General features: G+C 40.1%; 4 protein-coding genes across 6 annotated transcripts; 3 read left to right on the top strand and 1 right to left on the bottom strand.

Annotated features, from left to right (window-relative positions):
* The first annotated feature begins 2,518 nt into the window (after nucleotides 1-2,518).
* On the top strand, nucleotides 2,519-9,629 carry GPN3 (GPN-loop GTPase 3). The gene is made up of 8 exons (XM_024196174.2): nucleotides 2,519-2,600; nucleotides 3,273-3,381; nucleotides 4,039-4,206; nucleotides 4,538-4,662; nucleotides 6,204-6,319; nucleotides 7,476-7,572; nucleotides 8,453-8,581; nucleotides 9,407-9,629. The coding sequence occupies exons 1-8, from the start codon at nucleotides 2,553-2,555 to the stop codon at nucleotides 9,467-9,469; spliced, it is 855 nt and encodes a 284-aa protein (XP_024051942.1). The 5' UTR covers nucleotides 2,519-2,552; the 3' UTR covers nucleotides 9,470-9,629.
* Nucleotides 9,630-15,394: 5,765 nt separating this feature from the next.
* On the top strand, nucleotides 15,395-26,023 carry ARPC3 (actin related protein 2/3 complex subunit 3). The gene is made up of 7 exons (XM_024196175.1): nucleotides 15,395-15,489; nucleotides 17,287-17,386; nucleotides 19,514-19,590; nucleotides 19,895-19,963; nucleotides 22,228-22,354; nucleotides 24,439-24,533; nucleotides 25,753-26,023. Exons 1-7 carry the CDS (start codon nucleotides 15,484-15,486, stop codon nucleotides 25,813-25,815), a joined length of 537 nt encoding a protein of 178 aa, XP_024051943.1. The 5' UTR covers nucleotides 15,395-15,483; the 3' UTR covers nucleotides 25,816-26,023.
* A 3,339-nt stretch (nucleotides 26,024-29,362) lies between these two features.
* On the top strand, nucleotides 29,363-39,093 carry ANAPC7 (anaphase promoting complex subunit 7). The gene is made up of 11 exons (XM_024196176.2): nucleotides 29,363-29,601; nucleotides 30,535-30,721; nucleotides 31,132-31,251; nucleotides 32,094-32,205; nucleotides 32,478-32,631; nucleotides 34,281-34,423; nucleotides 35,032-35,149; nucleotides 35,564-35,760; nucleotides 36,117-36,341; nucleotides 36,797-36,947; nucleotides 38,503-39,093. The coding sequence occupies exons 1-11, from the start codon at nucleotides 29,378-29,380 to the stop codon at nucleotides 38,690-38,692; spliced, it is 1,821 nt and encodes a 606-aa protein (XP_024051944.1). The 5' UTR covers nucleotides 29,363-29,377; the 3' UTR covers nucleotides 38,693-39,093.
* Nucleotides 39,094-52,840: 13,747 nt separating this feature from the next.
* Nucleotides 52,841-122,886, bottom strand: ATP2A2 (ATPase sarcoplasmic/endoplasmic reticulum Ca2+ transporting 2). Of its 3 annotated transcripts, XM_024196180.2 has the most exons (22): nucleotides 121,981-122,886; nucleotides 120,955-120,972; nucleotides 120,773-120,855; nucleotides 110,458-110,562; nucleotides 104,755-104,893; nucleotides 89,540-89,620; nucleotides 85,176-85,261; nucleotides 82,522-82,986; nucleotides 78,982-79,070; nucleotides 74,631-74,733; nucleotides 73,434-73,565; nucleotides 73,215-73,337; nucleotides 72,789-73,007; nucleotides 70,707-71,042; nucleotides 67,918-68,138; nucleotides 66,583-66,785; nucleotides 65,332-65,417; nucleotides 64,750-64,883; nucleotides 63,224-63,341; nucleotides 62,921-63,041; nucleotides 53,909-53,949; nucleotides 52,841-53,127 (listed from the first exon to the last, which is right to left on the bottom strand). In XM_024196180.2, exons 1-21 carry the CDS (start codon nucleotides 122,096-122,098, stop codon nucleotides 53,936-53,938), a joined length of 2,994 nt encoding a protein of 997 aa, XP_024051948.1. In that variant the 5' UTR covers nucleotides 122,099-122,886; the 3' UTR covers nucleotides 52,841-53,127; nucleotides 53,909-53,935. The 3 variants fall into 3 exon arrangements, with proteins under 3 accessions (XP_024051948.1, XP_024051947.1, XP_024051945.1); XM_024196179.2 differs by having other exon boundaries at nucleotides 52,841-53,949; XM_024196177.2 differs by lacking the exons at nucleotides 52,841-53,127; nucleotides 53,909-53,949 and having other exon boundaries at nucleotides 61,373-63,041.
* Nucleotides 122,887-136,954: the final 14,068 nt, after the last annotated feature.

Raw genomic sequence — 136,954 nt, 5'->3', positions numbered from 1 at the left:
GTTCACAATCTGACCCTTAATGATGCTGATCATCTGTTCAATGTGTAGCACTTATCAGTACACTTCAGTACCTTGTAACAGTATACCCAGCTGATGTTAGAAATAGAAACATAAATAACAGCATTTTAATTCCTGGTAGTTTGATAAGAATATAAAAGGTAGAACAGATATAAAAGTCACATTGACTGTGGTGCTTGCTGTTTTCTACTTTCCCCATTTCCATTTGCCTGATTCGCCCAAAGTTCAGAAACGCCCTCAGGAGTCACAGCCATAGCATTCTTGATGACCGTGAAACTTCTGCCCACTAGATGTGAAAATGAGCCTGGTACAATAAACATGTAGGGCCAGATGTAAGCAGGTGTAAATCCATGTAGTTCTATAGACTGCAATTGAGCAACTCTGATTAACACCAGCTGAGGATCTGGTCCTCAAAGTATAATAATTGTACCAAGAGAAAAATATGATCCCTGCTCCATAGAGCTTATAAGCTGAGGGGCTGATCCTCCAAGCTATCTATGTCAGGAAGTCCCATTGACTTCAGTGGGAGTTCCTAGTGCAGTGGGCTTTCAGGATTGGTCCATAAATCAAACACATATAATATGGTTCAGATACACAGTTTACTCATTGAGCTAGGGGCCAACTCCCTCATTTGGGGCTTAGAAAGTTAAAAGAAGTTAAAGAGTCTTGGTGGGACTGAAGGTTGTTTTTTTCCCCATTTGTATTTCAATAAAACAGTTACAATCTCTCACTTTCTAACTTCTAAATTCTTGTACCAAATATTGTTAATTAATTTTGATTATGAACTATTGTTACAAATACTTTGCCACCAAAACTGTGAATATGCTGCACACTATGGCCATTTGGAACTTCTTGGCAGCAGCAGGGATAGAACCCAGATTCCGCTGCTCCAAAAGCAAAAGACCTTGCAGATGAAGCTAAAGACAGGATCTCCATTAGCTATGAGTAATATAGGGCCTATGACACACAATTGAGCAATTCCAGTTCTATCTGGCAAAGGATATACATCCACATTACGCAGTTTATTACAATATTTATTTTTTAAATTTTCATGTACGATGCTGCAGCTCTCATGTAAAACCCAATACCATGAGGGCTATTCAGTCAGTTACAGGAATTTTGAGAAATAACAGATACCCTTTCTCTAAACAATTACAGGCATAAGCAATTCGTGATTATTGCTTAAAATGCGTTATTACAACAGACATACTAACATGTAAACTGAATAAATAATTAGATTTTTGTATGTGGTCCACTGACATCTCCATTAAAAGAGAAATAATTTCTTTTTGGAAGATCAACAAATTCTCTTGATAAATATGCAATCCTGTTCTATGTTTTTGTTTTGCAGAAGCATACCATCTTCCTATGCAAGAAATGCAAAGCAGCTCAGGTCCCTCACCTCCTGTACTACAGCATCTTATGGCAACTTCACCTGGTTGCTGTGCTCGTGCAAGCTGCACTTGGATGCACTGGAGGCTACAGCTTCAGTGAAAGCAAACTTCTTTTTAATCTTCTTTAAATATGCTCAGGGTCCCCAGCAAGAAAGACTGATCTCCGTATAATCCATGCAGCAGACTCTTTGAGATAAGAACACTTGAGGGTACTAGATTGCGAGTGCCCATGTGAGCTAAACGGAGGGTGGTAGATGGCAGACCCAGCTCCCAGCAGAATTGTCAATGGGAACAAAGGAGGTTATAAGGATCTTCCTAATCAAGGTGTCTATTTTAGGGGGGCTGATCTTATAAATCTTTACTCACATGAATATTCCTTATTCAGGCAAATTGCCTCATTGTACAAACTACTTAGATGAGTAAAAGCTTGTGGGATTGGGTCCCAAGTCTGTATATATAAGACATGTATGGAGAGCTGTCCAAAGGATGTATCAGAAACTCATCAGAGCAAGGCAAAACACTGAGCCAAATCCTGCTCGCCTAACTCGCATGAGCAGTCCCGCTGAAGCCAATGAGACTCAGCCCATGGGATTTGGCCCATTCTCTACATTCAAATCCCCCCGCTAATATAACACAGTTACTGGCACCACTTAGTGATGTACTGATAGGAGGAACCTGGCGAAATCCCCTGGTCTCTATCCCACGGGGGCGGCCCTTGGCTCTAGGTGTTCAATGACTCCCCGTCAGGGGATGTACAGTCTCGCACACAGTGCTGTGCAGTCAGTTTACACTGGCATTTGCTGAACAAACCTGTGACCCACTGGGCTGAGCACAGGCCGGGGACCCAGGAGCTCCCAGAAGCTAAGGCTGGCTCTGCCAACAGCCGTAAGGACCTTGTCTATTTCACCAAACTACCCCGCTCTGCCAGCAAAGGTATCCGTTCAGCAGGGGCGACCTGGGCTGAGCAGCGCGATTCAGCCCCTACAGGAAGCTTGAGCCCTGCGAGTCTCCGTATCCGAGGAACTGCGTGTGTGTGTATAGAGTGTGTCCGCCACGCTACGGGATCGCGGAGGAGTCAGTTCCTGCCGCTCGGTCGCTGTCTCTGTGTTGCGCTGGGTTGGGGGAACGGAGCAGGCAGCCATGCCTCGCTTCGCTCAGCTGGTCATGGGCCCGGCGGGCAGTGGGAAGGTGAGACCGGCCCCTCCCTGCCTTATACTGGTGGGGTATTTGGGGGTGTAACTGGGGAGTGTGGGGGTTACGGGTAGTCGGGGTAATTGGGGGTAACGGGGTTTGGGTAATGGGGGTAATTGAGGGGCATTGGGGTAATTAGGGGCAACAGGAGATTGGAGTGACTGAGGGGTATGGGAGTAATTGGGGTTATGGGGGTATTGGGGTGCATAGGGTAACTGGAGGGGTTATGAGGGTCTATGGGCGCAGGTAGCTGCAGCCCCAGCCTAAAAGCTATTCCGTGGAAGTTGCCATGTGCCATTGTTGGAGATTGTTGCAATTTGAAATGATGTAAAGAGGTGGTGACTCTTCAGAGAAACTAGTCCTTTTAAGTAACCTACAAATAACCCTTTGCATTGCACTTGCATCACTCCTTTCATTTGAGGATTGGAAGGTCCTGTACAGAGGTGGTGTTATCCCCATTTCACAGTCAGGAAGACTGAGGCATAGAGGGGAAGTAACTTTCCAACATATGCAGCAAGTCAGGCAGAGTTAGGAATGGAACCTGGGAGTTCTTCTGATTCCCAGCCCCTTGCTTTGACTGTTAGACGGTTGCCTCTCCTTTCAGCTGTAAAATTGCAACACCTTTTAGGTACTTTCAGCTGTGTACTAAGGTTTCTATTTAAATTGCAGAGCACTTACTGTTCCACTATGGTCCAGCATTGTGCAGCCATAAACCGCTCTGTGCAAGTTGTTAACCTAGACCCTGCAGCAGAATACTTCAATTATCCTCTGATGGCTGGTGAGTTGTGCTTGGGATCACTCTTTCTTAATTTCCTGTACTCTCAGAACTGCTGAAAACAGGTAAAGAATATAACAATTCTTACTCAGGATGAATCTGTCTTGAACATTGAGTTTTCTTACCTTTTAATAAGACACTTCCAAATTTAGTTACCTAAATTTAACCTGTCTGGATATCCAAGCTGTTCTGGTTTGATTGACAGCACTCTCCAGATTCTAAATCTGATTTTTTTTATTTTTTTAAAACCTAAGTCAAGGAGCAATACATATATATTTTAGGCATTTGGAGGCAGTATTAGTAGGACCTACAAAAATACTCTTCCTGAATCTGCAGCACTATTTAACAAACTTCTTAGAAATAGTCAGCTTCATTGTTTCCCCTGTATATTCAGTGAGTGCATCTTATTGTTTGTTTGAGGTTTTTTTTCACATGGCAAAGGGGAAAAGAAAAATGCTTTTAAAAAAAATAGGAATTTGTGACTGTAAAATCACAAAAATTGGCAAAAGGCTTGTGGGGATGGGGGAGCTGGTATAGCACCCGAAACAAATTTAATTGGTTGTGTTCGTTTTGAGAATTAAATTTGTTGTAGGAATTTACCTCTGGAATTTATGTACCCAGTGTTGAAAAAACAAACACACACAACATCTTTTATTCTAGACATTCGAGAATTAATTGAAGTGGATGATGTTATGGAAGATGACTCCTTAAGGTTTGGTCCCAATGGTGGTTTAGTATTCTGCATGGAATACTTTGCCAAAAACTTTGACTGGCTTGAGGATTCTCTTGGACATGTGGAGGATGACTATATACTCTTTGATTGCCCAGGTAAACAAACTTCTGTACTCTGGTGTCCTAATTTTTTCTTATCTGATGTGTAACTCTTAGATGTTTTTTGCTTGTAGTGATAATTTGCAGATAAAATCTTTTTGTACGGTTCAGTGCCAAAAAGTCACTTATTATTTTTGTATAAATCTATCCAAGAGCAAGTAGAATTATCTAAAAAGAAAGATCACCCATTCTGTGCTAGATTTCACTAATTTTAATAGCAATATCCCATGCCTATCTGTTATAATGATATTTGATTATGAACTAGCATGCTGGCACTGTCTCTGCATTAGTTTTACATTCCTGCATCTTAATTATGTATGTATCCTAGGTCAGATTGAACTCTATACTCATTTGCCAGTGATGAAACACCTGGTGGAGCAGCTGCAGCAGTGGGAATTCCGTGTCTGTGGAGTTTTTCTTGTTGATTCTCAGTTTATGGTGGAATCTTTTAAGGTATCAGTTTTAAATCGATTGTAACAATGAAGTTTATAATTTACAGAAGGACAATTAATCTGGGGAAGTGAATAACTGTATTCAAAAGCAATCATAATGGTTTTTACCTATCTGGAACTCTCCATTGTTACATTTCCGTAAACTTGAATATTGTTTATGACCTAATGGTTAGAGAGAGGGGGTGGGTGGGAAGTAGGAGTCAGGCATTCTGGGTCTTTTTCCCAGATCTCATACTGCTTGCAGTGTGACCCTGTGTCACTCACTTCACCTGTAAAATGAGGAAAATTGGCACTTGGAAAAATGAGGCTCTGGAAGTAAGGTCCAGGGACACACTGAGATAGGAATCAACTCCCCAGGAGTGGGTTGGCTTCTGACCTGGCAATGCTCTTGGACATTGCTCTGTTGTTTCCTCCTATGTTTCATATCTATCTGTCGCTAATTTTGCCCTTCTGGTAAAATATCCAGTTCCTATAAATGAGGGTATAGGGGTGAGTTGTGTGGAGATGCATAGGGTTGGGTGGAAAAGGCAGATGGGGTAATTAGAAAAGTATAGTACAGAACAGGGGGGAAGTGAGGGTGGGGAATAGAGACACAGGCTATCTCTATGCTACAAGCTAGGGATGTGATTCCCCTGCTCATGTACACATACTCGTGCTAGCTCTCACCAAGTTAGCGCAAGGATAAATAGCAGTGTAACCTCAGTAGCACAGGTAGCAGCAGCGGAGACACGGCTGAGCCGTGCTGAGTACATACTCACCCATTTTAGGTGGGTTTAAACTTGGCACACTTCAGCTGTGTCTCTGTTCATAGTCAAGCTAGCTTGATGAGAGCTAGCGTCAGCGTGTGTATGTGAGCAAGGAAATCACATCCCTAGCTTATAGTGTAGATGTAGCCAAAGTACAGAGAAGGAGGCTAAGAATACAAAGCAGGAAAAGAGGGCTAATGGGTGTAGGAAAAGAGAAGAAAAAGAAGAAACACAGTATGATCTATCCTAGGGAAGAAAAAGAGAGAGTATATTGTAGTCACTTTATGTGTAGGGCTTAGAGGAGTAAGAGTCTTTTTATCCTGGCTAGAAGGTGTCTGCTATATTTTTCAAGTCTCATAGACTTAAAGGTCAGAAGGGACCATTATGGTCATCTAGTCTGACCTCCCGGATACCACTTACATTCTGCACTTGTAAGATGTTCAGCCAGAAGGTATTTAAAGTGCTTGACAAAGGAGCTTGCCCTTTTTAAAATAAATAACATTTAGAGCATCATTTATTAACTATTTAACTAACTGCACTCATCATTTATTATCTATTTCAAAGATTCTAGACCTAGGGAAGGTGGGTTTGTTACAGTTTTGTTGTGACACCATAGCTATATGAGGGCACCATCACTACCTGCTTCCTTGTATCATGAAATGTAGTGCATTGTTGCGATGCAGCAGTAGTATATTTACTGCAATGATTATTACTAGGTACCTTTTAAAAACTCTTAAGTTATTGCTGTATATTTGTGTGTCTGTATTTAACTGAATAATTTTTCTTATTTTGTCAGTTTATTTCCGGTGTCTTGGCAGCCCTCAGTGCAATGATCTTGTTAGAGATTCCACAGATCAACATCATGACCAAAATGGATTTGTTGAGCAAGAAAGCTAAAAAGGAAATTGAAAAGTAAGTTTTGAAAAATATGTATTCTGTGTTTTGACACCTTGAGGCAAGATTCAGGACAAATTCAATCTAATGTCCTCCCAAAGTGAAAATGGAATCTCTGGGGACAACTTCTGGGGAGAGGAAGCCAGATGGAATTGTTACATTGTTGAGACATTTACCATGTAGCCTCTGATAATTTGCAACTAACTTTGTCAGATGATCTTCTGCATGTATGCATGTATACACATGGGTAGAGAATTGTCTTGGAGAACTATAAGAGCCTTCTGAATCCATTTACAGAGGATTTTGCCTACATAGTTCAAATCCTAAATTAGAGGTCCTCCTGCTTCATTATATCAATTATAGTCCTAAAAGTCGCAATTCTTCAACAAAAAAACTCCAAAAACAGACTCCAGCAAGAAACTGCAGAACTGGAATTAATTTGCAAACTGGACATCATTAAATTAGGCTTGAATAAAGACTGGAAGTGGATGGGTCATTACACAAAGTAAAAACTATTTCTCCATGCTAATTTTCCCCCTACTGTTACTCACACCTTCTTGACAACTGTTTGAAATGGGCCATCCTGATTATCACTATAAACTTTTTTTTTCTCCTGCTAATAATATCCCACCTTAATTGACTATTCCCCTTAGAGTTGGTATGGCAACACCTGTTTTTTCATGTTGTGTGTGTGTGTGTGTGTGTATCTATATATCTATATCTTCCTACTGTATTTTCTACTGCATGCATCAGATGAAGTGGGCTTTAGCCCACGAAAGCTTATGCCCAAATAAATTTGTTAGTATCTAAGGTGCCACAAGTACTCCTTGTTCTTTTTAGTGAAAATATAGTCCCTTTTCTTTATATGCAAATACCAAGATCTACATTTCCCCCCTAATCTCTCCAAAAATGTTTTAAATATTAATTTAAACTATAAGTAGAAAATTAAAACTTTAGTGAGTTTGGTACTAGAAATCATAATCTTATAAACCATGATGTTTATACATGTAAGAAAACTCTATTTTTTAAATAGCATTTGCAAATATGTTCCCTTCTAAAATTAATTAATTAAAAGTACAAAACCACAAGCAATGGTGGCAATGATTTGAAGGTACCATGCATTATTCAAAGCCTTGATGGATGTTTTTCTAATGTTGACAAATACTTTTTTCAGGTATTTAGATCCGGATATGTATTCTGTGATCGAAGATTCTGCAAATATAATAAAAAGCACAGTGTTCAAGAAACTGACTAAAGCTATATGTGGATTGGTAAGTGATGTGTTGGTGTTTTATCCTAATATACTTTTTGAAATTCAATCCTTTATAATTTACAAATATTACAGTATCAGGGTTAATTTTTCTGCACATGCTTATTTGTATAGTATCTAGAATATTTATATCTTTCTCAAAAATGATGTTTTGATACAACTGATTTACTAGTATTGCTGGGAACTAGAGCAGTGGTTCCCAAACTTTTTTCCATCAAGGACTCCTTTAGCATCCGACACTAAATGTCCTCAACCCCTTCCATTTCCAGTGCTCCCGGAACACTCCTGCAAGCGTGACCTCTCTCACAAGGTGCATGGGAGGTTACACTGTGCAGAGGATGCTATATTGAGAACAAAATGGCATCCTCCAGGCAGCAAAAGTGCCAGAATGCTATTTCAGTGCATTCCAGCCTTAGCTCTAGGGACTGACCCCCGCATAATGCATGGTGAACCCCCAAAGTTCCGGGGACCCCACTTTGGGGACCACTGACCCTAGAGAATTCTCAGACTCGTGAATGTAAATGCTGACAAATTGGATTTTTTAGCCTAGAGTTTCAGTCCAGCATCCAGTGACTACCTCGTAAGTTAGGCATATAGTCAAGATAACATCTAAGTGATCCTGATGTGTAAGCGGTGTAGTGTAGTGAACTGAACAGAGGACAGGCAGCCAGGAGCTCTGGAATTCTAATCTTGACTCTGTCACTGGTTTGCTATGTGGCCTTTTATCTTGCTTTCCTCATCGGTAAAGCAACTGATCTGTTAGCGTCCCTGTCTTGTTAGAGTTGGTGTGGATTAATGCTTGGTGTTTGAAGTATTGAGTGTTCTTTATTATTTATTTATCACATCCTCTAAGAGCCATACTTTTGAAAACCTTCCTCCAGATTGATGACTACAGCATGGTTCGATTTTTACCTTATGATCACTCTGATGAAGAAAGCATAAATATTGTGCTGCAGCACATAGACTTTGCCATTCAGTATGGGGAAGATCTAGAATTTAAAGAACCAAAGGTAAAGCACTTTTGTCTTTTAAAATGTAAAGTTTAAAAAAAAAAAACCCAATAAATTAAATGTAATTCATTGAGTTTAAGAGGGTGTTGGTGTTACTTTGAAACATGGGCACTGACACTGCCAAGAAGGATTTGTGCAGCAGAAGAGGAGCTGGCCGGCATTTTCAGCACTGAGCAGGGCAGAGTTTAGTTTATGAATTAACGGTGACATTTAACCTCTGTAATGAAAATGGACGGGTATGGAAAAGTTCTCTTGGCATAGTTCTGCAAGTTTGAAAAATGCATTCTGTGGGCTGCATTACTCATCAAACTAGGTTTCAAAATTAATGGAATCATAGATTTTAAGGCCAGAAGTGACCCTTGGGATCTTCTAGTTTGACTTCTTCCATGACACTGGCCAAAGGATCCCACCCAACAATTTCTGCATCAAGCCCATACCTTTTGTTCAAGCTATAGAATTAGTATCTAAAATATAGACTCTAATGAGACACAAGCATTACATTCAGATCAAAGCCATACTTAGTTTTATTATTATTCAGATATTCATGAATCCTGAAGAAATAAATATCCGCCCCTCTTATTCCATTTTGAAATTCAGTTGTTCAGTACTCTTTAAATATACAGAATGCCTGGATTCAGATTTGTTACACTCTAATCCTTGGATCTATAGTATCTAAGAGGACTGTAGAAACCAGATTGCTTCTTGGCATTCCTTGTTACCTGTTTTATGGAATGTTGTGATTTCTGTTGCAATAAAAATGTCATAGAATAGATGTAGCCATAGAGAAAAATGGAACTAATATTTACTTTGTTTATTTTGTGGCAGGAAAATGAAGAAGATAAACCTGCTACTTTAGATGAATATTTTCAAGACCAAGTGGATGAGTAAAGAGTGTATATACCAAAAGAAGAGAGAAAATAGCGTGGTTGTAAAATATGCCTAAATAAGGAATCCTTCTCTGAGTATTTGTGTGGTGTGTTTTTTGTTTGTTTGTTTGTTTTTTTAAATATCAAAACTATAACTTGAATAAATGGCTAGAGGAAGCCAGTCTCATGCATTTCCACATTATTACTTTAAGAAATAATTGTCATTATTGTATATAAAATACTTAGCCACAGTCACAGTAAGCTAAATTCCATACAGATAATTGCATTTCTTCTTTAAATGCTAGATTGCTTGAAAAATCTGGGGGTTGTAGAGGGGCACTGTCAAAATAAAAATCATATATATTTTTTTTTCTTCTCCTGTTACTAGTAGCTTATTAGTAGGGAGAAAGTTTTTAAAAAAATCTAGTTTACTTACCATTTATGCTGTTGGTTGACATTTTGTATTTCATTCATCTTAGACAACTAAAAATGGAGTAGTCATTTTCACTTTCTGGTTAGTTGTGTGCTAATTTAATGTTATTGGGTTTTGGTTCCCAGTACTGCAGAAAAATGTTTAAATGCCCCCAATAACGTGTTTTTGTAAACCACATGAAAATGTTGAGATTGATTTATAATAGGTATGAATTTGGTGATTGATATATTGATGTAGCTCTCTTGAAGTCAATGCAATTTTACCTGGTTATACCAGGTATGAATTTGGTCCATTAGGTTTTTGTTAATCTGCTCACCAATTATTTAATTTAATTTTAAACAACCTACATTATAGGCCTATGCAACCTGGCAGTGTCCATCTATCCTCCAAGAGATGTTTTTAAATCCATAGCCAATGGCAAGTTCTCTGAAAGAGAAAACTGACTTTTAAGTGTTGACTTAATACTTCAGATTTACACAACTGTTCAGAAAGGTGTGAAAAGCAGTTCTTTGAAGGAAACTGTTGCTCTTGAAGTAGTACTCTGTACAATATTTAAATATGAAAAAAATACTTTTTCAGATGTTTATATTTCATTCCTTGACTATCACAATGTTTAATAAATTGTATGTATAGGAAAACCAACAATTCCCTTGTTTATCCTTCTAACTTTCTAGTTGGAAGATTCATTGGTTTCAGGAGTTCTCTCCTCATTTTAGCATAACCTTCAGACTAGCACACTTGCATGATATATTTTAAAGGGGCACTATTAGGTTGTTTAGGTCTGACACTGTTTGACCAAGAGTGTATATGTGATGGTCACATGACTTCTCCCTAGTCATATATGCACACCACACAGAATGGTAGTGATATCTATGTGACAAATTGCAGAATCTTGTGACAAAGTTCATCCTTCCCTCATCTGTACTCTGCCCACTAATCTGTCTCCCCAAAGAGCTGTCACTTTAAAACCAACAAAACAAATATAGTGAGGTATAACTTTTCCTCCAAAATTAATTACACTGGTTTGGGCTGCAGGACATGCAACCCTTAGTAGGAGAAAAGTCATAGCTTGGAGATACTGGATTTTGAACCTATCACAGGTAGTAAGCTTTACACTATTGGAGCTAACAAACTCTTTACAATGGGACACATCACTTCTACCGGTTTGTGATTCATCATGAAATATTGGACCTGAAAGTACAATGACATGATTTTAAGGTCATTTTTTTTCTCTCCCTCCAAATCCTGAAGAGTTGGACAACGTGGCATATACAGAATGAGAAGTCATATGGTGTGATATAAAGGTTTGACACTTGTTTGGAATGACTTGCAAAACTCATTTGTGATGCTAGCATTCGTGAATAATGCAGCCACCCCAAACTCATGTTGATAAACATTTCATATCACTCCATTGTGTGGTTTACATAAACATATGCATTTAATCACTAAGAACGGTGGTGGTAAAATGCCTGTGCTCACATATTTGACCCATTTGATTATAAATAAGGAAATAAATAAAAGCAGACAAGTTAACTTCAGATGAATTGGATGTGTGACAACTGTAAAAGGACAATTAATAAAAGAAGAGTGAGTGGAATCCTAACGCTATTGAAGTCACTGGGAGTTATGCTATTGACTTCAACAGAGACAGGGTTTCACCCATATTTTTCATGCTTCCAAGAGGGCATTTTAAAAATTCAGTTGGTTTTATTTTAAAATACATGTGCTTTCCCTTATACTGCTGTATATTGTCAACCAGTGACACGTTACCAGAGCGCGCTCATTATATATTGCTCCTTTTATTATCTTATTTCAATGCATTAAGGATCAAATGAGTCTTTAGAGGCAAAACTCTCATGGACTTTGGTGGGAGTACTGCTTGAATAAGAGTTGCAGTATTTGGCTCTGTGTAATGATATGTGCTTTCAGGCAGCCTACCCCAGCTAAGAGTCCATGAACAGGGAAAAAAATAAAATCCTCTCATGTGCTACTTAAAGTAACTTTTCTGCTGATAAAATCTTAAACACAGTGATGCCCACTTAAGAAAGAAAAGCATTTAAAACTGCCAGGAGTTATACAGGGTTGTCCATATTATCTACCAATAATCACTTGAGAGGGCATGCTGTCCAGGCAAGAATTTGGTAGCAAATAAGGCAACTATGTATCGTGTCTAACGTTTATCTCCATAGAGAATTCATATTTCAGTGGTACTTGTATTAAACTTATGTAATAAAACCTTTGGTGCTTAAGTCTGTTAATGGCTATTAGCCAGGATGGGTAAGGAATGGTGTCCCTAGCCTCTGTTTGTCAGAGGGTGGAGATGGATGGCAGGAGAGAGATCACTTGATCATTACCTGTTAGGTTCACTCCCTCTGGGGCACCTGGCATTGGCCACTGTCGGTAGACAGGATACTGGGCTGGATGGACCTTTGGTCTAACCCAGTACGGCCATTCTTATGTTCTTATGTACAGATACAAAATCCTGTATGCATATAAAGGCTTGTGTAACTTCATGCTATGGAAGCAGTCCCACTGACGTCTCATGAGTAAAGTTACTCATGTATCTTTGGAGGATTTGGCCCTAAGTGTTAATTGTATGCAAGTCAGACATGCCAAGTCTACTCTTGGATTTAACTGATAGGCTTATCAAATATTTGTTGGCTTTTTATATGCGAGCATTATTAAATTACATTCTTTGTAATGATCCATTTATTAACATTGCACATCATACATTTTTAATCACAAATACTTAACAATAAATGGACATCTTCATGGAAATAATTATGTAATGCTTTAATTTAGGATTGTATTTGGATCATATCTTGTGACTGTCTCAATATCTACTTCTGGAGTTCTAAATGGTTCAAATGATGAGCTTTCTGTCACTTTCCTAAAGAGAGAATTAGATCATCTAATACAATACCATATTTATATTCAGCTGTGTTTCCGCTTAGATTTTTCTGCTGATCACATGTAAACACCTGACAAAGTCCCCATAAACTCCCTTTCCTTCAATCTTAAGAAACTAGATTGCTTGCAGAGACTTTTGATGAGGCATGAAGTAGATTTATTTTTTTAATAAATGCCAGACTCATCTGTATCATACTAAAAGCTGGAGCAACAAAAATATTTTGTCTGAAGACTGTATTTGTAATTTGACTTTTCAAAGGATTGCAATAGAATTTAAAATCCCTACTCTTGAACCTAGTGATCATGTCATGGATGCACTCAGTTTGATACAAGTGTTAAATCATTATATTTTCCATGATGAGAAATACAGCACTTTACTATAATAATAAAAAAAGATATATGGAGATATACCTATCTCATGGAACTGGAAGGGACCCTGAAAGGTCATTGAGTCCAGTCCCCCGCCTTCACTAGCAGGACCAAGTACTGATTTTGCCCCAGATCCCTAAATGGCCCCCTCAAAGATTGAACTCATAACCCTGGGTTTAGCAGGTGAATGCTCAACATGTTGATGCACAGAATTTCTAACCCACTAAAAGATGTATGTTGCCCTGGAAGCTTGAATCAATTAAGTACAAATACTTTCTAATAGAGCTTTGCATTCATTAAATGCCTAATATTGGAGAGATAGCTTAGTGGTTTGAGCATTGGCCTACTAAACCCAGCCTTGTGAGCTCAATCCTTGAGGGGGCCATTTAGGGGTCTGGGGATTGGTTCCGCTTTAAGCAGGGGGTTAGATTAGATGACTTGCTAAGGTCCCTTCCAACTCTGATATTCTATGGTCTAGGCACTGATAATGGTCCCTATCACCATAATATCAGAGCATCACTCATTTATTTAAATAGAGAGAAAACAATGTCTCCCTTCCCAATCTGTAGAAGTATCTTGATTAGTTTATATGTGTTTGTGTGTGAGAATACCTCATTATGGAAAAGCTAAATAAAAGAAATGGGTTCCACACTTAAGGCTGAGCAGCTGTGAGGCGTGTGATTATTTGAACTACATAAAGCCTGAGTGTATAGTACCGGCTGAGCATAGTTTCTCGGTTTTTTTTGTTTTTTTTTTACATCAGCAGATATAATTTACTCTCAATCTGTGGGGTTGTTCTCAGTTTGGTAAAATAAAGCCATAAATGTATCTGATTGCTGATCTGCCCTCTGCTTTCAAACAAGGAATCTGTCTAAGCTGGTGATAGCAAGGGCAGGCTTGCAGGGAGAGCCCAAAGGGGGACAAATCTGGTAATGGTCGGGTGAATCTGAGGAGCAAATCCTGTGTGTCTGGGAGAGTGCAGCCCCCTCAAGTCTTCTGTGGGGGTGGCATCATTGCAGGGAGAGGGGAGAATTAACTTAAAAAAGAAAAAAAATCTAGGTAGTGGTTGGTGGCTGGTTAAGGATTGCACAGAGTGGTCCAAACAGGAACAAATAAAAGCAGAGAAACAAAACATTGCTAGAAAATTGAAATGGTTTCTACAAAACCTGGTCTCGAACAATACCCTGAAGATGTGCCATTTCTGCATTGGTTTTAAGTGAATAATGTCTTCAAAGAACATATCTGTTCTCATACTAAGTAAAAGAGAAAGTGCCCTTGATGCATCTTTCCCCTCTGGGTTTCTATTAGAAAAAAATTAAACATTCAGGCAGGGATCTAGGCACTGGGATTCTCACAAGTGGGCCTTTGTGTCCAGAGTGGTGCCAGCTCTCATGATTTTAACATGAGTCTCACGATACTTGGTGTTTTTCTTAAAACCCCAGCTCCTGGAGTCAAGTGATTATAAAAATCCCAACTTCCATTTTTTTTAAAGTAAGTTTCTGTTCATCATGATTGTGGAGAAAAGCTGAACCTTCTGAGCTCAAAACCCAGAAGGAAAACAAAAGCACTAAATGTTATTTAAAAAAAAATAATGATTTTGAGTCAATCTCATGATTTTGGGGGGGACTTTTTGTTTCTATGTGCAGCTGATGCAGGACTGGGGCCACAGACCTTGTCTATACTTTGAATTCAGCACTCAGCAGCCAGCAACCAACTTAGCTGCACAGTGCAAACCTTAGTGGAGACAAGGAGAGCTGTGCTTTGCACTGGTAAAACTCCCCCCCCCTTTGAATCTCTCTCTCTACAAAGTTGTGGGCTCAGTTCACACCCAGGCGTGCAGGCCCCTGGCAATAACAAATCCATCTGGAGCGGCGCAAGCAGAGATCAGGGATCTGAAGCCTGTTAATTTCAGTGATGTTACAGCAGGGAAGAATTTGGTCCGTTGCATTTAGAAAGCGAAAATCTTGCCAGAGCCCCTTCCAGGAGCTGAGCCACTGTGAACGCAAGATGATTTTTATAGACTAATTTTGACTTGCCAGGCCAGCCGATGGAAATGTGTGTGTGACAAAATTCTGATGGTGACTCCAGGGCAAACTTGGTCTCAGTTAAAAGCATCTTCTCCTAGCCTCAAAGGCTCAGCTGCAGGTGTCTTCTTAGTGCTCTGACTCCCCCTGCTGGCCAGCTCTTGCCCTCTGCACAATCACTTCCTGCTTGCAGCAGCCTTGGGTGGGACAGGAAGGGCTGGCTCTTTTGCAAGCCCTGCATTGCTGGCGCAAGCAGCTTCCTGCTCTGTCTCCTGTGAAACTGAACTGTCGCCACCAAAAATGCCGGTAAGGGAAAGAGCCGCGTGCGGTTCTACAATGCACCGACTTCTGGTGTTTGCTTGTGTTGCATTCTGCTGCCCTGTGAGAACTGGCAGTGGCTCTGGGTTGCTGCTAACCAGGGAAGGGCAGGAAAGTGCTATGGGGATGCTAGGCCCCGGGGTGATAAATTGGGCCTCTTTACATCTTCTCCCTTCACAATCTGCAGCCCAGCAGTGGGGTTTAAAGGAATCGGGTAGGTTATTAAATGTAACAACATATCTGGGTTTCTTTCCCTGTTTAGAAATAGGAAGAAGCTGAGTGAAACTGTAGCTGCTGCTGTGGGAAGTGTCACTTCTACTGAAAAAAAGGGGAACTTCCTTTTATGGCAATAGTCAGCAACAGTGAAAACCCCACAGCACTAATAATGGTCCATGTCTCCTGCAAAGGATTTTGCTTCATATAGGCTTGTGGATGCCAAATCACTTGGCTGTGATTTTACACCAGGGGTCGGCAGCTTTTCAGCAGTGGTGTGCCAAGTCTTCATGTATTCACTCTGATTTAAGGTTTCGCGTGCGAGTCATACATTTTAACGTTTTTAGAAGGTCTCTTTCTATGAGTCTATAATATATAACTAAACTATTGTTGTATGTAAAGTAAATAAGGTTTTTTAAATGTTTAAGAAGCTTAATTTAAATTAAAATTAAAATGCAGAGGTCCCCCCGACCGGTAGCCAGGACCCGGGAAGTGTGAGTGCCACTGAAAATCAGCTTGCGTGCTGCCTTTGGCCCGCGTACCATAGGTTGCCTACCCCTGTTTTACAATTAGATTGGGTGGGCAGACCTTTGTTGATTTAAGTGGGGCTCTGTGCAGATGAAGGGGTCTTCTGTGCTCAGAGAGCCAGTAGCATGATTGGGGCCTTTACATTGCAACTTCATCCCAGTTTAGCTTGTGTAACTTTCTTTACACAGCGTTCCTAAGGCTGAAAGGCACTGTTGTCCTGCATCGCTTAGCTTCATACTGAAATACAGTAGAAATATATGATGATTGCCCTCACTCAAGCCCCCCCCCCCCAGTCCACTACAAAACCTAGGGACCAGGTGAGCCTTTCCAGTCACTAAAACTCTTTGAAAAATTAAGAATATTTCCTTGTTTGATAAGCTAGGGGAATTATAGGTGAAAATTATTTTTATATTAAAATATTTAAAAAAAACACAACAAAGAAACAAAACAAAAAAAAACCCCACCAACACTGGGGCTTTAGAGTATCTTAAACATGTATTCTAAGTGCATGTATATTTTGGAATAACCCTCCTTTATACAACATTGGCTCGTATTGCAATTGTCAAGAAAAAGCTTACGCACCAAAGTAGAATATGACTCTTAAGGTGCGTGCACTGACATTTTTTTTGGGAAGTGTCCACTGTTAAAGCTTCACTGGGAGTGGAAATGGAGAAGGATATGAGCATTTTTACCACCAAGTCTTCGAGACCTGCTCTGAGTTAGTCAACATGGTGATGAAACACACCCACGGACCTGGTCTACATTATAGCATTCACCATTATTGTCACTGGTGAGACTATGCCTATGGCAGTTCCATGGTAGGAGTTTTTTCCCACAGAATGTTACTTAGGCCTAATTAGCTAGGTGAGAAAATAGCAATGGACTTACACAAGGTATGGTTGCTGGATCATTATTAACTGGATAAACTGTGCATCCATCGTTTGGAGGAGATGTGTGGGAAGTTTGTGTAACGTTATTCTTTCAGGGGAGAAAAATGCTTGTTTTCTTTTTATCGCTTACAATCAGCCTTCCTCTTTGTTACAGGCTTATCACTCCACTTTAATGGACTCTGATACCAAGTTAATTGGGAACATGGCTTTGTTACCCATTAGAAGTCAATTCAAAGGACCAGCTCCAAGGGAAAGTAGGTTCCCAACACTCTTTAAAAGCATTATTTCCATATTTGCGTTTGTTTGTTTATTTATTTATTTTGCAGTCCATTCAAAGCCCATCTTAAATGCTGCACTAGGCATCTCTTTGATGGATGTTTCACATCGGTGATCTGGAGATGGTTAGAGAACTGTTGTATAAACATTATATAACTGAGGCTTTTGAATCGTTTTTGTGTGTCCAGTTCTCAGAGTGAGGAAGGGACAGATTAGAAACGGGGGTACTTCCTGGTGATGGAGGAAAATGGCTCTCAGGTGGCTGTTGATGCTGTTGCATTGGGGTTTGCTTTTTCCTTGTGCTGTGCCATTTATCTGAGACATTTACCCTTCCCCATCCAAGCCCCTGAGTGAAAAGGAATCCTTTGATCTAATTTTTATGATGTGTCCCTCTCAATTGCTGTTTAAAACACCGTTAAGCTGATTCCAAACTCTACTCAATACTGTCTTGTGAAATTCTCCCCTTTCTGTAACTCTTGTACAAAATTATTTGTAGCTTTATTGCTTCTGAATTGTGTTTTTTTTTGTTTGTTTGTTTGTTTTCCTTTTCCTTTTCCTTTTCTTGTTTTCCCCTCCTTTGGCCTCTGGGAGTTGCTTTATTCAGCTCCAAAGAAGAATGATTCTGTCTCTGGCCCTTGCTTCTGTTAGGCATTTTATCATCTTGGGTCTTCATATGTCACTTACACTCAAAGACAGCAGTCCTGTAATTGTATCCACATGCATGCATGTGGAGCTCCATTGATTTTAATTGGCCTCCCAATAGGTGCAAAGGTCTGCCTGCACAGACCCAATGGTGGGATTGGGGTCTTCAGGGGCCATATTTTCATATGCATTTACACAGCGTCTAGTGGAATGGAGCCTTATTACAGTAGTGTCTAGGGACCAGTCAAGATCAGAGTACCATAGTACTAGACACAAATACCGAATCCACAGTCCCAAGAGCTTGCAGTCTAAACAGACAGGACAGATGAAGGGCAGGGGAAAGGGGTGTAACACATAAGCAGAGTGAACAGTGTGATGTGATCAAACATTTGCCCTGATCTTGACTGGGGCTTCCGGGTGCGCTACCATAATAAATAATAATGTGGTATCTTCCTGGTGTATCTTCAATGGTGAACACATTTGATTTGTTTTCTCTTTAATGCCTTCAGAGTGCATAAGCTTATAAGCACTAAGGAGACCCTGTTGTAGTTTTAAATACATTCCGTAATTCTCTTGGTTTTGGTGTTTAATTAAGCCTAAATTCACTATTTTCAGGCTAGTTCCTGCTGCATCATGCAGCTATCAAGATTCAGAACTGTGGGTTGTGGGTTTCAGTAGGTTTTTAAATGGTGGTGGGGCATTACCTAGAGCCTGTTATAATCATTGGATACTGCTTCAATATTTTCCCTCCTGTGAAGTCTTTCACAATGTCTCATGTCCACGTTGCAGCATTACAACATTTGAATTTGAAATGGGAAAACATCTTGATTCAGATGATTCTACAGCTCTGTTAAGGAAACCCAGAGCCTGCTGAATATAATGTTATGAGATCATTTGCTCTGTAAATTTTTAAAGAGGAAAGTGACTTTTTTTTTTTAATTTTCTGTTGTATTTCAGAGGAGTTTATTTTTCCAGAACTGGTCTCAAAGGGCATTTTAATGACAACAGACCCCTCATTATTTCCCACTAATGACGGGAGACCTATTGAGAATTACTGGATTATTGCCCATAATGGAGTGAGCAATTAGGATTTTAAAAATATCAAAGCTGCTTGATCGTAAAATTTATTTTGACAAGTGTATACCTTGAATTCATTGATACTTCATCTTACAGTAAGTGTCCTGTAGTACATGCTGCTGTGTGCAAGTAATGAGGCCATGGTCATATGGGATATTACCACAGCACTTACTTTCCTATTAAATCTTCGCTGGGAAGTGGCAAGAAACCACTGCGGCTTTGTTTTTTGTAAGAATGATTGTTTTTGCAAATGAGTGAAATGAAAGATAGTGGTATTATTTGCTGTAGGTCTCAGCAAATATTGCTCATCTGTTTCCATCTTTAATGGCGAGTGATATTATCTTTAAGTGCTGTCTAATTTTCCCGTTTCCTACCTTTCTTGCTAGCAAAGGACACAGATATTATAGATGAAGCCATCTACTACTTCAAAGCAAATGTCTTCTTCAAGAATTATGAAATTAAGGTAAGAAATGATGATTTAAGATATGAAAACCCGGTGCACAGAATAGTTATTGGAGTGTGGTACCCTGTTGAAATGTTAGAAGTACTTCACTGCAATAAGCTTAAAGTTTCTGAGAAGTTGTATATTTTGTATGTAGTATATATAATGCAGGAAACCGTTTTTTTCTAGTTAAAACGATTTTTAAGTAAGTTGTCTCCTGTGCTGTCAATGCGTCTCTTTTATGAGAGGCCATAGGCTGAACATGTGATTGTTTTTTATAGCTGCTGACAAATGGCTGTGGCTTCTGCTTCCTTTTATTTTGCAGAATGAGGCTGACAGAACCTTGATCTACATAACTCTCTACATTTCCGAATGCTTAAAAAAGCTGCAAAAGGTAATAAAACGGAGTTGAATTTAAGCTGAAGGAAGAAAATACAATAAATGGCAACAAAAATGTGCCAGTTCTGCTGATTTGCCAAGGCAGTGGGGAAACCCAGATAGGCAAAAATACTGTTGTTTAGAACATAATGCTTCAAAGCACTGTACAACATGGGCCCTCACACTCTATTTTTGATGCGGGTAAGTTTTTACCTCTCTGTAAAAAGGGGTAAGTGATGTGCCCAAGGCCATAGTGAGTGAGTGAGTGGCAGGAATTCCTGACACCCAGTGCTGTGCTCCTCTTATTGTTCCCTGGCTCTCCGTCTCCCAGTAATGTTGATAATTCTTGGGTCTGTAATATTCTCACATGGACAGTATGTTTAGAGCAGGTCCTGCCAGCACTGCCAAGGTTTTATCTCCTGTCAGCATTTCCATTGTAAACCTTTATTTATTTATTTATTTTTTTAATTATTTCCTCGCCCCCTTTTTCCGGGGAGGGTTGTAGCCAGGATGAAAGGCAGCATGAAGTACTGTATAATCTTCATCTTTCTAGCCTCTCTGCTTCTTGCCTCTTTCTGTCCCTCCCCACCTATCCAAATATCACTGTTAGTCATCAGCCTCTACCAGCTTTTCCATCATCTGCTCCCCACCCACTCCTCAAATCTGAAAGTACCCAATTCAAGTTCACCGTAATCTTTCCCTTCCCAAAATCTCTCGGCTCTTTAACTTTCTCTTCCTACTGCGTGTCCCATTTGGCCTTTGATTATATCTGTGCACAATACCATTGAAGCTGGTGGGGGTTGTGCATTCATGTCTGAAGAATTTGGCCACTTTATTACATTTTAAGGCTTGTCTATGCACAAAAGTTGTACTGTTTTAACTATACCACTACAACTAAAGGGGTTCAAACCCCCAAGTGTGGACCCAGGTATACTGGTATAAAGGTGCTTACTCCAGTATAGCTGGTCCTGTACAGGAAGGGAAATAAGCTATATGCTATAAGGCACCTTTATCCCAATATAACTCTGTCCACACTAGGGGTTTACTCCTGAGGGCATTCTTAAAAATTCTGCACACAATATTTTAACATTTTGCAAAAGTTTATTTGTCAAATAAATGTGGAGGCTCCAGCATGGCATTGGGGAGCACAGGCCACTGGCTGCACAGAAGTGGGAGATCTCTCTGCAGCTCCCCCAGCCCCGGGACATGGCTCAGTAGTGAGGCTGCACCCAACTCTGACACAGCGCTAGGACCGAGCCTGCCCCCAAAACACCCCAGGGCCCTGCCCCTTCATGCCAGGTGCACCAGGTGTGGGCAGGCTGGCTCATCCCAGCAGGATCCAAGTGTGGAGGGACCTAGTGTGGGGGCATTCATGTGTGGGTTGAGAGGGTTCTGTGTGGGGCAGTCTGGGTGCAGGAGGTGATCAGGATGCATAGGGGCTTGTTGGAAAGATTCTGGGTGCAACAGTAATGGGACTCTGCAGGGGGGTCCAGGTGAAGGTGGTTGGGGCTCAGTGGGGCAGGGTGTATGGGGGATAGAACTCGGCAGGGGGGTCCGGGTGAATGGGGTTCAGTGGGGGGGTCCAGATGTTGGGGGAGTGGGGCTCAGTGGGGTGGGGATCCAGGTGCAGCTGGTTGGGGCTCGGTGGAGTGGGGATCTGGGTGCGGATGGCTCGTCGGGGTGGTCCAGGGGGAGTGGGGTTTGGCAAGGTGGGGTGGGTTTCTGGGTGTCTGAGGCTCAGCAGGAGGGTCTGGGTATGAGGGGGGTCTGGATGCACGGGGGTTGGGCAGATGGGGAAGCAGCTCCCCGTACAGTGATCCCACCCCCTGTAGCTGAGGAGCGATGGGTGGGGCGTTTGCAGAGCTTCCTGCAGCCTGGGGAGAAATCTGGGGGTGGGTCTGACCCCGGTCCTGGATGCCATGCAGGGGAAGAGGAAGTCCTGTCCTCCCCAGCCCAGTCGGGACTAGCAGCTGTGCTTGGCACAGGGTAGTGCCACAGAATTCCCCCAGGAGTAGGGGTTGTACAGGTATTAGACCAACCATCAATCCCAACTGCCAGAGCCACAGATATTCCAGAAAGCCTCTTATGTAGAAGCAAGTGTACAGGGGCTCTGTACTCTATAAAGACCTTTCTCATTTAATTAGATAGATACATAAGGACTCTTCAGTACTTTCTCCTCAGGGAAGCCCTGATATGTATCAATATAACATTTCAACTGCACCAGCTTGTGTGTGTTTTGTTTTTGTTTTGTGAATGATCTCTCTTGTTTGGTTCTTCCAGTGCAATTCGAAAGGCCAAGGAGAGAAGGAAATGTACACGTTAGGAATCACTAACTTCCCAATCCCCGGAGAGCCTGGCTTTCCACTCAATGCCCTCTATGCCAAACCTGGCAACAAACAGGAGGATGGTAAGAATAAAAGTAGCCATGTGTCGCTTAAAGCCATGCTTTGGCCTGCAGTTCACAGCCTGCATTAATTCTGTGGCTAAAGCCAGAAAAATGACTATGTAAAACAGCACCTTCTTAATTGATGGTTCTGCCTCCTGTGTGTACTTGGATTCAAATCTGCTGACTTTAGGAACAAAAATAGGCTGTGCTTATTTTTCACTTCTACTAGCCCTGTAGAGCCAACAGAGCTAAGAGGGAGGGAGCTGGACCCTCTTCTAGCTCTGTCAACTGAATAGCTAGCTTAGTTCCATTTATAGGGCCAAATTCTGCTCTTATGCTTGTATGCAATGTTGTTGTAGCCATGTTGGTCCTAGGATATTAGAGCAACAAGATAGGTGTGGTAATATCTTTTAGTGAGAGAGACAAGCTTTCAAACTTGGAGAGCTCTTCTTCAGGTCTGGGTAATCTTGGAAGCTTGTCTCTCTCACCAACAGAAGTTGGTCCAATAAAAGATATTACTTCACCCACCTTGTCACTCTTATGCTTGGGCAATCCCACAGAAGACCATAGACATGCAGAGGTGTAATTGCAGGCTGGACATAACCTGTAAAAACTTTACTGCTAATGCATGAACCAAAAAGATCCCTGGTTGAGTTACTTTTTTCACTTGTAAATTGAGCAAATTTACTCTTGCAGTCACTGAGTGACTATAAATATGGAAATCCACAATGCTCCTTTCTATGCATTTTGATTCTAACACAGCTAAGCAAAGCAGAAGAGCAATAATTGGTAGCGTTCAGATTATAGCTAAGGAAACACTTACAGAGATCTCATACCTGACCTTCAATTAAAATTGTAATGGAACAACAGAAAAGCAAGTGCAATAATACTATTGTGTTGACTTTTGAAGACAGATGTTTTCCTAGAATACCGATATGAGTTCCGGCTGCCACTGAGCCTTGTAGATCCCTAAACTCAGCACCTAAGGCTACGTCTGCTCTATCAACTTACGACCGTATAACTATGTTGCTCAGGGGTGTGAAAAATCCACACCCCTGAGCAACAGTTATATATAGACCTAACCCCAAGTGTAGAAAGCGCTATGTTCACCACCTCCCATCAACATAGCTACTACCTCCTACGCAGTCGGGAGAAGCTCTTCCGTCGGTGTAGTAGCATCTTCACTGAAGCGGTACAGCTGTGCCACTGCAGTGTTTTAAGTTTAGACCTGCCCTAGGTGTTTTTTTTTTCTTTTTCTCCAGCCATACGCACTACTGCCTCATGATAGGCATCCGGATGCCACAGCCCCAGAGCGATTCACCAACTGGGAAAGATAGGCGTTTGGCTGCCTGTGTCTGATATGGGGGTCCCATCTGGTAGGCAGCCTGTGAGCACCACTACCGGATCAGGCCCCCCACGCGAGTTCACACAAAATAGCTGAGGTTGGGGGAAGAGAAGGAAGACCTCCCTTATAACCTTTGGCCTAGTGGATAGGGTACTCACCCAGGATGTGGTTGAAGTCTCTCCTCTTTCTGAGGAGAGAAGGAATTTGAACACCTTTCAGATGAGCGTTCTAACCACTAGGCTAAAAGTTATAGGGGAAATTTCTGCTGCCCGCCTGGTTGTCTTGTTTTGGGTACTCCATGCAGCGTAGGTGACCAAGTGCCTATCTTCCGCTAGTTTGTGGATCGCTAGCAGACCTAGGTACTACCCTGCATCCCAGACGTAGGCACCTGAGAGAGAGGCAGGGTTTAGCACACACCTTTCAGGTTGGTATCTTCAATTGGCTAGCTTAGATGGCTCCCTGCCTAGCATGGTGGCTGTTGTGGATCACATTTGTTAAGACTCCTTTCTCTGACCATTCATTGTATAGGAGCCTCGGCGCCTAATGCAGGCTTTTTGGATTGCAGTGTTGTTCCTGTGGTTTTCTAGGCACCTGAAAGTTAGGCATCGCAGCGCTCAGTGTTGCAACACCTAAGTACCCTTGTGGATCCCACCCTAAGTGATTTGCCTAAGGTCACACAGTGAGGCAGTTGGCTGGATAGAATCTGACCTGGTTCTAACCCTGTGTATTTCAATCTGTATTGGTATATGCTCTGTTTTAGAGGTGATGAGGGCCTACTTGCAACAGCTGAGACAAGAAACAGGTCTTAGGCTTTGTGAAAAGGTGTTCGATCCCCAAAGTGACAAGCCTAGCAAGGTAAGATGCCGTTCTGAATGACTGGGTGGTTATTTATCCCAATTACAGGCTGTCTTTCTTTTATGACTGGTGGACGCTTGAGGCACGCTCCTTCTTCAAAATGTTAACTCCAGAAATAATGTAAAAAATCATGTCAAACTTGGCTTGGGTTGCTATTTAAAAGGTGTGTCAGGTGTAGACCAAGGAGTTGAAAGGATAGTTATGGAATGCTTGTCTGTGGCAGGGAATGCAGTAGAGCAACAAGGGGGAAAAAGAAAAAACAGCAGGGAGAGATGGGGGAGAACCTGTCAAGCAAGAATCCTGAGACTTAAGGGGCTAGTGGAATAGTCAAAAGCAATTAAGACAAACATTTGTAATGTGATATGGCAGCAAATGCCAATTTAGGCTGCACAGGTAGAGGCATCCTGTTAAAGAGCAGGGCTGTAACACTTGTTGGTCCAATCTGTGAAGTGGTGAGCACCTCCTGGGAGCTGAGAACCCTCAATTCCTTGCATTGAATTCAGCAGGCATTCAGGATACTCAGCATCATTCAAGTTGGGTCTGATGTGATCACTCCTATGTGGGAAAGCCCTTCGCTACAGATATGAGTAGCAAAAATAGCTAATTGATCCATCAGTTCCTGACTGGCTAGTCAGACATTTGCACATAAGCAAGAGTAACTTTACAATTATCAAGCCAATTTATTTTTCAGAATTATTGCCTACAAGTCACTGAGGACTCAGCCACATGCCATATCCACAGTCTTGACTTCATCTGCTTTTGAGTCAAGTGCAAGAGAATACATTTTTAAAGTAAATCTTGTGTGGGGTTTTTTTTTTATGTTCACTTAATTCAGAAGTGACTGAAATGACTTCTTAAATTTTTTGTAAAAAAAGTTGGACTGAGATTAAGAATGAGACTCTTAATCTGCTTTTTTTTATAAGCAATGGAAAGTAAAGGCTTAGATCGAAATGATCACCTCAGCCTTAACTATGAGTCTGGTACTGCAACCCTATACTACCATGTGTTGACTTAATCCACACTTTGGGTCTAATCCTGCCTTCCTTGCATGCCTAAAACTCCAGTCGAAGCCAGTAGAGAAAATTGGATGTGCAACTAATGCAGGATCAGGTCCATTACATCTGAGTTGGTTTTAAATTCTATTTTGTTTTGCCTCAAACTTCTTACCTGGAAATTGTTACAGTATATCTTCTGATCCCACTGTATTTCTTTCCCTTAGTGGTGGACCTGCTTCGTGAAGAGGCAGTTCATGAATAAGAGTCTGTCAGGACCTGGGCAATGAAGAGGCAATGAGATAGTCACAATGTTAAGCATTTTGCAGCAAGATGTATAAAATATTTTGCCTTTGTTTCATATACATTTTATACCAAGGAAGAATAAGTGCTTATGAGGAAAAGCTGTCAGTCTGCGGGGGAAGATGGAACAGAAAGCCATTTGAGTACTGTACGCAAATTATGTTAAGCTGGTGCTTAATAAAAAATGATTTCTAACATGCTGTTTCAGATCAATGCTGCTTTGTTATTTATTGGTGGGTACGTATAAGATAGGATTTGACTTAAGCCTAAAGAGAGATGTGTAAAGGAGCATCTAACCACTCTGCTGGATAGAGTACTGATATCTATGTCCCTGGACAAAAGGCCACTCATGCTGTATTGTAAAGCACAGTGAATTTTACTCCTGTATCAATAAACTTAGCTTATATTTCAAGTGGTAACTGCTTTATCTCTTATGAATGCAGATAGCTTTAACAAAAATCAACGCTTTATTTGTATTGCAGTAGTGCCTAGAGACCCCAATGGAGACGGGGGCTCCATTATGCTAGGCACTGTACAGACTCATAGTCAGAAATGTTCTCTGGCCTGAAGAGCTTACAATGTAAATAGACGAGACACCTATGGCATAAGAGGGGAAAGAAGCACAGGCAGGTGAAGTGACTTGCCCAAGGTCACGTAGGAAGTCCGTAGTGGAGCAGGAAGTAGAATCCCAGGATAAAATCCTGACTCCAGTGAATGAGGCCAGAATGTCACCCTGCATTTTAGTCCAGTACCTTAGGCACCAGTCCATGCTACCTCTCACTCTAGAATGCCAGCCTTGCATTCAGAAGTCTCTCTTCTTGATTGGAAACAAAATGAAAGATATATGGGACCTGATCCTGAAGTTTTGTTCAGGCTATACTCCTTTGAATGAGATTTTTGCCTCAGTAAAAACTGTAATATGTTGTTAGAATGATTACTGTGTCTATAATGTCACCCTGTGGAACAAGGCGTAATTCTAATATGGACTGCAAGCTGTCACAGTGACTAGAAACTTGCATTACGGTAACTGGAGATATAGGTGTGAAATTCTATTAGATGTAAAAGGGACATTTTACATGGCAGCCACGTGTTGTGTGTCTCTCACTTCCCCTCCCCTCTTCAATATACACATGCCTCTTCCTCCATCTCTGCTGGAATGTCCCACATCAGGCAGGGCTGCAGGAAATCCCCTCCGCCCTCAAAGGATCTAATCTTTGCCACCAGGGTGCTGCTGTGGCAAAAGAATTGCAGGTCTCCAAGCTTAGCATGGGGTATCTAGGTGGTGGGGAGGAGTCGGCTGGCTGACTACAGTTGGTATCCTGCTAGAAAGAACAGGGAGGGGCAGAGAATGGGGGACAGGTTATGGGAGGGTGAAGGGTGAGGGTACAACACAAGGAGCTGAATGGTTGGGGCACGGGCATAGGTTGGAATTCAGAAGGGGACAGGGAGAGCTAATGAGAAACAGGAGCACAGTAGAGGAGTCTGCTTCACAATCTCCTGACACTCCTACCCCCTCAGACCACCCTAGGTTCACTTCAGTCTCCTTGGCTCTCCTCTGCCCTCCCACTGCTTCTGAGGGCTAGAGTGGTGGCGCATAAGTTCCTGGTTTGACTGTGTATGTGTGGAACATGGGGGAGGGAATACAGACTTGTTCACACTAGGTGCAGCGGTTCTCAAACTGCGGGTCAGGACCTCAAAGTGGGTTACAACCCCCTTTTAATGAGGTTGCCAAGGCTGGTGTTGGCCCTGGGCCCCAGGGCTGAAGAACGAGCCCCACCACCAGGGCTAAGTTTACATGCCTTTCCTCCTTCCCCTGCCCCCCTGGGGCAGAAGCCCTTGGGCTTCAGCTTTGCGCCTCCTCCCCCCCCCGGGGTGGCAGGGTCACTCTTCGGTCTCCCCTCCTGGGGTCATGTAATAATTTTTGTTGTCAGAAGTGGGTCATGATGCAGTGAAGTTTGAGAACCGCTGTACTAGTGTGAAATCATGGGTGCAGTCTGGGGGGAGGGGGAGAGCATTGCCCCCCAAACTGCAAGCCTTGGGCAGGCGTGGAAGCTGCCCCTCCATGCATGACCACATTGGCCTGACTGGAGCTGCCCCACCCCCAAATATGTAAGTCAAACTTCGCCTATGTATCAAATGTCAAACCTGAAGCTGTGCAAAGCTTAGCTGCTCTGCCTATAAGGTAGGTCAGGACCAACAATTTAGTTCCAAGGGGAGGAGAAGAGATGTTCTCCTGAATATTTATTTAAAAATAACCAAAAAACAAACAACAAAGTTTTTAAACCTGTAGCTTGAGGAGCAATGCCTTAATAGGGACTCAGGAGCCTCTCAGCATTAATCCTAAATTTCGTCCTGATTGATGAGACTGTTCATCTAAGGATTGCAGGATCAAGCCCACACTGTATAAAGGGAAGAAATACGAAGTCTTGAAAATACTGTTATTTAGAGTATTATGAAAAGCATGCTTCATTTTAAAAGAAATAAACCCTTTATATTTTGTGTAGTACAATCTGAGATGCCTGCACCTAATTTGTTCTCCTACTGAATTATTTTCTTACGTGGTAACATTGAATTTATTTCCCCCATACATTGAGTAAAATTAACATGTTACTTTAACAACTTCTTCATCTCAGATCCAAGTGTGGCATATTAATCCTGCATTCCTTACAGATCCGGCTCATGTCCCCATCGACTTCAGTGGGAGTTGTGGCTACAGAAGGAACATCGTAAGGTTGATAATATTGTAGTGTTTTTCTTTATTAAGAGTACAAAAAGCACGAGAGACCACAGTAATGAACACCTGAGCAAAAGGTGAGAAAAACCAACAAAAATCCGTGAATCAGGACAGGGATAGTAATAAGTATCAGGGGGTAGCCGTGTTAGTCTGTATCTACAAAAACAACAAGGAGTCTGGTGGCACCTTAAAGACTAACAGATTTATTTGGGCATAAGCTTTCGTGGGTAAAAACCTCACTTCTTCGGATGCATCCCACGAAAGCTTATGCCCAAATAAATCTGTTAGTCTTTAAGGTGCCGCCAAACTCCGTGTTGTTTTTTTAGGGATAGTAATAGTATTTCATGACAAATTAAAAGCTGACCCGTGTGTGAACCCTGGCACCATATTCACTGTGATGTTACTTTTTGGTTCATTTGCTACAACACCCCCTGCCTTTCTATAACAACAGCGAGGCCCCTGCCCGGGCCCTGCCCAGGGCACCAGGACATGTTGTACCAGGGCCCAGCTCCGTTCCTTCAAAAGCTGCTGAGCCCGACAGCCACTGCCCACGAACACGTGACTCGGGGCGTCTAGTGCGACACAAGGCCCGGAGGGCAGAGACAGCCGCTGCGCATGCGTAGAGTGTTTCAGCGGCGGGGGCGACCTTTATTGTGCCTGCTAGAAAATGTCATCGCTTTGTAGCCTACCCCTTCAGCGGCAGCGATTTTAATGGTGGAGGAGAGGCGAGGCTGGCACCTGGGCGGATTTCCATGGGGTCCCCACGGAGAGGTTTTTAAACTGAGGCGTGAGTGAGGGCCGCCTAGAGAGGTATTATGGACTCCTGCCTGCGAGGACCCCTAGGTGGCGCCATTTTGGAGTCGCAGCGGGCTGAGGAAGCGCTGTCTCTTCCGACCCCATCCCCGGCCGGCGCCCCTCGTTCCACTCCGGCCTCCAGGATGAGCGTGGTGGAGCATGTGCGGGAGATGGCGGCTGCCGGGCTCCACTCCAATGTGCGGCTCCTCAGCGGGCTCCTGCTCACCATGAGCGGCAACAACCCGTGAGTGCCGCCGGCAGGGGGCTCTGTGGGGGCGGCAAGAGACCGGGGGCTGAGGCAAGGGCGCTCCTGGTGTGGGGGAGGGACGTGGCTATGGTGTGGGGGAGGCTGCGGGGTGATGGGGGAGGGGGCCTACGCGTCCCTTGGTGGGGAATGGGGGTGTGTGTGAAATAAGGAGCTAAGAGCTTCGCGGGGCCCTGCGGGAGCCCCAGTGGGAGAAGGTCCTGCCTGGGGTAACAGATCGGGGCTGCAGTTGCTTGAGGTCTGTACCTGGCTCTGCCAGACACTTGCTGTGGGATCATTAACAGGTCCCAGTTGTCAGTTCCCCTCTGTGTAAAACGGGACGAGCAATATGCCCCCGGATGAGGCACTTTGAGATGTGTGTATGAAAAGCCCTATAACTGCTAAGAGTTTCAGCTTCCCAGGCGGGGCAATCGAGAGACAAGGTGACTTACCCATCACTTTCTGATGGATCATCAGAGGATATGCCACCCACATCATTCTCCTCCTGTTGACAGTGATGATAGTGGACATAGCGTCTTTCAGCACTTAAGCTGCGGTGCATTGTCTGTGTTCAGTGTACTTCATGAACCATGATTGTTACTAACAAAAATTAAAATACAGTCCTAAAACTGAGTTCTTGGCTCTCAAATCTGCCTGTTGCAGAGGATGGTTAACAACAGTTACCACTGTAAGGTCTTAACAGATGATTAACAAATAGAAGGTGTTCTAATTGGGGCAATTGTGTTTAAGATGGAACTTGCTTGTAGTTGGGTTTATTTATTTAAGGGTACAAATATTGCACTCTTAGTTCTTCCAGATTTCAGGCACAGCCAGGGGATTTAATTACTAATACTGAAAAATTAGGATTTAGCAATTTTCCTCCTATTATGTAATCAGTTAGTTTAAGCTGATATCTTTTTTAATTTCTTCTAGTGAGTTATTCTCGCCATCACAAAAGTACCAGCTTCTTGTATATCATGCAGATTCCCTCTTCCATGACAAGGAATATAGGAATGCTGTAAGTAAGTATACAATGGCCTTGCAGCAGAAGAAAGCATTAAGTAAAACTTCAAAAGTAAGACCCTCTACTGGGAATGCTGCAGCCACTCCACAAAGTCAGGTATTTGGAAATAGAGTAACATACTGCATATAACTCTTATTCTTCCTGTAAAATGAAATATTGGTGAATTAAATGTTGTAGCGGTAGACTATAAAATTACCAAAGCAAAGAAGCCTGAATTTTGTGGCTATTTAATTTTGAAAATGTGTCTCACCACTACTTTCTAATGAAAAGCTTAAGTTGGTCTCAAATGTCAGAGAGAATGCTCATTTAATTTGTAGTTTTCATTAGCAAGAGAGAAGATAGTTTGCATTATAAAAGTACAATCTACTGTCATCTTTACATTTTATATCTTGACTTTGTTAATGAAAATACAAGTCTTTCATAAGATTTTAGTAATTTAGACTCTGTTTTATATAGTTAGACAACATTTGAGAGAGATTACATTTTAGTGATCAATTCTGTTTTAGTGTCTGCCATCTGAAATTGAAGTGAAATACAAGATGGCTGAATGTTACACAATGTTGAAGCAAGATAAAGATGCTATTGCTATACTAGATGGAATTCCTTCAAGACAGAGAACCCCCAAGGTAGGTTCTCGAATTGATTTGTGGCAAACAGTAGTTTAGATGTTTTTGGAGTTGTATAGTCATATTTGCTCAAGAATTAAGATGTAGCATATAGAGGTAAAGAGACTAAACCTTGACATTTGTGCTTATAATATTTAAATGAGTTATTTGGAAACAGTGGCTAAACACTTCTAAATTATCTGAGTTTAGTAAGCATATCTTCTTTAAAACCAGGTAGTCTCTATATGGAATTTCTTTGTTTGAAAGAGTTCACCAAACTAATAGGAGCTAAATGTTTTTGGATGTCTTTAACAGGTAATTCCTGTGACAATTACCTGAGTAATTTTATTAATGCTAGTGGGAATTACAAAGTCTTCTCTATGCATGAGGAACAATAGACACCTTGACATGTACTGATAAGCTATTGAGAGCATGTATACTTAACCTATTTAGGATTGAAGTCTCTATTAGCTATGCAAAATTCTACTCTCCGCAGCTGACGCCTCTGAGGTTTTTGGAAGGTAGTAGAAGTAGTTTTTACAATTCTGGGAAAGAGTAATTGCTGCTCTAGACAAAAGTGGTCAGAGCTAAGGCATTTTTACTATGCTAATACTCCCACCAGTGCTACCACCAGAGGTAGTAAAACAATGGACAGTTCTTGAAAACAGTGAAAATACAGTTAATAGGAAATTAAGTGTTGTCACCTTGTTTTGTCACTCTACCAGTGGGAGTCTCTATTCTCTGTCCAGAGTTGGGAAGATGGGGCTATGCTTGATAATGAAAACATGACTTTTTGGTGAGGAACTCTGCTTTTCATAACTCTTGATTGGATTGTTCTCACAATCAGATTTTTTTGATTACAGATTAACATGATGTTGGCAAATTTGTACAAGAAGGCAGGTCAAGAACGCTCATCTGTTACCAGTTACAAAGAAGTGCTGAGACAGTGTCCATTAGCACTCGATGCCATACTAGGTAGAGACTTTTTCCCCACCAAGTATCTAATATTAAAAATTACATCAAGCAACATTATCACTAAAATATGAGATGTGTAAAACATATTCGTAAACTAGCTCATTTGCATGCAGTACAGGCTGCATGCAATCTACAAGTTGTACAGGAGCATTGTAGCTAACTGCCTGTATAAATTCAAAGGCATGGGATTCTCCATCTTTAGACATTTTAACTAATTTGTATGTCAAACTGTTCTGGATACTTGGATTTGACTAGTGTGTTTTTCTGAATAGGTTTGCTGTCACTTTCAGTAAAAGGGGCAGAAGTGGCTTCCATGACGATGAATGTTATTCAAAGCATCCCTAACTTGGACTGGCTTTCAGTGTGGATCAAAGCATATGCATTTGTGCACACTGGAGATAATACTAGAGCAATCAACACCATCTGGTAAGAATCAAGGTGAATTAAATTACTGTTCTTGAGTCACTACTTCACATAGTGTTGTGACAGATTTAAACATGCTGTTTGGCACAGCATGATGCCTATTTTGTACTGTTGAGGACCTTGCAGTTGATCTGTAAACATTGCTTGGATTTTGTCAGATGCTGAACATAATATTAAAGTTTTTTTCCTGATTGGGGAAAAGTCTTGATTTGGAAAACTTTAAAAAAGAAAGCGTAACAATATTTTTAGACTTGCTATCCATTTTTATTGTGATAATGTTAAGGTTCTGACAAACTATAAAAAATCAGGACATTTTTCCTTACTGGTCTTGGATTGTACCTAAGCTTCAGAGCATATAGAGTAAATAATATCTGAGATCTTTGCAAGATCTGGGTATTCTGTGAAGAAAGCTCCAATTAAAGTAAATAGTTCTGCAAAGGCTATACACTCTTTCATGGGGAAGAGAAGGTACCTTGTATCTCCTTAGACCAGAGTGCATAATTTTAAAATACAAAGTTGTTTTAATTTACAGAATTGAAAAGAAGCTTCTTAAATTACCATCTTTTTGTAACTGAAAACACCAGTGCAGCTACTTTTGAAAACTGACCGCTGGAAACTAGTTTAAACTTTTTGTGACTTAACTATACATTTCTAGAACATGAATGGAAACTGAGAACCCCTTAATGATGCTGTGCTGTTGGTGCAATTTCTTTGCTCAGATGCTCTTATAAAAGCTACAAGTTTCAGTCAATGCAGGTAAACCTAACTAGGGCATGAAGTTTAAAAAACCTATTTCCTTTTGGATGTCTATTGCATTGTGCTTTACTTGAAGCTGCGTTTGAAGTCCAGCTGGTGTAGATTCCTAGTGTCTGTCTCCTAAACCAGTGGTTCTCAAACTTTTGTACTGGTGACCCCTTTCACATAGCAAGCCTCTGAGTGCGACACCCCCCCCCTTATAAATTAAAAACCCATTTTTATATATTTAACACCATTATAAATGCTGGAGGCAAAGCGGGCTTTGGGGTGGAGGCTGACAGCTCATGACCCCCCCATGTAATAACCTCACGACCCCCTGAGGGGTCCCGACCCCCAGTTTGAGAACCCCTGTCCTAAACGATCATTGCCTGGGGTTAATGGTGTGAACTGGCTACCTTGTTTGTGGGGGCACCTCAAGTTGCTGGTGATTATCTGTAAAGCCCTGCATGGGTCTAAGACAACAGTATTTGAGACACCCCCATGCCTAGTTTATCATGCCAGGGAAGATTATCTAGGGTGCAGCTATTTATTTCTGGCATCGAACTCTGGGGCTGGCAGCAAGATATCTTCAGTAGAGGGTCCTTGCTTAAGAACTCTCTCTCTCCCAGTTTGGCAGCCTTCAAGGAACAATGTAAGTTGTATGTATGTCATCAAATAGTTTTTTTTTGGACGAGTGTTCAAATGGTGGGTGTGTGGTCACTCAGTAAAGAGTGAGCGTCAGGTAACAATATAGATGATACCAGGTCTTGTGGTAACTGTAGGCCTTTAAATGAATGACACTTAAAATCATAATTTTACAAGTGTATTTGAGAGAATTTACAGGTTCCAAAGAGTTTTAGCATTCAAACAGTACATAACCAGGTGCTAGTTTAAATGGCATTTCTTTTCTCTTAAAGCTCATTAGAAAAAAAGTCTTTACTGAGGGATAATGTGGATCTATTGGGTAGCTTAGCAGACCTGTACTTCCGAGCTGGAGATAATAAAAACTCAATTCTGAAATTTGAGCAGGCACAAATGCTGGATCCTTATCTGATAAAAGGTAAGTAATTGTAAATTCTGAAAGTTGCCCTAGCATGCTAACCCCTTGAATGACACTAGCACAGCAGGTGCATCTAGTTCACATTCCACTAAAGGCTTAGAACAGCTACATAATTATTTATCTGCATAGCAGGTGCATAGTTTCTGTCCATACCCAGAAGCAGTTGGAGGCAGTCATAGCATAAAGTGGGTGTTTCTTACACCTCATTAAAAATTACAGTACTTCAAGAAGTTAGTATAGCTGTACACCAGGCTATCCAAAGAGGAACATAGTACTAACAAATTTAGTTTAAGAAACTTGTGTGTTCTGTTTTTCCTTCTGAATGAACTATGTCTTTGTTGTAAACTGTCTAGAATTCTTCATGCTCTCATTTTATACCTGTTTTTTCTTGATTCCTCCTCCACCTTTAAGGTGAAAGTGCAGAGTCTGGTGCTCAGACTTAGTCCCAAAGCATGTATCCTCGCTACTCCTAGCTCATACAAGTGCTGTGAAATCACTGGCCCTTATGGTCAAGTTCCATTGTGACCTTAAATCTTCATAAAGCTTTTAAGGGTTATAATTAGGAGTTCAGCCATACTACAACTGATCCCAAAGTATTTCATTTTTAGGAATGGACGTATATGGCTACTTATTGGCACGTGACGGTCGACTGGAGGATGTGGAGAACTTGGGCTGCCGTCTTTTCAATATTTCTGATCAGCATGCAGAACCGTGGGTGGTGTCAGGGTAACTTCCATTTACTTTTCACTTCCTCGGATCCACTGGCTCCTTAGCTAACCTGTCTTAGGAGCTTGAATGTGTTTGTGGCAATGTGTTCAGGTTTCATTAGTTTGGAAGCTGTACTTATCCTGTGAGTCTGCTGTTCTACTTAAACATTTAGTTCTTGGTCTAACTTTAAAATATCTTACTAGATACATATTAAATCTTTCAATCCTTTTCTGGCTGTATTTAAACACCTTGGAGTTGGTGGGTCTGTCAGATAACTAATGTTGCTGTAACTAAGTACCTGAATCACCAGTTTTGTTAAAGGCTAATAAGCATCATATTTTGTTAATATCTTTTAAAGTAACTGTGCATGCTATAAATCAGTTGCTTTTCTTTTCAGCTTTCCATGAATGACCATTGCTCTTCTTTTTATAGGTGTCACAGTTTCTACAGTAAGCGATACTCCCGTGCCTTGTATTTAGGAGCCAAAGCTATTCAGCTGAATAGTAATAGTGTTCAAGCTTTGCTGCTGAAAGGGGCTGCTCTTAGAAATATGGGACGAGTACAAGAGGCAATTATACATTTCCGAGAAGCAATACGCCTTGCACCTTGCAGGCTTGACTGTTATGAAGGCAAGTAAAGTCCAATGACTCTTGTATACAATTTTGATAGGGCTCTGGTGTACAATGGTGTCATGGTATAGGAAGAGTATAAATTGCCTCCCAGAGTTCCCTGCAGGTGAAGTAACATTGCTTACTACCTAATAGGTTAATTAGTGATATTGGAAAAACTCACTAAATAGAGCTGGAAATAGGGAGAAGAGGGGGAAATATTAGACATTAAATGCATGCTTGTTAAACAAAAATAGCTGAATTTGATGTACTGAGAAGCATGCTTATTAAACTCTGATACAGTCTCTGTAAACAGATTGTTAGTATGCCAGTGTGTAAATATTAATGCACAGTAACCTCTTCTTTTTGGTCTTCAGGCCTCATTGATTGTTATCTGGCATCCAACAGTATCCGTGAAGCTATGGTTATGGCTAACAATGTGTACAAAACCCTGGGAGCAAATGCACAGACGCTTACTCTGTTAGCAACAGTCTGTCTTGAAGATCCAGTCACACAAGAGAAAGCAAAAACCTTATTAGATAAGGCACTTACACAGAGACCGGATTACATTAAAGCGGTGGTAAAAAAAGCGGAGCTTCTTAGTAAGTTTCTTTTCTTTGAGATGTCTCTTCCTTGTCCAGTTTATTTGAATCATATCTTACATGAAAGTGCGTGTTCCACAAAGTCACTAATCTGAAAAACACTATACAAATGTTACAGCCAAAGACTGATCAGTTCTGTGTAAAAGAAAAATTACAGGATGCCTGCCTTAAGATATGAATTGCTTAGATATTACAGTGATTGGCACTATAGTAATGCTTCAGATGGAAGAAATTATAACTTACTGATTATTTAAGAGAGAATCATGTATGCATTGATTTGATTTAAAATATAACACTTAGAGCAAGAACTGTGTTTTCAGAAGATTTAATTATCACCAACTGCAGATGGTTTTAGGAATAAAGATGAGGATTGTGATAGTGTTTTAGATCATCCACAAAATAACTTGAATATATATCTAAACCATTAATAGAACTGTAGCTCTGCATGTCAACAGGTAGAGAACAGAAATATGAAGATGGAATAGCTTTGTTGAGGAATGCACTGGCCAATCAGAGTGACTGTGTTCTGCATCGAATACTGGGTGACTTTCTTGTAGCAGTCAGTGAATATCAAGAAGCCATGGACCAATACAGTATTGCCCTAAGGTAAAACTTGTAGACCCTTGGGTTTTCTGTATGCTTCTTAGAAACTAAGAATTGCATGACTGCTGTAAGATGGCTTAGTACATCTTCAGTCACTTCTGTGGGGGGCAGGGGGTTTGGTTGGTTGGGTGTTCCCCCAGCGCGCACACACTATCAGTGAATTTGGGATTGTCTACATTTTGAAGTGCTACAGTGGTACAACTGTACTGCTTTAGCTGTACTGTTGTAGCACTTCAGTGTAGACACTACCTATGCTGACGTGAGGGGTTCTTCTGTCAGCCTAGCACTGTCTACACAGGGGGTTAGGTCAGCTTAACTATGCTGCTCAGGGATGTGGATTTTTCACACCCCCTAAGGGATGTAGTTAAGACAGCTTGATTTTTTTCTAGCGTAGACCATGTCTTTGTGTCTTATGTACTGCAATTCCCAATTCAAAGTCTCAAGGACAAACATTTACAATTGTAAACTTGTGTTAATGTTAAGTATCTTACCAGGCAGTCAATTGCTAGACCAATAAGAAGGATTAAGGCATGGATTTGTTTATAATTTCTTAAACTGTTCTATACTCTGTCAAGCACCTTGGGCTCCACCTTTTAGGCTGGAAGGTGCTGTATAAATGTAAGGGTATGTCTACACCCAGCCGCTAGTTCGGCGGCTGGGAATCGAAGTTCTGGGTTCGACTTATCGCGTCTTGTCTGGACGCGATAAGTCGAACCAGGAAGTGATCGCCGTCGACTGCGGTACTCCAGCTATACGAGAGGAGTACTGCGGCGTCGACGGGGGAGCCTGCCTGCCGCGTGTGGACCGAGGTAAGTTCGAACTAAGGTACTTCGAACTTCAGCTACATTATTCACGTAGCTGAAGTTGCGTACCTTAGTTCGAATTGGGGGGTAAGTGTAGACCAAGCCTTAGGGATTAACTAAATTCAAACGGAAAGGTTTTGATGTTCAAGGGAATCAACGTTGCTTCTTACAATAAAACGGGTCCCTCAAACTCAAATAGAAAAGAATTATTTCAAACTTGGGTAACATTTAGCATGTTTCAGAATAAGATGCCATATTTCCTAATAAAAAATCTTACGTTCTCTGCATTATTAAAAGTTAAATACCTATCTTGAATACAACACCTTGTTATACCCACAAACCTTATAAACTGTAAGGTCAGGTAGGTTGGCTATTTTTGCCTGGATGGAGGTGCGGGAACAGTGGTTTTTAGTGCTAGTCACTTAAATTGCATTAATCTATCTTCTGTTGCTTTAGTTAGTATTGCCTAGAAGAATTGTGTAAGCTTCATTGGGAGGTTCATAGTGTTCAGACAAGTGCATTCTCAACGGTTAGGAATTTGTTTATAGATGATGTAATTGGTGTTAATCGTGCTCTTCCATCTTTTGTCAAATGGTTATAACGTCAGTCTGAGGTCAAGCTGCAACATCTTTGAGTTCAAATATCGGTAGCAGTAAACAGGAAGTGGGGGGAAGCAAGATGGAGTTGTTTTGATTAGACATATTTCTAATGTTTACTACTACCTTAAGTTTGAGTAACCCTTTTTTCTCCCCCAGTTTGGATCCCAATGATCAGAAGTCTTTAGAAGGAATGCAGAAAATGGAAAAAGAGGAGAGTCCAACAGATGCAACCCAGGAAGAGGATGTGGATGACATGGAGGGAAGTGGAGAAGAAGGGGATTTGGAGGGCAGTGATAGTGAAGCAGCACAGTGGGCAGATCAAGAACAATGGTTTGGCATGCAGTGAAGATTTTACTTAAACTGATATGGGTTTCAATTCTTGAATGTGCCCTGAGATCCATTGTTCTCTGAAGGAAGAACGTCCCCTGCAATTTTCGTATTAACAAAGTGGACTTTATAAAAACAACCGACTCTGAAACCTTTTAATAATTCTCTGCATCACAGTTCTGCTCATTTTTGTGATGCTTCCTATTTATCAATTACAAGATTGAGCTGAACCATGCTGGAGATTTGTAAGAGTGGCTTAGTCTTTTCTTGCTAAAGCTAGAATCTTGAGTATAAAGCATTTCATACAATATACCTATTGCTAGTGACTAAAATGTCAAAATTGGGTTCAAAACTAAGTAGTCTTGATCCTTAGCTATAGATGTAAATACAAGAGTTTTTTATTCCTTTGTGAAAGGCTTTATTCTTTTGTCTGGGCTCATGCTTGAATTCTTGTGGAAGCTTGTGGGAGTCACTTGTATGTATTTGAAGGGAGCAATTTTTCCTCTCTCTTCAGCCAATTAACCAGTTTGGTGTAAGGCATTGCACTAATTTTGAAGGTGGAATTTGTATCTCCAGCATCCCTGACTTATAGGATGCTTTGTAACTAATCGGTTTTTATGTGCAAAGAATAGTGCAATGTTAGAATTATAGTAATTTCCCCAATCCATACAAAGCCCCATAATCACTTAACCTGTATGTGAACATTTACTTCTAAATAGAGTTCAGTTTTATTTAGGTAAGTTACTAAAAGGCCTACAACAGCAGTGACACAGTGCCACAGACAAGATGTGAAGTGGCTTTATCAGTTAACTTTTTTTTTTTTAAACTTCTCCATTGCATCACTAGTAGAAATTTTAAATTAGAATGGCTGTCTTGGCTTTCTTTATATTTTACACTTAAAATTTAGCTTTACCTATTGAAAATAGAATCTCGTGCTATCACCTACTAAAACGATACTGAATTGTCCATAGTAGAAATTGTCCACAGTGGGCATCTCTTGTTAAAAGTAAATCTTTCACTGAAACCAGAAAACCAAACAAAACTATTTCTGTGGCACTTAGATTTTGCAAGAGAATTACCCTTGTCCTAGTGTTTCACTCTTGGTTTACTTGCTTCTTGCTAAAACATATGTCTTTATTACGCTTTCTGATGGTGCTGTAGTTCACATTGTCTTCAGTCCGTGGTCATGCATAGCTTTGTAATTCTGCCTTTGGCTGCTCACGTCTATTGTACTGCTATGACAGCACTGAACAGCTGAAGCAGAGGTTGACTGGTTTTTGTACTGGAACTTTTTGATACTGTAGAGCAAATACTTGACACACACAAAAGAAAACAACAAGCTTTTCACGAACTATAGTAGCATAGCACATACAAAAATAAAATACATTCCCAAAAGCATACATAAAAATACATATTAAAAGGAGGGGACGCTTAATCCTATAACACATTATAGCCTGTTGGTTTTGGGATGTTTATCATGTGTAAGCATTACAGAGTCTAGATAGCTTCTTCCTGTTCATAGCCAGACAGCTACTGAGAATGGATAGTCTCCTCTTTCCAGTCTTTTAGCTGTGTTTGAGGGTGGGGGAAACCACTAGCTTTTCTCTAGTGTCAATTGAATTGCACTAAAGTAATTGGAAAATAAGCAAGCAGGTAGCCTGCCTTACTGTCCTATTATCGATGGTCTTAATTAAGAAGTCTGTTGGTTTATTATCTCATTTCACTACACAGTGTGCAATCCAAATGGGCTACATTTAAACTAAAATCCTATTTAGGTAGCTGCTCTCTGAAATTGTGATCAGTACCCTTCCTGGCTCTAGTCTACTTCATGAAGATTTCAGCTGTTTGTCATTCAGCAGTGGATGGTGATAGGTTTCAACTCTTTTCGGGTTATTAATTCTTTACAGAAGGAAACTGTAAAAACCCAAACTGTTCCTTTTGCAATCTGCCCATTTCTTCCTTTCTCTGCAATAAACCTCAAAATCTGTGCTGCTTCTGAAGGTTAACCTAGGTAGGCTGATCCAAGTCTCTTAATTGTATGTCAGACCCTAGTTGTGAAAATCATAAGGGAGCATTTAATACTTGTAATCTGAAGTAAAGCAAAAAGGCATTGTGTGTTTAAAAGCTGACAAGAGTGTGTGGGAGGCATATGGTGTATGTTTTAAATTGGCAGCTGCTCAGTTGAGGGTTTTTACTTCAGATGACTCATTCAGATGACCCTAATCAGAGCTGCTCTTATAGGTTCCAGCTGTGTTAGCACCATGCATTGCACCACTTCTTTCTCTCTAAAGCAAGGTTTACGTGGCACAAGAAACCTGAAGTCTGGAGCCCAGTCATAGAATGGTTCAGAGTGTTTGCAGGTAGGAAAGTGTGAACACGTGTCCGTTAGTTTTCTCACCTTAGGCTACATCTAACCAAAGAGAATGATCTAACTATTGAATAGCTCCAGCAATGAATGATGAAGAATTTTGAAAACCTTTATCCTGTAGTAGCATAAACCAGCTCCTGCAGGCTGGTCCTTTCATTTCATGCAAGGCCCAGCCTTGATCCCCTTAGTAAGTGATGGAAGGAACCCAATTAAATGTTAGGGAGAGGTAAAATTAGATTGCATTTTTGCTTATTTTAAAGTAAGATCTTGGCATCCATATGCAAGCAAATTGTTATTGGGTAAGACTTCTGTTAAGACAGTCTCTTTGACAAGAATGGAGGCCAGATTTCAAGAGGAGTTTCTGCTGTAAAAAACTTCCTTGTAGATTTCTTTTATGGGCAGCGGTGGAAAGCTTAATTTAGACTCCTTTTTACATCCAAGAATAAAACAACATCAACATCCAAGAATATGGCCCCCTGTTTTTTGGGTTTTTTGAGAGAGAGCGCGCTCTGCTCATTATCTAAAATATAAAAAGCTCAGCCAGGTTCTGCAGTAATGGGTACCTCTGTTAATGCACATAATAATGTTAGAGCTGTATTGATCATATCACTTATATGAGTTTGCTAATGAGTGTACTGTGGATGGATATGGAATTATTTTAAAGAATATTTTAACATGTTTATCTCAATTCTAAGAGAATCCTTGGTCTATTAAAGACCCTTCATTAACAGTCTAATTTTAGAATGTGAGCTGTTTTTACAACCTTGTGCTCCTGAATCCTGTGATTTGTTCCTAGTTTAGGGAATATAGTTAATGCAATTAGCCCATAACAAGTAGTTGTCCTCATTCAGTACCTTAATCCTTTGCTGTGTACACCAAGAGATAATGAAACCCAAAACTAAAACTCAACCCATGTCAAGAGTGCGATGTAAACTCCCTAAAGCGATGCAATTCATAGGTGAGGTTGGAATGTCATAGCTACCCAACTGCTTTTTGCAGTACAAATGGGAGATTATCTACTCTTTCAGACCACCTGCAATTGCTAGTCTCTAGTAAAGGGCAAAGACAAAATCTGCGTATTTGCTTAAAGTGCTTGCCGTTTGACATTAAATCACAACCTTCATTAACATCGCATTTTACTGTGGTGGAAAGACCCTGCTATGATGCAAGCAGACCAAAGTTCCTTCAACCCTAGAGCTCCTCCCCACAGTCATGTAAGCATTACAAATCTATTTTGCCAGCACCCCAAGGCAATGTGTGTTGGAGGAGTCAGGCAGTCCTGAAGCTGCCAAATAACAGCTGTCCTTCAGCAAGTTACTGAACCTCTTGCCAAATTTCCCTGTCTGTAAAATGGGGATAGTGCTTATTTCCCTACTGCACAAGGATGTGAGAATTTTAAGCAAAGATTATACAATGATTAGAAAACCATAAGGTGCTATGTAAGTGCTATTTACCCAATTAAAGTGTCATTCTTTCTACCCTTCCTTTCCTGTCATTCCAAATTATAGAGAGCTCTGTGTAATTAGTAGCTTTCTCCTTAATAATCAGCTTCCTCCATAGGCTTGTTTCACATAGTGATGGTTAAAGCCTTCCCTTTTCATGATTCTGGAGCTGACATTGAAGTTTAAATCAGCCGGAGGAGCAGCAGTGTTTTTGTTACACAAAAAAATCTAGATGTGGCCTCAAAGGGAATCCCATCAGCTCTATCTGCATTGGTTTTCTGTGTAGCGTGGGAGCATTTTAACCACCTTGTCTAAATCTAAATTGCAACAATTTAATTCAAATCTCTTGGTGCCAACCCCTCTGTGGACACTTAAACACAAACTAACCAGCTATAAACCAAATGTCAATCAAAGTGAATGTCAATGTTTTCACCAGTTTAACATACCCCAAGTTAAGTTGGAACAACTCTGTGTGTAGACCAGGTGCAGCATTCCCTAGATCTGCTCTGAGCAAGGTTAGGCCTCGTCTACACACAGAGTTGTTCCAACTTAACTTGGGGTATGTTAAACTGGTGAAAACATTGACATTCACTTTGATTGACATTTGGTTTATAGCTGGTTAGTTTGTGTTACAACGATTGAGTTTATAAATGTACTATCTGATATGTGGAACTGAAAGGACTTTGTGCTCCACAAGTGTCAGTCCTTTCACAGGCAGTAACACTTCTAAATAAAGAAAAAGAGAAGTTGAATAACATCTTTTGAATCTGATGTCCTGGAGGTTGTTTTTCTTGCAGAGTGTAAGAGGTTTGTTTGGTCAGTGTGTGGCACGAAAGGAAGTGATGACCTTGTGTTTCAAGCTCTGCCTTGATAATGTCTTGAACTCTTCCAGCTTGTCGGCTGTGCATTCCAGGACCCCAGTGAGCGTTAGAATGTGTCTAGCATGGGGGGGAGAGGGGGAGAGAAAAATAGCCTGTCCTGAGACAAGGACTTGATCTAGATCTTAAAATAGAGCCAAAGAACAAAAAGTCCTATTTACATCAAAGCTGGCCTGACCAGGAGGTAGCAGCAGCACCCTGCTTTGCTCACTGGCGTTTAGAAACTTGGAATGCTCCCAGCTGAGAAGAGCTTAACAGTTGGCACAAGTGAGATACTTATGTTGGCAGCTGATTCAAGAACTTTATGCTGCCTGTATCAACCCAAGGCCCTCTTCCCATTTTGGCTTGAGGTACAGTACATTGCCGTGCTGACTGACAATGCCATCTTTTCATTTGAACTATTTAATTTAAATTAATTTTTTCCCTCCTCATGTTCAGCATATAATGTAGGTAGTTTCCCTTGAGACACTCAAATGGCTGAGGAGGTGAAGCTGGTAACTCAGGAGCAAGATGGAGCCTAGCAATGGTCCTGTAAACTTCAGCACTGTGCTATCAGAGCAAGGAAAAGCACTGTAAACATATCTCCTCCTTGTGCTCTTGTGTGTAAGCTGCAGTCAGTGTAGTTCCAGCTGGAGGTTTGATGGGCTTTGCAAACTTTGATCAGAAAACTGGTAAGAAATTGCTCTTCAGGCTTTTTTTCATCTTACAAATCTTGACAGGGTCCTTTATCAATATATTGTCAAACTGGTTGGATGGGTTAACATAGCTTAACCTCTGTTTGGATCTCTTTTCTAAGCATAAGGTTGTAGTATCTAAGGACACATAATTATCTGTGCAAATCCACTAGTCAATGGAGTTGTGTAAGATCCAGGCCGAACTTGGCCCAAGTGTGTGTGTATCTGTGACATCTACTTGCCAGCCTGTCAGGCCTGTTGAAGTGACTGTTGCCCCTCTGGTGGTGTTGGAGGCTTAGTGAAGGTATAAGCCCTGGTATTACTCTGGGAAATAATGATTCTCCCATTAGTGCAGGTGCTAACTGGCCTGGAACAGCTGGATCTGAATTCCAGCCCTGCTGCTGACTGAATGCCCAGAACTATTACCAAGTGCAGAACATAATGTGGAGCTGGAACTCGGATCCTTTCTGCAGCTCTGCAGTAGGGCTTTTAATAGGTGCGTGGGAAGCTAGCTCCAATTAATCTTGCAATGGTTGTTCTGTGGAGGAGAATGTCACACTGCTAAGGTTTGTAAAGTCTTGACTACTTTTCTCCACCCCCCCCCCCCCCCCCCCCCTTAAAGTCAAAGTAGTCAGATGTGTGGGCTGAACTGTAACCCAGGTCTGTCACATACCCTTTCTGTGACTGGAGGTGGTACCTAGCCTCTGGACTTAGTTTCCCCATCTGTGAAAAGGCAATAAATACATCTAGCCTGCCAGGTGTGGCTAGAGGATTGTCAAATGTTAACTCCTCTCTTACTCCGATGGCAATGCTGATTTTTTTTTTTCTTTGCTTATCTCAATACTGGGATGCTTCTGCCAATAACACTCAGACCCAGGGAATGCTGGGAGAATGTGTATGAGAGAGACAGACAGGTTTAACCCTTCCTTTGCTGCATCCTGATTGCTGCCAGACTGTTTCTGGCAGCATCATCACTTGGAAGGCACTGCAGGAAGCAGGGTGAGCTATTAACCTAGTTTTAGTCGTGGTGATTTACTGTTTAGACTGTAAATTCAGAAAACCTTTCCATAGTAGAAGGTACAACATCCATCATCTGGCCCCACATAGGGGAAGAGACATTTACGATGGCTAACCCTGCTGTTGCTACTAGAATTCTTGGCCTCATATAGGAAATCATGTTCTTGGGCACATGGCCATTATGTGAAACGAAACATTCCCTCTCACAGGCAAAGAGCCTTGAATCCGTGTTCACTCTGGGGCGAAAGAAAAGGAAGTGATCTACATCAGCCCAGTCCATTCTCGGGTGGCCCAGTGATGAGCGCTCTAGCTCAGGGCTGCGTAACAAATGCCACTAACGGATACCTTTGGGTGGTGGTTGTCATGGGGCGAGGGTGCCTCACAAGGGTACTATGTTGATAAATGTCTGGGCAGCTAAGCATTAACCCAATTGAGGTATCACTCCCTCCTGACGCAGTCACTCTCCCTTTTCCTCTGCTCCGTGTAACCTCCCCTCATCATGGGTTGGTTGCGCTCATTGCCAGCAAGCAGTAGAGAGATTGGGATACTCCAAACTGTCAATGCTCCAGGATTTGCAGCTGCCCAACCCTCAATGCACATGCAGCTCTCCCCATGGGAAATGCTGCCACCAGCTAGGCCCAGATTTCATTGTGGCAGGGTCAGGGGCGATCAGAAGTGGTGTCAGCCTGAAAGGGCACCATGGGCCATCCATTGCTCCTCACACTGCTTGTGGTGTTTGGGGACTGGATGGCTCAAAAGACTGGAGATGGGATATAGAACCCTCCAGCTGGATGCTATCGGATCAAATCCAGGCCTAGTAGCTGTTCAGAAGCCTGTGAAATGAGTTGGTGGGTTCTTAGGCCAGCTTCTAGTCCAAACCTCCATCCTCCTCCCACTGGCACTAATTGCCCTATGTGTTGGCATTCTCCTCTGAGAGGTTGTGGGCTGAATAGACCATAGAGATTGAATTATCCTTTTCCCCTCTGGAGATGCTCCCTGCAGCTCCCCATGCTGCACCAGGTCTGTAGATAGAGAACCTCAGGCTTGCAGTGCTGTCAAGCTGCTGCTCTTCACAGGTGCTAAAATGACAAAAACGAAGTTAAATACATTGTAACCTCTACTTTACTGCAGTGATGGTCTGAAATCCCGGGGAGAGGGGTAGCAATGAATCCAGTTTATTGGCTAAACTTATCTTTTGGTGTTGGGTTCAAGGTCTATTGGCCAAACTGGGCCCATTATAAAGGTAAATCAGAAACACTCCAGTCACCCCGAACTTGGGAAACGATCGACTTGGCTCTGGATTTTGCACCCCGAAAGTCCGGCCTGTTCAGCTCCAGCACGGTGTACGTTTGCTTCAAATGGGACCCAAGGTTTAGTGTTAAATGATTTTAAGTGGGAAATGTTTCTGAGCTGCCCACACACAGGAATTTCCAAGGCCTGCTCAGTCATGTGCACCTAGCCTTTTGTTGTATGACTGCAGAGGCTGAGTGATATAACACATGGGTGTGGCTGGTAATTGTGCAGCCTCCCAAAGCAAAGCTCCATAGTTCAGCTGCAGCAAACCTATAACTTAGAGGACAGGCTGTAACAGGATCTGGGAGCTTTGGAAACTTGGCCTCATTTTTATGCACCTTCTATTGCTCCAGGTATTGACAAGTTTGACTGAAGACTGGGTCTGAACTGCAGCGAATTTTTCACTGATCAGATTTCTTTTGCACGGTGAAATATTTTCACGACTCATTTACACAAGGGGAGTTTGGGCTTTGGAACTGCTACCTCCCTTATCCACAAGCAGCCTTTGTTTAGCACCTTTAATAACAAACCTCCCAAGGTGCAGACAAGGAGCAAGCCTCTAGCTTGAGCCCGGTGCCAGGTATTCTAAACTGTAGCATAGAGGCTGTCAATGTATAGCTTGTAAAGACACTGGTTACACTAACTGTTCCGCACTAGGAGGAGCAAAGGTCACTGGATCTCAAGGAAAGAGATCAAAAGGTGAATGCAGAAAAACCTGCCCACAGTAATTCACTGCCTTCTGGGTTAAGGGCCAGGCTTCTAATACCTGCCTTCTTTCTTGTGGGCATAGGTTTGTGTCTGCAATGAAGTGCAATTGTAGCTTTGTCCCTGTCAATCATCATGGGTGCACACCCTCCCACTGAGAGATCGAAAGCAGCCCATTGTGCATACAAATCAGAGGCTACAATCGTAAGACTTGTGCCTGTAATTTAGGCCCAGAATTAAATTGCATCCACAACAAGGAGGCCACTGTCAAAATGAGGTACTAAAATTGCTAGTGGAAATGTGGTAAGACAGAATCTTTGGCAGGACTTCCTGGGAAGTTAAAGAACTCCACCCCCACCTGGCTCCATGGTTGGCTTCGTGCCAGGGTTCAGCGGGGCCATGTCCAGTGACTTATTCTCTCCCACTGGAAGTGGTCCTTCCAGGGCACGGTGGAGGCGCATTTGAGAGAGAGAGAGAGATGGAGGTCGGAGGAGGCTCCCTATGTGTGTGGGTGTGTTTAGGGTCTAGGAACAGTAATCTGGAGATTTTTACCAGCATGCAATTCATGTTGGGGAAAAAAAAATGTTCTTCAAAGTTTATAAACTCTGTGTAGGGCGTCCTGCCCCAATGATTGCTGGGCAGGGCACGGGAGCGAGACTGAAATGTTCCCTCTTCTGCCATCCCAACGTATTGAATTTGTGTGACTTGGATACTAAAGCACCAGCTCGCTGCGTGCTTTATGGCTTGCCTGTGATATTATCTTGCTTCATTATTAAGCGATATTCTTTGACTTCATTGTGTAGGAAAAAGTGAGCCTGCCACCTGCGTAAACAGCATGGGGCTTACGGCTTTTGTTGTGCTTCCCAAATTTGTTTTCCATTTATTTGGGTTGCCTCTCAACTTGCCTCCAGTAACTAACCCAAGAGAGAAACTATAATGAACTGGACATTTCGAAGCATTTCTTTGGCAATGGCCTATCTGTCCATCATTCAGAGTTATGCTCTGAATTTACAGGGGCACAGATGACTCCTGCAGGCTCACAGTTGTGACACATGTGACATGGGAGCTCAGGTTGCCTGTACAATGAGCTTCCCCTCCCTCAGGCTCAGCTGTTATGCTTTTAAAGGCAGTAGAATAAAATTCTCACAAATTCAGCCCTTTAGCCAGCTCCAAAGGGCAGCTTCATCTTTTCCTTGTTGTAAAGGTAGTTTGGAGAACTCCTCTGTTTAGAACAGGTCCAAACACAGGCTGTGGCAGTGCCGGCTCCCCCTACTTTCTCCTGCTATTGTCCTTTAACCTTGAACTGCTCTAGTGCGGGGTGGGGAAGGATAGTTCTGTCACCACAATTTGTTCAATCCTTGGCGCCACTACTGAGACTGATACCAAGGGAGCCAATTTATGATGCAGGCACCTGTTAGCTGGGGACTGGCTGTACCTCACCATATTAATGTCACAAAGGCAGCTATGCAGCCCTACGCTACTGTGGTCATATCTGATCACTACCAAGATAGGCTGTGTTTGAGCTGGCAAGTTAGAGGGGGAAGAGCTCCAGTGTGCCATTCCCAATCCCCTGATCTATTCGGTTCCCCTTCCCCATTTTAACTCTTACCTGGACACAAGCATGGAATGGACAGGATTAGAGGAGACTGAATCTGGCACTACTTGCAGTTTGTTCCTGCAGTAGCAAACCAGGAGGCAGTGTGGCACAGATCCTGCTGGCATCGGGTTCTAAAACAGAACACACTGTAGCCCTTCTTTCTAAGGTGAACTCCAGCAAAGCGTCAGATCTGTTTCATTTAATCTCCCCTGTGGCCAGTCTTGAACCTGTCCCTTTTGTCCGAATAACCCTTGTGTGCAAGTTTTCTAGTCAGAATCCCTGACCCCCTCTGTGGTGTTAACTAAAGCTGTGTGAAGAATCATTTTTTCAGTTTGCTGGCTGCACTGGGAAAAAAAAAAGATTGGATTGACCCAAAATTAAAACTTTTTGGGTTTTCTCAGCACGTCAGAACAAAGTGATTTTCCATTTTTTTTGTTTGTTTTTGTTTTCAGGCATTTTTAACAACCTTGTTTGTTTGGTATGAAAAGCAAAGAACACTTTTAGTTTAGTGACTGGCATGTCCAAGTGGAGGTGTTGGCTGTTTCTTCTACTGCAATATAGCTCCTCACCAGGGCCGTAGGAGACTCAGCTTCAAATTCCCACTCTGCCTCCTTGGGAGCAGGGACTTGAACTACCTATTGCAAGTGTGTCCTACTCACTGGGCTGTAGTGTATTCTAGGGTGGGGTTCTTAATCTCTGCTGTGGAAACTGTTCTGCTCCATAGAAATAGTTAAATATGAATTGGGGGGGAGAGACTATACCCTGGTGGCAGGGCACTTTTGCGGATGAGGAGACACTGGTTCCTGTCCCCGTTACAATTAATATTTATTTATACAACACCAAACAGCTTCAACAGGAGAGATTGAGACCCTGCCCCTGAGGAGTGTGTGGCCTTGTGGTTAGAGCACTCCCTCAGGATGTGGAAAACCCAAATAAAACTCCTTGCTCCCGCTCACGCTGCGAGGACTTGAATTCAGATCTCCCATCTCTGGGGTGAGTGCTCCAAACACTGGGATAGAAGGGAGACACCCTCCCCCCCCCGCACCTCTCCTCAGTTTTGTGAATGGCATGTAACTCCCCTTCTGAATCTAGCCCTTCTCCCACATTTTTTAATGAAAATATTTGGTGAATTCGTGTAGAATTCATGAGTCATTTTGGCTGACAACTGCATTTTTCATTTGCAGCGGTATCCGCCATGTTGGGCCTGGGATATTAGAGAGACGGGGTGGGTAAGGTCATATTTTATTGAACCAACTTCTGTTGGTGAAAGAGACAAGCGTTTGAGCTCCAGAGCTGCTCTTAAGCTGTAAAGCTTCTCTTTCTTTCACCAACAGAAGCTATTACCTCACCCAGCTTGTCTAGTTGCCAAAAAATGCAGTTATGCAACTTGTCCAAAAAAAAAAAAACTTCCCTCAGCTCTAGTTTTAACTGCTGGTTATCATTTCTCTCAAAGTCCACATGCCAATGTCAAGTGGCAGTTCCACATTACTGAGAGCATCGCCTGAGGACAGAGCCTGGACTGAAACTAGCACAGGGAGCAAATAATTTGGAGAAGACCTTATTTGGGATTTAGATGCTATGGCAGCAGGCACTTGATAATCAGAGATGGTGAAGCTTTGCTCTGTAAGGCAGTCTGCTGTAATGCACGGAGGACCCTTCATTGGGTCAGGCTGGTATAGCAGGGCTAGATTTTCTTGTGTCCTACTTAATGGTTAATATAGGTAAAATGCTAAAGATTTCGAATTTGTTTAAGACCCTGGACAAAGCTAAACACACCAAAGGGGAGTACTGCCCCTCTCCTCCCTTGAACTTTCCAGGGACATTCTGGCTGCATTTTGGTTGGTCGAGGCCTGAGACATTCGCTACAATTTACCTCCCACCCCTACCCCCAATCCAAGGTTTGTGTGTGACTTTCAGTTCTATAAAGCAGTGGTTCTCAACCTTTCCAGACTACTGTACCCCTTTCAGCTGTCTTTGTCGTGTGTACCCCCCAAGTTTCACCTCACTTAAAAACTACTTGCTTACAAAATCAGACATAGAAATACAAAAGTGTCACAGGACATTACTGAAAAATTGCTGACTTTCTCATTTTTACTATAGAATTATAAAATTGGAATATAAATGTTGTACTTACATTTCAGTGTATAGTATATAGAGCCATATAAATAACTCCTTGCATAAAATTTTAGTTCGTAGTGACTTCGCTAGTGCTTTTTATGTAGCCTGTTGAAAAACTAGGCAAGTATCGAGATGAGTTGATGTGCCCCCTGGAAGGCCTCTGCATACCCTGGTATATATACCCTGTCTACACTTACCCCTGGTTGAGAGCCAGTGCTATAAAGTGAAACTCACCCCTGTGGAGAGGCCACACCAGGCTGTGTTGTTCAGCCCTTAGGATATAGTGTGGTGTGATCTCTGCACTGGAATGAACTTCACCTCCTCAGACTTTTTTACAGTTAATTACTGCTCAGCTTCTATTGTCTCTCATGTGACCAAAACTGTAAAACCCAGCCCCATGGCAGCATGTGGTAGGATCGACTATTGGAATGAATCAGGCTGAGTTATGTAGGCATCTTTTACCAAGCTCACTGCGGCTCTGAGTGCTAGGCATCCAGCAGCCTTGCTAGCCTTTTGGTAGCACGGGTCCGTGCATTCTCTGCATCTATTCATTATATGAATAACTTGTAGTGAGTTAGAGCTAGCTAAGTATACATGGGACTCAAAGTATGAGGGCAACAGCTAACATTTATTTTTAACTTGTTTTAAAAGCATTTAATTTTAAGAGTTTGACAATCTTGTTCTGGTCAGCAGATTAGTGTCTGTCTGTAAGAATGTTGATATGATGTTTGGAATGTAACTTGCCATAACAATAGCAGTGCAGATTTTGAACCAGCTGTCTTCAGTATACGGACTTCTTATATGTGCCACCCACTGTAGTACTGGCAACTAGCTTTTCAAATGTGTCTTGTCTCTGGGCGTACTAGTCAGAGGGCCAAGGTGTAAAAAGGGAGCACCACATCTCCCCTACTGATCAGTCCTGTTCCAAGCCATCCACGGACAGTAGTCTTGAATGGATACATCTCATGGGGGTACCACACGTATGTAACTTACAGCAGTTTTAGTTTAACAAACTGTGATCCTTGTCTTTGTTACTTCCTTACCACTTACTTCCAATCTAGAGGATAAAACATCAGCCTGAGAGTGAGTCCAGCCAAGACAGCAGTCAGGTCTTTAGTTACCTTGACCAAGTAATCTAGCCATTTAGCTTTAGTTTTGCCTTTGGGGATCCTTGATTGAAAGGCACCATGTAAATGCAATGTATTAGAAATAGAGCAACTTGGAAGCATCTGTTAGATGCAATGATGTATCTGTGCTCTGAAATTAGTTTACAGGAGAGGGGAGTGAAGCCAGACACTTTGTAGATTAGAGCTGGGTGATGAACTGTCGTAGTTTTCTAACTCCAGGAATCGGAATTACAGTGCTTAATGTACTTCCAACAACACTACCATAGTAGGAAATAATTCCATAAGCAGAGGGACTGCTAACAATTTATTTCTAAGTCTCTCTATGTATTAAAAATGTACACGAGTTTTTTGCAGAATTTTATAACAAGTATTATTGGAACAGCGTGATCTCAGGGCAGTAAAGCTTTAAATACTGCACTGTTTGAACAAAGAAATCCCAAATGATGATGATCACATTTGTTTAGCCTTGGTTGCTAGTGATGAGCTGGAGTGTCAAGAGATGGAGATTAGGGGGCATTACATTTAAAAGGTTACTGAAGCTCATTTTGGAAACTGCCTTAGAGAAAGAAACACTCTCCCTTTACTCCTTGGTCTTTCTAACTTTGCCTGGTTTGTTGGCTTGGCAGCAGAGCATTCTAGGACATTTGGGGGCACTAGGTTCTTTAATAGCCTTAAGAGTCTTGAATCCTAGTTTTGTGGAGGCCAAGATTAGTTCAGATAATGGCTGATGTGAGCACACAACTTGAAGCTAGGAATCCAGCTAGTTGAGGCTTAGGCAAGAGTTTCATAGGTCAGAGTCAGCTGGTGGCTAGAGGGCAAGTACAATTGATCACAAGGGACCCTTTTGGCCTTAATCTGTGGCTCATGGGGAATATTAGTGGCCCTATATAATTTGGGGGTAAGGATAATCCTTATTTGCAAGATAGAAAAGGATCAACAAGTAAAAAATGAGTTGGGAAAAAATGTTTATTTTGAAGTTTCTCAGAGGGTTTTTACAAACAATGGAGAGCATTTAAAAAATTAAGTGATCAAAGTACTCGACAGTGTCCCTTAACTACACGCTAGCCCCTGCACAGAGAGAAAAAAAAAAAATCACACCAGCGAGGAGGTCAATACTGCAGGAAGAGCAGCTGGCATCTGCATAGTTCTAGTAGGAAAGATTGCAATGCTGTTGCTGCTAGTAATTGTCATCCTGGCATTAATATAAGACAGTGCTGAAGTATGTACACTTATACCTGCAGAAAACAAAGTGCATAAAATAACACGCCAAGTAGATATTGTAGAATAAATTTATTTACCTGAAACAATGAAATTAGGTGTGATGCTTATTATTGTCAGCATTGAAATAGACAATTGATCTTCTTAACAACTTCTAAAGGTCACATGCAGTTGTTATAACTGACACTTTTTTAGAGAAATGCATCACACAAACACTTGTATTGCACCAACATCTGTCTACTGCTTTAGATTTAATTAAATAAGTTACATTAGTGCAAGAGAGGTATCTTTGCACACAAAAAATAAAAAATCTGAAGTTATGAACTGGAGGCTTACAGTTTAAACATTCAACATCTGTAGTTTTTTACTGAATTTATAAATAGTATAGCATATTGTACATAGCTGTTCATAAAGTAGTATGTTTAGATGATACAATACAGAAAGATTTGGCTACTTACAACTGAAGGCATGCATTAGTCTATTATACATTTTATACAGAGAAATATGGAAACTTGGCTGACCGCTCCTTAATTTTGGCCTAATGTTTAAGAATAAACAGTCTTCTCCATGCAGCAAAGAAACCAAACTTCTCTGGAGATTTTTTTCCTGATTCGTTAAGCTATATTGCACATTTGTACATTTGTATAACTGAAGCCCTAATGGTACCACACATTTCCTCCACAGAGCACACAATGAGTTTTGTTTTAGGAAAAGCAGGTTTTTGTTTTTTACATGATACATGCAGAGGTTTTGCCAGATGTGTTGCTAAGACACATGCACGCAACAAAACAACCTTACATTTCTGCAAAATTGTTTAGGAAGTGATTACTCCAGCAATGCTGAAAAGGAAAGAAAAAGGCATCAGTTAGTGAAAGGATGAATAATGCTATATCATTATAAAAGCAAGACTTGTAAGATCAATAGTGAGAGAAGAGAGAATGTTAAGTTGGATAACTGATGTTTTAATTGAAAGGACACTGTCAGGTTTAAAAAACCTGAGCTTAAACACCTTGAGTGAAATCCTGCCCTTATTGAAATCAGTGACAAAGCTCCCATGGCCTGCAGTAGGGCCAGCATTTGTCACCAAAAGATTGAAGGTGAAAGAGTTAAAACCTAATTTCCTTTCATGTAGTTTTGCATTTCTCTGTCTGGCCAATGGAAATAGACAAGGCTCTTTTCACTTTCAGGTTCTTATGCACTGACTTAAGGTTTTAATATTTGAACTAACCCCTGCATGAATTTTAAAAAGTTAAAAAAAAAAAACAAAATTGTCCTGGAAGTGTCTCTAGCAACTTTCTGAAATGATTTTTTTTTAAAGTAAGTTCTGGCTCAAAGTTGACCTGAGTGTCCCTTGAATTATCCAGGTTATGCAACTAATTCTGGGAAAAGTCATTAAACTATATAGAGAAGAGGGTTTGTAATAAAATGACTACTTTACCCTGTATTTAAGGATAATAAACAATATACACCTCTACCCCGATATAACGCTGTCCTCGGGAGCCAAAAAATCTTACCGCATTATATCGGAGTAGAGGTGTACTCTAATTCCCTACAGAGTTCTTAGGACTGCACTGTAAAACACTGCACTTAGCCCCTGTACATTGTAGGCTATGCTGCTAAGATTTTTCAGAGTATGCTTAATATTAATGCAATTAAAGCTGTGATTAGCAGAGATTAGGGAAACAATGGTTAGAAGTGCAAAAGGTAAATGAGACTAGTGCAAGAGAGACAATTTTGTATCAGATTTACCTCTTTCCCCCTCCCATCTCAGCAAATTCCATCATCCTTCCTGTTTGAGCTGTTTTCTATTATATCAGCTGTGTTCTTGGAAGAAGCTAGAGGCCTGCTGTACTGCATTTTATCACCATCGATTAAAACCTCATTTTCTTACATTTAAATGTTTATGAAACAGCCTTCCCACAAACATTAGCCATATAGCAATTGTATAGAATGGAATTGTTTTATACAGTATCTTTCATATTTGGTCTCCTGAAGTGTTATCTAAAGTAATCAGATACCATTCATCTTCCGTTTGTGTAGGTAAAATGGAGCAGCCATTTAAATATGGCTCAGGAATAGCTCTTTGGCTAGCCGATATTATTGAGAGGAAATAGCGACAAGAGTCCACGCTATCAGGACATCCGAGTAGCCCTAGACTAGATGCATCAGAACAAGTTACTTCACCAGCATCTTCCCTCCAGCTAGAAGCAACATTAGGTAAGATTTTCAGCATCCCACACAGGGTGATCTTGTCCCAACCGAAGGGGATGCTTTCAGATTTTGACAAACTTTTTTCCAGCATAAGCCTTAGAAAGGCACCTCTTTCATCCAGCTGTCTTTCACCTGGCCTGCTACAAACCTAGGTTCCCCTATGCTGCTCGTGCATCAGGGATCCAAAAGATTAAGATTACCAAAGGAGAGCAGTAAGGAACCCAGAGTGCAATAAAGAAAGCTCAGAAGTGTGGAAAGGAAAATGGAAGCAGAGTCAAAAGGCACAGAAGTGTTCAAAGAAACACTGGTGCAGAGTCTGGAAAGGGGAAATGCAAGTTCCTTTGCAGCTAATTACGAACAAGCTTCAACAAGATATTTGTCCATGGGATTATGAAGTAGGTTAAATGGATCCCTTGTGAGTGAACACTTCACAGACCTGTGCATATTTCCTTCCCTCTCCCCTCTACAAAATCTACCAAGTTCGGTTAGAAAGAATGTGGAAATTTCTCTTTTAGAAAAATAAACATGCAGTTGAACTGCTCCCCCAAGATGACCCACATACTTGGGACTCAAAAGGAATTATTCTAATATGAAAGTTTAAATTTTGGCAAGAAATTCTACTTTCTTAGAAGTAATGCAACTTTGTTTTGCCTAAGCTATTCCTTTGTGGTTGTCAGAACCTTTCCACTTCTCATCCTTTTGGCTAGAGACAAGATCCAAATATATCAATGCTGCTTTTTAGTAGGGCTGTCAATTAATCACAGTTAACTCAATTAACTAAAAAAAATGGTGATTAAAAAATTGATTAATCACACTTAATTGCACTGTTAAACAATAGAATACCAATTGAAATTTATTAAACATTTTGGATGTTTTTCTACATTTTCAAATATATTGATTTTAATTACAATACAAAGTGTACAGTGCCCACTTTATATTTTTATTAAATATTTGCACTATAAAAATGAAATAGTATTTTTCAATTCACCTCATACAAGTACTGTAGTGCAGTCTTGATCGTGAAAGTACTATTTACAAATGTAGATTTGTTACATAACTGCACTCAAAAACAAAACAATGTAAAACTTTAGAGCCTACTTCTTGTTCAGCCAATCACTAAGACGACAAGCTTGTTTACATTTATAGGACATAATGCTGCTGTCTTCTTATTTACAATGTCACCTGAAAGTGAGAATAGGCATTCACATGGCACTTTTATAACTGGCATTGCAAGGTATTTGTGTGCCAGATATGCTAAACATTCATATGCCCTTCATGCTTTGGCCACCATTCCAGAGGACATGCTTCCATGCTGATGACGCTCGTTTACAAAAAAAGTGTGTTAATTAAATTTTGACTGAACTCCTTGAGGGATAATTGTACTTCTCCTGTTCTGTTTTACCTGCATTCTGCCATATATTTCATGTTATAGTAGTCTCGGATGATGAACCAGCACATGTTCGTTTTAAGAACAATTTCACTGCAGATTTGACAAAACGCAAAGAAGGTACCAATGTGAGATTTCTAAAGACAGCACTCAACCCAAGGTTTAAGAATCCGAAGTGCCTTCCAAAATCTGAGAGGGACGAGGTGTGGAGCATGCTTTCAGAAGTCTTAAAAGAGCAACACTCCAATGTGGAAACTACAGGATCAAACTACCAAAAAAGATGCTGGTGGCAACTGACTCATGTGGAAAATGAATATGCATTGGTCTGCACTGCTTTCAATGTTTATTGAGCAGAACTGGTCATCAGCATGGACGCATGTCCCCTGGAATGGTGGCTGAAGCATGAAGGGACATACGAATCTTTAGCGCATCTGGCACATAAATATCTTGCAACGCCAGTTACAACAGTGTCATGAGAATGCCTGTTCTCACGTTCAGGTGACATTGTGAACAAAAAGTAGGCAGCATTATCTCCTGCAAATGTAACCAAACTTGTTTGAGCGATTGCCTGATCAAGAAGTAGAACTGAGTGGACTTGTAGGTGCTAAACTTTTATATTTTTATTTTTGAATGCAGTTATTTTTTTGTACATAATTCTACCTTTGTAAGTTGCACTTTCATGATAAAGAGATTGCACTACAGTATTTGTATGAGTTGAATTGAAAAATACTATTTTACTGTGCAAATATTTAATAAAAATAATATAAAGTGAGCACTGTACACTTTGTATTCTGTGTGGTAATTGAAATCAATATATTTGAAAATGTAGGAAACATCCAAAAAATATGTAAATAATGGTATTCTTTTGTTGTGTAACAGTGCGCTTAATCGTGATTAATTTTTTTAAAATCACTGGCTGGCCCTACTTTAGTTAGCTAGAGAGGAATGCTGTAGTCACACAAGTCCCTCCTTTCTTCCTCACTGATTCCTTATGCTACTTTTGCTCCCTCTGTAACACTTGCAAAGGGAAATTGGGCGGCCAGCAGGCCAAGATAGTTCACTATGGTATCCTAAAGTCTCCCTTTCTAATTCCGCATTCAAGCGGCTTTGAGCCATCCTAACTTTTGAGCAGCCTCTTACTGACACAAGATATCTTAAAGATTAAGTTGGGCATTGTCAAGTGTGGATTAAGGAAGCATTCTCAAAATTGAAGCCCAGGGTCAGAGGCTGTAGAGCACAAACAATAGCTCCATCTTGGGCATCTGCTTAAGCTGGCTCGCTCAGGAGCATGAAGGCAAACATTCATCCAGCAGAAGGAAGAATCAGTCTGATGGACCTTGAAGCTTGGCCGATCTAGGCCTCACGCAGCTTAAGTCCCTCTCTGGTGACAACTCTTGGAAGGATAGAGGGGAAGATTCCTTAGGCTTTAATAATAGCAGCTGCCTTTGAAATAGCAGAGATGGGGTAGAATCTGCACTTGCTTCAAGTTAAATTTTTCACAATTAATGCTTACCCAGTGAACTGGTAGAGAGTGCTTTCATGCTCCAACTTTAGATGATGCCCCTAACAATTATATTGCTAGAGCATAGAACCTCAGGTTTAAAGAAAAAGTTGAAGTCAACCCAGGTTTTTCCTCCTCTGTTCAGCCTGCTCCACCCCACAATCCAGATTTCCTACCCCCACCCTTAAGTGCCCAGTTTACATGCTGCTCTCTGTGCAGGAGCAGGGTTGCACACTGCTTCTAAAATCATGCAAGGAGGTCACTGGAGATGCATGAAACTCCCTTAAGATGGTGGGCAGTCTGCTTGAGAAACAGAAGCTTCCCCTCCCCACTCCCCAAAAACCCAACACCACAACCCCCCCAACCAACCTTTCAAAATCCTTGTTTTGAAATGGACAATCTTTGAAACCCTTCAAGTGTTCACTGTTGGTGCACTATTTAACTTCACAATGTTTAAAGGGAAGAGGCAAGTTTTGCTATTATCTAAATATTAAAGATGCTGACACTACAGAAAACCTTAAATGTTATCTTCCCCCCCCAAAAAAGCCCCCAACACCCCCCCCCACATGTAAACCTCAAATGGATTTAGTTTTAAGTGACCAGAACAATTTAATGGCCTATTAACTTCTGTAAAAGCAAGTCATGTCCTCAGAGGATGGTTTGGTGAAATAGATGGAAAAGTTGTCCCAAAAGCAAATAAGTTTCGTATCAGTAGTATTCCTGAAGTTACACACACAACCACAACCCACTGCCACTGGCTTGTACTTAAAATGCTTGGATTGTATGCGCCCCTTGTTCCAGGATTTGTGGATCTGACATTCCAAAGGTTGAATACCTATAGCTTCCCCTGAAGCTCTGGGTGCAGATAACATTTCTGGAAACAGGCCCCATCTTTATAACTAAATACCTTTATAACATCAAGTTCAACTTTAGCAAATGGGGTTAATTAATTGTAGTTTTAATTATAAGAAGGCAGTCCAGATTAGTGGTTTTAGTGACAGTGTGCGTCCTAAAGGCCTAATCCAGAGAATATCATCTGTTATATTAGGGAAGTTGCTGTGGAAAACTGTTCCCTGTCTTCCAAGAAGCAGGTACTCCCTTCTGAATTGTGATTGCTGATAAGGCATTCTAAGTTTACACTGCCCCATGGATGTAGTTGTAAGTCACTAGTTCTTGGGAAGGATGTGCATCTCGCTGCAAGGAGAGATCCTTCCATCAGCCACACTAAGGGCATTCAGCACAATACTAAAAAGTACATTAGTTAAGTGTTCAGGGACTTGTACTCTCCTACCAGATGACACTGATCTGATGAAACACCCCACAGTGAGCCACTGACACTAAATAGAAGAGGCTTTGCTGGCACACTAGTGCTATTTCAAACAGGACTACATCATTGCTAAGGCCCTACCAAATTCATGGTCCATTTTGGTCAATTTCATGATCATAGGATTTTAAAAATCTTAAATTTCATTTCAGCTGTAGATCCTGACCCAAAAGGAGTTGCAAGGAGGGGTGGGGGGAGGGCACGAGGTTATTGTAGGGGGTTTGTAGTACTCCTACCCTTACTTCTGCACTACTGCTGGCAGCAGTGCTGCCTTCAGAGCTGGGCAGCTGGAGAGTGGTAGCTGCTGACTGGAAGCCCAGCTCTGAAGGCAGAGCTGTTGCCAGCAGCAGTGCAGAAGGATGTCATGGTATGGTATTGCCCCCTTTGAAGGCCCAGCTCTGCAGGAAGCAGCGCAAAAGTAAAGGTGGCAATACCATACCATGCCATGCCATCCTTACTTCTGCACAGCTGCTGGCCATGGCTCTGCCTTCAGAGCTGGGCTCCCAGTCAGCAGCTACCACTCTCTGGCCGCCCAGCTCTGAAGGCAGCCGTGCAGAAGTAAGGGTGGTGTGGTATAGTATTTGTCACCCTTACTTCTGTGCTGCTGATGGTGGGGTGCTGCTTCAGAGCTGGGCGCCCGGCCAACAGCCACAGCTCTCTGGTTGCCCAGCTCTGAAGGTAGCAGCGCAGAAGTAAGGGTGGCAATACCATGACCCCCCTAAAATAACCTTGCAACCCCCCTTTTTGGGTCAGGACCTCCAATTTGAGACACATGGGTCTCCCTCTGTGAAATTTGTGCAGCATAGGGTAAAAGCACACTAAGGATCCGATTTCACAGGGAGAGACCAGATTTCATGGTCCGTGACGTGTTTTTCAAGGCAGGGAGTTTGGTAGGGCCCTAATCATTGCGCGCTAGGAAAGTTTGAAGGTGTCAGCATGATCTACACTGGCAGCTAAGAGTAACAGTACACAGTGCTCTGCAATTTACACCCTCTGATGCACATTGCCACACTGTGTAGACAAGCCCTTGGTCTGCATATAGGAGGGACAACAAATAGTTGGGACTCATGTGCTGTGATTTCAGAGTGGTTTTGTTTTATATTTATTGTATTTTGGGGGCATTTAAGCTTCTGCATCTGAAACCAGGTGAAAGCATGGAACCTACGTTATCCATGCCCTTCTGGAGCAGCTCAGAGTTCTTTGGTGCCTTGATTTAATTGATCAGTTACCTTCAGCAAAGTAAGTTGAAAAGTAGTGGCCCAACTGCTATTAAACAGATTTAAACCAACACACCATCAGCCATTTTACAAAGCCACTATGCCCCCAGTGCTGCTCTCAAAAGCTCTGCCCTGATCTGGCTGAGGTTAACAGGAATGTTCCTTTTTGTCTTTTCACATGAACATTGTACAAAGAAAGCGTTTCCATTCAATGGAAACAATCAATGGATTGTTCTGTTACAAAGTGAGCACTCTAGGTACCTGAGAACATAATTGGAATGGATACAGTCACCTGGGAAGCAGCATTTCACATTTTCTATGGTGGGTGTATGTCTTCAGAATAAAGCAATGTCTGATCATAAGCATCAATATATTTTGCATTAATGCTTGGGTATCAAATTCAGACAGCACCTGTCAATCGGTTTGAAAAAGCTTACAGTTGACTTGACCCAAGTGTGGGGTAAAATTGGGCAAGAGCTCTAATTTCTTGCTGTTGGTCCTAAAAAGAACTGATCCTGAATGTAAAGCAATTTGCTTCAATAATTTGGGCCTCATACTATAGGATGCATAGTCTAAAATGGTGATAATAATGTAGCACAGCAGAGTCTGACAAGACACAGCATGGAATGAAGGAAATTACTATTTATTCTTTGACATGTATACAGCATATGCCATTTTACAGCAAGTCACCACTGGGATGGTGAAATGGAAGAGAAATACTCACTTTAGTCGATGAATGTTGGAAGGCATTGGAGAAAAACACCACAGTTAGGACTGTTAATGACTTACACATTGTTGATACAGGACTGAATTTGAAAACATGCTCTAACATTTATCATAATATAATGAAGGTGGTTAGTGCCACATTAAAATAAAAATAGTTCTATACAATATGTTCATTTGGTCATGTGCTATTTACAGATTTTACAAAAACACACACGAGCTTGTTATTTCTCTAAGTCAGGCTAGAACAAGGCCAGCAGAGTAACTCATAAAATGTGTAACTGATCAGTGCCCTAACTAAAAGTGTAAGAAATCCAATTTCTAACTATGCAGTGCAAGTTATTTTTTCCAGGTCACATTACAAAAGCCCTGATCGAAGAGACTGAAAAACATCTGACACACGTAAATAAGGTATTAAAAACGGAACATAAGCCATCTTTTAGAGTTAAAAAAAAGAAACAGAATTTTCTTTGTCGATTTAAAAGTTTAAGCTAGACTGAAGTAGTGCCCCCTCTCTTGCCCCCCCAGTAAAAGTGGGCAACACTGGCAAAACAAGGTTTGTTATAATAAAATACATTAGACATTTAAATAAATAACCTTAAAATACTACGTGTGTTGAAGGGATGACAGAAGAACCCAGCAGGTTCCACCTGGAATTATGTTTTCTGCACAAGCATGACTAGGCATACTCTACCTCTTACAAAGACTGGTGTAAACAAGACAGTCAGGAACCTAAGATGAGGGGGCATAAAGAGGGACAAAAACAAAACAAAACAAAAAAACCACTGACTGAGGTAGCAGTACTCTCTGCCCAGTGCAGAAAAATTGGCTTATGAATAAAAATAAACTGATATCAACTTAAGTTCAGATGATCATGCAAGAGACAGACAGTTGCATGCTTTTTTAGTTTTAGAAAACACATTCATTCCCTAAAATCTGCTACCAATTTAGTTTGATAGTGTCCGCTGGCTCAAAAAAAAAAGTTTTGTTTTGTTTTTTTACAAGGATGAATAGACTATTAAACAGAACACTGTACATGCTTTTCATCTACAAAAAAATATTTGCATAAAATAGTGTTAGTTCTCTGTACATGTCAATGGACACTTTAGTTGTGTATAAAAGAGGAAAATATTGCCCCCACTGGAGTCAGAAAAAGCAAAACACAAAATCTAGAGTATGAAACCTCCATCACCGGCAAATATGTTCATGTGAAAATTCAGCAGAAATCGACAGTTGCTTTAAACAATAAAAAAATTGATTAAGTTAAACATCTTTATGTAAAAGCATCACTCTGTCAGTCAAGACCAGAACATATCACTAAAGTTAGTGTCTGTACTGTAAAGCCAGATAAGCAAGGGCATAGTAATGAGCACGAATGGCCAGGAAATCCCTTCGGTGCATGCTGATAAAGAACAGGGTTTGGTTGCAGGCTTCACGCAATCTTTACCAGGTTCCAGGTAGTTACGGGCCGCAAACTTAAGGGTCTCATCCAGCAGAATTACAGGTAGTGAGATTTTCAACACCATCAGCCACTGGGTCACATTCAGAGGTGTGATTTGGAAGATGAGCTGTGGAAGAGAAGCCAAACATTAAATCCTTTTATTTATACACACAAAATAAATAAATAAATAAATAAATAAATAATCTCAGTGTTTTTTCTTCTTTGAAACTTAAGGTATTATTACAGACAAGTAGTTTTGCCAATCTTGTCTTTGCACGTAGCTTGCACTCAATTAACACGTTTACTTACCGGCAGTGGTTCTACATAAAGGATAAGAAAATGGAGTGACATGGACAAGCAAATAGAACCCAGCAGCCAGATATTCTCCCATGGAGGCATTCTCATTAAGGACTGGTTTTCTGATAAACTGTAACAGAAACAATGCATACATAAGACATTAGAATAGGACATTCAACAAGGCACATTAGGCATCTTAGCAGGCCATAATTCTGTGCCTATGAGGTAAGAGTATTTAAGAACAAGACAGGGGGCTGCTGACACTTCTGGTCATTAATCAGCGTTCAGATTATTAAAGGTTGTTTTAAAAGTAACTAGTTGCTGTATTAGATAAAAAGATGTTACACAATGCTACTAAACGCTAACAGTTTATTAGACTAATGGTGTATAATAGCAATATATGAATGTACTTCAAAGAGCTAACAGGGTTACACTGCTTTGAGTATTACGGCTGGTCTACACTGCCGCGCTAGTTCGGCGGCTGGGGATCGAAGTTCCGAGTTCGATTTATCGCGTCTGGTCTGGACGCGATAAATCGAACCAGGAAGTGATCCCCGTTGATTGCGGTACTCCAGCTCAACGAGAGGAGTACCGCGGAGTCGACGGGGAGCCTGCCTGCCGCGTGTGGACTGCGTCTGAACCGCGGTAAGTTCGAAGTAAGGTATGTCGAATTCAGCTACGTTATTCACGTAGCTGAATTTGCGTACCTTACTTCGACTTGTGGGGTAAGTGTAGACCAAGCCTTAGACTGCATTTTAAACTAAAATTACTATCTATCTTAATTAGCAGAGAGTTTATACAAGATTACAGTTAGCACAAGAATATTAAAATGGGCCTATTTAATACATCTAACAAACACTAACACTTTTGTTTAAATCTGTTTTCTGTGCAGGTTCAATCTAAGTTTTGGCTATACCAGAGGAGGTTTGTGTGCTGCAATATAGAGTTTAGGAAGAGGAATCTCAGATGTAGAATATTTTAAATGTAGAGCTAATGCACCATCCTTAATTTTCAAGTAATGATTTTTTTTAAATTTAACTGACCTCCAATTCGTTTCTTCAAATACCCTTGGCATATTGTGCTATTTAGAGGTTTCCATTTATAATTTAGTATTAATTAGCTGAGGCATGCTCCCTTAGGGCAGGAAAAACTATTTCCCATATATTTAACAGTCTTATTTTAGGTCTCCTTAATATCACTTTATAGCAGAAGTATGAGGGATAATCTGATTGATGAGGCTTAAATTAAACAGTGGAAAATATCCTAGCAGTCTAATGCCAAAGTCCCAAGTGTGAACTGAAGGATTTAAAAGGATACTTCTGCTTAGAGCGTAAGATCTCAAATGTGATCTAGGAAAAACTATCCTTTGGCCTTCAATATACAAACTCAAGAATTCACCATTCCCTCACTATCATCTCTAGATATCTATTACTTATGTGTCCTTTCTTAATGCATAGACAGTTCGCTATATAAAACTTGATAATTTCAGGCAAAAAGCTCTAAGTGAATCTCCGCTTTCTACTTCAGACATAACTAACCTGTTGAGAGCATTACACATCTCTATGGTGACCAGAACAGAAAGTGCCATTGTCATTGGGTATGGCGACTCAAAGACCACACAGTCTACATCTGTGAATTCTGGGTTGTCCTCATTGCACTGTAGGAAATGACTCTACAACAGAATAAAACAAGCACTCATTATTTCAACAATGATGATTACCTATTTACAAAAAAATTAAAGTGGGATGGTGCAGCAGTCCAGCACTAGGATTATAAAAGCCTGTGCCTACAGAGGCCAACATCAGGAAGAATTACTTTTGACTTCATCTCTGATTCAAACAATTCACATAAATTTGATATGTATAGAAACTTCCCATAAAAAGACACCTATTTCCTTCAAAAACAGTTTAAAGAAAGTCTTTGGTATTCTACCTTTCAGCTTTTTATAGCTATTAACTCTGAATAAGCAGGATTATTTAATACAATTAAAGATGGTCCTTTTGCAGCTATTCTTTGAAATGAAAATGTAGAGCATACAGTAAGTACCAACATATGTTACATTTCAGTAGGAGTTTAATTTACTTTAGAAAGCCTGCAAAAATATATAAACTGAATAATACCAGCTGGTAATAGGTAACTCTTGGGCCACCATCAGCAGCAATGAACCACCACGCAGCAGCACCCACTGTCGCAGCTCCAACATAACCTTAAAGAAAAGAGACGCAGTTTGTTTTTCTATATTATGAATAGTACGTATGACACAGTCTTGTTAACCTCACTTGAACTTCCTCCTCTACCATCACTTGGGCACACACATACACAATGTAGCCTTTGCCCATTTCCCGTAGAAGGAATCTGCTTTTAAACTGCCAAGTCACCATAATTGGAATCTGTTCACCTGTAAAGATCTTTTGTGTGTTTATTGTAATTTAGGGCATACAGAGAATTCAACCATGGTCATGGCTCTGGAAAGTGAAACATTTAATATAATTTAGCAGAAAATAAATCCTAACTTCTCACTTTCCAATAAAAAAAAAAGTATGAGTAATTAACTCTGTTCTACAGAGACAAAGTACAAATATGAATGTGCTGCAGAACAATTTGGTTAGATATTCATGACAGATTTGGCCAAACCATTGTCATTTGCTGATTGAAAAAAAGGTTCTAGATACCAGGTGGGTAGCCTTCTGCTCCAGATCTGGCTTCTTCATTACTAAGTCAACAAGCATCTTGCATTTCTCAACCTCTGAAGACAGTTAAGTAGCAATCCCAACCTGTCCTCAGCTGGAAGAGAGTATGTGGGGTGGAGAGGGAAAGATTGGGATGGGTCACAGGAAGGGGAAGGGAATGTTGTAGGAGAGGAGAGTGTGCGCTACCTAGGTGGAAACAAGTATTCTGGACAGAGAACTCTAATTTAGCTTGAGCACATATGTCTACTGTGGGGTTCCTTCCTGTGAAGCATTTAGCACTGGGCACTGCCACAGACAGGCTATTGGACTAGATGGACCTCAGGTCTAATCCAATGTAACAATTCCTACATTCTGAGATCAGCTTATAAAAGGTTTAAGTTTGAACCAGCAGTAACACATGACGTGACAGTGTTAAGGAGCCCATACATGCACTGCTTTGCTTCATACCCATAAGACTTAAAACGAGGGCACTATGACTACAGGAGGTGTACTGGAAGTACTGGTAAATCTATTGGATAATTGATGGAACAAAAATTAAAAGGAGTGTGCTAGTTCAGCAGTACACTGTGCTAGCCTTCAAGACCCTAAAACATAACTGAAGACCATATAAATTCCATGTAAGTTCCAACAAGTCATTCTACATTACAAACAGTTAAAAAGAAAAGCTAGTGAGCTACTCACATCCAATAGCCAGGTAACGGAAGAAGAGCCATCCGCTGATCAGGGGCTCTTTAGGATTACGTGGTGGCTTATCCATGATGTCTAAATCGGGAGGATTGAAGCCCAGAGCAGTGGCAGGGAGACCATCCGTTACAAGATTTACCCATAACAGCTGGACGGGAATTAAAGCTTCAGGGAAACCCAGAGCAGCAGTTAAGAAGATACTACAAAAAGGAACAAGTACAAAATTGTCTGTGGCCATGTTAAACCAAACATATTATAAATACTCATCTACGTTTAGTTTTTAAATAATTCTGTTCCTTAGTAACTGGCAACGAAAAATTATGCTGTGTCTCATTATTTAATATTGGAAGCTAAATATTCACATTGAGATAGCTAGGAATGTACATGCATTTTATAGCCAACAATAATTGAATAATGTTTAAAGTAGGTGCATTTTGTTTTGGTAGACTGAGGAGCTTTATTACTCTCTACCAGAGTAACCCTCACAAAGCACTAGGCTGCTTTCCAGAGTACTTGGAGGATATTGGTTCTACAGATCTATGCTCTTGGAGTTGTATGGTAAAACAAATGGACCTGATGGAGCATTAAAAAGAAGTTTTCACCTAGTGGAGCCACTTCTTGAAGCCATCTATAAAGGGAGGCTTGCAGACTACTCCCTAAAAGTCTGCAACTGTTACAGAATTACAGTACAACTGAGGGGCAAGGTTCCATTGAACTGGATATCCTCCAGTCCTTGCACACATGCATTGGGGAATGCAACCTCCCTTTATGGCTTTGAGTCAGCGTGGTTTAGGGTAGAACTACAGGAGTAGGAATCTGTAGCAATAACCATCAGAAGGAGAACGGACGTTAAGCCCTTGGCAAAAGGAGAGTCTTATGGCTTAAATACAAAAATGGGACTCAGGAGATCTGGGCTCTATTCCTGGCTCTGCCACCAACTCACTCTGTGGTCTTGGGAAAGAGTCAACTTGTGTGTTAGATTTCCCAACTGGTAGAATGCAGATTTGTCTGTTTCAAAGGAGTCTTGCCCAAATGAAGCATTAAGGACCTATATTAGTGGACATTACAGTCTGAAAACTAGAATTTGGGAAACATCCAATATTTCTTTGAAATATTTAACATCTGAATAGAAGTTTCTCAAAACATAGTGAATATATAATTAATTCCCTTAAGTATTTATATGCATTGCAATGCTCATCTCTTTTAAACATAGTTATTACTTCTAATAAACCTCTGTTCCCCAAATAGCATCTAGCAATATTGTAAGTTAAAACTGACCAGCTTCCATTACAGAAGTGCAAAATTAAAACAGAACCACTTCTTAAAACTTACCAAACAACTTCTCCAACATTCGAAGAGATGAGATAACGGATAAACTGTTTCATGTTGTTGTAGATTGCACGCCCTTCTTCCACAGCAGCTACGATGGTTGAGAAGTTGTCATCAGCCAATACCATTTCAGAAGCAGTTTTAGCTACTGCAGTACCTGACCCCATAGCAATCCCAATTTCTGCTTTCTTCAGTGCAGGGGCATCATTTACACCATCACCAGTCTAAAATACAAAGTTTAACAGAAAACGTGGGCACTTGTATGGGGGACTGGAAGAGGATTTTACACAGGGGACAAAAATCTAAAGTGGGTGAGTAAGGAGGTGCAGAATTGAGATGGGACTTTAAGGTGAAGGACAGGAAGTTTAAACTTGATTGAACTGACAGGCACAGAAGATGACATGAGTAGCAACAGTGTTTCCAATGCTGTTATTCTGATTATGCCTATAATCAACATATGAACATTACAATACACACACAATGTAACTAGTTGAGACATTGATTGCTGAGGTGCAAGGAAACTGGGTTCAAGAGAAACCTCTCTATTTACTCCACCCAAATATCCACAATCAAGGGGACCACTACGCAATATTCCTTGCTTGTCTAACAAAATTGACTCAGAGGTCAACTATCTTAGTTCTTCAGGCCATACACTTAGGTGCCTAAACCAAAAGACAGTTTGCTGATTTTCCACCTCTTACTCTAATTAGGCTGAAGAGAAGAAGTTTCTGCCTTAGGGAGATGGCAGTGCCTTTGATTTATAGTCCCAAGTGATCAGAGATGTGCTCAGATGCTGGGGGGGAGGGGGGGGAGAGGGAGGGAGGAAGGAAGGAAAAAGCCCAATTCTACCAACTGGGTAAATTACAAGTACCATATTTTGTCAAGGTTTTGGTGTGAACCAGTAAGATATTTCTGATGCTGAACTATGCCCACGATACCTTATTTTTAAGTAATTTTCTGAACAATGCACTGCTGAACAACATTCCTAAAAAATGGAAAGAGCAATTGATGAAAGCTATCACTAGTTGGGTGAAAACTGATTCTAATTTCTAATTTTTCAGGCTCCAATACATGCGATCATTTACCCATTGTCCTAGGAAAAATACAAGGGGTGGTCCCTCAAAGTTTAAGAGCAAAGGTCCATCTAGCCCAGTATCCTGTCGTCCGATAGTGGCCAATGCCAGGTGTCCCAGAGGGAATGAACAGAACAGGTAATCATCAAGTGATCCATCCCTGTCAGCCATTCCCAGCTTCTGACATCTACCATCCCTGCCCATCCTGGCTAATAGCCGTTGATGGACCTAACCTCCATGAATTTATCTAGTTCTTTTTTGAACCCTGTTATAGTCTTGACCTTCACAACATCCTCTGGCAAGGAGTTCCACAGGTTGACTGTGCGTTGTGTGAAAAAAAAAAATACTTCCTTTTGTTTTAAACTTGCTGCCTATTAATTTAATTTGGTGGCCCCTAGTTCGTGTTATGAGAAGGAGTAAATAACACTTCCTTATTTACTTTCCTCCACACCAGTCATGATTTTATAGACCTCTATCATATCCTCACTTAGTCTTCTCTTTTCCAAGCTGAAAAGTCCCAGTCTTATTAATCTCTCCTCATACAGCAGCCGTTCCATACCCCTAATAATTTTTGTTGCCCTTTTCTGAACCTTTTCCAAGTCCAATGTATCTTTTTTGAGATGGGGTGACCACATCTGCACGCAGTCTTCAAGATGTGGGTTTACCATGGATTTATATAGAGGCAATATGATATCTCTTTCTTAATGATTCCTAACATTTTGTTCACTTACAGATCCTTTCGTAGCTCTTTGCAGTCTGGCTGGGACTTAGCCATCTTGAGTAGTTTTGTATCATCTACAAATTTTGCCACCTCACTGTTTACCCCTTTTTCCAGATTATTTATGAATCTTAAATAGGACTGGGCCCAGTACAGACCCCTGAGGGACACCACTATTTACCTCTCTCCATTCTGAAAACTGACTATTTATTCCTACCCTTTGTTTCCTATCTTTTAAACAGTTATCAATCCATGAGAAAACCTTCCCTCTTATCCCATGACTGCTTACTTTGCTTAAGAGCCTTTGGTGAGGGACCTTGTCAAAGGCTAGGTCTACACTATGGGGGGGTGGGGGGGTCGACCTAAGATACGCAACTTCAGCTATGCGAATAGCGTAGCTGAAGTTGCGTATTTTAGGTCGACTTACCTGTCTGTGAGGACGGCGGCAAGTCGACCGCTGCCGCTCCCCAGTCAACTCCGCTTCCACCTCTCGCTGCGGTGGAGTTCCGGAGTCTACGGCAGAGCGATCGGGGATTGATTTTATCACATCTACACTAGACGCGATAAAAATCGATCCTTGATAGATCAATCGCTACCCACCGATCCGGCGGGCAGTGAAGACGTGCCCAAAGGCTTTCTGAAAATCTAAATTCACTATATCCACTGGATCCCCTTGTCCACATGCTTGTTGACCCCCTCAAAGAATTCTAGTAGATTGGTGAGGCATGATTTCCCTTTACAAAAACTACGTTGACTATTCCCCAACAAATTATGTTCACCTATGTGTCTGACAATTTTATTCTTGACTATAGTTTCAACCAGTTTGCCTGGTACTGAAGTCAGATTTACCAGCCTGTAATTGCCGAGCTTAAAAAAAAAAAAAAACAAAAAAAAACCACAACAACTGAAATTTGTCAGATTTAGGCATTAGTTTGACGGGATATAATTTGTTTTAAAAGTAAAATCTCTTTTACAAGCCATGCAAGCTTCTAATTACTTACCATAGCCGTGATCTCATCGAAAGACTGGAGGAACTCAACAATCTTAGACTTATGGGAAGGCTCTACACGGGCAAAGCAACGAGCATGTAGGCAAGCATCTCTCTGGACAGCTGGGGAAAGTTCATCAAACTCACGTCCAGTAAAGGCTTTTGAAGAAACATCCTCATCTTCTCCAAAGATACCAATACGACGACAGATGGCTACTGCTGTGCCCTTATTGTCACCAGTAATCATAATAACACGAATACCAGCTTTCTTACACAACTTTATGGATGAGGCTACTTCAGTTCTTGGGGGATCCAGCATACCCACACAGCCAACAAAGGTCAAATTGGTCTGAAACAAGAGGACATTGAGCTTTAGCACAAAATATTAGGAGACGCTTTTATTTCTTTGGTAGGACAGTACACAAATCATTTTCACAAGCCAAAGTAGCTCAAACATTAGTTTATAAGAGGAAAATAGCATTTTTATCCTACAGTATCTAACGGTTTTTAATTCAGGCCTCTATAAACTTGCATGCCACCCCCCGCCAACCCTACCTCGATGTTTGTTCAAAACTAGTATGTGACAAGGTTCAGCAAGCATGCAATGCACATCAAGTCAGATTTTCCCCCACTTATGGGGCTCTTCCAGACTCATCTCTGTATTTCGGCATACTCAGTCTTCATGGTATCTTGCCTCAAATGTTAATTTCTTGTACTATGGTCTGAATCCAGACCATTTTGAAAAGCAGACTACAAGCGACACTGAGAAAGGAGCGGAACTGAAATAGAACTGGGAATGTTTTGTCTCTGTAATCCTGACTTTGTTCTAGTGCAGCATTTTATGCAGCATCCTCTGGTTCTGAAACATAACACTGAGAAGAGTCTCAATGAGTTAAGCATATGGAGCAACTTAAAGTCTGTTCTTACCCTGAGAAGTGACTAAAAATGGCATTCTGTGTTTCCAAATGTATTATGTCTCTTTGCCTTCAGCTCAAAAGTGCTCAGTTCATAAGTTAAAAGGTGATCTAATTGCCAGCCTTGCAGATTCCACCTGCACTCAGGGTCAAGTCTTTCTTTCTAATGCATACTGCTAGCAAGAGATTCTCCAAGCCAAATAATCTGCAACTTTAACTGTCTTCAAAAATGAAGTCCTACTTATACATGTAATTGTACTGAAATATAATGGAGTTGTTCAGATAGTTGAGGGCAGAATCTTTACTAATGAAAATACAGGAGAAGGGAAAGAACCCAGCTTGACCCTCAGATTCCAAGGTGAGTTTGCAGGACAGGCAATTAGGAAACACTTGTAATCTGAGAAAATAATAGCTTAAAGCAGTAGTTCCCAAACTGTGGAGCATTTCCCTCCTGGGGGAGAGGGAAAAGCGGGGCGCAGAGGAATGTTCGGAGCAGGTGCGGCAGGGCCCAGGCCAGCCCCCATGGGGGGCAGGAAGGGAGCGCCCCTCAGCCCTGCTCTGCCCACAGCCCTGGCCCCTGCTCTCAGCTCCGAGGGGGGAGACACAAAAAGTTTGGAGACCACTGGCTTAAAGTAAGTAACTGAAGCACAATACACAATTTCCCCAGTGCTATTTTTATGAATTACTTTTTCCAGAACCAAAATTTAAAGAGTCTCAGATACTATGTTGATGAGAACTATAGGTAGTTTGAGAAATATATGTACTCTGCACCACAACATTAGCATTAATTGCAAAAGACCAGCCTGAATGGCACCTTACTAAAAACTTATAATCAAGTGTCTATGTATAGATCAGCCACCAGAAGCACCAAGAACAAATAACTTTTAGTCCAGACTCTGCTGGGGGAGTGATGCCAGGGGGTGGGGGAATTTAAGAACCCAAAGGATGCTCGCACAACTTGCTGTTGCTAAGCCATTGAGCCAGACCACATTTATTAATTCAGAAAAAGCTTCTGAAGTGTTGGATTCTTTTCAAACATAAATATAACTTGTTAAAAGCATTGCCCTTAATTTTTTTTTCAGAAAACAAAACAGTAAACTCAATCTTAATAAAAAAAAGTCACCACTCTTACAGGAAAAACTGTTGAAACAAAGGAGAGGCAAGCCTTTTACTAAACTAACCTCATAAGTAATAAAGTTTGCAGAGTCCTCAAGGTTCATTTCTTCTCTTCTTGGTGGATTGTCATGTGTTGCTAGAGCCAAGCAACGCAATGTGTCTCTACCAGTACCCCACTCTCGAATGACAGTCATGATCTTCTGCTTAATTCCTGGAGTTAATAGTACTTTAGTGCTTCCAACACGAACATGCGTACACCTGTCAAGTACACCTTCAGGAGCACCCTACAGGAGCAAAGCAAGAAATGAGCAAATTTGTTCTCCATCGCAGAATCATTTCACACAAGATAAGAAAGCAGTCCATCTCCAAAACTGATAACACTAGGCACACTTTATGCTCATGGTTCAGCTACAATTAGTCTAAGCACAACTTCAAGAGTCATGTTACTTTGTAGCCATTTCAAAACTATACTTCTCATATGCTGAACTTGCCTTAACAAACATTTTGCTCATGGATGTTCGGCTCGGTTTGTTTGGAGTACAGTAGACAGACATGGACTTTCTGTCCCTTGAGAATTCCAGAGTGAACTCTTTCTTCATGAGTTGTTTTATGACCTATGAAGGAGACATTATTAATAACATTTCATTCAGATTGCAACAAACAACATAACTGAAATCACATATGGTTTACAGTATTTTGGAAGTACTGACCGAGTTGCAAGCATTTGCACGTTCAATTCTGGAGAGCCCCTTTAATTCTGTGTCAAATACATTCATCTTCTCAACCAGGCAGCTGAGTGCAGTCTCCGTAGCTTCTCCAACCTTTTCATACACTCCCTTAGCCTTCAATTCATTAAAAAAAAAAAAAAAATGGAGAAGAATTATTACTGCTATAAAAACCTTGGCCTTTGGCAAGTCACCACAGTGAAATTTCAAGTGATACAATGAATGGAAACAATACTTAGCAGATCTTGTTGCAGTTCATAATGAAAAAAACACAAAAATGAGTTTCTCCAAAATGTCAGATTTCACCAATCTTTTTTCCTCATCTTAAAAGGAAAACAGTTTTTGCCACAGTAAAAGCTGTGTTATCCAGCTCTTTACCAACCAGAAAGCTCTATTGGGACATGGGAGGGGGTGTGGGGTGCCGGATCCGGGTGGTGCTCACCTCGGGCAGCTCCTTGCAAGTGGCAACATATCCCTGCTGCTTCTAGGCAGAGGTGCGGCTAGGTGGCTCTGCACACTGCCCCACCCCGTCTCGAGCGCTAGGTCTGCAGCTCCCAGTGGCCTGTCTAGCCGTGCGCCTCCACCTAGGAGCAGCAGGGACATGTCGCTGCTTGCAGGGAGCTGCCCAAGGTGAGTGCCACCCAGATCCAGCACCCCCCTCCCCCTCTTAGTTAACCGGATTTCCGCCCCCCCCACACACTTATTTTTTAAACTTACCAGCACCTCCCATTCTCCCAACATGCTGGATAAAGCTTTTACTGGATTTTTCCTAATTTATATTTGCAATGTATCATTTCAAGATAGAGATTTAGGACAAGCAGGAAAGCCTAGCAGCAGTGCCCTCTACATTGTTAAGGAGGAGACAGGTCTGAGTTCCAAAATTAGTCTCACTCTTTTAACTCAAGTTGCTCAACAAAGGTCCTCTCTAGCCAAATAAGGAGTGGCATTAACTGTTTAAGGGACTAAGTGGTCTCCCTTAACCAGAAGAATAATGGTTATAACATTGTGCTTTATAGGTGTTTATATGGGAAATAGAATAGAAAGTCATTAACACCCTGAGAGTTTGCTCAAAAATGTGAGGCACCTCCCAACTTTGGGGAAAGATACAAAGTAAATTTAAACAAGAACAAGCATTTAACTTCATTCTGGTTTCCTCTTATATTATAAAAAAGATTGACTTACTTCATTGTAATCCAAAGAAGAATCATTACAAAGTGCACAGATCGTTGCTAGTTCTACAAGGCCATCATACTGATGACATTTAACAAGTTTGTCATCTTTATGCCTGTCAAAATAAATAAATAAATAAATAAATACATATACATACATACAGGACCTGAGTGAAAAGTTACTGAGTCAGTTAACTATGCTCTTACATTTCACCCATTTTTTCCTTAGTTAATCCCTCTATATACTGAATGATAGAAAACAACGCAAATTCATTGTTTAGTGAAGATTCTGAAGCAAGGTTCTCTCAGTTATAAGATGTGGCATTACAGAATCTGCACCAAAGAAACATTCTATCCTGAAAAATGCAAGGCAGAGTTAAAAATGAGAGCACTGTACCTTTAAACTGGGCTTTAAATAAGGAGTATGGATACAAATTTCTGGATTTTACTTTATGCTCCTCTTTTCAACAAGGACTTATGTTTTAGTGACATATTTCACCATTTTATGTGAGCCCTTGTGGGAACTATGGCAACAGATTTTTGTTGTTGTTTCTTCCCTGTGTCACTCAGTTTTTAAGATACAATCTACATTTATGGTGCTAAATAAGATAGGAGCAAGGAATGGGTCTAAGAGTTCACAGCATAAGATAGACAAGACCAAAGACAAGAACAGCTATGGATCAAAAGTTCAGATAAAAGAAGGTGTGGGAGTATTGATGGAAACAAGCGTTGGAAGGATTCCTGGAAGTACTGTTATAGGGAAGAACTTGAAGGAGAAGAGAGGGTGCTTGTTAAATAAGGAGAAGATTTGAAGCTTAGGGGCAAAAAGAGTAAAAGTAAAAAAGGTGAGAGTTTGAAAAGGAGATAAGCAAGTGTGGGGAAAAAGGATGATGATGATGATGATGATGATGATGAACAGGTTTTACTATGGCTTTTGGAGTATATATACACCCCCCCCCCCCCATATACATTAATGATTTACCTTTACAAGTATTATCCCCATTTTACAGTAAGAAAATGGAGGAACTGAGTTTAAGTGATTTGTAGGAGGTCACACAGGAAATCTATAGCAGTGCTGGGAACAGAACACAGATTGGACGGGGACTCTCTCCTGTCACTTCTTTAATCACAAGACTATCCTCTTTTCTCTTTCTAGTTTCCAGTAGAGAGAAATTATTTGTTTTCCAGGAGTGATCCACTCCTGATTATGGACATTAGCACCCACTCAACCAGTTTCCATAGTGGTATATGACATTAAGATTAATTTTGCAAATGTTAACTTCATATATTAGAGCTACATCCCCTCTTTACTTTTCACGCTTAGATATTCACGTTAGAATGGTATTACTTATAGAGACTTATTTTATACAACATCAGCATACCTCTAGGTTAGCATGAAATAATCATTGAGGCATTATGACAACTGCTGCTGGTACTTTTTTTTTTATAAGCCAGTGAATACTGACTACCCCCTAAACAGAGGCTGTCCACCAGCATGGGTCCATTTTTCTCCTGTGTACTTCAGTTGGAAAACAGACTACTGCTACATAGTACAAAGTATACTGTAAACATACAGCAAATATAGCTACATAGCAAGCCTTTTTCCAGTTATTTTGTAGTACTATAAATTATACAAATACTGGAACCTGTTGCTGTATACCATATAAATAACCAGAAGTCCATATTAAAAAAAAAAAATAAAGAATCTAAATGTAAGGTGTCATCCCTTGTTAAATATTTTGTATATTAAGTTACAGCTACAAGCAAAGATATAAAAATATATACTTTATATACTTTAGTACAGATATAACAAGAATTTGTGTTAATTACTTCAAATTCTCTCAGCCCTCCTAATTTTCATCTCACATTTTACCTGTCATAGGTTATGCTCTTTTCTATTGTCTTCATTTGGGTTGGATTTCTATTTTCTGAGGATAACGGTTTGGATAACCTCTGGAACCTTGTCATTTAACAGTACTGTTTTTTCTTGCCTTACTCTTCCCTGTGTTTCTGAGACTCAGTCATGGTGTGCACAAGTAGCCTCTGTGCAGAGTCTAGGGCACTTTAAAATTTCTCTCTTTGAAATCTCCTTCGCTAATCTAAGAGCCTAAAGTCAAAAGTGAGTAATTTAAAGTTACAGTTTTTGGCATGATCACTCCCTCAAGGATAGTGAAGGTGTGCATAGGCCATATACACTGGTGCAGAGTGAAGTGTACAAAATAAAGCTTTCATCAGAAATGGTACGGGGCAAACAGAGAAACAAGAGGAGTATTACATTTTAATATTTCGGCTGCATAGTCAATTCCATTAGAAAAACTGGTTTTAACTGATTCTACTGTTCCAATAGAAAACTTATATGTTGCTTTTGAATTCATACTCAATTTATTTTTATAAATTTTTTGAGCTTTCAGAAAGCGCTAACGTGTTTCCTGAGATACAGAAACTTCATGAAGTACCAAGACTTGTTTTTTGTTTGTTACTTACTATAAATTAGGTCATTTGTGTTTACATGTACATTAACTTTCATAAGTGCCTCCTTCCATCCACCTACATGGAAAATAATGGTTTCCTAGCCCTTAAAAAAACAAAACAAAACAAAAAACCCAAAAAAACTAATTCTTGACTTACAGAGGAATGATTTTATTATTTTGATGTACTGGAGAATTATTTGCTTTAAAAATATTTTAAATCCAAGGTGAAGTCAGTCAGTTATTGATCCAAATGGTTATAAACCACACAGCCCACACAAACAAGCAAACAAAAAACCCAGTGGACTGAATGACTAAATCCACTCCAAGCAAAGCTGAAGATTATCAATTTGCCTTAAGGACCTGAGGATTCAACTATCAGAATTTTTTATGGCAAGGTGACATACTGTAGCACTATGAAATGCACAAGCACAGTATCCTACCCGAGCTGTCTCAAGGACTCTAAGTAAACAAAATATGGAATTACGACTATATTTTATTAATAGGGCCTGACATTGGCCATCAATTTACGTTAACATTCCATATTCACTGACTGGTATTGGGTAAGTGTAAATAGACATGCACATGAAGATTCCTTATATGAAAAGGAAATTGCTACAAAGTCTTTTGGATGGCCCAAAATAACCTATTTCTTGACATGGAAATTTCAAGTCTTATTTGCAATTAACTTTTAAATAAATTTTTTTTTTACAGAATTAAGAAATCTAAATATTGAGAACTCTATTCACTGCTGTGAGGATTATCATTACGGACATTGCTAAAAACCTATTGACTTTTTGGAGCAACACATGCCAAACCTCAAACTGTAAAGAGATGTTTAAAGTATATATTTCAACTCATTGCATAGGGGAATTTTGTAAATAAATCCTCATAAATTTAAATATATCCGAAAAAGCATACCCCGCCCCCTCCAAGAAGGAGTTATTTATTACAGCTCCTTTTCTCAATTTTTCTCTAATGAAGGATTCTCAGAATTCTAAGGATGGAAAAAAAAATAAAAATCTCCATCCCACTAGTGTAACCTTATGTTTATTAACATTTCCACTGGAGACAATAAAGCTATCAGCCTTTTAAAAAAAAAAAAGAGAGTCAGTGGTTTAGAGCAATGTTTAACCTTTTTGTTATCAGGAACTGGCTTGTTGCCTTCCTAAACTGTGTCAGGGAGATCTCAGGGACCAGAGCCGGTCCATGGACCAGTTGTTGAGAAACACTGGTTTACAGCGTACAACCTTAGAAAAAAAACCAAAGCTACTGTAGATACAAAGTAAGAGACCAATCCTTAAGCACTGATCTACAGAGTTCAAAAGGTATTGCAGGTCCTGAGCATCTATTCAAATTTGTCTTGAAAAAGGTGAATTCCAGAACAGAGTGCAACCCAAAGAGTCAATGAATTCCTCAACTGTCCTCATACGGGGCAATACTATTTGAGAGATTACAAGAATTTAAAATCTAGGTTTAAACAGGTGACTATAACTTCCATAAAGGAATGGGAATGTAGGTCCCATGCAGCATCACTGAAAGATACTTATTAAACTACTAAAATCTTTAAAAAAAAAAAATCTAAATCTAGAAAGCTTTCAACAAGATAAATCCCACAACCCTAATTCATCATTTCTGGAAGATTAGTTGTCAAGTGAACGATGTAAAAAATAAAATGTATATTTTAAGGATGCTTCATTAGATTTAGACTTTGCAGAATTTAACTTCCTTTCAGTAAGTTATATTCTAGGCTAAAACAGGTTGTCTCTAACCTCAAATTTATATACACAATGGTTGAGAAACTCTGATACTTTAATATACTGAGCTGCCCATTAGTATGTACATGTACAACCAATGGATAAATTGGCAGATATTTAACATGAATGAAGCACTTACACTTCTCCCATGGGAGCATATGTTGACCCTGTTACTGTAAATTCATTCAGGGAACAGGTATCTCCTTCTACTCTGTCCAGGACGAATATCTGTAAGAAAAAAGTGTTTTAAAATATTAAATTAGTATAATCAGACACTAAAGTTAAATGGACTAAAATCAGTTTGAATTTGTCACATTATATGTACACAAGACAAAATTTAAGAAGGAGCAATCTGTTCACAGAAAAGCTAAGAGACAGGCAGAAAGGATAGATACCAATTCTAAAATTCATCCTTGACAACAATTTTTATTTGCTCCAGATATTTAACCATGTGTGCATGCAACACTACTCTGTTATGCAAGCCAGGATTGTTAGTCTATCAACTGTGGTAACAGTGGAGCAAGTTGATCAAAAGGGCTAAAAGTGACTGTCCCAACTCAAACTGCCTGACCTAGTCATGTGCCCAGGTGATAATTCTAATTCTAGCAGAAGATCTTTCTGGAGGTATGTTCCTAGGCTTCAGATAGAAAATTGATATCTGAATTTTATGTATGAATTTGTTAAAAGCACAGTAGTCCCAAGGCAAGAAAAAAATAACAAGTTTGAAGACCGGAGTGGATTTATCTGTACAGACCATATCAGGTAAGACAGAATCACAAAGTACTTCAGAGCAGTAAAGTCTGCTTCTAGATATCAGAGACCAAGAGAATATAGGTAATGTCCCACTCCAGGGAAGTGACCCTTCCCTATGAGCCTTTGAGTAAGAGCATTCCTATCTTCAGTTTTTTACTAAAGAAATTTGTTTCCAGGGTATTACTGTTTTGGAGGGCATTCAAATAGCTCAAGTACCCCTGCAACATATAATGGAGCGTAATTTCTAAAGTAGAGAATAAACTAGTGTTTGAGGGATGCAGATGCCCCCCCCCCCCGGACTCAGTCATCTGCATCTTTTAATCCTGTTTCCACAGCAGAGGAGCCACAGGCAGAACCAAAATCAGACAAGGGGTCAAAAATCTAGTGCCTGAAGTTCTGATATTCCAAAATGACAAATGCCTTTTGATAAACTACCCAGCTGATAGAGTGGTCATGGTGGAGAAACAAGAATCATTCCTTTATAGATCTGAAGTAATAGTATAGCATTGTGGAAAAATGTGATTGTAATTGGTTACATAATATATTACATAATTGGCACCATTATATGAACCAGTCACAAACTTTCCCACAAAGTCATGCCGTTACATATATGACAGAGAAACAGGACATTGCCTGCTTAACTGTTTTTAATCTAAAAAGTTAGTCATGTTTCGGTAATGCCTCGCTTTTACTTTATCTACTCTATGCTACATTTTAGTTAAGCCTCTAATCCCATTGGTAGAAAAAACTGAAGTCTGACTAACAAGATAGTCAATAACTGCTCTTCATGATGGCTGAAAATTATACAAAATACTTAAAATTCAGAAGGCAAACAGGTGGGTGAATTTAAAAGTCACTCCAGAGAATCTGAAACTGCATCAGACTGAAAAGACAGTAACTCTTGTCCTAAATCTGTCATACAAACCTTTAAATTCCTACAAACATGTACGGGCGACAACTCAGCAACAGCACACTACATAGAAGATATAAATCTCACATGGAATTACCATGGCAAAGGCTTCTTGAAAAGCTGAGCATAGTGCCTCCTTAAGTTAAGTCAGAGGTAGCCGTACCACTTGTTTGCCATACTTTAATGTAGACAAGTTTCAGTTGCAAAATTTTAATGATTTTGATTCTTCTCAAAACATGAATGAATCATGGTGCATAGGATCCAAAACAGTCAGCGTTCTAAATATCAGAAAGGACTCCTATTGCATTCCAAAAGAAACCTTTATAAATGAATCTGAAAGTATCTGGATGTTCTTAAGAACATGGAAGCGCTCTGCTTTTTGGCACCTGAGTGTTGAAATGATCCCTATGAAGGCTAGGGCAGTTATGCAATACCACTGCAAGTAACCTCCTCCAGAATACTAATGAGCAGCTGCTTTGTCTCTACACTACAATACTTCACTCTGTGTAGGACTAGCAATCTTGTTAAAAAGGAAAGAAGAAAAACCTGCCATTAATCAAGTGAGAATAAATAAGTAGAATAATGTTTAAGAGTTTCTGGATTTTTTTGGGGAAGGGGAGGTTCCCCAAATCTTTGTAACACATTTATACATTTAAAATTCTGGTCTGGTACAGTAATTTTGAACAGTATTTGAGGTCATGTAATGCAGCCAGCACAGTAGCTCTAATATCTGATAATCACTTAACTACCCTTCAAGAATAGAAATATCTTTATCTGAATCAGAAACGTATCAACTAGTAAAATACTGTTGTTTCCAGTAAATTCCTGTTCAGAATTCCAAGTGGCAGGGCTGCATGAAAGATTGGAAACTGAACATGCAGCACAATAGTACGCAGTTATGGCATACTACTTTAATCAACATTAGAAACTATTTTTTGAAGAATAAAATCAGTCAGTTGCTTTACTCCCCTGTCTAGTATCAAAAGTGACATTGGCAATTGAGTCAGTGCATGATTTTCATATCTGAAGACATCTCAGATCTGAATTCTGATCTACCAAATGAATCTTACAATACAGTGTACTTGAAATACCGCATAGATTTGAAATATTCAAGTATAAAGCTAGAGAAGATGGGATAAACAGAGGGAGGTACATCCTTTCATAGGATCTGATGCTATATGGTGGTGAAAACTCCTGCACTCACTTGAGCCCCATCTATTATATTACAGCTTCCACCTTTGGAGTTGCAATGGTGGTGAATTATGGATCCCATTTTTGCTAGTGCAGACAACCTCAGTGAGGAAGAGCTGATGAATTACAGAACTGAGGTGAAAGTCAGAAAGGGGGTAAAGGGGACAGTTTAATAGGACATGGAAGTTGCTGTAATTTGGTCATATTCCCATTGACGCTGCCCCTTTTCTTTTTTCACGTCTATCTGCTAGAGTGGATGTCTGAGAGTCAGTACAGAGTTGGGAGCAATGATGCTCGGTATGAAGTAAATCAAAAGGAACAACAGCGTACAGTCAAAGACTGTATAAGAATATTAAACACTTCATAGTCTGTAGCATTCTCTCACTCTATAAAGATCTCCAAGTGCCCACCTTCATAAAGCAAGATGTCTATTCACTTGCCTTCTGATATACAACCTGTTCTATACTTCTGGACGTGTGGACAGATTGTCCTAAGGAAAATGGCCCTGTTTTTAAAACTGTGTGGCATAAGACAGTTAAGAGAAAGGTATTTGCAAATGAAAAACGTTCCCATCAAGTGTGGGTTCAGATATTTTTGGCCATAACTAAATAAAGAAAAGACGAAAATCTTAAACATTACGTGGTGGAAAGCTGAACTGAAAGTGGAATAGTACTGTAGCAAATAAAGCAAGATTTTGATGGCATAAAAGCAAAGCTGATGACATTGTTTCATATAGGAATAGAATTTAGGCAATGTTTAATAAGAGAACCTGGGGGAGGGGGAGAAATAAAGGAAATGCAGAATAAATTAATCAATTCACCGTACCCTGCAAACTGACATCTGGTTGGTTGTGAGAGTACCAGTCTTATCAGAACAAATAACAGACGTGCAACCCAGCGTTTCAACGGATGGCAGACTTCTAACAATAGCATTCTTCTTGGCCATTCTGCGGGTTCCTAGGGCCAAGCATGTGGTAATAACAGCAGGCAGACCCTCAGGGATAGCAGCAACAGCAAGAGCAACAGCAATTTTAAAGTAGTAGATAGCGCCTCGAATCCAGGAGCCACCATGAACTGGATCATTGAAGTGACCTATGTTGATTATCCAGACAGCAATGCAAATGAGTGAGATGACTTTGGACAGCTGCTCTCCAAACTCATCCAGTTTCTGTTGGAGTGGTGTTCTCTCTTGTTCAGTAGCTACCATCTCATCACGAATTTTGCCAATTTCAGTGTTCACTCCGGTTGCTACAACTACTCCCATAGCTTTACCAGCAGCAATGTTAGTCCCCTAAAATGGAATCGAAAAAAGAAGGGAAAAAAAGATTCGTAAGTCGTTCTGTGACAATATTGAAGTAGGCCTGTTGCATACCAGATTCACAGATAGAACTTAATGTCTTAGCAGAAAAAGTTATCTGAAAGTTTGTTCTCTGATTTTGGCTAATTTAAGATGCAATGCTCATGTGGTTCACATATTTCACTGTTATCAGTTCTTGATAAGTTATTTTGGATTCTATTTTGACAGCCATTCTTTGTGAGGTCAGGAAAGTGGTATACATTAGTCCTTAAAAGGGCACGAGTACCCTTATCAAAATTTATGTTCCTTATTAACCTGTGGAAGATCCACATAAAACAAAAGGGGAAGCTAATTATATAAGAAAAAGTGATGTTAACACAATATGAAGTAAAATGGATAAACTGAAGAATTTTTACTCTTTTAGTTAAAGAAATCTTAGTCATTTAATGTAACAATTTGTAACAGTCATTTAAGCTTGAAACTAAAAGTAAACCCAAAGTACTGTGTAGTCACGGAGCTTTCCATTAACAACAATTGTGTCTGTTTCTAGCTAAACATCAAAGCCAAAAGAGCTTCTATGGGGGAAGAGGAATGAGTGGGAGACCTGTATATATTATGCAATCAGTTTGAAATACACCTGCTTTTCTAATTTTTTAAACTGTTCAAGGCTCAATTCCAGACAAGCTGCTAGTAGATTAAGCTAGATTCCCCAATGCTTTCACTGTCACCTGCTCTGAGTACAAGATAGATAGCCACCTACAAAAAGCCTACTACAAACATTAATTGCTATCACCATCATGTAAATGTAAGATCTAGTTCATGCAGTATAGTACTGGAAATACAGAGTGATAATGTTATGAAGAGTTAATGTTAGCAGTGTCACGTTTACTAAGAGATCATCAGTAAATCAAATGTGCTCTTAACACCAGAGTAGCTTCCTTACTGTTTTGAAAGTTAGGAAAGAGGATTAAAACAGCAGGTAGAAGTGAGTGAAAAAATTCTTTGCATAGAAAGTTTGAAATGTTACATCAAACACCAGTAAGTCCTAAAACCTTAAGTAGGCAAGACTAAAAAAATGTTGCCACCCTTAACCATGTTAACATTTCTGAATCAATCTATTTCTATGTCCAGACTAGCCATTTGTACCTACAATATCTATTTTTCATAAGAACCACCTTAGTGAGTCCAGACTGCTTGGAGTTTCAGTTACATTTCTCTTTAAGTTTAATATTCCCCAAGAAATCCAAATATGCAGACTTTCCTTAAAGGATGGGCCAATGAAGATCTATTAATATTGACTCATAACATGCAGCATGACAAAATTCTTCTAAGACCTATGTCCAAATTCAGTCCTTGGGTAAGCAAGCACAACTCCACTCAAGTCAATGGGCTTACAGCCATGGTAGCGGTCACCCTTAAACCGCAAGGAAAGCATTTAATATTTTGCTAACTCGAGCCCAATTCTGCCACCTGGTACACACACCGAATATTCCTGGGCTCAAATGGGTGCCTTCATGAATATATTCAGAGAGAGTAAGAATGGCAGAATCAGACCTTGAAAAGCAAAGTTTACCAATAACCTATAATCATTCGTTTACTATTTAATACTTAAGCATCCTAAAGCATTCACATTTTTTTCCCAGTCTGTATGAAGCAATGAAATGGTGCATAGACTAAAATTAAGCTTCTAGTTCTCACTGAATATTCAGACACAGTATACAAATGAGGGAAGCTCAATTCAAATCATTCCTCTTTATGAAATATTGCTAGTTCTTAAGAGGTGAAATGACATGGATTTCAGAATTAGTTTCCAAGTGCACACACACTGGTAAACGTCTTTTTTTAAAAAGGTTTTTCTAGGATGTATGCAAGTTTCTGCACCAAAAGTAGAAGTTAAATTTCTCGAGTTTATTTGGATTGAGAAACCCTTTCCTTAAGGATTCATTTTAATAAAGCAGACAGGAATTCCTCTTGGTTTCTAATCAATCTGAGGAGCTTGCTGCAGACAGCAGTTTATATTTGGTAGAGTACAGCAAAGGTAGCATGTATATACTATTTATAGTGTTATTTAACCTGAATAACTCTTGAAATTCTAAGACTTAAAAAGCTCCACAAGCGTTCATTTGGTAAATTCTATATTGCTGTAAGTCACTAACTCTCATAACTTAAAAAAAATTACTTACAGAAAAAAGCATGTTCTTCTTGTCTTGGTTCACAGCACGAGGATCAGGCACAGGATCAGTATGCTTAATGACAGATACAGATTCACCTAAATAAAGGTTATAGTGTTAATGGGAGTTCGTATGTGTAATTTTAACTTTACTTGTAAACTGATCTAACAGAAAATATGGTATAAGCTTAAACTCCTTAAAATTGTATTCATCTTGTCATGGCACTTGCATATACTTTTCTTATAGTATTTCAATAAAGTTTTAATGATTTCCATAGCCACACTTCCTGTTTCTTTTAAAGTAGATTGAGTCCTTTTTAATAAAGCCTTAGATTTCAAAGGGAAGAATTACAATTTATACACAAGTGAGTTCATGGTTTTTCTTCAGTGGAGCATCCATTTTTAAGATTTTAAAACATTCAGACCCTATGCCTGATGTGGGTTTACACAACAAATACTACCAGAAAAGATTTTTCAGATAGAGTCTGAAAATATTGATAAGAAATTAATTCCATTGGAAGGTAGGAGTCCATACAGGATCCTGTTAGATTAAGGTCCATTCTCTTTCCTACAATTCTTCTTCCTAGTCTCTTAGCCCTAAAGGTTCTGTAACTTCAGTAAAGAACGCACTTTTCTGCTGGTTCTCTGAACAAGAGCAGTTCAGTCTAATCTGACCTTATTCTTACCTATATAAAATTTCAAAGAAAAGATCTAAGACACCAACTAGAAAAGGGCATATAAATCTACTGTATTCTTCATTACCACCTTTGAAAGGTACATTTTGATCTCCTGCCCAGAAATTCTAGATGGTAAACTAAACTTAGGTACTGAACAGTTTCCTCATGATGAAAGGTTTCTAGTTACATTTAGCATCTTATTTTAAAGATAAATCCTCTACTTATGAAAAGAGGAACAGTTGGTCTCTTTATAAATAAATTCATTTGTTTTTTCCTTAATCAAAAGTATACACTGAATTTGGACACTGCAAAAGTGATTCAACTAAGATCTACTAACTGAAATTTCTTGCTTGCTGTTCCGATATAAAATTCTATCAGGCTGCAAAATAATTAAGAATAATTCCCTGTAAAGCATCAGGAAAGTAACTGGACTGATTAATATAATCAAAAGCCAGACAGATACTATACTATATACTTCAGTGACATGAGAATTCACATTCAAAAAAGGCATACATAAAGCAAGCTATTCATATTTTTGGAATAAGTACCTCCAGAGTTTAAAGTAACATTTAGAGTTTAAGACAGGCTCTTTATTTTAAGAGAAAGCAGGGAGCTAAACAGCTCATTTTAAGTAGCTGACACTAACAACATTTTGTTTTTTAAAAAAGCTTTCGTTTTCTTTCTATATTTATCTCGGGTGGAATAGGATAAACAGAGAGAATGAGTTTTCTGAAAAAATGTCATCCAAATTTCAGAGGCCAGTTTAGCACTACAGTAACTTTGTGTTATGCCATATTTCAGACTGGCTAATGTTAACATTTTGAAATTTCTGTATTAAGTTTTATTAGTTGCCTTCAAATTTGAGAAACTGATCAAATAAAATATGTTAGAGATAAGTGGAAGGGGCCAATGAAGAAGAAAATGGTGACAGTCAATAGGTCACATTTATATTCCAGGATGTACCCTTCCCCTCTCCCCCTTAATGGTGTTACAAATCAAAACTACCAGACTGCCCAATGCTATTCATTATAGCCCAGGACTTTGTCTTTGAGCATAAAGAGCCTATCATCTTTGTTGGGAGTGAGGAGGAAAAGGAACAGCCTAGAGAAAAGCATTACAGCCTCAGAGGATGATAGTCACTTCAGAGGCCTAGATAATGAAGCTATGAATATTGGGAAGGATTAAGAGGGACATTAGGTAAAAATGAAATCCAAAATAAAAGGAATAGAGACTATTAATTCATTTGTCTAATCATTCCCTGCTGTTGAGAAAAGACAACCCAATCATTTTTACATGTCCTTGAATGGACTATGGACAAGTGGAGCTCATGTCCAGATGTCTAGGCATATACCAGAAACATTCTAGCCTCCTTTTCCCTCTTATTACTTATTATTCCCACTTATTAATTTTAAATGAATCCACAAAAGCTATAGATTAGAATTTACATGTTTTCAAGTACTTTAAAACAGTTTTAAGGGGGCGTAAGAGCACAGGACGCAATCAGTATTTGGGTGGGGGAGGGAAGGTTTGGATGAGAACCGTGTCCTTAGTTAGACAGTATGTTTTTGAAATCTACACATGGCCAAATGCACTTCTTTGCAAGGTCAATCTCTCATAAAAGCCACATGTTGCTATTGCATTTATTGAGTTACCTGTGATTTTAAGGTGTTAAATCTGGCTTATCACAAGCCTCAGGTGGTAGAGTGTAATATCTGGATTCCAGGGCCATACTAATAGCAGATTATAGCATACTATATAAGGTTTGTTCAGTACACATTTTCAAAATGAAAACATCTTTACAAGCCACTGTTTGGACTGAGTATCAAAGCAAGTTTTGAAAGAGAGTTAGTTTATGTAGCTTTCAGCACTTCCAAGCTTACCACTTTCTCTTTCAGTTACAAGACTGACAGCTAGGTCAATGAGAAGTAGAAGTTGTAGCTCAGAGGAGCTTCTCACTGTGTGTGAATCCTGAAGAAACACACTACAGTACCATTTAATTAAGACACTCTCCTTCATCTCCCTGATCAGGGTGAAATTTCTTAAGTCTGGCTACTCTGCTGAATTAGAAACCCAGAAAAGAAAAAAACACCTTAGTAGTCAGAAATTCACCCAGACAGGAAAAATTCATTTTATTGAAACCTAGGGTCTCTTGAAGAGTAATTGAGCAAGAGTTTCTACTAAGCCCCAGTTTCTGCTTCTCGTCATCCTAGGTCAATCTGGATAACAAAGTCTTAAAAAGTTTATATATTATGTAAAACTCCCCATACCTCAAACAAAGGGTTTTGACCACAGTGTAGCCATGAAAGGAGAGGTGTAAACAAGTGATAGGGTCTTCAGAACTCAGGGTGTTTGACCACATTTTTCTGAATTTTTGTATGTTTGCTATCATAAGGTCAATAAGACAATTTTGTTAAACCATGCACAAGACAGGCCCCTGAAGTCAAACAAAAAATAAATTCAGATTTGCTTTTATAAACGAGGAAAACTGATGTTTGGCAGACTCAGTATTTAAGAGTACTACAGTATCACATGTTGCATAACATACTTCATTTAATATGAGCTTCCTTAACTTTAAAAAAAAAAGTTACTTATATCTGGGTAATACACAGAAAATGCTTGATCGTTCAAACCGAGTGAACTCCATAAATGGCAAACAATTGCTAGTGAGACAAGGTGGGTGAGGGAATATCTTTTATTGGTCCTACTTCTGTTGGACAGAGACAAAAGCTTTCGAGCTTACACACAGAGCTCTTCTTCAGGTCTGGGAAACCCTCGCATAAAGTATCACTGCTAAATACAAGGTTTGAACAGGTTGTTTAGCATAAGTAGTTAACAGACCTCAAGGAAACATTCAAGGTGAAGTGACCTATTAACACTCCTCCAGAGGAAAGGAAGGGGGTGGGGGTTTGTTAGGGGGTTACAGATTGGATTTATGGCTTATTACAACAGTGTGTCTGTTCAGTCCATGATTTTTAGTGTCTAGCAAAGTTATGAATTTAAGATCCCAGACTTGTCTTTTGAAAGTGTTTTTCAGGTTTCCTTTGAGGATAGGTCAGATACAGTGATCGTTTTGTGAGAAATGTTTACCCACAAGTGATAGGGTATTTTTGTCTTTTATTGTTTTCCTGTGAGAGAGTGTAATGATTGTCTGGTTTCACCCACATAACTGCTATTGGGGCATTTAGTGCACTGGATAAAGTACATCACATGTTGTGGTAAGTATGTGTAGAACCCATGGATCTTGAAAGGGGTGTTATGTGTTGGGGGGGGGGGTGTGGTCATTGTAGCAGTGGAGGTATATCTGCAGGTTTTGCATCTGCACAAAGCAATTGCTAGTATAACCCAGTACTTCATATTTTTATAGATAATTGGCCACAAATCAGTAGCCCCAATTATGGCTTCCTCTCTGATGTAGTTTCATTTTACATAAATGTATCTGCCAACAATCCCAATAAAACTTCAGAAACCTCAAAGAAGAAAACTCATTAGTCTCCCACAAGTTGAGCCTATATAGCCAAGTATTTAGTGGTATATGTTCATCATTGCAATATGAGATTGCAAGATCATATTGTTCAACAGCCGTTGGCCGTTATGATACAGTAACCAAGCAAACCACATTACTTAAGCAACTTGGGCCTGACAGTGAATCAAAACCAATTCTAAACATATACTTACAGAACTCAAAAATGATACAGCCTACCTGTCAGAATTGATTGGTCTACCCTTAGAGTTGTAGATTTGATAGAAGTAAGTCTTATATCAGCAGGAACCTTGTCACCAACTATGGATTCAAAACAAAGTTAGAGAATTTAGTTCAGAAATGATTTATAAGCAATCATTCTATATCAACAACTTTTTTAGGTGTTTGCTGAATAACTGCTCAGTAAGTGTTCAGTTAATGATACTATCAGCATTTCCTATAGCTTTTGTAAATTGCAATATTCTCTACAAATGTGTTATAAAATTCACTTTGAACTGCTAAAATAATTCAGACTTGTATAAGCACTAATAAATAAGTCTGTTTGGTACAAGTTTACAAGTCCCTGAAAAACAGAAACGAAAACATTTTATGTTTCCATGAAGTCACTTCTCAGAACACCTGGAGATAGTATGGACAGAACATGGCCCACTAGAAGCTGAATGAGTTCCAGAAGCAACTGGAGAATATACATTTCAAAACTTTTCCATGTATCAAAAAACCCACAAACTACTATGGTTTTCAGGCACTGATATTGGCTACTGGCTTTGACTTTCTCCTCCAGAAATTCTTTGCTTACACAGTATCATATTTGGCACAAAAGAAATAGCTAAAGTTAGTCCTCAGCAATCCAAAGATGGGAAAAATACAGAGAATTTTCAAAGTTAAAAGAAAATATTTGAAGTTAATACAAAGGCTGCAGTACCCACTTGTTAGGGACCAATCGTGAATGTAATGCACTCCTAGAAATATGCTAGCCATTGCAAAGTTCTAATGCTATATTCTAAACATGGTCATACAGTGCAGAGGTCAATTTTAGATTTGAATAGTATATTGGCTTATTTTTTCCATAGCCTCATAACAATATGATCAGCTAACCATTAAGATACCAAGTTCTGAATCCCCATTTGTGAATTGTGATGACATTCACATTAGATATTTTCTGTCCTGGGATTGACTTTATATATTCTACCTACTAGATATTAATGCAAACATTAATGCATAGCCAAAGATAGGACAGTAAATAGAGAAGATGCTCCTGAAGATGCTAGAGAATAAGCATGAGCCCAGAGCTATGTAGCTGGCTATTCTCGCCAGCATCTTAATTGTTCCCCCCCCCCCCCCCGCATCTTCACTGGGTTTTTTAATCCCAAATTCATTCCCCCTTCTACTCCCTCTTATTCTGTCATTCCTGGTTTTCAAGTCACAGCAAAATGAACTGCTGCTCTGTCACCACCACCATTTTGTGAATCAGCCCAAGAAATTGGTTTGTGGAGGCAAATAAACCTGTTGAAACTTGTTAATCTAACTCACATTTCTGTACATCTCTTTATATGCTGCATTTAACAATTTCTAATTGGTTAGTATAATCCTTGTATAAAGTCCATTTCTATTCTTAATGTGGAAAGTCTCTAATTTCATTTATTGTGAAATAAAGCATACAAGTTCTGAAGGAAACAAAGAATCTGAATGCTTTGATCACTAGCTAGTTAGAACTGATCTTGTCAGTGGATGGAATCATTACAACAGTCCCTCTCTAGTATGTCCCTGCAGTAAAAAAAGCAAGCTGCAATTCCTGCAGGAACTGCTTATGCAACTAGAAGCAATAGTGCACATAAAGAGAGTAACAGTGTAAATAAGCCAGCAAGAATGTTACAACCTTACTCAATGTATACCAGTTAATAAGCAGAAAGGCCATGGGTGAGAGGTAGGATCTGAGACGGAGGACTAAATGAACACTATTTTTAACTGTAAAAAGCCAATTTAAAAAAAAAAGAATTCTGTGCCATATTCTCCATGATTGCTCACAAGGATAAAAATAATGCTAATTGGAAAATTTTCCCTTCAGGTGACAAACATAGAAGAACTACACTAATTTACAAAAAGTCCATCACATCTGTGTATATGAAAAAGGCCAATAAATAGCTAAATTCATTTTCCATTTTGTACCATTATTGCATGTGAAAACTAATCTAAGCTACAGTGCCCTTGAGCAGTGAGAGAAAATAGCATTAGACAAACAATGACCAAGGCCAAAAATGGGAAAACTATTTGAATATGCTCCCCGGATGTCGTGATGAGGTTTATATGTAGACATTTGATAGCAGCTGGTTTTCAGCTATCACAATTCCACAAGAACAGAAGGCTAATACCTCAGTACAAAGTGGTACAGGTCTTGTCAATCTGTATGCGTACACTGTTGCTGTACTTTCAACAGCTGAGCATCTACTAGTATCTCAAATGTACTAATACATTTGACAAGGCTATATTAGAAGACTGGATCTCTTTACCCAGAACTTTACATGTACACAGAAATTCACTGTAACCATCTAAAGCAGCACTTAAAAAAACAAAACAAAAACATAAGACAGCACATTTTCTTTTAATTGAAAAGAACATGAAGGAAAATATACTTAAAGAAGTATCTTTATCTACTGCTTTTGAAGTTCTATAAACTGTTCAGCAAACTGGTCAGGCTAGAGCTTTGGTCTGCTAGGTTAATGATATCCAATGACCTGCTAATCCATGAAATAAATATTTACTTCTAGTCACTAACAATTGTTTTAGGCAAAAGGTATTGTGACCAAGTTAACATTTCATTGTTCTAGAGTTTGCCAGCCTGTCCAAATGAATTTAAGACAGACACCATGTGCACAAACATTGAAGTTGTACTAGGTGCCACAATACAGTACATAGATTTAGAAGAGTTCTGTTTCCTCCTCTATAGTCACAACCCAACCCTCCAATTCTTCCTCTTCCTTTAGAGCACAAACTTTTTTATTCTGCAAGTAAGCTAAAAGATTTATTTTAAAAATTACATAGAATTGACATAGCTCTTTGATGATTGATGGTGCAGAACTTGGAATCTGCACACATCCACATGGGATAGGTAAGTATTATTGCCATTTTACAGACAGGAAAACTGATGCAGAAAGACAAAGTGACTTGCTCTACGCCATAGCCCAGTAGTGGCAAAGCCAGCATTAAAACTCAGGACTTCAATTCCTAATCCAGTGTCCATACCTCCATCTATTCAAATCCACCTGTATGGCCAGTAACATAAAAAGTTTAGATTACAAGCAGAAGTGATTCAAAGCTTGTTGCATTTTAAGACCACAGTCACATCTCTAAATATGTAATGCAGTTTACACAAAATTAGTCCGATGGACAGCCCCAAACAAGTTACAAGACTGCATTTCTCACTCACCCATTCTTACTCTTTCAGTGAAGACCACAATCAAGGTTCAAACCAGTTTACATAAGGACACTAATGCAAAACCTTTTTATGATAAAATTAACCTTTTTAGGCATTGCCTCTGAGCTGTTCTAGTCAACATGATAGTTAAGACATTGTTAGCCATCTGGAGCACTGACTACACTACCACCAGTGCAACTGAAACTCTGGTAGTAATCACAAGAATTTTTTTTGGCAAAAAAGTCTAGTATACACAATGTCTCAGTCATTGGTAGCTTCCTTCCTCTATATCATTCAACACTGGAAAGAAACCAGGTTTAATATTTCAGCTGGTTTCAAATCATCCATAGAAACAATACAAGTATTTCAGAAGGACCAAGATATATCCCTAGGCCACAAACTAGGGTTGAAGCAAGCCAACAAAAACCTGAACACAAAGTATTTGGAACAGTTTTTGGCTGCTACAGAACTGCCACAAAGTGAGATGACATAGAAATGACTAGGCTATGTGTTAGAGAGAGGAATTCCACTATATTTCCTCCAAACATCTAAAGCTACTATTAATATTTAACTGGATTATTTTCCCCAGAAAGAAAATCAGAATTACAGTTGTGTGTGGTTTTTAGTTCCAAAAGTAGATTGTAGGATTACAATGCCTCACTCCAGAAGACTGAAAGATTACCTAGACCTAGAGATAGTGGTTTTAGACAGTGCCCTGATTTATGCATCATTTCTTTATAGATATTGGCCCAAATCCTGCTTCCCTGGCTCATACAAGCAGTCCCATTGACTTCAAAATGGGTTCTGTAAGTAAAGAAAGCAGGATTTTGCTCAGAAGTCTATTACTCTTTGTGCCACCAAAAAATGGAATATTTTTCAGCAAAGTTTTAATACAAATTCCGATGTGCAATAAAGAAACTTGTTTTTTAAAAACATATCATTAGCCAAAATAATAAGAGGTTTAAGTACTGCTCTAAACCGTGTGTGTGTGTGTGTGTGTGTGTGTGTGTGTGTATTTTGAACTGAGGTGGACAATTTAGGACATTCAGATTTAAATACAAAACTTTTGGGCCAGCTTTAATTTCAAATTCATATTGCAACTAAAAATATTGATTCATCAGATATGCAGATCCTGGAACTTTAATCAGAATCTGGTTCTAACTTTTAAGTACCTGAAATTACTGAGTATTTCAGCTCATTAAGGTAAGATTGTGAGAAAATTATTGGTAACAGTTGACTTATTTCTAGTGCCATCTATTTTGCTTTTGCTGTATTTTATTCCCAAGTTTTAAATTGGTTTTCAGGTTACCTAGTTTGTTTTGCATCTCATCCTCATCCCACCCTTTGCTTTGTCTGTGTATAGTCAGATTAACTTTGGGCCTAGTACTGCAAAGATTTACACAAATGTAACTTTAAGCATTATAGTCAATGGGACTACTCCCATGTTTCAAATTAAACAAATGTTTGCAGACTTGGGATCTCTGATTTTGAGATCATAGAGAAGGGACTTTCTATGAGACAGAAGTAAAAATGTTGACTCTATAAACAGTAATAACTATAATCAACTGCAATATCTGGGTACTTTGGGGATGATCAAGGATACAGGCTGCAATCCCATATCATTTAAGTCAACGGGAGACATTCCATTAATTTCAATCAGGCCCATATTTGTTGAAGACTGCAGCATTATTACGTTGAGAGATTTTCAAATCAGGACGTAGAATTTTACTGTGATACACCCCCAGACAAAGTTTTTCAGCCTTAACCCCAAAGGTCTTGGGTGTTGTTTAAAGACAAATTAAAAGATGTATGGAACTAACACAATTTAAAGATGCCAGGTTGGCCAACGGAGAGAGCAAATGTCTCTACGCACAACACAATTGAGTGTACGGACTTCCCCGCCAATGTACCTCAATCTGAAGAGCCACCCTGCGGGAAGAGCGGGTTTTTCCAGTTTCCACAAACATTCAGAATTGGCATATTTGTTCACAGTCAATGCGAAGGCTCCTCTGAGAACTGGACTAAAACCACCAATCAATTAGACATAATCCAGATCACCAACTGTAACAGTAAAACCAGCACTGAAGAGCTATATATCCCATCATCAGTTGAGGGTTCCCACTACCACCACACTTTCATGTTCTACCCCAAAAAAATTATTTTCGTTAATGCAATGCTTTGGATAAAAAAATTCCCAATTCCAGTCTATTCAAACCGGAGATTAATAGTATTCTAGGCTAGAATATCACCTAGCAAACCATGTATTTAACAGTTAGTCTGAACAGGTTTAAAGTTCAATATAGATGGTGCCTAAAAGGGAATATTAACACTATTTGAACTGTAGTTTGAATTCCAGACCCACATTACACTTTTGGGGTACACACTGAGTTGGAGTCAAGCTAATAAACTTCCACTAGACTGTGGGGGAGAAATGATTATCTCCCAAATCCTGCATAATTTTAAACAGACAGACATTCTATTGTTAGTGTTGGTTTACAGTGAAAAGGGATTGGACGTTCAACACACCTTAGGAACAGCCATTTCACCATTACAAAACATAATGGCCCCCAAGAAAGCGGTTTTGTTTTATGTATTTAGACAATCTTCAAACACATTAGGGAATTTTAAGATACATAGTCAGAGCTGTTAATGTGTTCAATTAACCAGATGTCTCTTATCCCTGAATTGAAAGCTTGCCAAGAAGAATCAAGGTTTGCACGCCTAGGTACTTCATACAATATTAAAAAAATCCCACAAATCCTCAAAGTTGAACAGCCAGTTAGTCTGAGTGCACTAATGACAAAACAGCATACTGAATCCCTGAAGTTGCAGCAACACTGATTTCATTATGGAATAAAAGAAGCCTTTTGAAAAGAATACCTCTTATTTATAATGCTAAGTTTAAATAGTTTAGTCATTTCAGTCTCGGCAGAGAAGCTCAAATATGCCAAGTACCATCATAAATATTACTTTTTTAATTTATACTCAGTGTTAACAATTCTAGGCCCATATTAATTCTGACTGTTTAAGTGTCCATGGTATCAATTAAAAAAAAAAAAAATTTGTTCCCTCTTATGGGTTTTCATCTAAAACTAACAATCACAGAATGTATGTGGGGATCTTTAAGCTTTTAAAGTAAAAAAATCTTTGTGGTCTTTACTGTATAAAAAGCAATTCTATGCCTACACGCTACAGGCAACAGCTTTAGTCTCTCATGTTTGCATATTCTAGCTGTTTGCAAAATATTTCCTATACACAGAATAGTGAATGCTGTTAAACTGCAGAAACTGTCAAAACAAGAAAACTTAAGTTTGCCCACTATTGTACAATAACCTTTCACAAGAGAGTGAACTTAATTATTCCCCTCATTCCTAAAAAGAAAAGTCATGTATGAATATGGAAGGTCTGAGCAGAGGGAATATCAAGACTTAACCTGGACTACTTATGATCAAGTAATAAGGCCACCAAAAATGTGGTCTTTTGGGGAAGGAGGGATAGTACAATAATGAACAATGACAGTCCCTTCAGTTCTAAATATGCTAATATTGCTTGGAATTACTACCCATGCAGACAAATAAAACATCATATGTTTCAGAGATATAGCAGTAGGTGCTGATTACATTTAGGTTGAATAATACAGGCAGGATAATATCCAAAAAAATTTCTCATTTACCATCTGTACTGGCTTTCTACCGGTGTTATTTATAAATTATACTACAATTAAACTTATACAATGCACTAAACTGATATTTGCAACACTGTGGAATGTCCACTGGTCATACTGAAAAGAGGTGGATGGACTACTGTGCTCTTGCAACCATGGAGCAACCTGTGGGAGGATTCTGCTCAGATGGTCCCCAAACTTTAACTGAAGTAGTTAAAATGTATCAAAATGCACCTGTTAAACATTATCACTTGACGTAGTGAAACCAAATTAAGTTTAACATTTTGAATAAAATAAAAAACAAAACAAAAAAAACTTTAGTCTATTAAAATGGACGGCAATTACCCAGCAAGAAGGATGCAATTTCCAGGAAGCTTGACTGTCTTAAAACTGACAAGTTCTATAGCAGAGCAGTAAAGTTGAAAAGCCATTTGAGGATAACATCTGGATATTTGTTCTATTCGTCAACTCTAGGTTACTAAGCTACACCAAGTTTGTTTTCAACACTTGAGTACTGAGAACTGTGCCCACCAGAAGTCAGTGAATAAACCTTAAGGCATATGTCCCAAACCCATTAACTCAGTCCTACTGATATCTGATATTCAGTTACTGTGATAATAGAGCAAGATAAAGTTTTATTATTTTTAATGAGCTTTTAAAAGGCTCCCACATAAATGTGTCCATGTCTCACAAAATTACGCCTATTTTCCACTAACTCTGCTGAACCCTTTCTGAAAGATGTAGTTTTCATGAAACAGATACTGCTTTAAAAAATTAATGTTTGTAGAGGCTTCAAGCATATAAACATGTGGGTCATGGTCTCCACTGTTTCACCTGCCAAGAGCATCTTCACTTGGCCTCTAAGTTTACTTAATCAGCTGCCTTCCTTTTCTTCAACTCACTTTATTTCATTCTGAAAGGATGAAATAACTAGTCTCTCAGCCCCCTCCCTCTCATCAGAAACCAAACATGTATTTCAGCTACTGTAAACTGACACCTGGGTGACTCCAGAAATACATCAATACAGAAAAAAAATTTACAAGAATAGGTAAGTGACCTCTCCATCCTTCCCAGTCATTGTAAAAAAGTTGGCTCCTCAACCATCTATTTCTAGGTGTGTCTAATTCAAGAGTGCTAATGTAATCTATCATTCATTGTCTTTAGGGTAACCTTCTAGCCCACAACAAACTTCACTAGAGAACTGTTCATTTAAACCCCTCAGTACTACAAAATTATTTTCAAATCATTCTTATAAAGTAAATTAAGCAAGTATTTAGCTTTTTAAAAAAAAAATGTTATTTTAATCTACACCTTCCTGACAAGATTTCTGTCTAAGTCAGGCCCAAACATAAACTGACTGTTTAGAGTCAGAACTCCTCTTGACAAAAGGATATTGTAGGGCTAGTCACTACCATGCAGTGCCAACTATATTATTATTCTACACTGAAAGACCTGTAGAAAGTATCAGTAATTTAGATGCCACTGACATAGCGGAGAAACCTACCACCTGGTTATTTACGCCACTCAATGGTGAGACACACTTGCCTGGACATACAAATGTCATTGGCACTCTGCCTAGAATTCCATGCCCAGATATGTATCCCAGTATGAAGTGCTCTGTCACTTCCCTACATGGTCATCTTTTTGCAAACACCATGTCAAAGGCCATCCAAATACTCTTACACTTGAGACAGAGGCATGCAGACAGTTCCTCTCACCTCCAAGTCTTGACACTAACTATGGGACATAGTATTGCTCTTGTCTACCCGCCCAGGAGCTTTCCCTTGTTTGAAACAATTTAATGCATTGTTTTCTTCTATTTAAAAAGTACAGACTATATAGCTCCCATATCTGAACTCATATTATGCTGAAGCATTTATAATATTCTTACAGCTTTTTGTATTAAGCCTTTGCCCTAAGAGGAGAGATCTTGGATGTTCATTATGACTACTGTAGTCACCTGAATTCAAAATGTATTAAATAATTTTTGCTAATATCCAAGAAAAGCAGCTGAAAGCAGTATTAGTCAAGAAAGAGTCTGTTCGTAGAATCTAACGCCTAATGTTCATGTAGTTTAAAATATGACACATTGAGAGTTCAGAGTACTTAAGTCACAATTTCTAAGAGGATTGTTCTGCAAATCAGATTTAAACAATATGATCATGCGACAAGTGACTAAATTTTAAAACATTTGCTAATGTTTGAATATACTGTTCTGTAAACAACTACCAAGAAGCTTAACATGAGTTTCCTACAGTAAGGGGGCACAAAACAGTATTCCAGTTGGTACCTGTACATGCATGCTATTCAGTAGTTGCAGTAAGGTATCACATTTGTTGACATTTGCAGCTACTTGGCTCTCCCAGATCACTTCTTTATGTATAAAAGCCAAATATCAATTTTATGTCCAACTACAATTGCGAAATAACTGTCGAATTATGCCTATTTAGTGCAATTATGTTCTTAAGTGACACACACTAATTGAATTGAATAGATCATCTACTATAATTCTTAAAAAGATGATCCTACTCCTAAACTCCAAATTATATCATGCCCTTTGCTTTTATTGTTAGGAGGGAAAAAAGAAAAAAACATGCTTCTGGAGTGAAATTATGTTTATTTAGGTATCAAAGGTTGGAATAAAGCTATTATAAGGAACAAAAAAGGACTTAAGTTACCTAGCACTTTAAATCAGTGCTTTAAAAAGTTACTCAATATCCAATCTGCTATTCTTGACTGGGTAGAGTGATTAAATTTTACCGTAGGGGACGGCATACACAAAAACAAAGGAAACGAAACAAAACCAAAACCCGGACCACACCATTAAACTCTCCATATAAAAGACAACCACCTACCCAAACATTCATCACAGTAATCTTGTATCGTGAACACATGCAAAAGCTTCAAATAATTTAGTGACCATATTTTCTGATTAACATGTTTGCTGCAAAAATAGGTCTCTAGAAGTATAACAGTTCAGATACACAACTGCAATTGCAAGAGTATGTACTTGAGCACTTAGTTTGCACCTGCAATTACAAATTTAGCCAATTAGGGCCAGATTTTCAGAAGGGCTGGGCCTCCATAATTGGGGCTGGATTTTCAAGGGAGCCCAGCACTCAGCAACTCCTATCGAGAGCAATCAGAGTCACTGAGTAGGCATGCTTTTAGAAAAGCTGACCCTAAATGCATAGCTGGTTGTGCCCAAAATACCCAATTTGCACATTTGTGGCAACTGTGTACGTGAATTAGGCTTGCAAATACATGAGTTTGCACATCATGCCTTTTGAAAGCAAGGTCTTTAAAGCTCTAGTCTGTCCTCCGCTAAAGAAAAGATTCAAGAAGTCTAGTTGTCATACTCCCATTATTTCTGATATTTTGGCTTGAATGAGCGCGTCACTTACAGCCCAGTCTCAGATCCCCAGACAGATTTTGTAATAAACAGAGCATGAGTGCATCAATCATTGCCAAGGAAACAAGCAACATCAAGTTTAGCAAGACTACTTTCACTTCAAGTTCGAAGTGCTCAGGGAAGACAGAGTTGGATGATGCATGCCTTTGCTTAAATATATCTTCGACAAACCTCAACATGACATGAGAAAAGTGGACAAGTACAAAACTATTTGCTTTTTTTATGTCTAATGATTCAAAACATTCCCATAACACTGATGTCCTGTAAGGATGTCTGTTTCGGTTTCCTGAAATTGATGTGAACCTTCCTGCAAATGTCAGATGAATCAGTTAGACCAGATTTACAATAAAACTAATTATTGCACAATTTAACATTTAAGGAGCCAGGAAGATATTTTGTTTTTAATTCAAGTTGCACTTCAGTGTGTCGTTTTAACCACCAATATATACTTTCATACTAGAAAGTGTTTATGGCCTTGAGCAGTATTGCCTTAAGAATCCTCAAGCAGTTGGCATATTCGGAAAAGTTAATTTTGTTCCAACTGCAAAAATCTAGCAACTACTGCCTTCTATTAAGAGAAATCCACCACTAGAGTCAATAAGGCACAGAAAGGAGATCTTGTAGTGCTGTGGAAAGCCTGCGGGCTCCACAGGTGTTCCATGTGTAGTTTCAAAGAGTCCCCTCCCTCACAGGGACAAAAAGAGAGTCAAGTAACATGATCCCCCTGGCTTTTCCACTTTACAAAAGTTGCTCAGTTGAAAACAAGCAATTCAGTTTCACCTGCACTCCAGTGAATTGGCAATACAGTAAAATCAGTCAGTATTTCCTTATGATTGGATGCTACCAACTACAATACATACCCTCAGGCTGATTATCCACTTGCAATTCTATTAATAATTCTTTACAGTATAATACCAAAGTAATGTGTCCCCTGACAAAGCAAATTGCTTTCAGAGATTACTATTCTATTTCTGGCACTTCAAGTCAGGTCCAAAATTGCTGCAGTAAGCTTCTAGCCCCAAAGTCTACATCACTTTTGTGTGGCCCCCCTGAGAAAAAAGAATTTAAATCAGTGACTTTTTGCTGTTGAAACAAGTAAATACAGAACCATGATTTTACCAATACCCATCTTACGAACAATCAGTTATATGAACCACTTTTCCCAATGAAAGTTTAAAAAATAAATAAACAAAAACCAGGAAAGCAGTGTCAAAGAACAAATCTACATCCCTTCATGTTCTGATGCCGTCAATGAAATGGAAATCAGTTTGCAGCGCACCATATTGCCACTTGTGCACCATACTCATTAATTTTGAGATGTTCAATTTCATGAACTTTTCATTCCCAATTAGTTTGTAAAAGAGGTTAACAGCAAAAAAGCCTCTGTTTAAGTCTGAGTGTGACTGTATGACACCAGAAGTACAGAAAGTGAAATAAGAGAAGTGTGACACTAACTGAAATCCAGAGACATTATGCTGCTTCATGGTCTATTAAAGCAGTTACAAACATCAAGTGCTGATTATATTAACTGCTTTTGGCCAAGTGTCCCTATAGGTACTCCACATCATAGAGTGTGCGCACCTGTGCATTCCAGATTGGAGATATTCTCAGTAGTGTCTGGGGATCCGTCCCTGCATCTGAGCACAAGGATGTCTGGGATATGAGGGTATATAGAGAACGGGCAGACCTGCCACCAGTCCAATTCTTTCTCAACCACAAAAGTTCAGTGAAAGACTCCAAGGCAGAAAGGAAGGAAGTGGGGCACCCATAGGGACACACATCTCAAAGGACTCCAGTTACTGTACAAGGTGCAGTCTTTTGGTTGAGACAGTCTGTCCTTTCATACATTCTGCAAATGAGATGAAAAGCCTGGGTGAAGCCCTAAAGACTCCAAGCTCCCCAACCCTCCTGGCAGAATTGATGGTTATGAGGAATGAAGTCTTAAGGGACATATGAAGGAGGGAACAGTTCCTCATTGGTTCAAATGGGGGATTTCTTCAGCACATTGAGGACTAAGTTTAGGTCCCATGGCAGAACTGGTTCCTTAACATGTGGGAAGAGGTTGAACAAGCCTTTGATAACCCTCATAGGAGGTTGGGGGGTAGTGATGAAGTCTGAAAACCTCTCATGGGGGAGTGAAAAGCTGTGATGGCAGCTAGGTGAAACTCAGCAATAATCCCATGGTTTTTAAATTGAACAGGTAATTGAGAATGTGCATTAGACTAGAGGAGGCACAGATCGGGGACTGTACCAAGTCTGGAAGTGTCTCCATTTATGCAGGTAAGTTTTCCTTGTCAAGGGTTTTCTGCTATGAAGCAATACAGTCTGTACCTCTGGGGAGCAGTCTTGCTCTACGCCAGGGAGCCATATCGCAACCACGCCTTGAGGTGAAGCACTGAAGTTTGGATGGTGATGGATCCTGACTCCTGAGGAGATTTGCTGTCAGGAGAAGATGGAGAGTGGGGTCACAGAGACATGCGAACCTGCCCTGGGAACCATACCTGTCCTGGCCATGATGGTGTTTCCATTTCTTCAGAACCTTGAGCAGGAAGGGAGTTGGGGGAGGGGGGAGGATAAGAGTACAGCAATATGCGAGGCCAAAGAATGACCAGAGCATCTCCCATCAAGTTGTGATTATGCCCTCCTCTTGAGCAGAAGCCTCTGTATGCCACATTGGATGTCACAAAGAGAGCCATCTGTATATGACCCCAGGTAAGTCATCTCTTGGAATACCTCATTATTCAGCTCACACTCATGGTTGATGCTGAAAAGCCTGCCAAGGAAGTTCGCCACTGTGTTCTATAGTCCTGGTAGATAAACTGCTGAGATCTGTATGCAGTGTGATATGCACTACTTCCATAGTTTTATGGATTCAGTGCAAAAGGACCGGGATCTTGCTCCTCCATGAAGACTGATATAATATGTTGCTGCTCTGTTGTCCAGGACTATTCTGATTGGGTGGTCCCTTATCATGGGTTGAAAGTGCTGACAAGTGATTCATTACAATACACCAATATGGAAGATTACCTCCTGAAGGATCTATTTGCCCTGACTTGAAAGGTTTTGGAAGTGTGTGTCCTGGCCTATCATGAGGTGTCTGTAGCAAGTACCCTTGTGGGAGGAGACTCCAAGAATGGAACTCCCACGCACACCTTTTGTGGATCCTTCTCCCAGTTTAGAGAACCAATGACCCTCAGAAGTACAAATACTCCTTGGAGAGGCCTTGCCTGTTGGAGGGGTAGAAAGTTCTCAGCCAGGCCTGAGGACACCCAGAGTGTAGTGTTGCTAAGGGTGTCACAAACACAGAGGCTGTCATATGGCCCAGAAGTTGCAGGCATGCCCTTGTTCTGGTTTGTGGGCACTGCTGTATTGTTGAGATGAGGTTGGACATAGTGGCAAATCTGTCCTGGGACAAGTATGCTCTGGTGGTGGTGGAGTCCTCAGTGATGCCGATAAAAATCTAACCTTTCAGGACCCAATTGTCCAGGTAGGGAAAAACTGTACTCTCAACTGGCAAAAATGGGTTGTGACAGTGAGAGGATTTTGATAAGACCCTTGGCATGGCGGAGAGGCTCAGGGTAGGACACAATATTGGTAATGGTCTCTGCCTACCACAAAATGTAAGAAATGTCTGTATCCCTCAAGATTTCGGTGACCAAGATATGGAGGTAGATGGGGTACTGTTTTTATGAGATCTGCTCTTGAAGGAGAAGATGATCTTACACTTGGCTGATATATGGATGTCTCCGAAATAGAGGCACTGAGAATGTCAATCATCGACCGGGATAGGGTCCCAGAAAGAAAGACAGCACTTAAAGACTGGGGATTCCGGCATACCACAGAAACATCAATTATCGTTAACTAAGGTCACTATAACTGCATGCTACCATATACAAGACAAGCTCAGGACAGGGTTAGGGAATTTTAAAGATTCTGAATGAGAAAAAGCTGGGCCAAGAGCCAATGCTAACTTCACTTTGAGAGCACACTTTCCCTGCATATTAAAAATAGCAGGATAGTTAACTTTAAGGGTACATAGTTATCTCCCCTCTGGATGGCTACTCTAATAACTAAATCCAAAGTGGGAAGAAAGATCAGAAGAAATTTAAGCTGTATATCAATTTATTATCTTAAAAGGATAACCATCTGACTGCCAGTAAGGCCTACAAAAATGTGAATACAACTATTTGTGACGTATTTTCAACAAGATCCACCTATAGACTTTGCACAGAAACTAAGTAGCAAAATCCTTAAAACAAAGGAAAAAAAAAGAAGAGAAAAGAAAAAAGAAACCATTGATAGTCCAGTTAGGAGTAGACAACACAATGTATTTTCACTTACAAGATAGCAGTCTCTCCAAAGTATAAGAGAATGTTACTTGTATTTTTTAGGAAGTGATGCAAGATTAGAAGTTGAATACCAGTGTTTCAATAGAAGCCATCCTGCTTTATTACAGGTATTTTTTAATCATTAAAAAGGACGATTAAAAAAATTGAAAATTACCAACTATTACAAATAACATTTAAAATGGTGACATTGGGAAGATTAGAGAAAAGTTTGATTTTGTTAAGTTTACTTTGCACATTGTTATTTTTCCTTTTTGTTTGTATGTTTTCCACACAGCAATGGGGAGAGGGGGGGAAAAAAAACAACCAACCAAACATATTAAAAACCTGTAATCCAGTTAAAAGCAAAAGATGTCCTTGCTACTATGTCTACCAATTAAAAGGTAATAGTAACCTAAGACAATTCAAAGATAGAAGTACTCATTTAAGGTAATTACAGATGAATGGAGGAGGTCGAATTTTCAATAATGCATAAATGAGGTGTCTAACTTGCACTATGCGTGCTTTTTAAAAAATCCCACCCAGGGCCTCAAACTCTTAAAATTAACCAAGGCCCTTTAGACATATGTAAACCTGTATTATTAATAAAAGGTATCTCACCAGCTACTTCCACAATATCACCAGGGACAAGGTCTCTTGCTTTAATCCTTTGTACACTTTTTCTGTCTTGTCGATATACTTTGCCCATTTCAGGTTCATATTCTTTAAGAGCTTCAATAGCGTTTTCAGCATTTCTTTCCTGAAAGAGGAAAAATAAGATAAGATGTGAGGTTTTAAAAGCTAGAGGTACTGCCAATTCTGACAACTAGAATAGTCACCTTCTAGTTTTCCACATGTAGCATTACATGAATACTATTTACTCAGTTATTCTATGTTCATTCACATAGAAGATACTTATTAGACCCACCCCCGTATGTGGTTGCAACTTCACTTTGAAGTTGCAGTCTGGAAAGCACAACAATAGAATTCAGATATTAGTGAGCCTTTAAACATCTAGAAGCCATTGCCTTGAAATGTACAGTTACCTCTCCAGAACGTCCATTATGTTTTGGTAGCTGGAGATCATGCAAACTATATATTAAGGGATCATACGGTTATGTTTTGATGCAAAGCAACACTCCAGTAGAAACATCTATTAAAACTAAATGATTCTACCCTAGTTCAGCTGTGCTTTATTACATAGAACACCTCCTCTGAGACTCAAATATACATCCATCCCACATCAGTCTGGTGTTTTCACTAGTTATTGATAGAAATTAAGATAGTGAAAAAAATCCAATCATTAAACTTCCTCCAATACTGTTCTTGTATCCCTCCTTTAGGTCTTTGTGCCACATTTGAACCATGTCAGATTAAGAGGCATGGACATATCCACTTACAACAGCTCCTTTGTTATCTAGCTTGGAAATAACTATTGTCCAAATGCTCTTTTCTTTGCACTTGTAAAGTAAGGACACTACATGACATTTCACACCCATTACTTGCCAACAAAGTACCTACAACTTCCCAGATATAGTGCCAAAGCTGGAGCTCCAGAAAAGACGGCAACACACTTAAGAGTAGGAACAGAAATTGTAACTATTTTTTAGCATCGATATACACACACACACACACACAAAAACCTGAATCTTCTTTCCATAATTAAGCTATGAATGAGTTATAGAAGATTGGACCTTAAAAATGACAAGAACCTTAAACTTTATTCTTTTCTTAAAGCATCTATGGGTATGTCTACAATGCAGCTGGAAGGCGCAATTCCCAGCTTCAACAGATGCACACGTCCTAGATTTGACCAATCTAGTGCACTAAAAAGAGCAGTGAGGTAGCAGTAGCACAGGTGGCACTAGCACAGATTGACCAGTAACATCTTAAACATAGTATTGTCTAGGTTTAGATGACAGAACCAGTAAAACACCAGCAGCCTATCTCCCCGAGCTCTACTGCTGTTACCACCAGTGGAAGTACTATGATGAGAAATTAAGAAAAATATTAGTACAGACATCTTAAGTCTGCCCTGTTGAGTATAGAAATTCAAAGAGGATGCTTTTTGGTATACAAAACTTACACCAACTTTTCCAGACTTACACCAGCTGCCAAAGGTTCTCTCATCTAGTACATGTCTGAATTGTATAAAGGCAGACAATTATCTTTGGAAATTCAAACCATGAGCCATTAGAGCCTAATTTGTCAGCTGGTAACACACAACTGATTGCTCATGTGTAGTACCAGTTCCAGCAGGCAATGAAACACCTTGAACTACACACGTTACATCAGCTGATCTGGTGAATGCTGTGAAATAACTGGAGGGGGAAGAGAGATGGGGATGCCATATATACTAGCAGCTACGAGGTACCTTAGGTGTAAGGAAGCTGGGGAGTATGGCCTAAACCCATGGCATTTCCCCTCTCCACTGGATGAAAAGCAGAATTTAAGCTCTTGATCATGAGCATAGGTTACTCTGCATATACAGATAGGCACTGAGGTCTATTAAGTTTCAATGACCCTATTAAATTTGAGGGGCAAAGAAACAAGAATTATCAAATCAAATATAGAAGCTATCTGATAGGAGATCATAGTTAACTCAGTCTTCAGAGTTAGCAGCTCAATAAATGAATTCCATCTTAGAGATCAAGATACATGGGTCATCAGACATAAATAAATGCCACAACAGAAAACAAGCACCCCTCCCCCCCATCTAATATTTGAAATTGCCAAAAAGAAATTTTACTTCACTGTCTAAAGTCAGCCCTTCAAAAGTTTAAATCCAGTTCTCCAAGCTGTTTTTTTTTTTTTATATAAAGTCAGTCAACAATTGCATCTCCATCACCCACAAAACAAAAAAGAAAACAAGACAGAGTTTCATGAGAGTTAAGACAGAGCTCCTGCCCAGATTCTCCATTAGTATTATCTAAAAACTTTAAAGGGCTGAAAGAGGAAATGTTTTTTAGAAATCAATTAAAGACAGATTAACTTAAACATTTAAAGTTTCTTCCAACAAAGAACATAGTGACTACATCCTTACCCAGTACATCTCTTTATACCCAATACACCCAGGATAGCCTCAAATTTATTCTCTTATATTTCTATTTTGTGTTGAATTACAATGTTCAAGTATTGGACAATGAATTAAAGCTATTTAGTTTTTTTTTATTCTGCTCTTTTAAAAACTCAATCTTTTTGCAGTTTTTCTGACTGCACAAGTTCATTTACTTCTGGAATTTTTCAGCCTATCACCAAGTAACAGAAAAAGTTTTGATGTAGGGATTATTGCATTTGGATTGGCTAGTTTTTATTATATGTGCATGTGAGTGAGTATACTGTAGATTTTAAAACTGTATGAAATTGATGGTTTTGAATAAATGAATCACCTAGAATCAGATACAGGCACTGAAAAGTGTAAACATTTTTCATCTTTTTAATTATATTATATAGCATAATCCCTCCATCTTCCATAGAAAAAGATATCCACCACCAACTAAAGTTTTCTCTGCATTTAAGGAGAATGCTTGTGGGGGAGGGAGACATGGAGAAGCAGGAAGCCAGACTTCAGATGACACGTCCACATAGGAAGTTTCTTCCTACACTGATTTTAATATATTTAAATATATCTAAATGGTTCCAAGAATGCCTTTGATTCTTTCAGCATGGAAATCAGTAGGTTTCTGATCTACAGCCTTCAGCTGAGTGCCCATTATACACTTTGGATTTTTTTCTTTGAATTGATTTTGTCATACTTGCTTTTGAGGCGAGTAGTTAGTAGCAGAGTCCTTGTTGCAATGTATACTAAAAGGAAAAAGCTGGTCTATTAGGGATGCTTCAACAAACAAGTGTATTCTACACATTGGCTTTTTCTCTTGCTAAGTTAGACTTGTGCATGCATTCTAGAGTGGGGTAAAACCCAAGCATAAATATGGTTGCCTTGTTAACCTGCACTAAACTTTATTCCCCCATCTTCACTAGATTTAGCGGGGGGGGGGGGGGGGGGGTTAACCAACATGAAGTGTTACTTTATTCCAATCCAACACTAGAGGAAGAGCTTTTATATTCCTGGTAATATAGAACTCTTTTAGGACTAAGTTCTTTGTGGCAGGATTTTGGTCTACCTCTATGTACAGTGCCTATACAAACTTAACTGGATACTACTTTAATAAATAAGTTAAAGACCCTAGATTTTGACAAACTTGAACAAAGCTTCCAAAAGAACAAGTACTATGTCACTATTTAACATCACTTCAGCTTTGAGGGTGAGAGGAAAAGGTGTAAGGAACTGCTCTATTGGTATGTTCCACATATGTATGCAACATCAAATAACTTATGTATTCAACTGTGGCACCTGTGATATTCACATTTTTGAAAAATCTGACATCACAAAAAATAGGCACAGTACAACACACGAGAATATGCATTATCTGAGACATGCTGACTACAGTGTCTCTTTAAAGTTGTAAAATATTTCAACTACTTAGGTTTACAAAAGTTTAGAATTAATCTAGCAGGGAAAAGTTTGAAGGACTAAAGGTAAAATCTGCAGCAGCATTTGCATGTCACCGTACAATATTTCCCTTCAACTGTCAAAAATCACTGAACCCCTGAACATTTTTTCAGCTGCAAAGTAATGTATTGAATATTTTTATATTATTATGAGCATGCCTCTAAAATAAAATAAAAAGTACCCAATAAAAGTTTACCCATTTGTAATTTAAGATAAATTGTTTTGTGCAGCATTTAACCAGAAAGTTTGAATTGTGCTGCCAACTGAAATCCCTGGCTAAGAAGTCAAGTTTTTTGCCTCTTTGTTAAATTTGATTATCTCCAATAGAATTTGGACATTTAGTTCAAAACCCTGAAAATTATGAAAGTTTAGATTAGTCAGATACTACCATGAATTTGAAATTGTAACTACTCAACTCTCCATATCAAAGCCTTAAAATCAAAGCCAAATAAAAAATAAATAAAAAAAGTAAAACTAGTTTGGCTATTTGAATCCAAGTAAAACAATACTGCCTACTGAACTTCAGAGATGCAAGACACCAAATTTAGAAATGCATACTGTGTGTAGTGGACCTATATTTTTTATTAAATACAAATGTGAAGATTCAAGTTTTCATTGTAGTATGGAATACAGATTCACATTTCTCTTTATATTTAGAAAGATCACTGAAAGAGAGAATACTAAAATTTAAGCTTGTATGTTTAATAGAATGCAGATAGCAAATATCCATACAATAAGACTCCAGGATTGGCAGTCTAGAATAGAAGAGTCAGTGTGAAGTGATGGAAACTGCTACAATCATGACAAAGATCTCTGTTCAGAATATCAATAGGTTGAATCACTGAGTTTTGCAGTCTGTTAGAGCCCAATTTTTTAAGTTCTCAGACATTTTGACTTCATGAATTATACCTGTGTGGTGTATAGCTCCAGTAATCATGGCATAGATATATGCCTACGAGTCCTAGACCATTGTATATCTGAGGTAACCACCAATCCCCAACTTTGCTCTACATCTTATTTGCATGCAACAATTTCATTGGTTGTATGAGAAACTGCATAGATAGTAGCTTACTAGTCCAACTCCCAAACCTATCCAACTGCCTGGGCTTTAAGCTACGATATTATGGAGGCACCCTGGTGGTGACTCCATAGTTAGGTTAAGTTCTAAAACAGTGGTGGGCAACCTGCAGCCCATCAGTGTAATCCACTGGCGGGTCGCGAGACAGTGTTTATACTGACTGTCCGCAGGTACAGCTGCCCGCAGATCCCAGTGGCCACGGTTCACCGTTCCTGGTCAATGGGAGCTGCGGGAAGCAGCGCAGGCTGAAGGGACATGCTGGCCACTGCTTCCCGCAACTCCCATTGGCTGGGAACAGTGGGATAGAGTGATTAATATTTGTTTCAACAGCAAATAAAAAAAATGTTCAAGAACAGCATAAATTTTTAAAACTTAATAGCAATGTTCATGAATGGCTTCTACTATGAACAACCTCTTTCCTAACGTGCTGAAAGATATATAAAGCAAGCCTATGGCCAAACACATCCATAAGGTATTCTGTGTTGTGTGTTTTAGTCTACCCACGTGTTTAACATTTCTGTAGCTTCCATTTTAGCTTTGGGTCAACACTTCATGTCGGAATTCACATGATGATTTTGGTTCCGAGTAGTTTAATGTTAACAATGTATATAGTACTTTTGGTATATGCCTATACTACTTATAAAATCTGTACTGTACAAACATCATCTACTTCTACTAATCAAGAGCCTAAAGGGTTTCTGAGGTTTGGTATTATAAAAATATGTTTGCTTACCTGCCACACACCCACAATTGCATTAGCTACTAATATAAGTAAGATTACAAAAGGTTCTACAAATGCTGTGATTGTTTCTTCACCTTCTTCAAACCAGGCCAAAACCTGCAAGAGAAATCACAGTTAATCTAAATACAACAGAAATACACACACAACAATATTACACAAAACATGGAGTTTAGAATTTTTACAGAAATATCTATACCGTTATCACCAGGGCTGTCGATTAAATCGTAGTTAACACACAAAAATTAATTCCATTTAAAAAAAGTTAATCCCAATTGCAGTTTTAATCACATTGCTAAACAATAGAACAACAATTGAAATTTATTAAATATTTTGGGATGTTTTTCTACATTTTCAAATACATGGATTTCAATTACAACACAGAATACGAAGTATACAGTGCGCACTTTATATTATTTTTATTCCAAATATTTACTCTGTAAAAGTGATAAAAGAAATAGTATTTTTCAATTCACCTCATACAAGTACTGTAGTGCGATCTCTATCGTGAAAGTGCAACTTACAAATGCAGATTTTTTTTGGTTACATAACTGCACTCAAAAATAAAATGTAAAACTTTAGAGCCTACAAGTCCACTCAGTCCTACTTTTTGTTCAGCCAATCGCTAAGACAAACGTTTGTTTACATTTACGGGAGATAATGCTGCCCGCTTCTTACTTACAATGCCACCTGAAAGCAAGAAAAGGCATTCACATGGCACTTTTGTAGCAGGCATTGCAAGGTATTTACATATTTTAAAAAATTACTGCAACTTTATATTTATAATCTGATTGGACTTTTTGCCTGACTGGCCACTGGTTTGTATTCTGGCACAGAACTATGCCATCAATTGACGATATCAACGAATGGTAGTCCCCCCCGCCTTTGTCAATATCAGTTTGTGGTGGGGATTTTCTACGAATAATTAAAAAGCAGGGTAGGGATGGGAGCTAAATGAACTTGGGAGGTTTATGTAAAGATCTAACAATGTGGCTTTTTCCTCAGTTCAGCTTTATTACATTCCCAAGCAGGAGGACAAGGTACCTAATGATTCTATACTTGTAAGGCTTCAGATGAAGTTTGGGGATTCTTTAGACTTTGTTATTTACCAGTCTCAAGCACTTCAGGTACATATGGAAAAGGCCTATTCATTGAATAAGTTCAGGCAAAATTCTGCAATAACTGAGGAGACAGAGTCTAATTCTTTAGTCAACATGTTGAGCAACAGGAAGCCTGTTAAGTGACAATAAATGGGAACAATGTGTAGAAATAATTAGTGCCGGTAGTCAGGCAACACCATTATGAGTCACTGACCAACTCAGAAGCACCTTACCAAGTAGGCCAAAAAGCAAGCAGTTACTAAAGACACCATCATTCCGCTGTCATGCTGCACTAGAACTATTGCTCAATTGTGAAACACTCCAGGATGTTAAAAAGGATGAAGGATCAACAGCACGAGAGCCTTGAACAGAAATAATCTGAACCACCAAGCAAGACCAATATGAGAGCAGATTTTATTAGGATAGAGGAAATGTCCAATATTGTGACTGGCAAGGCAGCATTGGGTTAGGCTCAGGTTAGAGAGTGTATAGTCTAGAGGAAAGAGTATAGGAGTTCCTAGCTTCTAGTCTTCAGTTCTAACCCAGGCTCTTTCACGGACTCATTGGCTGCATCTACAACCTGTAATTCACTGTTGCTGCAGCTCCACCAGTGGTAGCAATGGTGTAGGCTGCAGTTTGGATGGAACTCTAGTGTTTTTAACCACTATGGTGTTCAAGCTCTTTCTACAGACAGCCTCCACTACTGTTACAACCAGTGGAACTGCAACAGTGTTTAGTTAACATGTTATTATCCTAGTGTATATGAGGCCAGTATGTGGCCCTGATAAAGCCACTTAGCATCTGTGTCAGTCTCCACCATATGCACGATGAAAAAATACATCTCGGAGGTCCTATGAGGAATAGTTAATCCTGCTTTGAAGATATAAAGCAATGACAATGCAAGCGTTTTCCAACATTCATATCAGCATATTAGATAAGCCACATGGAGATCTGGCTGTCTCAGGAAGAACCAAAATAATGTTGTAAGGGAAACTTCTAGGTTTATGATTATGGTATCAGTACACCTGTGCTCAATAGTATCAAGTATCTAAGACAGTGGTTCTCAAATTTATTTGATTGGACCCCCCCCTTTTTTTGTGTCTGTAGTAGTTTACACAGCCCCACCACACAAGTACATATATTGATTAAAAACAAACAAAAAACACACACCATGCAACTCTCATTGACTATTAACAACAGTAAGGCATTGATTCAAACAAAGCCAACAATCCATTGTAATAAGAGCAAAAGTAAAACTGGGATCGTGGCCGATGCTTACAATTAAATGTGCACACCATGTCGTAGCAAACAGATTAACGTATAGATGGCAATGACTTTGTATAATGCTGTGCAAGCTTAACAGAAATCCATCAAAATGCACAGTGCCATCTAGAGTCATATGCACAACGCCATCAGAGGACCTGATATGTCTGGAGGAAGGCCTATCCCAACCTCTGCTCTAAGAGACCAGCCGAAATTCAGACAGAGATCATAAGAGAACAAATGTGACAGCTTGTTTTAAGTCTTAACCACAGGTGTACTGATACCATAAATCAAGCCGACAGCCAGATCAAAATCCTTAAGATGTTTTAGAAGTCCAACAACTTCAGTTCCCAAAACATGGACCTTTCAAAAACATTTGACAAGGGTAAAATTTAAGTGAACCTATTAATTCAAACTACAATTAGCAAGAGACTTTTGTTAGCAAAGAATAATTGCTGGGGTCTAAAAATGAGAGAATTTTCCAATATGTCAAGATGCTCTAGTGACTGTACCCATAAAAAGTTAAAACAGGAGTCATTCAATTGCAAGTGTCTGATCTTCTGTCACAACAGGTTATGGGAGAGTGTCAAAATAACTTTATGTACATTTGATGAAACAACTGTATAGTAGCCTAGATTTAATAAGCACTAGCAAGTGATCAGGGATGAACAGATAAATAGCAACACATTAGTTTTTAAAACAACATTACCAACATCTTTTTTGCTTTACTAAATAGAGGAACAACAGAAACCAAAGTTTGGAAAATAACAGAATCTATAAATTATTTATTACTTGTTTTATTGTATTGCCTAGGGTCCTAGTCACGGACCAGGACACCTTTGTGCTAGGCACTGTACAAATGCCTTGCTATAGTGGCAAATAGTTCCATCTTACAATATACTAAACAAAAAACAAAAACAAAAAAAAAAGAAGGGTCCAGTGATATAATGACCCTTACTGATAGAAATCCGGTAATCAAATCATTGTAGCATGCATAACCATGAACATGATTAAGATCAACCATTATGGTATTGTTTTAAGACAATACTTTTGATAAAATTAAATTAAACAAAAAAATTCTGTATACCTAAGAGGCTAAAAAGCAAAGAAAAGCAAAATGTGCTTTTGCTTTTTTTTGTTTAAGTGGAAAGGAAGTCTGAGATGAAGGGAAATATCTAATACACATACTGCCCTGACACCTGAATGGTGAGAACAAATCTAGAGGGCAACTTTGATTCAACAATGTTTCATTTGATTGCTCAAGCCATATTTAATTGGTTTGAACTGTTGGCAGAAGTCTCTTAAGCAAAGTTTAACAAGGATGGGGCCATGGGACTTTTTAAAGTAGAAATATACACGAAGACTAAAAATTACACATGCAATGACGAGCAAAGAGTGCTTGTGGCTCAGGATGACTAAGAGAGAAGCAGAGGATGCTCCAGTAAGCCAGCCAGCAATAAACTGAATGGTCATGAAAACAGTTAGAAAAACCAGAATTAAATTAATAATGCTATGCAAGCATTTGTACTCCTAAAAAAGCCTCACTGTTTCAATAATTTTTATACCAGAGCACATTGTCTCAAATCTCTAATCTATCATATTAGGAAAGATGGAGGGAACAACAAAAATAGAATACAGTATACAAAGAGTGGAAGTTCTGGGATGAAATCCATTGCTCGGGAGATTATACCTACTGATCCATTAGACAAACTGGATTCTGTTATCAGTGGCCAAGAGTCAAGTTTTTTTCTTGAGAACGGCAGCTTTGAGGCAAAATATGAAAATCAAATGTTATCCTACCAATAAAAGGTCTTAGACCAATTAAAGTGGGTTCCTTTTACCTGTGCAATGTTCCTGGAATAAAAAGCTTGTTCTCCCAGGCCATTTAGATTTTTAACATTTACTATAGTTTGGACAAACCAATAGTGCCTGATTACCATTATCCTTTTTGTATTTCTCTAGAGTACAGTTTAGACTCTGTTAAAAATGCATATTTTGATTCAAATGTGTCTATTTTACTGGATAGGATATGTTTAATTTAAAATTAAACAAATAAAATATCCCTTTTTAATAGTTTCAACAAGAAATTATTCCATGCAGAAAGGAATTGCCAACCAGAGATTAAGATTCTTTCATTTCTCCCAAATTTAGTTCCGTCACTCATGAGATCAAAACTCTCCTTGCTAATTGTTACTGAAAAATAAAAACTCAGTGATGATTATAAAGGGAAATTGAAAAGTTTTACTGAGTTAACAGACTGCAACTACCTCTAGTATGTGCTGCCCCATGTTTCTGAATATACAATTGTTTTGCTATATACTTAATGGTAGCAGAAGAAAAAACAGAAGCATCTGGCAATTTAAGTTCTTACCTAGCTACAGCACCTTACTACAAGGGAACATTTTTAAAAGCTACATAAATTACTTCTTAAATCTCTGTGATCTTTCCCCATCAGATGATATCTTAGGTGACACTGTGTAATCTGAATTTTGCTGACAGCATGCCAATGTAATATATCAACACTATCCCTATCTTATGCAACATATAGTCATTACTATTCCAGATCTAACAGTTAGCTTGTTCTCAGGATGTTTTAGGACAACCCTGAAGTCCTTGCACAGAAAATTCTTATTTACTTCAATGGTGCAGTTTTGCATGCTTGAGGACTGAAAGATCAGTCTATACATGGGCCTGATTGGTATGTATAAGGAACATCTTTATTGGGCTACATTCACAACAATATACAATTTTAATCTAACCCTGTACCTAGCAAGTTTCCAGAGCACCCACCTGTAAGTCTGATTTGGTATAAAGGGGCTAGTAGTAGTAGTAGTAGTAGTAAATAAGGCTGGTTTCATGATCCTCTAATTTAGGCAACCAGTTATAAATACTTTCCCTAGACTACACTGTGTCCAGTATGAAAAACTATCACAATTCATTAGGAAAATATTAAGGTTGCATGGCAAAGTATAAAACTCAGGAAGTGCTAAAGTTGGGGTTGTGTGGATTACATTAACTCTGCTCTCTTGTATGTATACATGCATTATAATACGCTAAGTGATCATCTATTTATCAAACATTTTTCTACAATATTAGATACACGTTTAGCACTCTGAAAAGCACTGCGTACTCATCTGTGTATGTCAGTCTATTAGAGTCATTTAGATGACATTACAGAGTAAACCAGTCTCGTACAAAATATTATAGATTAAATACACAAGAAAATAACTTGGCTGTGAATTCTTGCTAACTGGCTCATCCTCTGAATTGCAACCACAACAGAACTAAGGCACTGGTGCTGCCCACATGGATCCCTGTGAAGTCCTACAGATTCCAATAAGACATTCTGGGAAGGGTCCATGCCTATAGATTCCTTTATAGGATCAGGTGAATAACTTAAATTTTCTTCTCCCCAAGACATGTATTTTAAGTCATTAGAGATATACTGGAGGGATATGGACAATGAAAATGGTCTACGAATACAAGAATGAAATGTTACAAGAGTATGTGCATCTAAGGCTGTAGAACAGCAATTCTCTGACTTTGAGATCTAGCATACCACATATACAACTCAATAAGTACTTGGCATACCATCTTAGTAATTTAAATCAGCACAGACATAATGGGTTATGATGTCAATACTATACAGCAGCCTGTGTAGTGCCTGACTGCAGTCCACATACCACCAATCGATGTACAAACAATTTGAGAACCACTAATGTTACTGTATGATATTTAAGAAAAGGTATGTAATGCACCTGCATAAAGGTGCAAAGGCAAGGTGTCATGTGCAAGCTTAACTTTCTCAATTCCTTACGTGAGTGCTTACACATGCAACCTTAACATAACGAGTTTTAAAATGGAATGTGTGCGTGCACATGCATGTGCAATATATAATGCACACTCTTCAAAGAAAAAATATTTCATGATAAGGAACCCACTATCCCATCTACCTTGCAAGGTCCACCAGGTAACTTTAGGAGTTGTGCAGTTTTTAAACCTTACAAGATGAGCAGTGAATGAACAAAGGCCTCTCTCGAGCTCTGCCGCAATTAAAACTTGCCATCATTAAGGTTTTTACTGCACAAATAATTTAGCTATGCACACATGTCCTGCCAGGCCTCCTTGAAGACACGGTGTGATTTTCAAAGACAACTCTCAACACAAAACCCATTTTCACCGGAACACTCAAACGCACTTCACAATCAGGACTATTTCCATGCCCAATTCCAACGCTCAATCTCTAAAGTGATTCAGCACTAATGCAATTCAAACAAGAATCTTCAGATTTAAAAAAAAAAAAAAAAAAAAGTCTTTGCAAAGTATATTCTCCTCTTCCCTCACACATGTACTCAAAGGCATTAGAAGCATTTTGTTACAAAAACTTTCTGAACATTTAACTTTTGGACAAAGACCAGGTCCATAAAATTTCAGTTGAGGTGAAAGTTTCAAAATGAAAACAAGGATTAGAACAGCAGATATTATGCAACCTTAACTTTACTTATTGCTACTGCTATACAAGGCCTTATGTTATCCAAGCACTACAGTCGTAACAGTCTCCCAGATCAACAAGTTTACAGAAAATATTTTAGGGTCACTGAGAACACACAATCCAAGTTTGTGCAATTTGTTTCTGATCTTACTCCTGCTGAAGTCCATTAACTTCAAAAGAAACTCAACAGTGCTGCCAAAGACTCAACTATACATAAAACTGAAAATCAGAAGCTCTGGTTAACTGAAAGACATTGCTAACGCATCCCCAACACAAGAAACAAATTTGTGTTTACCCAATAAACGTTGGAAAAACACCAGAAATGGTTCCTTGTATCTAAGGGTTTGCCTACATGGAGCAGAAATGCAGACTACAAAAGGTGTAATTTCTAAAGCACATGAATGTGTTGCATATTAATTGGTTCATGTAGACTCTCCTTGTGCGCATTAGAGGTTCCCAAGTGCATTTTAAAGTAGTGGTTTTTGATACAGTATTATGTTAAGGAGCAATATGGAAAAATCAAACAGATTACTCATCCCAGTACTGTATATGCAAAGAGAAAGCCCACCCCAAATTCAATTTTTTGAGATATATAGATATAGCTCAAAAATTGCTAAAAACAACGCCCCCCCAACACACACCCAAAATTATATTACATCCCAAAAAGCAAAGCCCTACACATTAACTTAAGACCAAAGCAACCCTGATGCACCTCATTTTAAAACTAAAAATCAGTTAATATGCTCTGTGTACACTCCTTGTAACCGAAAAAACACCTGTGATTTTCACATATTATTGTAGAGTGGTTGTCGTAGTATTACAAAGCCTCATTAACTTTTCAAGACTTAGCCCGTCCAGTTATCAATGATTACACATTATAAATTGTGCTAAATCATCCTCATGATGCAGCAATCCAGTGCTAAAGGTTCATTTTACCTCAACTGTATACACAATTTATCTTTCCCTGTAACATTTAAATTTCCCTGGGTGGCAGTTATGGGCCACAAGCTTCACACTTGAAATTTTTTTCCCTCTTACTTAATTGGCCTCTCAGAGTTGGTAAGACAACTCCCACCTGTTCATGCTCTCTGTATGTGTGTATATATATCTCCTCAATATGTTTCACTCTATATGCATCCGAAGAAGTGGGCTGTAGCCCACGAAAGCTTATGCTCTAATAAATTTGTTAGTCTCTAAAGTGCCACAAGTACTCCTGTTCTTTTTACACTTGAAAATGAGTGCTTTCAGAACTAATATTGGAGTTTAAATTATGTCGATCACCTTGAATATTTTATAGAAACAAATGTATTTCTAAATTTGTATGAGCTTAGCACAGTTGCGTGAAAGTTACCAGAACTCAAAGTCAAGCCACAAGTGAAAAAACAGAAGAAATTAGAAGTTATCTTTGATCCCAATACAAAACCCAAAAGCAAACAAAAAAACAAAACAAAACAAGTGAACTGCTCATAAAATAACTCCAATAAAAATTATTAGCTGCATTTCTATTTTAGCTATTGATTTTCAGGCCAAGGGCTTAACATGTTTTCCAAGAAGGAGGAGAAGTATTATCCCCGTTTTTAAGGTTGAGGAAATTTGAGACATAGAAAACTGAAGTGACTTGCCCAAGGTCCGAGCAGGTCAGTGGTAGAACTGAGGAGAGAACCCAGATATCCCAGTATTGTACCCTGTATTACACTGACTGCCTAATTTAGCAGAATAATTTCAGCAAACTGGAAAAAGGAGGCTAGTCTAATTGTTTAATAAGTTCAGTAAACATACTAGCGAAGTACATTTGGCCATGTACATTATTTGACCTGTGTCAGTTTAGCACAGGGTTGAATATGGAGTCAGCTCACTAGACAATTTCTTATTTGCTGAATTTGATCTTTACCTTCACCCATTTGGTTGGAAATGAAGTGGGATATAAATTTCTAGAAGTAGTAACTCATGCACTATAAAATTCCACTACCCTTTATTACGATCATTCTTTCCTCCTCTACCCTCATGAGGGATGCAACTTTCAGACCCTTTACAAAACTCTACCCCCCCGCCGAAAAACTAGATGTTAACCCATTTCTCAAAATTGCTACTGCCAGCCATGTTTTCTCCAAGGAAATATCAAAGTGACTAGAATGTGTCTGTCTCCACAGGCAAGCTCAATGCCAATCCTTGGCCAGCTGGCAATTATATACACACACATACCAAAACTGAGGCCCTCTTCTTTGAAACGGTGTGTCAGTTTTGTGATATCAGAAGCCTTTACTGGCCCAGAATCAACAACGCAGTATACTGCATCAGGCACAACAGGGATAACCATCCTCTTTTTTATTTTAAATAGTCTTAGTTTAAGACTGATCATTTGCTTCAGTCTATATTCATGATTAGTTGAACTTTGGCAGAAGGATAGAAAACTAGAAATCAGCACAAAATCCATGTTTTTATTCTTTTAGCTTATAAAAGACTAACACCTGTTTTTCTGGTCACAGAGTTAAGCTACAATTCCTTAGGTGGAAGTAAAAGTCTATTTGGTAGACTTTACTAACAATCTCTAATGTTCTGCACTTTTTTTTTTTTTTTTAAATAAATAGAAACCAATCATTCTGTTCTCCAACTTGTCAAAAACATATGCAGACCCATCACCTTCCTCCTGTATTTAGTCTTCAATTCATTTCTCCAGTTTCTTAGCAACCATATACCCCATACACACTGCATAAAGAAACTATCCAATTAAGCATACATTAAAAACAAAACAAAAACCAGGGTCATTTAGTGTTTCTTGTCCTTTCAATCCTGTATGCAAGATGAGGGGTCCACTTTACAAAAAGACTATCCAAAGGTCAGTTACCAAATTTGGTCAACAATGGTGCCATCATTGTCGTCATCATTCTTGTCACTGTCAAAAGCAACAACTGTCACCTTGCTATTATCAGGGAGGGAAGGCAACTGAAAGATTCCCCATGCAAATTCTATTTACAGTTTGCATGGTATCCAAAAACCTCTTCCAATGATCATCCATTTTGCTTGATAAAGATTAACTCAAAAGCAAAAAGAATGACCCATTAAACGCGTAATCGAGGTTAGTTTTAAAAGCCAACAACCAAAAGAAAGGTTGGGAAATCCCATTTCAAGTAGGTATACATATAATCCATCATATTTTTGGTATGCTTTTCACAGGTCTGTGTATGTCTAGTTTAACTGTATTCAAGAAAGAAGAGAATAGTATACACCATACATGAAGTGAATATGGAAAATCAATGTCTAAAACACGCAAAAGTTAACCTTTGCAAGATAACCAATTTAAGACTCAGCATGCAATTTATTTTTCCACAACATAAAAAGAACTAGTGTAAGCAAGAAAATAACTTAAGGAATAACCCTGTCCTTCAATATATATACAGTAGTCTCATTTGTTCAATGTGTGAAAAGTCTGAAAAAACAAACATTTTATACTTACAAAAGATATACAAGCTGCCAACAACAAAATTCTAACTAATAAGTCTTCAAATTGTTCAAGCACAAGCTCAAGTAAGGATTTTCCTGCAAGATATAAAAGGCAGACATATTGCATCTTAAATATACACAGAAAGATGCAAAGTATGGATAAGAAACATTAGAAGATTGTACAAGCTTGCTTACCTTCTTCAGCTGGTAATTCTGCATGAAGCATAGGTTTTCCCAAGGAGCATGTCAAAGAGAAAAGACTGTTAGATAACTACATTAGCTACTATAAAGCATCCATCATTAAAGATTATTTCTGAGCTAGCTAAGATGCGACAAAACTAAATTCTACCCGATTTTATGTATATAGGAAATTCAGATTTTAAGGCAATGCTGAGTAATGTAATTAAAGTACCTCCTTTCAACAAGAAGAATTGGAATGGGCCTCGCTAATGCCGCAATTTATGTCAAATACATTTTAGCAGCAATCGAGTAAGGTTACAATTCAGCCAAGTCATCACTCATGTCTGCTATGTTACTTCTGGTACTGCTGCATACAAAGGATCACAGGCTTCAAACGTTTTTCAGACTTCAGCAGAACACTGATTTCCCTCCACATTCACTTTACCAAAATATAAGATGTATATCCAAATACTTCACAATCTCATTTTTCTATTTAGGAATTGCTGTCTCCCCACCTGCTATTATTTCTCTCTGTAAGCCTGTTCTGCAATACAATTGGCACAAAAGAAAGCTATAAAAATAAAGCTCTGCCGCGCTGTCTTCTGAACATTTTTTTTTTAAAACAAAAAAACCCCACCTTTTTTCAAAAGTCAAAGAACGATATTTGGGTGGGACGGTTGAGAATAACGAAGAAAATGAAGGTCAAGTAAATAATAAAAGGGGCACATTAAAAAAAAGCATGTGCTTTATTTAATGGTCGAAGCTTATTTCCCACCAAGGTGAAAGGAAACGGAGGTGGCACCCTCCATGCTGAAGCAGCCCTGAGCGCTTAGGATATAAAAGAAACCCACGAGGTGGAGTTCAAGTCAGCCATCTTCTCTCTCCCTCGCTCCTATTCCGGGTCCTGAGTCAGATGCCGGCTTTGCACACATAGGTTAGGCCTTGAAACAGGGCCCGAAGGAGGATGAGAGGGAGAGAGAGGATCCCAGCACGCAGCAGCATCCCCCCGGCAGCGGCGGGCGTGGGGGTGGCTTCACCTACCGTTGGCGCCCCATCTCTCCTTGAGCTTCTTGACTTGCTCCAGGCTGAGCCCAGTGCTCTCGTTCACGCCGAAATAAGCCAAAACTTCCTCCACCGTCTTGGTGTGAGCGTTCTCCATGGCCGGGCCGGCAGATGGTGTCTCTCCTCCGCTTCCTTCTTCTCAGCAGCAGCAGGAACAGCAGCCGCAAACCCTCCACGCAGCCCGCCCGGTGCCTCTCTCTCTCCCCCTACGGGTCCCCAGCCGCCCCCGGGTGATTACCAGCATAGACCGAGACAACAATAGGGATCCGAGGAGCGCTCCTCTCCGGTCACAGCACCTGCACCCCCCCTTGGCTCCGTACCGGCGGGGGACTCGCCCCCACCCCCTCCCACCCCGCGGGAACACAACCGCCCGCTTCCTCTCACGGAGCTAGACAAGGGGCTCCGCTGCACCCCCTTCTACGGCAGCCGTTTGGGGGCCACGAGACAAAGTCACCCCCCCTTCTCTCAGGCGTCAGGCCAATGCCTGCTCCCACCCCTCTCCGAGAGGTACTGCGGGGGGGGGGGTGCTAGGGTAACAACCGCCCCCACCGGCACTGTGAGGCGCGCGTGGAAGGAATTGAGCTGTCCCCTTTTCTCCTCAGACGGAGAGTAATTGTCGTTTTCGCCGCTAAGAGGGGTAATAAGGTAATTTATCACCCCTGCTCTCCTCTGAGGGGTATGAAATGCCCTGTCTCCTCTAGGGGGCGTAGCTGCCCGGGGGGGTCGTTAACTGCCCCCTCGTCCCTCTAGGGGGGAGTGTGAATAGCCCGGCGGGGTGGGATCCGCTCCCGGCGCTCTCCAGCGGGCGGTGTAGCCTAGGCCGCTGTCTCCGGCTAGCCGGTGCTCTGCTTTTCTCCTGCTCCGTTCCCTCCCCAGCGCGAGCTGAGCCAGCGGCGGCTGCTCTAATAGAATTTATCGGAGCCAGCTCGCCGCGGCCCCTCTCGCGGCCGCAGCATGTGGACGCCGCTCATTGGTCGGGAGCAGGGAGCGGGGAGGAGGGAGCAGCCCCGCCCGCACGAACCCGGATCCGAAACGCCAGAAGCAAAGGGGCCCGCCCGCACCGCGACTCTGCGGAGCGCCGTATCCCACGCCTTTGGTACAAGTATGCGGGCGGGCGCAGGAGAGGGGCCGGGGTGGAGAAACGTCGTTTGGTCACTGCTCTGGGAGGCGGGAGCAGTCTCCAGTGGGCTGGCGGGCTGGCCCGGCGTGACCCCCAGGCAGCTCCCTGCCCTTGCGTGAACCTCATGACGGGCGGGGCGGGTGGACGACTGTCCTGTCCTAATGTCCTGATAGGACCCGGGGCCCGACACGGGGGGGCTTGTCCTGACAGCCCCCCGGCACGGTGTGGGGAATGCCCCCTGTTCTGGTAGGACTTGGCCCCCCGCGTGGAGTGGGGCAGGGATGCTGACCCCTGTCCTGACCGGCCCCTGTGCTCCCAGCACGGCAGGGGTGGGCTGCCCCCTGTTCTGTCAGGCCCTCAGCATGGGGGAGGGGAGACTGCCCCTTGTCTTGACAGGCCCCTGTGTTGACAGCCCCCTGCGTCCTGACAGGCTCCCTCCAGCACAGTGCAGGGAGCTGCCCCCTGTTCTGTCAGGCTCCCAGCCCGGTGGAGGGGCTCTCCCCTGTTCTACTGCCCCCCCCAGCACGTTGGGGGGGGGGGCTGCTCCCATCCTGACAGGATCCCCAGCTTGGGTGGAAGGCAACACAGGTGAGAGAAAGGGGACCAGTGGAGCAAAGAGGGAGGTGTGATGGAAAAGTGTCTCCCTGCCCCCAGCCCATCACCAGCTTGATTCTCCCCAGCCATTATCCCAACATTAACTAAGTCCCCACTGACCCACTCAACACCCCTTACAGAGCCTCGATTCCCATCCCAACACTAACGCACACACACATACACCTTTGGCTCACATGTACACACATAACAATGACTGACCTAGAAATGGACACACATGTGCAACGTGTCACCAACTAACACACACCAACTATCTCATGCACAGTATCAATGACCAACACCCACCAACCAACCTCTAACTGTCAACAGTGATACCCACACCACATAATAATTCTCCAACTTCAAGTAATATATAATACATGACATTGACTGACGCACACCAACTCCAGCTGATGCTGGGGGTATGTCTACAATGCAATCACGGGGCGTGATTGCAGCTTGTGTAGACAGACGTGAGCTAGCTTTAATCTAGCTAGCTCAGGTATCAGAACACTGAAGTTGCGGCCGCACAGGCTTCAGCGCGGTCTGGACAATCTTGCACAGAACCCTGGGTAATTATTCAGGTGGCTAACCTGCACTGCCACATGTTCATTGCTCTGGTATCCAAGCTAGCTAGTTAAAGCTGGCTCTGGTATGTCTACACAAGCTACAATTACAACTCGTGATTGCAGTATAGACATACCCTGAATGACACACAATATTGACAGTGTGAATTTACATGTCGAACAACACACAACCACACACAATGTATACACCCTACAAGTACTCAGCACCAACCAATATAACATGTATATATATATTGACTCATACATGTATACATAAAACTGCTCCACACACAAGTTGACACCACACATTGTACACACATACTCAACACCAATATAGACAATATGTGCACAATCACTAATACGCTGCCTGAAACAAGAGCAACACACAGACCCCTGTGCCCCTCTTCCCCACGTTCCGGCCACTTCCCGGAGCGGCGCGGGGGCAGGGCAGGCAGGGAGCCTGCCCTGCCCTGGTGCACGTCGGGCTGGAGCCGCTCTAGGTAAATGCTAGGGGGGGCGGGGGGTCCACAAGGAGCTTGCGGGCCGCAGAAAACAACCCCGTGGGCCGCATGTGGCCCCCGGGCCGCGTGTTTGAGACCCCTGATCTATGCTGAAATGTGCCACATTGTTTGCAGAAGTGTAGCTGACCCCCAAAAAGCTTTCAATGTAAATAGTGTTCAGACAGAGGACAAACTAGGTGTTAGGGAGATATAGAATGTATCAACTTTACAATTTACTTTTTGTCTTGTATTCAGTTCTTTTTTACTTGCCTCAATTTTTTTATGCACACATGACACCAGCCAAGACAAATACATAACACACAATATACACTTGACACTTATCAGCACACCCAAAAAAAGCACAAAACACCGGCACCCCACACCAGTACACACACACACATACACTGACCAACACATGACACAGACCTAACTGATACAAACTCCACCATTCAATATCAATTGACACACACATGCACATACGTGATACAGGCCAATGCACCTGTATTTCAACATAGACCCCAAACACACCACAACATATGCTCCCAATGTAATGTGCATACACGATACTGAATGATACAAACAATTAATGATATACACAACTCATACTGACACACGCCAATGACACCAAACAACACACCAACCACATGTGTAAACACATCCCAAACTGGCACACACACAACACACTGACTGATTCGCCAATACAATACACCTCACACCAACACAGCATGCCAACATATAGCAATCTGACACATGGCGCAGACCACAAGTACTATATATATATAGTATTTTATATATCTGGTGTCTTGAGTGTACCTGTCATTCATATATATATATATATATATGAATGACAGGTACTCTCAACACACTAGATATACACACTCACCTTCACACATCAGAAACACTTCAAAGTCTCTTAAAAGATTGCACTTCATTTTCTTACCTCCCTTTCAAAGATCAGTAAAAGGTAACGTCAGTAACAATGTCCCCAATAAAAAAATATTAAAAATAAAATCAGATCATACTTCATAATGATTCTTCCCTGTTAAATATCTTTACAAGTAGTTATAAGACTACCTTTTGTGTGTTTGTTTCTCCAAAAAGCTCATGTGAGCATCTTTTAATGAACCTGAAACATGGCAAGGGCAGTGTAACAGGATAGCAGTGGGCTTCTGAGGACCATACCTGTTAACAGGTGTTAGCCCTGCTAGGTGATGCCGAGTCCTATAGGACTCACTAATTTAAAGTATAATTTGCTCACCCTAACCTGTCCTGTTGATATCCTCCATTCAACATGACTGCAAGACTTGGTCCCCCCACCCCAATTTCTTTTGCACCGTTAGGAAACAGATATATGTAAAACTGAGACTAAAGCCAAAGTGGCATCACCTCATTCTTTTTTCCTTTGATCTCATGGAAGTTCCATGGTGCAAACTGTGGACTGTTGGGGCTCTGTGAGTTTTGGGGGGCATGAATGGGTTGATGGTGGCTCTGTGTGTCATCCTCTTTCTCTAAAGCTACTGAACTGAATATGGTTCACTGCAGCTTTAATGACCAAATTCCAATCTATGCACCTTCTACCTTCCCCTTCACATGTGTGGATGGGCAAGGTACACATGTGGCAAGGGAACAAATAGCACCGGGGGCTCCAGAGAATAGTATGGAGGGGATGTCTGTGCAGATCTCCCAAGATCCATGGAGAGCCTGGGATAGCTGCACATTTGAGGTGCAGCTTCTGAAAGGATCGTACTTTGGGACCTCATGAAGTTTCCCAAGAAATGTATCCCCCTCACATGGTAGAAGGTGATCTTAGCCCAAGTCGGTGGAGAGGCACCTAAGCGCTCCTTAAGCAGTGCAAACGTGAAGACTTCAAGCGGATTAATTTGTCCAGCAGGTACAGAGCTCAACACCATCCATCTAGAAGGTAAAGGGAAAATGATTTATTTCACCATGTACAAAAAATGAATTTCAAGTGTGTATTCAGAGTGATACCTTAGGAAGAAACACAACTAAATGGGATAACTTAACCCTTGGTGAAACTCCATTGATTTAATAGAAGTACACTATGCGTGAACTTTGCCCGCTATCTTTTTTACTGTAATATATTAGGAGAAGAAGCCTAGGGATAGGGCAGCAACACAAAAACTACTCCTGCAGTCTTTACTCATTGAAGTAAATGGGAATTTGGCCTGAGTGAGGATTGAATGATCTGGCCCTCGAAATGCAGTAACATTCACTCATCCACACTGCTGCAAGGCAGAGTTGCAGTGATGTTGCTGGTTATATTAAGGATTGTCCTTTCCATACATAAAACCACTGTGCATTATGGTGCTCAAATGTCAAATAAAGAGACGAATAGCTTTGGCTGGAGCTAAGCATAGAGCAGGAGGGTACTACACAAATCCCTAGTGAGCTCAGGCAATGCACCTGAATCCTGACCTGACCTGCAATACCCTTTCTATTTTAGGCTGGGCCTCTCCTAAGCAGACATGGACAATGTTTTACCACTGTGTTAAACGATGCCAGTTATGTGATATTTTTGCAGGCTGGCTAATTGCCCACTAGAGTCTCGGTAGAGGCCACCAAACTCATCTCACTTGTTTATTGAGTTAGATTCAAAGTCAAGTGAGTGAAAAACAAGGGCATTGACCCTCACTGTACTACTTTTTTCCACTTAAATTACTGTTATTAAAAATGTTGTACAGTTACAGTCTCTTAAAATCTGCAAAACATATTAAAATGCCACAAAAATGCTATACCAAAGTGGAATGGTTTGAGAACTGCAATTCTCTGATAGGATAATGCAGTTTAAATATAGTAACTATTTTTTTTCCAGTTAGCTTGCTCTTTGATTTCATGGTAATATGTCAAAGATTTTTTTCCTCCCCCTTTAAGTAGCTTATAGCTTAAACAGCAAAATGCTTAAAATATTAAGATGAAACAGTTATATAAACCCAGTAGAAAAATTATCAGTGATTAAATGTGATTTTGAATTTGAATAATTAAGTTAGTTGATTTCTTTCTTTATCGTTTTTATTGGTAGGCAGTGCGTATTCTTGGATCAGCAGCTGGTAGGATTTCACTACCACAGAGGCCCAAAGACTGTGAATACAAAGGATAGAGTTGCAGTCAGGAGATTTCTAGAACTGGATCATTGTTCCTGCACTGAACAGCTGTCTCCCTCCTTGACAGTGTAAGTAGAAGAGAGACAGTTGGCCAGATTCCAATATCAGTGAAACTGGGAGTAAGGGATCAGAATCGGGCTCAATAGGTTTCTTAATTTATTTTTGTGGCTTGTCGCTGAAGACTCCATTGGAATAGCTGCCACAGCCACCTCAGCGTCCCTCTTTGGAAAAATCTTGTTGTCTATTCTAACACTGATGTCAAAGGGAGACCTGCACATATAGGAAGCCGAGTCCAGTCACACACATCTGAGAGGAGAATTTTGCCCTTACTTTGTGGTCATGTTATTTCTCTTAAAGGGAAATTAGCTTGATTGCTATCTTTAAAATGTGCAACAGCTCCAGAAACTGGCCCATGGGGGGGTAGGATGGTCTTTTGATAAAAGCCCAGGAGGACCAAGAAAGGCTCAGGAGATCTGAGTTCTGTTCTTGGCTCTGCCAAGGACTTTCCATGTGAATTGGGGTAAATCACTTATGAGAAGATTATCAAAGGCACAAATGTCAGTTAAGTGTGTAACTCTCGTTAGATAGGCACCTAACTCTTATTTGTGCCTTTGAAAAGCTCCCCCTTAGCACCTCTGTGCCTTAGTTTCACAATCTATAAAATGGGGAAAGTGATACTTACCTACCTGATAGGGATGTATGAGTCTTCATTCATGTTTATAAAGTGATTTGAGATCTTGGATGGAAGGCATTATAGAACTGCAAAGTATTATTTTTGTAACAACTTCATGGCCACTTAGAATGTCATACTTGTCACCGTGCTGCATACCATAGCCCCATAGAGCTTCATGGCAACAAGGGGAGTAGAACTTAGATCATCATACTCCAGAAACACAGACTACTACCACTTAAGCTAAAAGAGACTATTTTAGCTGCTATCAGTAGGGCCTGTAATATTCAGCTGAACAGTTCTCATTTCCAGTGGGGACACAGACATGTACACAAACCACTTCATTTTGTTGTTATATTATTAAAACTTTAGATTATATTATTCTGGAGGATTTCTTGTTGTTTGTACCAATGTTATTAATAGAAATGCTATTATATTACATGGTACAGAATTCCTTACCAGTACAGCAGAATCTCTTAAACAGATAGGGCAAAACTTGTTCTTTGCACAGTCATCCCATTAAGTTAGTACCATTAAGTTAGTACCATTCGTAGAAGTGTAAGGGCAAATCCTAGAAATGAACAACTGCAAGACTGGGACATGGTGTGGAAGACTTAAAAGGCAGCAAAACCAATGCAATTCCACTATAAGTGAAGGAGGGTAAATTAGAGAGAACATACAGGGGCTGTGTACTCTGGGCTATGCTTTGTGTGGCTGTATCAGTGATAGCATGGAGAGGGAGTTACGACAAGCCAAGAGAGACTTCACAGATCTATCAGCCAAACTGCTTCTTCATAGGGGTGATTACAGTAGTCCCTGTGTGGCTGTAACAGTCAGAGAGTGGCTTTGGGATGGCAAGTTTCTGTCTCATCACCCCCTGTGGAGCAGTTGAGCATACAGCCTGTTTACTCAGGGCACGTCTTCACTACCTGCCGGATCGGCGGGTAGCAATCGATCTATTGGGGATCGACTTATTGCATCTAGTGAAGATGCGATAAAATCGATCCCCGATGGCTCTGCCGTCGACTCCGGAAATCCACCGCGGCAAGAGGCGGAAGCGGAGTCGATGGCGGCGCGGCAGCGGTCGACTCGCCGCCGTCCTCACAGCCAGGTAAGTCGACCTAAAATATCTTAGGTCGACACCCCCCCCCCCGTAGTGTAGACCTAGCCTTAGACATAAGGACATAAGAATGGCCATACGTCAGACCAAAGGTGCATCAAGCCGAGTATCCTGTCTTCCAGCAGTGGCCAATGCCAGTTGTCCCATAAGGAATGAACATAACAGGTAATCACCAAGTGATCCATCCCCTGTTGCCCATTCCCAGCTTCCGGCAAACAGACTTTGTGTAGTAAGAGAGATTTGAGCCTTTCAAGGGCAGATCCTTGGGTATAAGGAATCACCTAAAATTGCTTACTCTTAAAAAGATTTTTCAAGCAACTCTCTACCCAGTCACAGGTTCCAATCATAGTCTTGTGGCACTACACAACAAGCAAACCCACTCCACACAGAATGGCCTAATAGGGAACATCAAATGGGAAACTCAAACTCCTTGTGAGCTTTCCAGGTCAAAAGAAGGACTTGCAGGTACCCTTACTGTAGGCAAACAGCAAAATGCAGGATCTAAAAGCCTTTCTATGCACTGGAGATTGCATAATTTTCAGTCATTCTTTGGGAACTAATGGCACATTATTTATTATTATTTTATATTGTTGTGGCATGGCACTAGTTGGAATAATTTTAAATGGACTTTGTGGAGTATTTTCTTCAAACTCATACATATTTATTTACTAGCGGCATGAAATCCATAATGAAGTGACATTCTTGGGTTTTCACATGTAGACAAAATCCTCCTATGTCATCAAACAGTCTCTTTTATTAGCAACAGAATGTATTAATTAAACCTTCCATGCTATTTTTAAAATATTTTAATAAAAAATTATGCAAAAGATAAAAATCCTGCTTTATTCCATCCACCGTCCCCTGAAATAAGATAAAATTAGTCAGAAATCACAGCACAAATGTTCTTTTTGGTTTGATAATTAAATTCTAAGAATTTGATCCATCAAAGATCCTTGCTAGAATTATTAACACTATAATGAAACACATGATTTTTGCTCTCAAAAGGGAACATTTTTGTAGTAAGATTAATGGACACAATTACTTCATCTCTGTCACCCTCCCCTGTCTTTCCTGGGGGCATTGCACCTGTCTCCAAACTACTTTGATTCAGGTCAGAAAATAATAAGCACCTCTAATAATATAACTTCCCAGGCCAAGCCTAAGGGCATCTTTCTTCAGTGGAAAAACTGCTACATTGATCTTCTGTGTTTCCATTTTCTGACCTTTTTTCTACCTTCCACTATCATCTATATAGGTGCTTCATAACAAGCGGTGGTTGCAGGGGCTTTCATCTTATAAGTGACCAGCAGAAGTTTTTGGTCCCCATAAGAACAAAATTCTTAACATGAATCTGTCAGAGGTCAGGGCTTCCAGACTATGGGACATGTTTTTTTCTTTTGCTTGTGCATAGTTCCCATCTACGTCAATGGAAGTTAGGTGCTAACTGGAATTCTGACCTTCAGTACCCTTTCTATTTCAAGAATCTATGTTTGCAAAAGACTATTTTACTCCAGCTTTTTTCAGTTCTTTTGAGGAAAACACACTGTTGGGTCTTACCTAACCCTCTTTGGAGGCACTTTTAAAACTCTTGAATTTAGGTTTTCCTGGAGCCACTTGTAACTCCTGGGTCAGAAAACATTATTGAAAAGACATCCATTTTCACCCCCTACAATCGCTTAGTCTGAGAACTCTATGGCTTTCTCCACACTAGTGTTGAAACCATGCGAATAACATTCTTGTTACTAGAAGTATTCTAGTATGGTTTTCCTACTGTAGACAGTCTTTTTTTTAAATTAGATCCATGCTAGTAAGATTGCTATAATATGATAATATAAACAATAAATACTTTGCATTCATAGAGCCTTTTACTCAAGAATCTCAAAGCACTTTACAAACCTTAATTAATTAAGGTACACAACACCCCTGTGAGGGTGATTAGTATTATTATCATCCCCATTTTACAGAAGGGAAACTGAGGTACAGTGAAATGAAGTGACGTCTCCAAGGTCACACAGTCTATGGCAGAATTGGAAACAGAAACTGGGTCTCTTGGCTTTTCATCCTCTGCTTTCACCATTCACCCTAAATACTCTAAAGCATGGTTTTGTAATACATTCACTGTATGGTTTTCAAAAAAATATTCTTGTCCACGATGGTAAGGCAAACTATGCTAAAAAAACATGTTCTAGCAACCACCAATCTACCAAGTTGTTGTTAGAATGCTTTTAGTCTGAATGCGGACAAGGCCAAGAGAACATATATTTCACAAGTTAATCCTGACCCTAGATACATTTAGAACAGATAATCAACAGAGTTAAAGATTTTCTAAATAATTAATGTACAACAGTGTAATGGAAATGAGGTGTTCTGTGATTTCCCTAGACACTCGTTCTGGATGTATCATGTGTATCTTTGTATATCTCTGATATCCATACAAAATTCAGATGGGAAATTTTCAGAGCACATTTGTACTGTAACTGTACAGCTCTTAGAAAAAGTGAACAAGCTACATAATGAATTACCTTTAAAATGGGCAAAATAACAAGTTCAAATGCATGGCAGATGCAGACTCCTTCTAGATTATTATGGCTCCTTCTTCAAGTGTTGGCAGTCTTTATTAACGTAAGGCGCTGATTTAATATGAGTATGTCCACTACAGCCTTCACAGACATTATGTTGATAGGCAAACAGACAGATAAATATGGAGAGATAGTACAGGATGATTAAATTAAAAGCTGGAGCGGATGGAGATATTCAGTGATCTCATTCTATTATATGTAGTGGAAGAAGCATGTGAGTAAACTGACAATGCAAAATTCTGCTCCTGGTTACATCTGTGCAACATCACTGACTTCAATGGGATTGCAAAATGCAGGAAGGAGTAGAATTTGCTTCATTGCAGAGAAAATAGGTCTTGTTTTCCTGTATGTGGAAACACAAAGCAAGAGCCTTAGGAAATATTGTCCTGGTTTATCCTGACTGGAAGTTCAGGGATCTGTTTCACATTTCTGGCTGAAATGGAAAGTGAACCTGGGTGTAAGCTACTGATATATTCAGACGGCCTGTCTTCCCAGGAAAAGCTATTCTGTCTCCCTTGGAAAACAACTGCCAAAAGACAGCTCTTGCTACATGTATGTTCCACTGCACCAGGAAGGCTTAGGACTCTTAACTCTTCACCTGTTGAGACGAGCTGCAAAATTAGGGCCAGATTGTAGCTTCATTTGGCCACACAGGGAGTGAAGAAGGAGCATTCGTACCCAAAGAGGAATTTTGGCCATGTCAGCTAGAACAGACAGGATTTCTCCAGGGCATCTTGGAAGACCCACCCACTGAATGGGTGCAGCAGGCTGACTCAGCTGCCCTGGCTGTTGCTGTGGGCTTATCTTGCTTTCCACTTGGGGAGTCTAGTGGCAGCACTGGACTAGCGCAGTGCTCATGTAGTTATTTACACCTGTGAAAAGTGAGTGTAAATCATCACCATTCTGATTTGGTATCATTTTACTTCTACATCTATCTCCTAATGCTATTTTTATCAACCTAATAACTCCCATCTATTTTCACATTTAGCCATGTCAACAAGTTCCTCACATTTCTGACTTCACTTCTTCATGTTCAGTCATCTATCTGCAAAGTTGACTTTCCCTCAGGCACAAGCCTTAGGGCAGTATGTTGAGTTCATATACTATTCCCAAATGTGAAATTGACAATTTTACACATCACAGGGTTTTCATATTATGTTAATAGGGGAAAGAAAGAATGAAATTCTCTTCATTATGGATGATAAAGACTTGTCATACAGCACCTGTTCACAAGAGCTGGAGTATGTGATGTGAGTATGAGCCACTTCATACTTACAGTACAGAACACTCCCATTATTTTTTGTTGAATGACACCCATTGCTTAGCTTTATCCATCCAGAAACAAGCAGGTTCCGTTAATAGTCTCATCAAACCATGCACAGCCCAAGGTGTAGCAATCACTTATGTTTCCTTAAAGAAGTTCTCTTAGAGACTGTGAGGAATACTCATCTTCCACCAGAAAAGTTTTCTCAATGTCATACTCTCACTTCTGGTCTCCATCAGATGCTGAGCCAAATCCTAAAATATGCTACTTGGGTCTATGGGCCCCCAAAGTAGCTTAAAACCTGAATGCCCCTTGTACAGCTATTCTGTATGACTCACCATGGAGATGAAGATTACAGTGAGATTCATTCCTCAGTCCACTCATATCCTGTACTACTTCCATAGTAACAACTTCTGCCTGGCACAGACACCCTGGTTAGGGGAGAGGGAGAAGTTTCCATCCCTCAGCATTGTTACATTTTTATGCAGAGCAAAGCCCATTTACTCAAGTTGTGCTCCATTTCCATTTCCAATAATTTGGTCTTACGAGCGTGACTGGTATCTTAAAAGACACCACATACAGGTGTTTACTATTCACCTATACCAGGGGTCGGCAACATTCGGCACGCAGCTCGCCAGGGTAAGCACCCTGGCGGGCCGGGCCAGTTTTATTTACCTGCTGACGCGGCAGGTTCGGCGGATCACGGCCCCCACTGGCCGCGGTTCGCCATCCTGGGCCGAACCTGCCACGTCAGCAGGTAAATAAAACTGGCCCGGCCCGCCAGGGTGCTTACCCTGGCGAGCCGCGTGCCGAACGTTGCCGACCCCTGACCTATACAGATGCTAGGTGGCAATATTTACCTCTACCCCAATATAACACGACCTGATATAACACGAATTCGGATATAACGCGGTAAAGCAGCGCTCCCGGGGGGGGGAGGGGCAGGACTGCGCACTCCGGAGGATCAAAGCAAGTTCGATATAATGTGGTTTCACCTATAACGTGGTAAGATTTTTTGGCTCCCGAGGACAGCGTTATATTGGGGTAGAGGTGTACTTCCTAGAAAGGCAGACTCTTTGATGGGATCACTTAGCTGCAAAATGTCTATAATTCTTTGCCTAGGGAGTTGTGATTGTCACCCAAAAGCATGGCCTTCTTCAGTTAGTCTTTCCTTTGTTTGCTTCTGAGTGATTTATTTCAAATCATGTCTTGTTACTGTTTCTGTCTATTTTCATTCCTTCTGAGCCACCCAAATAACTGGCCTGCAGCTCTTCCTTTGGATACGAGTGCTGGGCAAAGGCAGTGCTGGTAGTTTCATTTTCTGCTATTTCGAATTAAGAAGAGTCAGTTCAATTACTATAATTATTTAACATTCTCGTTTAAATTCCATTCTCTCTTCAGAGGATTTTCTTCCTTTCTTGATAACAAAGGAATAACAAGCAGATATTGAGTTCTGTTGTGGTGAATATCAAAATTAGGTTGCTGCAGGGTCCATCTTGATGATTATGTTTCTTGGTCCTAGCATCCCTTGGTCCTGGGGATTTCTCAAAGGAAGGATATATTATTGCTGCCTTCTGTGAAGAGGACATAAAAGGCTGATAAAGCCCTCAATTACCTTGGTGTCACTTCTATTGACTCAGGCCTGGTCCACACTAACCCCCCACTTCGGACTAAGGTATGCAAATTCAGCTACGTTAATAACGTAGCTGAATTCGAAGTACCTTAGTCCGAACTTACCGCAGGTGCAGACGCTGAAGGCAGGCTCCCCCGTTGATGCCGTGTACTCCTCTCGCCGAGCTGGAGTACCGGCGTCGACGGCGAGCACTTCCGGGATCGATCCGGGATCGATTTATCGTGTCTAGACAAGACGCAATAAATCGATCCCAGAACATCGATTGCCTGCCGCCGGACCCGGAGGTAAGTGTAGACGTACCCTTAAATGGGAATTGCACCAAAGTAACTGAGAAGACAATTTAGACTGAAATATAACCTCCAAAGGATATTAAAAATATGAAGCTTGTTTTTTTCCTTTGAAATACCAGGAAAGTCAAGTCTGATCTTCCACCTGTTTTGCTGGAGGACCTCTTGATTGGCTTGGTGCTTGTTTATTGTGTGCTCTCACATATTAACAGAAGTTGAGTGAAAAATAGTAAAGACTTCTTTTTGCAGTACACTTGTCATTGAAGTTAAGTAGGTATTAACAAAAACAAACAAGAAACAAAGAGTTTTTAAAAGTCTGACTCAGAATTTCTTCCTCTCCTAATTGCTTTATTTTGACTGTCTTTGCTCTTGCAACGTCATCATTTCACTAGTTCTCCAGTTGCCATAGATTCTTCCAGAGTGGACAAAACTGGAATTGCTAATGTAAAAGACAAGCAGAAAAATGAATCTTTTAAAATACAACAACAAAACCAACTTCCCAACCCTCTTTATACATCATAAAGAAGCAAAAAAGGATATGAGTCCAATTATTTTTTCCTTTCCAGGTCACCTTTAAGTGACTTGGCCCAGGTTTTAGGTTCTAGAACCCAGAACTTCATAGTTCCTGGAAATGTCATTTTTAATGAGGGCCATGGCACACAACATCTTTTGGGGGTTACACTTTATGGATCTTGGCCTGTGTATCACCACTGCATCTTCAGGGAACTCTGCTTTCTGGGGATCGCTGTACACCTAGAGCAGCTTCACGGATCTCCTGCTGCAAGAGGGTGGTCTTTCTCTGTATGTTAAGAATATACTAATATCTCACATCAGTGTGGCTAGTTCCTGCATGCCAATTTGAATCTCATTATTATTATTGTTGTTGTTATAGCACCTAGGAGCCCTAGCCATGGACCAGGACTCCATTGTGCTAGATGCTGTACAAACATCATGCTATCTACAAACAGAATCATTGGTTGACTGTCATGATGTTGTCCATCTGCATGAACTATGCTGAGCTCCAGTACAAGGGTTCTACACAACCTAGGTCAAAATTGTTCGAATTACAATAACTACTTTGTTAAATACTAAATTAAATAGGGGACCTGTAGCTGCATTTTGGTAAATGTTCAGAAAAATCTGCACATTTTTCCATTATAGTCATGAATTTCAAAAGTCTAACATTTATTCTGCTTATGATAACATTTTGAAGGGGAGATATACGTAGAGATTAAGGGGAAAAAACAGACCTTATTTTCACCTTTTGGGAGATGACTAATAACTGCAGCCAGTCAGGATATACTCATTGCATATGCAATCAGATTAGTTGGCATTGCTGTAGATCTCTCTTCTATTGACTTCTGAGAAGATAAATTATAGAAATCTATCATCTTATCATGACGATTTTCAGCAAATCATGAGTCAGGATTATTTTTACATATCTGAAACATTTTTTATTTTCTCTGATTTTTTCCTCACTGAATTCATGGTGAGCAATAAT

The sequence above is a fragment of the Terrapene carolina genome, unplaced genomic scaffold (assembly GCF_002925995.2).
Source record: "Terrapene carolina triunguis isolate 2854851 unplaced genomic scaffold, T_m_triunguis-2.0 Scaffold234, whole genome shotgun sequence".
NCBI classification, from domain to species: Eukaryota; Metazoa; Chordata; order Testudines; family Emydidae; genus Terrapene; species Terrapene triunguis.
The sequence above is the reverse complement of the archived record's forward strand: the minus strand, read 5'-3'. Positions and strand labels throughout refer to the sequence as shown.

Bases quoted from the DNA above. Each gene is read 5' to 3' on its own strand.
- ARPC3 (XM_024196175.1), top strand. The intron at 17,387-19,513 runs GTAGGTTCCCAA...CTTTCTTGCTAG, and splicing joins AGGACCAGCTCCAAGGGAAA to CAAAGGACACAGATATTATA. The intron at 19,964-22,227 runs GTAATAAAACGG...TGGTTCTTCCAG, and splicing joins GCTTAAAAAAGCTGCAAAAG to TGCAATTCGAAAGGCCAAGG.
- ATP2A2 (XM_024196177.2), bottom strand. From the start codon at position 122,098: ATGGAGAACGCTCACACCAAGACGGTGGAGGAAGTTTTGGCTTATTTC. The intron at 104,894-110,457 runs GTAAGCAAACAT...TTCCTCTTTCAG, and splicing joins CAATTGTGGGTGTGTGGCAG to GAAAGAAATGCTGAAAACGC. The intron at 82,987-85,175 runs GTAAGTAATTTT...ATTCCATTTTAG, and splicing joins AGAAGAACATGCTTTTTTCT to GGGACTAACATTGCTGCTGG.
- GPN3 (XM_024196174.2), top strand. From the start codon at position 2,553: ATGCCTCGCTTCGCTCAGCTGGTCATGGGCCCGGCGGGCAGTGGGAAG. The intron at 6,320-7,475 runs GTAAGTTTTGAA...TACTTTTTTCAG, and splicing joins GCTAAAAAGGAAATTGAAAA to GTATTTAGATCCGGATATGT. The intron at 7,573-8,452 runs GTAAGTGATGTG...ACCTTCCTCCAG, and splicing joins CTAAAGCTATATGTGGATTG to ATTGATGACTACAGCATGGT.
- ANAPC7 (XM_024196176.2), top strand. From the start codon at position 29,378: ATGGACTCCTGCCTGCGAGGACCCCTAGGTGGCGCCATTTTGGAGTCG. The intron at 35,150-35,563 runs GTAACTTCCATT...TTCTTTTTATAG, and splicing joins GAACCGTGGGTGGTGTCAGG to GTGTCACAGTTTCTACAGTA. The intron at 36,342-36,796 runs GTAAGTTTCTTT...GCATGTCAACAG, and splicing joins AAAAAAAGCGGAGCTTCTTA to GTAGAGAACAGAAATATGAA.